This window comes from Prinia subflava, chromosome 3 (genome assembly GCF_021018805.1).
Source record: "Prinia subflava isolate CZ2003 ecotype Zambia chromosome 3, Cam_Psub_1.2, whole genome shotgun sequence".
Classification (NCBI taxonomy): Eukaryota; Metazoa; Chordata; class Aves; order Passeriformes; family Cisticolidae; genus Prinia; species Prinia subflava.
In genome coordinates this window covers 122,827-244,722 of record NC_086249.1, presented here as the reverse complement: position 1 = coordinate 244,722, position 121,896 = coordinate 122,827, and the positions used below count along the sequence as shown (strand labels likewise).

Here is a 121,896-nt window from a genome sequence, read left to right as displayed (position 1 = left end):
TTTGGGCCTCTTCCTACAAGGACACCGAGGTGCTGGAGTGCATCCAGAGAATGGAACAGAGCTGGGGAAGGGTCTGGACCACCAGGAGCAGCTGAGGGAGATGGGGAAGCTCAGCCTGGAGAGGAGGAGGCTCAGGGGGGACTTTCTCACTCTCCACAACTCCTTGACAGGATGGTGGATCCAGCTGGGGATCAGGCTCTACTCACAGGGAACAAGGGACAGGACAAAATAAAATGGCCTCAAGTTCCCAAAGGCACTGCGGGAGGTTTAAATGAGATACTACAAAAAAAAGCTGTCAGGCTTTGAAAAAGGCTTCTTAGGGAAGTGGCCAAGTCACTATACCTGGAAGTGTTTAAAACCTGTGTGCATAGAGCACCTGAGGACAGTGTTTAACAGTGAACATGGAGGTGGTGCTGGGTTGATGGTTGGACTTGAGGTTCTGAAACATCTTTTCCAACCTTAACAATTCCATGATTCATGGCATGCTATTAGTGCCCTGAAATCTTGTGGGCAGTGGTGTGGTGATTGTACTCCTCTTTATTCCATTGTACAAGGATTCTACTGTGGAGTAATCTAGAGAATACTCATCCATGAAGAAGTATTAAGGTATCTGCCCTGAGATCAGTCACTGCCCTAGCAAAGACGTAATTTAGAATAACCAAAATGATGAAACAGAGGCAATGCAGGAGTTTCAGCATCAGTGACTATGAAACAATACAGCTTGTTCTCTACTCTGTCTTTTCAGTTAGATCTTCTTGATACCAGCTTCAAATCCTCTCTGTTCTCACCTACTCAAAACAAAAGGTCAAGTAATTTCTCTTCTGGAAGCCCAGCATTACCTGTTAAAAATACAGACTTCATTTATCAATATAAACTCTAAAACTCTAAAATATGAGAACTCTAGAACTCTAAAATAATAGCTGTTGAGGTAGAGCCATTTGACCACACCACAAACTTGGCATCTGAAAATTTATACTATTAATTTCTAAAAGTTTATCACACGCAAGAAGAGACAGCAATCCAGAGACTACAGAGATTGAGAAAATTTATTTATTCCCCACTTTTATTGACTTTTCAAAGAAACCCACCACAAATACCATCCAAGTTGGAATATACTAGTATGCTACCACTGTTAAAAAAAAGGCATGAAAAAAATGTGTAGTTGAAGGCTATTCAATTCTGATACATCTGCATGTTCACTTACGAGTCCTTATTATTCTAGGACAGTGGAAGTACAATAGACACTTGGTGATAGCTAATTTGCCAGCTCATGAAGACAAACAAGGACTGATCAGTTCTCTTTAAAAGCCAATTAGCAATAAATCAATGGTGTCATGCAGGAATGATTGTGGTCTCTCTACTTAGTTGGGCTTCTGGGTTTTCATGATTTTAGGCTACTGAATGGTTGAGGAGTTCTGGGAAAAAGAAACTTTAAAAGATGTAAGTTCAGTTTATTAGAAGAGGCTATGTTTATATTTTATGCTTTAAAATTATCACCATAGTTTCATGCCTTAATGTCTAACAGCAACAACATTCTTTTTCTCCCATAAAAGGGACTATTATGAATGCATTATAATAAAAAATCAAACCTTTATACCACCTACGTTATATTCAGCTGTTCTATTAAGAGGTATCACCCAGGTTAATTACATAACGCCATCTTAGAATATGCCTAAAATAAGATGTTTTAATCAACTATGCTGTGGCTTAAACACTTTTCAGATATAACTCTGCATTGTTTCTGAATTTTTAAATATATCTTAAAAATATACCAATTAAAATAAATTATTGTTATGTATTTCTTTATATCAAAGAAGACTCTTCAAATTTACAAAGAGCCAGTCCAGAGGTAAATATGTGTCATATTCCACTAGTGAAGAATTTAAAGTAACTGACACATTTTCAAATAAGTTAACTTCTTTCAACATACAGTTTATTGCCTGCTCTTTATCTGTTATTTAGCTCACAGAAGGAGGAAAGAAAATTTTGTTTCACAAGAATGTCTCTCGACAGAGTGGACATGTGGATTTGTTGCTGGATGAGAACCATTTGTACTGAAAAAGAGAAATACATCTGTTTAATAGACGAAGGCAAGCAGAGTATCAGAAACACTAGCACATCATCAATAATAACCACTATTGCCAGGCATCTGTCTTGTTAAGCTACACCAGGGCAGGTTTAGACTGGACAATAGGAAGAAGTTCTTCACAGAAGGAGTGATTAAGCATTGGATTGGGCTGCCCAAGGAGGTGGTGGGTCACTGTCCCTGGAGATGTTTACGAAAACACTGGATGTGCATTCAGTGTCATGGCCCAGCTGACAAGGTGGTGTTAGGTCATAGGCTGGACTTGATCTCAAATGCCTCTTCTAACCTAGTTAATTCTGTGATTCTGTGAATGTAACTATCAAAACATTAACTATACTTTTAAAAAACCAACAACAAACAGTAACAAACCCCTTTTCATTCGTGCATGTATGCATGTGTATATGTACATATGTATTTGTATATACACATATTAGACACACACTGTGCAGCAGCTCCTCTCTCATTACCTGCCCTTACATCTTAGTACAAAATCCACAGAAATAATTGATGAGTGCAGGTGACCCCAGATACTCCAATGACAAAGTGGAAAATTGCTGGTAATACAGTGTAAGTTTCTGGTTTAAACTATATGGATAGCCAGGCTGGATGGGGCTTGGAGTGGAAGGTGTCCCTGGCCATGGCAGGGGTTTGGAACAGATGAGCTTTAAGGTCCCTTCCAACCCAAACTGCTCTAAGATTCTATGATATTTTGCCTATTTATAGCTATTTACTCCAGGTACTTACCAAGCAAGCTGAGTGAAACTTCTTCTTGCATGTTCTGCAAGCTTTTTTGGGAAGAGAATAGTTTGAACCATGAATGACTGAAAAACAGATCATGCAATCTTCAACGCCTTCGAAACGTTTATCCACATTATTTTTCCACAAAGATAAGCCTTCCATAATACTTCCATTCTAACAGAGGGAAAAGAGCTGTTAATACTGTAGAACTCCTTTGGACTCTTCCTGTTGTAGTCATAACAACATGAAGGAAACAAAGCTGTAAGGATTTGTAATCCAAAATGACATGCAATACATGCAGTGCATAATTTATAATACTCTGATCTACAGAAAAGTGAGCAGGAAGAGTGTATTCAGGAGCACTTAAAAAGGGATTTTGAAACTTTGAGTCACTGCTTTGTTTTGTTCTAGCCACAGATGATGCAATTTCAGCAAACATCAGTCTTTTAGAGAATTCCATGGACAGGGTTGTTGTTGTTTGATTTTTGTTGTTTCTGGATTTTTTCCAAATTATAGTTGAGATGATACTGCCACACAGGATAAACACTGGCCCACATCTTAAGAGATCTAAATTTTCAACTTGGGCTCTGGATTTAACAGGATCTAGTAGGCTGATCATTTTACTTCTGTTTATGTATCTGGAGAAAAGCAGATGGTAAGAGTGACCCAACTGTATGAAGGCCTTTGCAATCTACTGATGAGATCTATTACATGGATCTATACAACACTGGAATATTTTTCTGCTGTAAGGACTTTTAAAGTTTTCAAAACTAGGAGTTTTATTTCAGTTCACCTGATGTGTAAGATAGGTGCTTAACTGTAGCATCCAATTGCGCCACTGCTGTACAGCCACACCAACCCTCTTTCCACTCTCAACTGTTATGGATCCCAGGGGATAATTTGATGGAAGCTGTATTATTAGTTCAATAAAGATATCTTCAACTGAATAGGTTGCAATGACTTCTCGTGCTGCAGACCGAGCTTTTACCTTGGAGAAAATGACACATATTAAAAAATGCCAGAGATACTTACCATCTCTAGACTTTATATATATACATATACTATAAATACATTACTATACACACTAAATGATTTTCTTTGATCAGGTAAACACTGTTTTTAAAGAAAACAAAAATGTACTCGTATCTCAGTAAACTAAAAAGAAATTACCAGCCACTTTTCAATCTACTGACTGATTACATCTTTTAATAAACAAGAAAGTAGTATATTGATAGCAGTATCTTCCACTTACTTCCTCAACTTCTTCAGCATCCTGAAATCCATTATTACATGTTTTTCCAAGCAGAATATTAATAAACATCAATTTAATTTATTGATACCAAGCAAAATTATGTTAATCAGTCATTTAGAACAACAAAATTGCAATCATATAAAACAGAACCAAGTCTGGTTCTAAGAAGTACAATTTCTTGAAATGTTTGCAAAAAACTCAAGTAAATGAAAAGAGAAAAAGTCTTACTGTCATGCCATTAAATAACTGTGTGCTAGTCTGAACAGAAGATATTTCCTGGGAGGAGAGCACACTGCTGACATACTTGCTTGTGAATTTATCCACAACATTGAAGACCCGCTTCTCACAGCTATTCCACCACAGCCTCACCATGGCTGGCAGATCTTTCAGTGTGATGTGGTACACGGAGCAGGCCAAGTGTGGGATCTGGGATGACAGCACACCTGTGCCTGGGAGGGAAAGAAAAGGGATTGGAATACTCGGAATACATCAGTGACGGATGTTTGGTGCCCCCACATACAAAAAATTCTGATTCCAATAAAATTTCGTGTACATTTTTCTATTATTGCTATTCCAAGGGCTTGTTTGACTCAGCTATTCTTTGCCACGCTGGTTTCTTTATTCCTTAGCCTGACACTCCACACCTCGTAATTCACCTTCTAATTTAGAGACTGAACTCCAAGTTGACACCAGGAATCAACAACAATTTTATATTGTAGAAATCACAAAACTCACTTTGGAGCAAACAAAAAATAAGGTGTTTGAAGGACAGCTGAGCTTTGCAGATATGTATAGAAATGGCCTCAAGTTCCACCAACAGAGGTTCAGGCTGGACTTTAGGAAAAAATTCTTTGCTGAAGGAGTGGATAAGCAATGGAACAGGCTGCCCAGGGAAGTGAATAATCCCAGAGGTCTTAATGATTCTATGATGAAATAAAGCAAGACTTTCCCTTGGGATGTCATGTTAGTAACTCTTTCTTATTGTCATCCAGATAAATTGTTCTGCAACACACAGTGATGTCCAAGCAAAAAAATTGAGAAATGGAAACTCCATTTCCTTGCTTATACCTGTGACACTACATTTAAAAAAATTCAATAAAGGGACTTAAAAATCTGATTCTCTTTTTCATGTTTCTCAGCTTAAAAAAGCAGCACATATTCTCTCATCATCACTGATTAACTGTGTCTTCTGAATAGCATGACAAAAACAACACACAGTTCAACATCTCAAACATTTAAAAATATATATTAAAGTATTTTTAACATTTTAAATTTATATATTAAAATACAAGAAAAGGTAAGTTTTTTTATTTAATATTAAAAAATATATCTACCAGCAATAGTTACAGAACAGATCACACATTTCTAGTGTTTTGGAATCATTACATTCAGGATTTGATAGCAGCAAAGTATTATTCCTGGGTTTTGCTTTGCTTGGTTTCTCTGACAAACATGTCAACTTTGTTTAAGTTTCAAATGGGGAGTGTTAGCCATAGATTCTTAAATATGTGTATGTATTTGTCTCTCTGTGTATTTGTTCTATAGGTGAGATTTTCTAAATAACTATTTTTAAGAAAAAAAGCTTATTTAAACATAACAACTCTCTCAAAGGCACAAATACAATTTTACTAACCTTTAACATCTAAACAAAGCTCTTCAGTAAAGAAGGTTTTTGTGTCCTTATTTGGAACTTCTGAAGTTGGCCCAGAAAAGACAGGATTTTCAGGCATAAGCCTGAACAAGTGATAAAGCAGTTTATTCAAGCTTTTAGTTCTTCTAAGGTATTGTGAGTAGAGAACTCGCAGCTGGTAGCATTGAAAACAAATCACAGAAAAAACAAAACACATCAAATACAGCTCACTCTGTAAATAATATAAATATGTCCTTGCAGGGAGGAAGAGCAACACTGTGATTCAGAAGTAATGTTTAGAAGGTAAGTTTAGTTCTCTGCACCACGATTAGAAGATTACAGTATGTACCAAGCTTGTTTGAAAATGCAAGGGTCATATTTTCACGAATCTTAGTTCTTCACTGCTCTAATTTTACCATCCTCAAATACAGCAGTGCAGAAATCTAAGCCTGTTGGTGCTTTCAGAATTTTCACTAATTTCACAAAAACAAGGGATAAGAAGTTACATAATTAAAAGAAAAAGGCTGGATGAAACTTCAAGACTGAAACTAAATAAATAGGTTAAGAAATTCAGTTAAAAAGAAAAAACTCTATAAATATACCTGAGAAGAAGCTGCTTTAAAGAAAGCTAATGTTAACTTCCAAGTGAGAAGATAACCTAGAACAAGGCAGAACTCGTCGCTCAGGGGTTGAATAATTGCAGATTTTCCAACTGGAATGCATTCCAGGATGTTTTCCAGCAAGAGTTCTTGAGTGGCCAGGATAGACATAAGAGCTGCTGGAGGTGATCTGTGGAAAAATGTTATCTGGAATAGTAAACTGAACTCTTGAGCACAGCATGAACTGAATTTATGTTCACAGCCTTCCTAGAAAGTCATGAAAGTAAAGCTATACGTGCAAACACATAAAATCAGTCTTTTATTGCAGGAAAATTTACTCTTTTAAATTTTTTTTTTCCCCTGAATGGGATAGTTAGTGTTTTTACCTTCTTAGGAGATGAATTTAAACTGAATGCTGATTACTTCATCTGGGAGTGGTCTATGGCTTAGCTGATTTAACCTATGTCATGGATTAGCTACTTTGCTTGCTTTTTCTGGAGTCAACAAAGGAGCAACTGAACAATGACCTCCTAATCACTCTTGGCTCTGGGTTGAAAAGCCTTTTGCAGCTCTGCAGTTAGGAAAGGTATTAATCATTGGGCTGAGGTTAAAAAGGAATTTTAACCAGTTACCACATTCCCTCTTCAAACCAGAGACTTCACTGGATTCAAGCTGTATAAAACACACAGATTAATTTTGTTCAGTTTCAAGTAACTGAAATTCCCTGCACAGATGGACACATTCCAAATACAAGTAAAAAATTGCCAAGATTTTCTAATATAAAGCATATATATGGCATTTAGTCCACTAACTGCACCTAAATACTGTCTCCAGTTTTAGTGCAAAGGCAGATAGGACCAAAATATTTAATATTTTAAGTATTTATAGCCTTATTGTCATAGCTATGAGATTTTTTTAACATCTCCTGGCTAACAGCTACTCTGCTGCAAATTTCCATCTTTTAACACATTTTAAAAATATGTAAGACAGTCTTATAAAAAGTGAGGGAAAAAATACACACAGTGCCAATTCCTCCTCTTCGTCACCATAGGACTTGAGATCCTCGTCATCAAATTTAGGCAACTCAGGCATTAATCTATAGAAATATGGAAAGGAAATCAGGTTTAATTTTAAAATATTTTTTAATAAATTATTTTAATATATCTGATGCACAGTTCTTTGCTTATCAATGTCAGCATTACTGAGAGGCAGTAAAATAATGGCAGTTATTCCTTAACAACAACACAGAATCTTTTGGAGACATGTCACTGTTGCAAAGATGGTTCACGAGTGACAGCCAATGAGCATTTATCCCTGCTCACTTCTCTTTCTAGACCTCTTACTTTGCCAGGTCATGCTAAAATAAAATTCTCTATTGGAATAAAGCTATTGCAAATTTCTGCCTCAGTATAAGTGAATGATAATGGCTGGCTTAAGCCATCTGCCTTGCAGTCTACACTTTGGGGAGCCAAATGCACATACTTTTCAAATTGTGTATTGTCTCTCTAGGTATTAGAAATATCCAAGAAGCTCACAAGAATTCTACCTATCTATATTAATTTTCTTATCTAGATCAGTGAAAATAAAAATATCACCCTATTTATTGGTAGTGTCAGGCCCAAATCAAACCTGCGATATTTCAGTTTACATTTTAGGATTCTATGAGTACTAAGAGAAGGGCTAAAAATAAATACCTTTATTAAGCCTGCTAATACAATTAACGTTAGCATTCATAGTTTTATATAGTGCCCTCCAAAAAAGAACACAAATTGCCCAGTTAAAGATTCTCTCCCGTAATGGAACATAATTTTGCTACTAGTGCATATTCTATACCACATTTTTCAAAAAAAACAGGGGCAGAAGGGTTGAGAGGCGACGAGAGAAAAATTTGTTGCTTCTTACTTATGCAGCATATGGTAGACAGAAACCTGCACAGGTCGAGCCCGGAAAAGCAACAATGGAGAGAGTGTGTTCAGCAGAGTCTGGAGTCTATCTGGAAGATTTGTCTTCTGGCCTGCCACAAACTTTGGTGGCAGCTTATGGTTTAACAACTGGTCCTTGGAGATGTAAGTTAGAGCTTCACCCAAAGATGTTAACACAGAGTTCTGAAGAGAGCCTTCTGATGCATTTGTGGTTTCTCCTATTTAAAAGAAAGCAAGCTGTGATGCAGAATGCATAGCTGATACCATAAACAAGCTCTGCTGGAAACAACTCAGGACTGCACTTGGCAGGTTCCATCTAATCTTTACAATCTCTATGTTACATGCGATCACTTTACTAATTAGCATGTAAGTGTTACAAAACTAACTTGTTATAAAGTCTATTTTCCTGTATTCTCCTATATTCCTATAAACTCTATATTCAGAAATGTAGCCTGTTCAGTTCTATTTCAGAACAGCCTGGCTGTTACCCCCTTATCATATACTTGCCTGTGATTTTCACCAACAAAGGTAACAGCAAATTGTGAATTCCCTCAGAAAAGAATTCTTTCCATTCACTGACCAAGTTCTTAGGAAGATTTGCAGTAGTGTCAGGAGCTGCAGCCTCAAAGTGAGCGCTAAGGGCAGATGCCAAGTCACAACTGACACAAGCAAAAATCTGCACAAGCGGGACATGGTAAAGCAAACGGCTTTCACTTGTTGTCTAGGAGGAAATAAACACAGAGGAAGATTCCTTAACCATAAAATTGCTTTAAAATGTGTTTCACATTTCCTGTCTACACCAGGAAGTGTAATTTCAAAGATGATTTAATTGCAAGAACCGTTTGAAAATTATGTGGGGCGGGAAGGTGTATTTAAAGTAGAATTAGTACTTTAATAAGACTTCCTGAAATGAATTTCCAATGAATCACCAACATTTAGAACCATGGATTGTTTCCATTATATAACCTTCCTTATAATGACAAAAAGAAAATTCAATGGACAACATGCTACTAAAAACTGGAAATTACTGAAGTGGCTATCAGGAGAGTATTCCCTTTCCTTTCTTTTTGTTTTTGTTCTTACTAGTTGTGTCAAAAAGGAGAATCATTATCAATTAAAAATATTCCCTACTTAGTCTACACAACAAGATTTTCTTAGAAGTTTGTTCTTTCTTTGTTTTTAAACAAAATAAATAGTTCTGAGGCACATACCATTAGGTAAGATTAATCCTGACACCAAGAAAGGTCACAGGAAGTTTCCAGCCTGCCCTTCTAAATGCATAAGTGACAGAGAGTGAGATTCTGTATCTTTATTTGATTAATCAAGAAGTAGTCTGCTGACTACTGACACTACTGACCTCTTTCCTAACAGCATTAGAATATCACTTTGATATTTCATGTGATCAGTTAGATATTGAAATGAAGACACAGCTTTTTATCCAGTTAATTTGATGTATCATGTTAGACTGTGTCTTAAAGGAATATTATTTTTCAAGACGGAGACCTACAGCAGACATTTCAAAATTATTCTCGAATTACCAATGCCATTATTAAATATCGTATTACTTGAAGAGTAAGCTAAACATACCTCCATACACAAAAAGAAACAGGACAGTATAATTGATTGTGCTTTTAAACCATCTACAGCATTTGTCCAAAGTCCAACATAAACAGGATTTTGTGCAATTCTTTTTACCACTGTGTCAAGTATTTGGTACGCTGAGATAACAGTGTTCATGCCATATATGCAGGGAATAATCAAAAAGGTAAGTACATTATAAGGGAAGATGCTTCCATACTACCTCTAACCAAGCCAGCATGGAGCACATCAAAAAGTCCCACTCGTTATCAGCCAAAGGAGCTGTGGAATATTTCAGCAACAAGGGAAGGTAACGCATCATCTCAATGTTGAAACCAAGCAATTGTGCACTTGCGTCTTTCAGATTGCTGCAATAAAAATACAACCAAATCTTATACAGCTTCATGTTGTAGATGTATTTATATCCTTGCCTTCACTCCTCCTCACAGGACCAATTTGTCTGGCACCACCATGCTGTGCCCTAGGTGCTTTTCATATTCTGTCTTTCAAAGGTAGAGTGCTACAATAGCTGCCAAGTCTAAATAAGATTCCTGAATTACAGACTCATACATTTCTATAATTTACATATTTGCTCGAGCAATATATTTACATAAATGATGAATTTTAGCAATTTTAATTAAATCAATGCAAGAAAAATAATCATTTTAAGTTACTGATTTAGGAAAAAATAATTAGCCCTTAAGTGTCCAAATATTATACATTATAGGTTTAGATTATTAGGAAGAAATTCTTCCTTGTGAGGGAGGCCTGGCACAGGTTGCCAAAGGAGCTGTGGTTGCCCCATTCCTGGAAGTGTTGAAGGCCAGGTTGGATGGATCTTGGAGCAACCTGGTCTTATGGAAGGTGTGCCTGCCCACGGAACTGGATGAACTTTAAGTTCCCCTCCAACCCATCAATGGTTTTATGATTATTCTGAAACTTTGTTGCCTGGATTTTTCTCACTATAGTTAAAAAAACAAACAAACAAACAAACAAACAAACAAAAAACAAAACAAAACAAACCCCACTCAATATATTTTTACTCCCTGCTGGAAGCTTTTCAAGTTACATTTTTGGCTGCAGAATTTTAGAAGACAGACACCTAAGTTTGGTACGCAAGTTTTCCTCCTGCTACCAAAATAAGCAATCAGAACTTGGAACTGAATATCCAGCAACACCTGCAAAAGTTTGTCAGTTCTGAATAAAATTCGAGAACAGTTCACGTCTTTCAAAAACTCTTACAAAGCTCCTCAGTTTTCCAGTCTTCAACCATCCACGTAATTTTCTGCATTAAGAGTTAGTAAATACCTAATAACAGATATATTAAACCAAGGTTTCTACAAAGGCTTAAATATATAACATTAAAGCAGTATATGGCTGTTGTACAGATTGATTTTGTTTGAATTAATAACTAATCTCTATTTTTAAACTCTTGTCTTAGAAATAAGAAAAGAAAAAGGCAAATTATCTCAAAGTTGCACCCACCAGCTAAAGAGAAAGCTGTCCTCATTATCATTTTTCCAAGATATTATGATTTTCAGTATTGCAGGTAGTAGATGATCACAATCAATACTTTTATCCTTCAAGCAGGAGTTCAAAATGGAAAGACACCCAAATGCACCTATGACATAATAAAAATGTAAACTCAATAGTCTTAGTTATCAAGACACAACAAACATTAGAACGTGTGTCAACAGAACTTAATTTTAATATTGTAAGACAGTCTGGACAATACCTAAGCTTTCTTCTTTGAACACTTAATCCACAGATGCCACTGTTAAATCAAAATAAAATATCCAATTCAAACTTTAGAAAAAACCAGCTCCTATAAGATAAAGTGATAGTTTATAAAATTTTAAAAAAAGGAAAGATACCTGCTAAGATTGAAATTTCTTTGTGGTACTAAAAATACAGAATGCTAAGCAGTAATTTGGACAGATAACTAAGACAATGCAACTGAAAGTTGTGAATTCTAATATTATTGGAATGTTAATTGAAGTTCTAGTCAGAATGTTAATTTTTACTTTAGAGTGAAGTACAACTGTTGCATTAGTACTATTTTCCATTTTTAAAAACTGTATTTATCTAGATTTCTTGGAGAAAATGAACATTTCCAACAAGCATGATGACAAAAAATAAGGTGAAGTATCACACATGCATAGCAAAACCAACCAGACAAACCCCTGCTTCACTTAAACAAGTTCTGCAGCAATTTTTTTCAGCTGACTGGAAAAGAAAGACACCACTGAAACAGTAAGCCTACAATCTACATCCCACGTAATGGTAATTTGGACATATATGTTCTGCTCAGGAATCCCTAGAAAACAGAGAAGTAGTAGAAGGGAGAGGGCAATTACAAATAAAAGGCCTCCATAACAGAGGAAGAGTGAGGATTCTTCCATTTTCCTCTGTTCAGAGTTTCACAGACACATTTGTTTGCCTCACTGGTTCACTTAGAAAGGCAGGAAGCCTCAAAGAAGCTGAAAGAGTAGGAAACTGTCACAGTAGAGAATTTTAAGATTCCTCTCAATTTCTGCATGACACCAACAGTGACAACTTTCACACCTGAAGAACATCCATTTGAAGAACTTCTCTGAAATCCTGAGAACACTGCCAAGGGACAGATGTCCACAGTTTAAAGTAACCAAAGATAGGTTTCTTTCAATTTAAGTAAGCACAGTTCTGTCACAAAATACAAAACCTACATTTCAGTTTTCAGGTAGACTGATCAATAATAGTGTGTGCAAGAAGACACAAAAGCAGCAAGGGACAAAACCAGAAAGGACTTTCCTCTGAAATGACATCTGATTCATACAGACAGAAAGACTGTGTGTGAGCATTTCCAAATAATTTTCTTGAAAAGCAGCAAGTTTGTGAAAACATAGATCCAAATTAAGTGGCTATATTCAAAGCAGTATCATAATCCATCTCAACCACCTCTTAAGTAATTTTCCAGAGCTGCAGACAGTTAATGTAGAGTAGTCTTCAGTTGGAGGAGCTACTCAAAAATTACATGTAAACTGTGAAAGAGTTCTTGGCAAAGCATCTGAAGACATCATGACCAGTTGACAATAGTAATATTTTTGCATGCTGTGTAAAGCCTAAATGGTTCACTGGAAACACTGATATTTACAGACATGCTTATATAAGATAGATCAAACTAGAAGCAACATCAGGATGTTTTTAATAATATCAGCCTAAACCTTTTCATTCTAATTTTGTATCTGGCAGTAGAGCTTGTACTTTCTGAATGAGGCAGAAAATTACTATGCCAAACAGTCTAGAAGAAATAGGCAAACTGAGAAAGCATTTCTTTCTAGGAAAAGCAATATTATAGTAAGTATGTTTTATCTAAAAGCAAACATTACAAATGATGTTCTTAATTTCTAATGAACTAGACTGAGGTAAGAACATACTCACCATCAGTGCTGGTATGCTCTGTCTGTGTACATGTCATAAGTTTGGCCACACAGTGGAAGACAAGTTCCCTCTTTTCTTCCTCAATTAAGAAAGGTGATAAACACTGAAGTGTATGCAGTCTGCCCTCTGTTAATGGAAGGAACCTGTTCACACAAGCAAAACACCGAGAATGAAACAAACAGAAAAACTGAACTAGGAAACAAAGTATCAGTTAGTTGGTAATCATGTAATCTACTCTGACATAACCAATCCCACATGTTAAACCAAGTCTGACTTTTACATGCCACACACATGGATCACTTCATTTTCAGCCCTCAGTTCAGTGATCAATGGTCAGAATCAGGATCATTTCACACTCTCAATATTCACAACAAACTGCAAGTTTATAGGCAGCAGTATTAAGATACCCTTCTCTTGTCTTGAAAAATTCCTTCCTCTCCCAGGACACAGCATTCTCAGCACGGATCACTTTGGCCATGGTTAAGGACCACAGTCTTCCGTGTTCCTCTGACCTTCAAAGAAAAAACACCCTGGTTAATATATAGAGATGCTCATGGTTCACCACAAAAGCATTTGGATGCATTCTGAATCAACACACAGATGGAAATACAGTGGCACTCTGTACAATCCAAACTGTGAAGACAGAGCTAAGAGCTGTTTCACTTGTTCCCACATACCTATCCAATAGAGTTTGCTGCAGGCTAGTTGTACTACTGAGAGTACTGAACTCCTCATATGTGATGTGCATCTCTTCTAACATATGAAGATATTCCAGAAGAAGATCAGGAGGATTCTCCAATTCTTCAATCCATTGTAATGAATACAACAGTTCTGCAACTAATTAAATAACAGCTGTTGTTTATAAATGACTATCAACTTGCATAAGCAAGAAGTTTCAGGTCAAGTTTTTGTTGCTTTCTCAATGCATTAAAGATATTATTTTTACATGCAATCTTAGGTGTTTCAGAGCATGAACTGGATATCTGCCATTGTATCATAAAATACAGGAGAAAAAAAGCCTACAGCAATATTCTAGATATTCAAGAAATTTTAAAGCAAATGAGGCATGGCATTTCTGCTTTCTGCTGCTTCCTTCTTTCTCATCCTTTCTGCTCTCCCCCTTTTCTTTAATACATATTTCTTGCCAAAAAGGCAATCAATACCTAAGTCCAGAAGAAAACCAAGCAAATTTCATAACAGCTACATGTGGTTCCTTCATTAGCTTACGAAGACCCACACTAAACAATTACACTTCTCATCATGGTGAGATTTTTTGAGATAGAATTGTTGATTTGATAATGCTGCATTTAATTTGAGCATTCTTGAAAATAAAAGGAAACTAGATTTGATCTCATGAATTCTGAAAATTAAGAAAAGTTGTCATCTCAAGCTATGTTTACATTATGGTTAAACCCTCAAGGGAGGGATACAGTTCCTATTGCCTACTCATGCCAATGCATGCTGTGTTTTGGCAATGAACAAATCTGAAGTTCATTGAAAATGCATGCTTCTCCCAATTCAGTGTTCTCTTGAGATAGGATGTACATAACCAAAACAGGTCCCAGGAATAAAAAAATACTTTTTAAGGAGACCCAAACAAAAAAAACCCAAACAAACAAACGAAACCACACAAAAAACCCCAACAAAACCAACCAACCAACCAGCAACAAAAGGTAAAAGGATGATTTCTCACACATGTATGCCAAACTTTAACTATGCATTTCTAATTTTCAATTCAGGTTACAACTACTATAAAATAAAATTCCTTGGAGTTTTACCATTGTAACTTACTTATATTATCATTTTTCGTTCTTTCAGCATCATCAGTTCCATGGACCACACTATTTTTCAGTTGAAGCAGTACCATTTTACTTAATAAGGCTGAAGTACACAGATGGCCTGGAAGTTTAGTTGTGCCACACAGCTTGACACTTGATCCCAGAGGTTCACAATTCATACTAAGCCTTCCTTCCAAAAGAGGCTTGTGCAACCACTGTAATATATGCATAAAAAGAGTATGAAAAAGCTTTGATCTGTTTAACCTTGAAAACTCAGTATGATTAAGAAACAACCATGAAAGATACACCTTCATATCAAAAGCACAAGGGTGACGATGACCCACTCCAGTGTATTAAAAACCTAATTGCACAGCAGTTAGTAATTTGTAACTGCACTGCTGCTCAGAAACAAATACTTTTCTTTAGAAGTCTATGTATCTTACAAGAAATTGTAGGTTACTGAAGACTGGTGGCTGCACAGGAAATTTGTGTTTTCCCCACTCCCTACTCTATGTAGGTCAGCATTCTGTCGATAGCACACCATGTTTTTCTGCAGACATTGGTGTCTTTCACAAAATTAATCTTTAAGAAGAATTAACTTAGAGATAAAAACATCTTCACAATGCATAATCTATCAGATAAAATTCCTGAATTGTAAAGCAAGTTGCTGGTGTTCCATGCAGAAAAGGGTAATTCCATGGATTGTGATTTTTCTCCAGTAGTATTGGATGAGTCCATACACAGAGATTTTGTCCTCTTTACAGAAAGAGGCTGAAAAGAACCTCTGCACAAACATATGGTATTCCTAAGTGCAGTTCCGTGTCAAAAGAAAGAATGTCCTAGGGGACAGGGAACAGAGGGGGACAGAGGCTTGAGGAAAGATTGACCACCCTGAGCAATCCGTTATCATTTCCATACCTCAGAGCACAGAGACTTCTGCAATTTCCCCCACTCAGTTTTGTTCAGTGTGATGTGCTCAGCAAAAGCTCTCACAAGATATCCAGACTGTCCATCAGCTTCCATGAGCTTCAGTAACAAATCACTGACTGCAGAGATCAAAACCTGAAGACTGAGAAAAGGAGAAAACACTGCAAACAAGTTTGGCACTATTCCTTAAGAGCCACCTGCATATTTTCCATTGCTCCTTACACACTGTACCAGGGGTGATTTAAGTTCTGCTCTACCCACTACCTCCAACAGACTCAAAAGTCTCTCAGTAATACAGATATCAATTAAATAAAGGCTATTATAGCACTGATCCTGGTTTGTTTTGGAGAATGACACATTATGGAACATCTCAATTACCTTTTAACATCCAAAGACGAAGACTGAACTTGGTTCTTGACCCACAGTGCAGCTTTAAGCAAAAAGGTGCTCTGCTTCTGAGTGCTCTGAAGCTGACGCACAAGTGAATCTACACCAGACATCCAAGTGTGTTTTAATTTGCATAAAAGTACATCTATTGTAGAGAAAAGAAAGAAGAAAACAAAACAACGATAAATAGACAAGCAGAACACCACAAAATTTCAGGTAAACTCTAATTACAACCAACAGCATACAGCAACAATCACATGTCTAAAGGACCTACAGTAGGAAAACAATTACCTTTTCTGTGGTTACATGCAAAAACTATCAAAGGCACATACACAGCTTTCTTGTTGCAGAGCAATTTTAAATTAACTGTGACTCACAGCTAAGATTTGAGATTATGAGTGATGTTCCTGTTGTCTGCTACCATATGTCCATACAATCTTCAAAATCACAGATCCTTCTACCAAAATATTGAACATCCACAACATTGATGCCTTAGGTTTTAGCTTTCATATTTTCAGATTCTGTGCTACCTAGGGGTGTATTTCTGAGCCTCATATTAAGGGCCAGGAAGCTCTCTTCACAGAGGAGGTAGACAAAACAAATCCTTTACCTACTGGGGACCAAGGACAACTTTCAAGCCCAAAAGCATAAACAACAGTGGGCTGAAAGGAGGAACAAGAAGGATGGAACCTCACAACCTGAAGCTGTAATTGGACAATTAAACCCCAATATGCAAATGGACCAAAACTTATAAAAATGTAGTATCTCTTTACCAGTCAGCCATTTTGTGGCCATTCTTAGTCCACCCTGGGTGCAGCCCAATGTGGATCCTGGAGGCCTTTCAATAAATACCTACTTTATTCTCTAGCTCTGTCCAGTCTCTGTCTCAGGCCAGCCTTCCAAGGCATTAACTTCAATAGTATTTTATAAAGCAGCAGTGGTTTCCAAGCTAGTACTGTCTTACCTCACTTCTGTGACAACACTGAAACATTGTATTAACTTGTATTAATGTCAGTAAATGTATGTACCTATTTAACACCCTAAAATTCTGAATTCAAGGAATATAAATCAGGATCTCAGTCTGAATATGAAACACTGGTAGAGAGAGGCATGGATCACAATTTGTCTGGGGCAACCTGGCCAAAATAAATGGTTTCAGAATAAATACATGTTACTGTAAAGAAGTGACTGAACACACCTTTTCATGGACTCCCCAGATTGCAAAATGAACAAAAACGTTCATTTGTTATATATCATAGACTTTAAAAAATTTCTGTAACAGTCCAAAAGGTGTGCAATATCACAGCCTCCAAGTTAGCTGATACTAACATTTAAAAAACTCTTGTAAAGATGTTCAGGACCTGATGTTTAGCAGTAACTATGGGCACTGTAAATTAAAGCACAGATCTTCATGTCAGTTACAGCTGCAAATGCTCAATGGATATGAACTCAGTATTCTATCACATCCTTGATTCTGTTTCATGAAAAGGAAGAATTTAGATGTAAGATCACCTATGAAAAAGCTCAGCTCAAGTTCTTTTTCCAGATTACCTGTCAAGTGTGTTGCATCCTGCCTCTGAGCACACAGCTGGAAGATGGTGAAGAGCAAGTCTTCTGAGGATGGCATCAGCAAACACCCTTTCACTGAGCTGAAAAAGCTCGAGGCCACATCACAGATGAAAGATACTGATGGTTCAGTATTTCCAGCTTCAGAAAGATCCTTTGCTTTAGACAGAGCTGCTTGGAGTTTATCAATAATCCTTTCAACAAAAGTTTCACCAATCAATGATTCTATTGGGCAGAAGAGAAAGATGTTATGCTTTGATTGCTTGATAAACACAACCATGCAAAGATGTCATATTATTATGGACCAATTTGACTTCTATTTGCTAATTTTGAATGTAAAGTGCAAAGCAGTTTCAGTCTAATTTCACAGTTGCCTGTCTTATTTCACAGACCCCGCCAACATTTCACACTGCCAAGTATCATTTCTGTAAATCAGCTGAAGCAGCCTTGAAAAAGGTATTTAAAATAAAGCAAGTGCAAAGTGATCCCTCCCCATTTTATGCCTTCCTAGCTTCTGGCAACCACCTGTGAGGCCGAGATTTCACCAGACTATTGCATATAGCCCTGAACATGCTTAGTTCCTTTTTCATGGATACAAGCAAGCTAATCCCATTTCACCTCAAACTCTAACACAGTATCCTGTTGCAATGAGTTCCAGTATTTAATTATAAACTGTATGAAGAAGTGAACTTTTCTTGCCCCTCAAGACTGCTACCTAAGCACGTGTTATAAACTCAAGTTCTTCCACTGAAAGAAATAATGATAAATTTCTCACTATTTGCATTTTTTAGATAAATTGTGATTCTATTGCTTTTAAGCACAACCCCATCCCAAGGGATCAAAGCAAATGCTGAGTATACAGAAAACACAAAGAAAATTCAACATCCCTGGAAGTCTGTATCAGATACTAAAAATGCAAGGAATAAATTAAATAGGATGCTATTAATAAAAAAATCAGATTACATATACGGCATAAAAGCACACACCGAGTTTTTAAAAGACATGAAAATAAATGGAAATGGCTCAAAACAATTCAAACGTCCTGTAACAACGCATTACTGCAACACACATAGGTCCATAACAATTGACTTGGTATACTAGATTTGAAGGTAAATTTCACATGGTATGGTTTAAAAATTCGTATTATTTTACAGTACATCAGCTGATAGATCAAGCTTACTTAAATTTTCAAGTTTTCAAGACTTGCAAATCTGAACCTTCTCTTTAAACACTGCCCTTGTTCAGCAATGTGGACCAAAAAATGACAGCTACTACTGTACGTTAGTGTCTACAAAATTAAACCAGATGTAGTAAACTGGCATAGGTATACAAAAAGCCCAAAACTAAGAAACAAAAACCCCAACAAAAACCAGCCAATCAACAAAAAACTACCAGGAGAAAGCCTAAATGTTCTACTACATGAAATATTCTGGAAGATCCCAAATTCCTTTCAACTGTATGCAAAGCATAAGTACAGCATTTACACTTCATGAACTCCAAGGATTACAAATGCTTACCACTTTTAACATGCTGTGACAACACCAAGCTCAGGAGGGTCCACCTTTCTGAAGAGGCTGATCCCGATGAGGCTGCACTAGGTTTTAAACCCAGGTGACACAGATCATCTGCCAGCATTACCAGTCTCTCTCCAAGCAAGTCTCCTTTGAGCCAGTCACAGACTAAGGAAAGTTTTGCTGTGCTTGAGCATGCCTGGATCATGAGAAAAACATTACAAGAATCTTTTGAGGGTATAGAATACTAGAATGGTTTGGGTTGGGAGGGACTGTAAAGATCATCTCCCAAGTTCCAATTTAAGTAACCCCTTTACTGCCATGGGCAGGCCACACCTCCCACTAGACCGGGTTGCTCCGAGCCAAATTCAACCTGGCCTTGAACACTTCCAGGGACAAGGCAGCCACAGCTTCTCTGGATAACCTGTTATTATCTTTTATTACTGAGCATGAGATTAATATGTCAAACTTACACACACAGAGTGAAAATTATATCATCTACCACAAACAGCCTTTAGATTTTACATCTGCAACAACACTCTCCAACTTTCTTTCTGTCAGAGACAGCAACTTATGGCTGGGTCAGATCTCTACTGCAGAGTGAAACAAATCCTGTGGTCTTTGCACTGGACTGTAAGTCAAGTGCTGTGAGTTCTCGTCCAAAACTTCATCATATGCTACCTGTTTCATCCCATGCAATTACTTAAATGTCAGTTTGTCAATATTGAGTGTGAAAAAATGGAATACTACCTTTTCCTTATAAGTACCTTGTAAGGATGACGATATAAATAATCATCTAAATTATTGGTCTAATCCCCAGCTCCATTCTCTCTAGCTTAGAAAAGATGATCAACAAAATCAAGAAGCCCTCTGGCTCAAAAAACAAAAAACAGAAGGGACAAAGATTCTTTTGTTTTGGCATCATCATTTCATTTCTAAGATTGTCCCCAGATTTAAATGCATTTGAAACAAACACTACTCTGAAACTGTAAGATTTTTCAAATGATGGAAATTATCACTACAAAGCTATGTGAGTCTCAAAGCTAACATATGAGAACTATTAAAAACTATGCATAACAAGAACAAAAAAGAAATCTTAAGAGGTACCTTTTGAATTATCTGGAGAAAAATAACCCATTTCAGATCCATCTGAAAAGAAAAGAAAAAATTCCCCAATATTTAATAAAAATCCTTGCTGAATAGGAGGCAATAATGCCATTTTAACTGTTCTTAGGCATAAGTAGAAGCTGCTAGAATTAAGAAACAAAGTTATTGATTATATAATTTTTGTCTTCCAAATCTTTCTCTTCCACAAAATTTAGTAAGGGACTGTGTTTATATGAAAGGCTACCAATGCCTACTAAAGTACACTGTATAAGGAAGCAAGAGGAGAGAAATTCTGATGATACTTTTAAAAAATTATTTATACCATATAGAAAGGGAAGGAACCTTTCATCTCAACACTATCATGTCCAACTTTCCTAAAATGACCTTCCTTATGCTGAACTTAACCCAAATTAGTTCAGAATTATCTTCCATGTGACAGTGCCAAAGTAAGATTATTAATGAACCACAGCCCACAGTAACAGTAATGACTCTGATAAAAATTAACAAATCACGTACAAGTCATACCTTTGCTAAATCATCAAGAATGACTTTCCTTTCATCATTATTGTTGCAACAATGAAGTACACTGTATAAAATATCAACCAGGAAATGGGTGTCTTTTCTCCAGTCTTCTTTCAGCCAAGTTATTAAATTCATATACAGAAATTGTACAGATGGACTTTGGTTATGAGCTTTCATTTCATTTTCCGGTTCAGCTTGAGCAGGGTTCACGTAATTTCCCTGCTCTAAAAGTACCTGGAAAACTCTGTTTGAGGAAAAAGAGCTGAGCAGGGCAGAGAGAAATTTCAAATGCTGTTCTGACTTCTGTTCATTGACATACACAATGCTCAGCTCAGCCAGGTTGCAGACTAAGTTCTCTAGAGGTTCTTTCCTTAGATGTGAAGTTTGCTGCAAGTCAGCCTGAATTTCAGAGTCACCATTTCTCACTTCTGTGAGCTTTTGACTCTCTGTGTTCCTTTCAGATTCATCTTCATCTGTAAATCTGATTTTTAGAGATTTTCTATTGTTTGGTTTCGTAGCACTCTTTGGATTCAGAAGAATTTCTAGCATACCAGATATGGCAAACAGTAATTTCTCATCAGCATCCAACCTATCAACATGAAGTATACACATTTTTAAAAGATGGTCCCAAAAATCTGACAACAGTTTCTGGAAAACTTCATCTGTGCCATCATCACTGGAGAGTTCTGCTTTAGCTTCCCAGGAACTTAGCATTTCTGCTGTTTGATAAAATAATGGTCCACTTTGTAACTTGGGCTCCTTAAGTACAGCATTGGTAAAAGGAATTAGCTATAAAGACAAAAAAAAAAAGTATAAAAGAACAGTGATCCAATTTATAAAATCATTTTATTCTTTATAATGCCAAGAAATTATATAATTCTGGAAAACATTCTGGAAGCAATCCTGCAAATATCAGATTTATTTATGTTTGAACACTACAAAAATATACAGGATGGAAAGCACTTTTTTCCCCCTTAAATATAATTTTAATTGCACAATAAAAAGAATGATTTCATAGGAAGAAAAAACCCCTAAATTCAGTACCTTTACTTTTGCTACACATTGCTCTCTACAACTCCCTGAAAGGAGGTGGGAATGGGTTTCTTCTGCCATGTCTCTAGTGAAAGGATGAGAAGGAATGGCTTTAAATTGCAGCAGGGGAAATTCACACCAGGTACTAGGAAAAAAAATCACTGGAAGTGTAGTCAGGCATTGGAATAAGTTGCCCAGGGAGCTGGTGGTGGAGTCACCACCTCTGGAAGTGCTTAAGAGACACCTGGATGAATCTGAGTCACCTGGGGACACGGTCTGGGGGCGATTTTGGTGGTGCTGGACTGATGGTGGCACTGGATGATCTTGAAGATCTTTTCCAGTCTTGACAATTCCGTGTGGTTTTTTTTTTTTCATGAAACCTAGGGAAACTCTCAACAGATAAGTAAATCCTCACCTAAAAGTCACTTTTAAAAACATTTTGAATCATTAAACATACACACAACAACATTCAGTATTTCTGATGAATACCTGGTCACATATAAGCATTTGATGAATTTTGCTTTGGTCTTCTTCTTCTCTTTTCTGTAGTACAGCAAAGCACAGACACTCCATAAATGCAGTTGTAATAGCTGAACTTTCTGAAGGGCTGGCTATTGTCCTCTCGCTTGACAGCCTGGGAGAGGACACACAGTCAGCTGTGCTTCCAAGAAAGCCAGAGTGAATGTCAGCAGTGTACCCTCAGTTATGCTGCTCTGATCCAGACACCAGTATGACAATACAGGATCACAGAATCACTTGCAGGAGTCAGCTCAAAATAAAGTCAATTTTAAAAGCCGATAAACCCAGGCAATTAATAGAACCTGTATCAAAATAACTTCTTCATCTGGTCCTAGCATTGAGAAAAAACAAATCAGTGTAGAAAGAGAAACTATATACAGCCTAGCACACTCATATCTCATATGATTCACATCTCAACCGTATTTCAGATGGCTGTCAAAACTCTTTTGTAATTTTCTACACACACCACAGAGGTTCAGAAAGCACCACTTTCTGTCATTAAAGAAAAAAAAAGAGGAAGGAAAAAAAGAGAAAAAAAAAAGAAAGCCACCTAAATATCTATCTCACCTGTTTTAAGTCTGAAAAGGGATTTCTTTGCTTTTAAAGAATATTCCATCACAGAAATGATCACAGAAATATTACAATTCTTGTACTACATGTAATAAAATTCTATACACTTTTCAAACAAACCACTACATAACTCTCTTCTCCAAGAGCTCTGCTAATTGCCACATCAACATCAGCCAAGAACTGATTTTTTTTTTAATAAATGAAAATTCAGTATTTCGTAAAATAAATTCTATATGCTTTTGAGTACATAATGCATAGGTGCACATTTAAATTACATTTGATAGAAATGTATTTGACAGAGATGTATTTTAAAGGTACAAAGTAGAAGTCGTTCCATCCTTTAAAAATGAGTACATGGAGAATTAAAGCTCCTGCATAAAGGAAGCTCCTGCACTATCACAAGACTAATTCCCTCCGTTAGAATTACACACTGGTGAGAAGAGCTTGGTTCTTCAGAATCACCTGTAATTATAATTAATGTTCCATATTCAAATTTGTCATGGAATAAACACAAAGCTTTGACTTTTTGAATTGTGCAGAGATAAGAATGCTTCATGTAAGGAAGATGTAGTAAAATCAAACGGAAAGCTGAAGGTTTAAGATGAATGAAACAGCCAAAAAGAACTGACTCTAGTTTTGGATACTGAAAAGAATTTAAAAAATATGATTCCATTCATCTTTAAATGCTTAAAGATTAGTTTCTTTATTTCCAAATGTAAAGAGACTGATTCCAAATAAATAAATTTGTGGTCCATACCCTTGAATTATAGAGCTGAAAAAAACTCTGAAGTATTCCAGCTTTGGTTCCATGATGTCAGGAGGCACCTTGCTGATGAAGGGCAGAAGGTTGGGGTAGATGACAGGAGCTAATCCTCGCCCACCTTCTCGAAGCACTGTCCAGAGCTTTGGCAGAACTCCTTTTCTGGCATTTACATGACTCCAACAGTCCTACAGAAAGAAATTCACTTACTATAAATTAAACAACAATATGTTGCCTCAGAAGAACTCCCAAGGCAGCCATTCACCTACTTCACTGTATTATAGCTGAAACAAGTTATTGTGAAATTTAAATTCTGTTAAGTTAGTCACTTGCCAATATTCTTTAAAAGCATTTTCTCTCTATTTTGGCTTATGAAGTTAACATGATAAAACTGTTTCTGCATAGTTTAAAATCAATTGGCCTTCCTTGTTAGCTAATTGCAATTAAAGGTTTCTCTTTAATACTGCTTTTCTCATGCTTCATAGAAATCACTACTGTAATTAGTCCTGTATTTATTTTTAAGTTCTCATTATCAAGGCCAACCAATGACTGACTTTAGAAGTATCACTAACTTCAAAACTCTGTTCAAAATTTTTCTGATGGTTAGAAAATGCTTTTGGACTTTCCCCTCCCTAAATTTTTTTGTCATCTGATCTATTTTATTTATTATCATATTTATTATAATTCAAGGTACCTATATTTATAACAAGCTGAACAGAGACTGTTTAGGGGTTCTCTTAATGAAAACTTGTTACAATTAATTCCGGCACTTGAAAAAGGGACCTGCAGCATTAAACCCTCGAGTCATCCCAGTGTATGGCAACATCTCATCCTACTAATAAATTCAAAGCTGGTGTTTCACTTAAAATTAAGGGGGGGAAAAAAAAAGAGAAAAAGCTATGGAACCCTTACATTTGAAGGGGAAACAACCACAAACACACTGCAGGTCATTTTTGTAACTGTCTTTAACAAACAAAAAGGTTTTAAGCATTATTTGACTTACTTGTAACCACATGTAATGATAGGATTTCAAGGTAATTAAATTCATAAAACAAATCTAATTTTCAGATATGCTGGACATGACATATTTGAAAGTTACACTGAAAGGAGGAGGATGTAGCCTTAACGAGTTCCTGTTATTAATCATAAAGAAAACCCAGTCAAGCCTGTCTTCCAAATTCTACACAGAGAACAATACTTGGTGAAAACTCCAATTTGATGAAAATATCTGCCCTTTATGCTTCCCACATTACCTCAATAGTGGTGATAGTATAAAGCACTGCTTCCCAAAGAGCAGGACACACCACTGCATCACTGTCATCAATGCTGAGAAGAACAGCAGGACAAACTCTTGGTGCTTCAGCCTTCACCACCTCAGGCAAGTGCTGGCAAAAAGCAGAAATCAGCTCAAAGAAAGCTGAGCGAACCTGACAGAGGCCACAGAAGGAAAAACAGAATTTGTCACTACATGTGGTTTCTAAGATTCCTTTTAAAGTCAACAAAACCTTACAACACACCAGCCCCATATTTTATCATATTAAAAAAGGTTAAAATATTATTAGAAACAAAGACAAATAAAGCAGTCGTTAAACAGTCTTATCAAATATTTTAACGTAATTTGTTTAGTGAGAAAATGCTTGTCAAAAGTTGTATTTTTAAATACTTCTCAAAAGGCGTTTTTTCCCAAAAGCAACTTAGAGCTTTTAAACAAAATATTATTGCATGAATTCATCACTCTATGCACTGCTGGTCTTGGCAGACTAAAGACCAGCAAAATGGTTTAAAAACTGAAAATCCCAAAGCACAAAGAACACATGCTGTAAGTTGACAGAGTTCGTATCTCCCACATGAATTTTAAATTAAAGCAGATTGCCAAGAAGTAGATCATGATGATACGGAAATAAAAATTTAGCCCACTGGATAAATTTTCAAGTAATGTTGTCTATATTGAGTTTGAGAGGTTTTTAAACATTAAGTCAGGTCAGATATTAGTCCCCGATCAAAAAGATTTATAATTATGTTAACTGAACAGTCTCTTTAGCCTTTCTGAAATCTACCTACAAACCTTAAGTCTGTTTCAAACCTAAGCAAAGTACCAAGTTCATCCTTGTAGAATACAAGCAATTAATACTTCCTTAGGTTAAGTGTATTACCTTTAACAAAACCCAAGCAAAATAAAGAAGAAATTAAAAAGTCACCTGTGATACGTTGTGTTTGCTATACTTCCAAAATTTGTTTTGAGACAGAAGTGACATTAACTTTTCCTCTAAAGAATGCATCTCTTTCTTGGGCAACATGCCGAGCAACTTTTTTAAAGCTAGCAAGGAACAGGTCAGAATCCGGAAGAATTTGGCTTCCCTTTCTTCTTCTGGTACAGTTCTCAGAAAGCAAAACAAACAAAAACGTTAAAAGTGGATTGCAAATAAACCAGCAGGCATCCCAGGTTTGTCTAAAATAAACTGCCTTGATTTTTTTAATTTTAGATGCCAGCAACGTAAATACATAAACTTTCCATAGGTTCTAAGTTACACTGTAAAGTGTTAGAAAAAAAAGAGTTTCAAGTCATCTCATCTTCCAGCTACTCACAAATGCTATTCTTAAAAGAGCCGAGACAAGAATTAGATAATTGATAACACTTTCAAAACCATTTATACTTAAGTCCCAAACAAAGTTGCTGGGATCTGGACTCAAATAATTATTTTGTCTCCTGAAACAGAACTAAAATCACTAGGGACAGAGAACCCAATAAAGATCAAGATTTAAAGACTTAATATACATTAAAGCAGGACAACATACTGAGGGTCACTGAGTGTATCAGCTGTTTCCTTCAGAAGGTGATCTTGAAGTACCTATGGGGGAAAAAACAATGCACAGAAACACAAAGAAATCTAATACTTATATGTGAACAATATAGTTCATATATTATTCAGAGACAGACCTGCAATAAAATTTCACAGCCACTGAGTTGTCTTTCTTATATCATTAGACATGCTAATAAACATGCTAGAAAAGAATTTGAGTTAAATCTTCCTAATACTTGCTAAATTGCAGCCCTATACCAATGTGCTCCTGCTAAAAAGAAGCCAAACTGAGGGCAAATCAAAACAGGTTTGCACACACCGGGCTTGCAATGCAATCTTTTAGCTTTTTTTAATTCAGTCAATTGAGTATCATATCTGACTGGCAGAAGGGCATAAACCTTGGTCAGAATTAAACTTGTAGATGCTGGAACATTGCTCAGCATTCTTTATTCCTTTTTCACTGTAGCTAAACCACTCCAGCATCATTATTCCATCTGTCAGCACTATTACGTGTTTACTGAGAATCATTACATAGGAATGCACACAAGGAAATTCACTATTCATTTCTTTGATTCCAGTCATTCTCATCTCAAGTCCAAAAAATCAGACCTATTTTTCCTCTGAATTCTTTCTTCTTCTTCTTTTTTTATATTTCCTTACAGAAGAAATTCTTTCCTGTGAGGGTGGTGAGGCACTGGCACAGGTTGCCCAGAGAACCTGGGGCCATCCCATCCCTGGAAATGTTCAAGGCCAGTTTGGGACAGGCTTTGGAGCAACCTGGTCTAGCAGAAGGTGCCCATGCAGGGGGTGGAACATGAAGACCTTTTAAAAGTCCCTTCCAACCCAAACCATTCTGTGGTTCTCTTCACAGGGGCAAATTTTCAGGCAAGAAAGAAATTTAATCATGAAGAATAGACAGGGGAAGGATGACTTTTAAACTCATAATAGAAGTTGATATATACAAAGCTTTAAAGAAATACAAAAAGTATACACTCACATTAAGAATTTCATCCTTACAGAATACTAAGGCTTCAGGTTGTTTGCTGGAAGGAAAAGCTTTCTCAAAAGCTACTTTTGCAGCAGAAGCAGCAGGGGAGTAAGTGTCACACTGAGCAATCAGCCAGTAACCCATGATACTTTTTAAGTAGGGAGCTAAGTGTTTTTTTACTTTAAGAATCAGCTGCTCAAAAGATTGCTGAGTTGCTTCTCGAACACGGCGATCGTGATCCTGTTAAACAAAGAAAAGAAGGCAAAAAAGAGAAAGGTTGATTGGTTTAAGAAATGTACTTTTGATTTCAGGTACTTCAAAGCAAAAGTGGTGATTAAAAAGCCATGTTTGCAATTAACTGGATTTGAAACATAGATTTGAAAATAAACACCAATGACAAAAAAGGTATCCCAGGGTATGGCGAGAGTCCTAATTTAGTAGTATCGTATTCCCAAAGTGTTATACACTCAGAATTGTAACCTTTCCCTGATATCCCTAATAACAGGTTTTGTCTCCAATTTGAACAAACGTTTTACAGACAGACAAGAGGCAGGAGAAACAGGAAGCCTTGAAGACATCTTTTGAATTAGAACTACCATAAACCTGGGCATGGCTATCCTTTATTTGCATGTGATTTTATAACATCATGATTTTCTACACTCTTGACTCCAGAAAGGAACAGCAGGAATTACTCTAATGGGTAAGAATAATGATTCATTTTGTCCCATATCATGTTTTCAACAGTAGCCACTCTAGACAGCTTGGAAACACAGTAAATATATCAAGAAACTTATTGCTAATCTGGCTACACACAGTCTTTTAATATTTGGGTTTGGGGTTTTCTTTTAATGTTGAGTCTGGTCAGATATTAGTTCTAGATCAAGAAGATTTATGTTAAATGAACAAACTCTCTAGCCTTTCTGTAGTCCACATAATAGAACTTCTCCTAAGAAATACAGTAACATCTTTTAAACATAAAGGTCTAAAAGACCTACCAAGGAAGTACAGCTCAGACATCAACAGTTCAAGATTCCGCCCACTGCCAATATCGAAATATGTCCACAAAAAAAAGAACAGTATTTTCCTTCAGCTTGATGTTTCTCCAAGATCAAGTCAGTAACTCCAACAAAGGTAAATATGTCAACAAAAACCACCTTAGAGGTAGTCACAGGAAGTATATAGTTAAGTTTTTAATTTAAATACTTCAATACTTACTAGTGAAATTTTACAATAAATTCTTGGCCAGTAAGGAAGAACACCTTTAACAATTTCTGCTTCTCTTTCCTTGCACATCGTCCCAAACTCTTGCATAGCCTAAAATCAAAACATCGAGAGTGTGGTTTAAGAAGTCAGGTAGATATGTTCCGTAATTTACCCATTTGTATCTGAAACTGCAACTCCCTTTTCCAAAAATCAATTCATTTCTTGAAAATGAGCATCTAATAGAGATAACTGCATGATGGATCTTGCTATAATTTATCCAAGACATCTTCTGGATTGCAGTTCTAACAAATCCACCAAAGTGAAATTAGTGTTAGTTACTTCCTCTTCCACCCTTAAGAAAACTGTATTATTCTCTGATTAAACAAAAAAAATTATGGGGGGCAAAGGATACACCTACTTTTAACTTAGTTGTGATATCCCTTTTAGAAAGTTTTCGCAACACCATTCGGAAATCAGCATCCACAAGGCTGTCTATTTCCTCTGCTCCTTGAATTGCAGGAACATATCCTAGATCACTCTGAGATGTTCCAAAGCCGATAAATCCAGGCACTGTTCCACGTTCTTTGGCAAGGAGCTCTGCAGCTCGGCCACTGCTAGAAGGCTGACAAAAAACAGGGACGGGAGTCAATTAGCTATTTAATTTTATTTTGCACACATCATGCATTTGAAAATATGATCCTATTTATGTTGTATAATTAGCCTTCTAATTAAAATAAAGTCTCTCAAAGAAGAGTCCACCTGAGCTTTAAACATGGAAGTTGACCTAGAAAATGATTCTTCTCTTTGGTATCAGGCTGAGAAAGTTGGGGCTGTTCAGCCTGGAAAAGAAAATGCTCCAGGGAGCCCTCATAACATCCTTCAGTACTAGCAGGGAGCCTACAAGGAAGCTGGAGAGAAGTCTTCATCAGGAACTGTAGTGATAGGACAAGGAGGAATGACTTCAAACTGAAATGAAATAGGTTTAGATTAGGTATGAAATTCTTGCCTGTAAGGGTGGAGAGGCCCAGGCACAGGTTGCCCAGAAAAGCAGGGGCTGCCCCATCCCTGCAAGTGTACAAGACCAGCCTGGATGGGGCTTGAAAAAACCTGGTCTAGTGGAAGGTGTCACTGTCCCTGGAATGGGGTGGCACTGGATGAGCTTTAAAGTCCCTTCCAACCCAAACAATTCTGTGAGCCTTATAATAATTCAATTATTCTGTGAATCAGAATTCTCTTCTTATAATGCATGAACACTTACGGAAAATTTCATTGCTTTATATTGCTTTTTCTGCTATACTAAAAAGCCTAACAGGAAACTCCTTCTGCAAGCAAACAATTTATTAAGAAACTATTTATCCTCCTTCACTGTTTCTGGTTTTCCTAGTTCTTATCCTGGGCCAATACAACTCCCAGGGAATACTTCTTTTTTCTCTGAACAAATAAAAACACATAGACAAAAGAAAGGATTCTACCAGCAACTAAGTGGCCAAAAATTATTTAGAGGAATGGAGCAAAAACATGAATATGTAACAAGTATAATAAATACTTATTAAAGTATTTGATTTAACAGTGTGTGTTTTAGACCTCAGCACCTCTTCTAGTTTACCCCTTCTGCTCATTGGCTCAGGTTTGTTTCAACCACACGCTTTTGGAAAGACTGCTCCAAAACTGACCGATGCCTTAATGTCCTCTGGGACACCTCATATTGCAAATACCTTTTATTTCCTAATGACAACAGCAGTTTTGGGAGCTTGTGCAGTTTAAATCACCTTTTCCACATATGAGCCGTGAAGGACTCGCTGCTTTGCGTTCCCTACTTTTCCCCGAATCCAGGGAGGAATTAGGAAACCTGAACACCAGGCTTCTCCCACAGTCCTGAGTGATAGGGCGGATGTCACATCATTTCTGGCCTTCTGGCAAGAGTGTATTCTAAGACCGCACAGAAAAACACACCGAATGTACCGCCGACACCTTGCTGAATCTACACCCGCGCTGATTCTGCACACCCTCTCCGTACAAATACCACAGCATCAGCCGTCACGCTCCTCTAAAGCACGGCCAAGAGGCGGCCCTGGGCCCGGCCCCCGCTCCCACACGCGGGCCCGAAGATCGCCTTGCCCCGCCGTGGCACTCGGGCTCCGGCGGCCGCGGCCCCCGCCCAGGGCACCGGGAGTGACCTGGGCCTGCCCCGCCACCCTCCTGGGCCCCGCCAGCCGCCCTCACCCGCACGTTGCCCTTGGTTCGCTGCTTGTTCTTGCCCCCCATGGCGGCGGCGGCACCGGGAGCGCCCGCCCGGAGCCACCGCGGGCACCGCGACACTTCCGGGGCGGCGCCGCGCGGCGCGGGAGGGGCGCTGCCTCCAGCGGCCTCAAACGCAACGACGTTCTTAAAAAAAAATAATAAAAAAAAATCCACCCATCTTAAACTTGGAGCGGCCCGTGGAGCCTGCAGGGAGCCGCGGCGTTCTCGTGCGCTTACAAGGATTTTGGATGTGGGAGAGTTTCACGCACGCTTGTGGAACGGCAGCGCTGTGTGAAAAAGGCATATTGTGTGTGTGGCTCTACGCAGATATTTACTATATGTAATATGCTAGGTAGAAAAGTTATGCAATATTAACATTTTAAATAATATAGTAAATGTAGTTTTTAACATTGAATCTAAGTAAGAATTGTGTGTAAGGTATTGTCCTTAGCTCAAGAGCAAAGAGAAGATAACCCGGAGGTTTCTACACAGAGAGAACAATTACAACAAGCCAGACTAAAACCCCCTCTTGAATGTTTCAGAGGGAAAGATGCAGATCTCCTCGAAACCACCCTGGCCAAGCCAGACCATGCATATCTCCTTGAATCCACAAAGCTACCTGGTTAAGCCAGACTCCAGGACGCCAGGGGTTTTGCAAAAGGCTCGTGGCAAAAGGGCTTTTCTTAGATAAAGTATGCATAATCATTAGTTGGTCCTCAAAAATAGAGAGGCTTCTCTCTAACGGGGCCCTTCTCCTTCACAGCCTTTGTCTGGGAGGGAGGGGGGACGTAGTCCCGGGCTACCTTTCTTTGCTCTTATTGCCTCATTATTTGTCCTGTCTCTGAAAACTTTTTAAACTTTTATTATTGTATTATATTTTTTGTAACCAATTTTTATTCTTTATTAAATTTTCATAAATTTCAAGAAGCGAGTTATTAGCATTTATCACAGCTGTGAAGTATCCCTTAGGAAAGGTGCTCCAAGTCCACACACAGCGGGGAATGTTAGCGATTTTACTGGATGCGTACAGAATACACTTCGTCATTTTTAAATAAAAATATTTAATCCAAAGAAAGTATCTGCTTTTTCTACCATGGGATTTAGATACAGTACCCACAAAATTAGCATTCATTGATACAAACTTGTTGAAATGCCACTCAAAACCACACGCAACATAAAGCACTTCATACTACAGGTCTGAAAACTTGTGAACTCAGAAGGCTGAGGATCGTTTCAGAGTTTTGGAGCATGCTATAAGAGAACCCAATCCTTGGTACACTGCAGTTTACAGAAACCAATATACCAGATGTAGTGGAGCCACCATGGCATCTATCTTACCCGCACACACAGTTTTACCCACAGAAAATTCTTATGCCTTACAGCAGGCATGCTAGCTCATCTTGGCAGCTTTAGCAAGACTCTTGTCAACTTGCTCCCTCCCTTTGTTCTTTTTTAAAGAAAATATTGATCTCATGGCTTACTAAACTTTCAGGTAGAAAGTAGAAGATTGTTTTAAAAAAAGTTTTCATAAAGTGTACATAAACATTAATTAATGTAAACATCACGGTCTCGCTCCTGAGATACCCACACTGCATATTTGTCTTTCCTTATTTGTATATTCATTCACCACCTTCCATCTGCTCATCCATCTATAGTTCTGTAACTGTCCAGCAGGTTATCAAACACATTTTCTTTCATTTTAAGTAGGTATGTACCCTAAATCTCTTTAGGGTACACCAGAAAGTGCATAAATCATTCATATAATAATTTTCATTACTCAAGCTTTCACTGGATATTTGTTTTCATTGAAAACTGAATTATCACATCAATCATGAATTGTTAATTCCCTCTCTGATCAACTTGCAGGAAAGCTAAGGATCTGTTACAAGGACTGAATTAGAAATGTAGGTCCTGGGACTGGTGCTCATCTTCAACCCTTTCCATGTCCTTCAACCCCAAAGTACATTTGAAATATGTCAGCACATCCTTTTTCTTCTAAAAAATGATATAATTGCCCCAAGTCCATATGATTTCCCCTGGCACCATGTGCATCAAAACATTTTTCTTCCAAAGTGGGGAACTTTCGTTGCTTCTGGATCTCAGCATGTCCTCCACCTTCCAAAGAAACATCTCTGTGTCGAATAAGAATTCTTTTCCATGTTAATCTTCTTACCCTGAAAGCAATTGTGGAAATATTAATCTACCTATAAAATAAAGACTGTTTCAGGAAATACTATGGAATAACTACTATCACAAAAGTCAATAAATCCTATTTGTGTATATATATTGACAGAGGTAATGGCTCATGAGCTGGTGATAGAAATACTACTCACATGCAAACACTCTCATAATCAGAAGCTTGGTTTTTTAATATCTCCTCAGGACTGAAAAACTTTAATGCTATTCCTCACAAAATAATCAATGAGGATGTGGTTTCCATTTCAGCACTCACTTCTGCCTTCCCTCTCCTAATAATCCTCACATAGTCTTAGGTGATACAATCGCATTACAGTGCTCATTTAGTCTGCACCACCCAGAAGGACAAATGATGGGAGCAGAATTAAACATGAATGTGAAGTGATGTAACAGCACATATACCTAACAACTGGCATGCTGCACTCCATCTCTATAAAAGTGAAACACAGAGGAAAATAAAGCAGAAATAAAAGTGCACCATGCAGTACTGGTTGCTTTGACTGTTGCAACCAACAGTACAGTGGATATTCAGAGTTATACGCACGTTATTATAAACACAAATACTTTGCAGATCTTCACAGCTTGGCAGGTGGTTGGATTTCCCACCTTCTGGCCACATGTACAACATGACAAAATGCAATATTCTAATTACTAATGGCATTTAAGTACAAAGAAGAACTAACCTTGACCAGAACTCTTCACAACTACTTTGTAACCCTTCTACACAAACAACACCTGGTTTCCCTGGCATGCAGAACCCTGACAGAGAGAGCTCCTTGGCCCAGTCAATAATATTCTTTCTTTTTTGCTTGTTGTAAATGTGATGGCTGTAGATCCACAGTCGAGTGAACGTGGCGACTTCTGACTGCGTGGCATCTGAGGCTGTCATTGAGGAGGATGAAGAGTCCTTGTCAATGTAAGCAGCTGCATGGTCTTTAACCCATTCCCTTGCACTCAGCATGCACGGCTCACCACTGAAGATTTGCATCAAATATGTTTTTAGATCAGAGTTCAGGAGAATCTGCTGAGAGCGGCTTAATAATGATGACCTAAAGAAAAAATGGTAATAAATCATAAACCATATAAATATATACGTGTTTACATTTTAGCATGTTTTTAAAAACACAGAATAATAGCCTCCTTAGGTTTGGAAAACATATCCAATATCAAGCCCAGCCTTTGACCAATGATCACCTTGTCAACCAAACCAGTGCACTGAGTGCCTCCAGGAAGGAGAGAGACTGCAGCATCTCCCTGGGCAGCTCCTTCCAAGGCCTGACCACCCTTTCCATGAAGAAATTCTTCCTAGTGTCCAACCTGAATCTCCCCTGGAACAGCTTGAGGCTAATTCCTCTCATTCTGTTGCTGCTTCTCTGGAAGAAGAGGCCAATCTCCATCTGACTACAGCCCCCTTTCAAGTAGCTGTAGAGACTAATAAGGTCCCCTCTGAGTGTCCTTTTCTCCAGGCTAAACCACCCCAGCTCCCTCAGCTGCCTCTCATAGGACTTGTGTTCCAGAGCATTCCTCAGCTTCATAGCTTTTCAGAAGTTTTGCTTCAAGCTGCCAAGAAAATCAGGCATAGTTAGATAATAGGGACTTGCTATTGATATTTAACTCATATTAGGTATGAAAACATCTTAATTAGTATTTAATTGGTGTGCTAAGTCTTGAATTCAAAAATAGCACTACCAATCTGTAAAACAAAATCAAGAAAAAAGTATTTGAAAAGTAACTATGGTGGCTGAACTAATTTCCTGTAATACACAAGTCTACCTCTTTAAACAGAAAAAAAACCCCAGAAGGCTGGAACAAGCAGCATTGTGACAAGGGAAGAATAAGACCTTTGACTTTTTTTTCATCCCTTTAATTAGTCTGAAGCTTTATCAAAACAGGCATGTCTTTCTTCTTGAGCATGAGACCTATAAACAGTATCTAGATGTAACACTTCTGTATAGGTGATGGCTCCTTCACGCTTTTTCCCTTTCCCTCACTTATTTGCTGAGCACACCAGAGAGTGTGGATAAGCTTGTATGTATGTTTTTATGTTTTTTCTTCAGCACTGTTGGCAACCTGGCTTAAATTGGCAGTAAACCATCCAAGAAAAGAAAATGGCTGCTTTCTCTGATCATAACTGTATTTGTACAACACACTCTAACCTATAACCGTTTTTATTAGCAGTCATACCTCACAGTAATTTCTGGGAGAACAGTTGGATATTTAAATGGTAAAGCACAGGCCATAGAGAATTCCACCTAAAAACAAATGAGCAAACGTTTACTTCACGTAAGCCATAAAATCCCACAAAGTAATAATTTTTTAAAAAGGTGTTTACAATACCATAGAAGCATTAGGCACTTCTGTTTTTACGTTCAGTACAAACTGAACTTTTGAAGATGGCACCTCTGCAGACTCATTTTCAACATAGTGTTTCAGTTCAGCTAGAGCCAGTTGGTCTGTCACAGCAAACTCCTCCTCATAAGGAAACATGCTAGACAGTAAATCTAACTCTGAAATTTGTATCTCTGCTTCTTCTTGGTTGGCCATTTCTGTTGTTCCCTAAGCAAAGAAAAAACCAGGAAAGAAAGACACGGCTTGAATACGGGACAAAGTTCATTAACCACTCCTATACAAAACACGTTACAGAATCACAAAATATGCTGAGTTAGAAGGAACTCATAAGGATCATCGAGTCTGACTTCTGGCCCTGCACAGGACAATCACAGAACTCACACCCTGGGCCTGAAAAGCATTGTCCAAACGCTTCTTGAGCTCTGTCAGGTCGGTGCAGTGACCGCTTTCCTGAGGAAAAGGGAGGTTGTTAAAGTTCCCAACCACCCTTTGGAGAGAAGAACCTTTTTTCTAATATCCAGCCTTAAATCTCTCCTGACACAGCTTCATGTCCTGCCCTCGGATCCTGTCATTGGTCGCCAGAGAGTGCCTGCCCTTCTACTTCCCCTCACGAGAAAGCTGCAGACTTAATGCATTAAGTTAATAGTTATGAACAAGCCCATCATAACCAGCTCGTGTCTGCCGGGCAGTCTGGACCAGCCGACGGCGCACGCAGTTTGCACTGCCCTGAAGTGGGACAGGACGCGCTGGGGTGTCACCAAACCAGCGTCTTCCACACAGGGCTGCTGCTCAGGTGTCCTGAGCGCTGGGGAGCGCCCCCTGTCCCTCGGACACAGCGCTCCCAGGTGTCCTGAGCGCCAGGGAGCCTCCTCTGCCCCTCGAACATACCGCTCCCGCTGCCCTGGGCCAGCGTTCCCCCGCTCCCCACACACCGGAGAGAAGCGCAGTGAGCTTTCATGGCACTCCCGCTCCCCTGGGCCAGCGTTCCCCCGCTCCCCACACACCGGAGAGAAGCGCAGTGAGCTTTCATGGCCATGGCACTCCCGCTCCCCTGGGCCAGCGTTCCCCCGCTCCCCACACACCGGAGAGAAGCGCAGTGAGCTTTCATGGCACTCCCCTGAGCCAGCGTTCCCCCGCTCCCCACACACCGGAGAGAAGCGCAGTGAGCTTTCATGGCACTCCCGCTCCCCTGGGCCAGCGTTCCCTCGCTCCCCACACACCGGAGAGAAGCGCAGTGAGCTTTCATGGCGCTCCCGCTCCCCACACACCGGACAGAAGCGCACTGAGCTTTCATGGCACTCCCGCATGCGCGCACGCGTCCCACGCCCCACCCCCGGTCACGGCCCCACAATGCAGCGCGCCGGGAGCGCGCATGGCAGCCGGTGACCGCTGCTGCGCCGCCGGTGATTGAGGTGAGAGGTTGCTGTCTGCCCCGTCTGGTGGAGTCATGCGCCACCAAGTTGTTCGCCCTCACCGCACCGGTAGGTGAGGGACAGGAGCCCCCCGCGGCCGCCGCCGCGCTCCTACCTTCGCGGTCACTCTCCTCCCAGTCCGGGACTCGATCCGCCGGCCCTCTGCAGCGGCAGCTTCGGCCGGGACGCGCGGGGCTGCCGATTGGCTGCGGCAGCTGTCAGTCATGGCGCGGGCCAATCGAAAGCAGGCGGGCTCACGTGCTGCCGCGGGGCGGGAGGCGCCGGCTGGGACACGGGTCCGGCTGGGACACGGGTCCGGCTGGGACACGGGTCCGGCCTGCCGCCCGCCGCTCCTGGGGGTGCTCCGAGCGCGGCTCGGAGGGCTTTTTTCCAGGGTGTCTGTCAAACGCAGGTGCACGTTTGGTCGTTTACAGACCGCTCTGTCTTATTTTAAAACAGATCAAATGCTTCAGTCATTTAGGCTGTGGATTTCCTCGTGAGGGCTGTGCCGTGGAAAGGCTGGTGCAGAGCCTGTTGGACAAGTCTGCCCAGGCACAGCGTGAATTAAATTAACAGCCTCACGTTTTAATGCTGTCCCACCTTCCTGGCAGGAGCAAGGACAAAGTGGAAAGGATTTTATTAATTAAAAGTTGCTTAAACAAGATCAAGTGTTGTAGCTTTTTGCAGAAGAATGTGCTGTAGAGGAAGGTTGTTGGATGAACAGTTACTTCTTTTTCTGAACAAGTTGAATGCTTAGTTGCGAAAGTTCGTAAATCCACTCTCGATGCCAACCAGCCATCAACAATCGGGTCATCTGCTCTAAGATTATGAGCATGCAAACATGCTCGTATTTATAAATGGCTTTTCATACAAAGCGTCTTCTGTGAGTATCATGCTCTCCCCAGCTTAATTTTTCTCTCTGATTCTCTTGGTATGGCTTAATTTTTTTGGCTGGGACAGCTCCAGGCAGACAGTTGTGCTGCCAGGTCCAAAAAAAGAAATGGATTTGGAAAGGTGTACTGCTACAGATTTAAAGCTGGTTGTGTTTACATGAAGAGTGGAGAGCGGGGTTAAGGTAGTTGCAAAGATTACAGATACTTGATTTTGAACTCTTTTAGTTTCCTTATTTTCATTGTACAACCTATTTTGAGTTTTAAGTTTACCTGAGATTTTTGGGTGACCTTTTGTCAGGTAAGGAGGTACAGGGGCTACAGACTGGAAACTAGCAATGTTTGATCACACGTGCAGTAGCCAAGCACTTGGCTTAGGACTCCTGTCGAGAGTGGTTCACAGGTATAGCAGATAACAGACCCATCTGAATTATTTGCTTGATATGCGGGGAAAGTGATGATAAATCTTCGCCAGTAAAGAAATTGAAAAATCGGAATTCTCATTGTCTGTATATTTTCAAATACATTAAGAGTATTTTGCTTGTGTCAGACTTCATCAAAGACACAGGGAATTTGCAGTAAACAAAATGAAAAGGTTGCAAACACTTGAAGATTTAATTTGGACAAAACCAATTCTTTTTCATAAAATCTCTGTGGCGTTTGTTAAAGTCCTTAAAGTTAATAGGATTTTTGATACTGAAGTTTCCAGTTTTGTTATTTTGTCCAATGCTTTTGATTTAACATTTTAAACCATTTCGGTTTTGTAATTGACACTGTGATCTTGTCTATACAACAGTTACAATTGCTTCATGTTAAAATATAATTAATTTTTTTTGTTTTGAAAATGTCAAATTAAAACAAGTTAATTCACCTCAAGGGACAGCTTGGCCATAGAAATAACTTGTGTAGCAATAAACAAGGAAAACGAAAACTACTTTCTAATCTTACTGTTTTTATTTGTTAGGTCACTGTTCCTTTTAGGAACAATTACAGACAACAAATATGGGAAAGAAACGCATCAAAGGCAAAACTGCACAGTCTGATGAGTCTCCGGATATACTGAGTATGTTTCCTTGGAGAAGTCTGTGGACCTAATGTTTCTTTTAACCTCAAAGAAGGCCTACACACTACTCACTGTCTTTGAAGTCTCATTTACAAAATCTGGATTTTTAATTGAAACTCAAGGCTAGCAAGAAATATTGCTGTCATGACTTTTCTAAGTATGCTGGAAAATAATCCTGTCTTGAAAATTGAGATTAGTTTCTGGTTTTTCAGGGTTATAGATTGTGTAAAATTAGATTATAAAGGGTTTGTGGAGTCAGCCGCCAAGCTTAAGTTGCATTTTCCTAGTGAAAAGTTTTGTTGCAGAAGATTCTTGCTTTAGCAGTAAAAGCTGTGACTAAAATACTTTTCGTGAAACAGTTTGCCTTTATTCTATCAGCTAATTTGGTGCTTGCTCTGGACACTTCAGCTCGCATTTGGTTAAAACCTCTTCTTTCTATTATTCTGTTCCTAGTAGTTCCTAATCCCCGATGCTAAGTCTTATTAGCCTAGCTCCATTGGATCTCACCTTTTTTTTTCTTTTCTTGTTTATCCTAGTTATTGGAGATTTTGTTTTCACTTGTGTTGTGTAGCATTTTCTTCTACCACTTTATCTGTCGTATCTCAGATTGTGTCTTTCTCATCTTTTTTGGTGATCCCAGCTGGGGAAGTGAGTTGAACCAGGTTAACTTAATTGTGACAGAGAGAGCACTTAGAGTTTGAGGAGGCTTGGTGGGATGGCCTGTTTAAGTCCATGCTGCTTTGGTTTCCTGATTGTCCTGGTCTTCTTGTGTTAGCTTCTGTCTCTAATGGATGCCTTTTTTAGCTGGTTTTGTGTGGTTTGGTTCTTGGGGGTGTTGGGGGCTTTTTTGTGGAGTCAGGGTCAATGTCTGCTGTTAACTGTTCCTCTTTTTCTCCTGCAAAGAGATCAGAGATGCTGCTGGCATCTCAAATTTTTGCCTATAAATAGGGTATCTTATGATGACAAAGACCTGTAAAGCCACAAATGAAACTAGGACTGATCAGGGTGAATAATTCCACTGTAACAGTAGTGGCCAATATACAAAATTTTTTGGTTTGTTTTTTAAATGACAATTTTGAGGTTGTAGATGAAGCTTATGTTTTTCAGAAAGGCTAAAAGAATCTTGAATGTCTGTGTTTGTTTCTTGTTGGCTAGCAATTGCACTTTGATAAAATCCTGCAATCTTGGACAGGAACAGAACTGTAGGTACAAAAATCTGCACCGATTTCAGCTTATGCCAACAGAAGTTTGCAATCTTGAGGCTGTAATCTTGCATCAGCAAAGATGGATTCAGAGCTGTGACACTACCTGAGCAATAAAAACACCTCAAAACGAAGTTTAGGATGCAGCAACAGTATACCAAGATTGTGAATGGTGGTAACAAAAGATTTCTTTCTGATACTCTGAAAAATTGTCCCTGTTTCTTTGGCTGTAGAAAGACTATCCTAGCTTCTGGATTGCTGCCTGTGTCTTCAGTGTTTGCGTTTGTTATTCTACCTACATCCTCCTTGTGCTTTTTAATTTGTAGAACCTGTGTGCAAGCATATTCCTAAAGGAGTGGACCAAGGGCATGTGAGAAAGGCCCTGCAGAATGTGGACTGGCATGTTTGTCAGGACTGCCAGGCAGACAGCAAGACACAAGAGAAGGCTGAGGAGGAGGAGACTGATGAAGGCCCTTCCATATGGTTATGCCTCAAATGTGGCCATAGGGTATCTCTTTTGTTGTTAATTTGTCTTTATACTTTTCAGTGTCTCGTAATACAGTGGAACAAGAAAGTTTCTAATTAAACTCTTATATTCTCTTTTTTTGTTGTTGTAAAGATGGTACTACCTATATGACTTTATATACTGTAGAGTGTGATTTAAAAATATCTGCTCTAAATATCTAATGAAGTACCTGGAGGATGTCCCAAAGGCATTTAGCAGGCTTAAGGCTAAAACACCATCTTGAGGACCATCTTCAAAAATTTGAATTATTTTTCTGAGAAAGTAAAAATGCTCCTAATCTGTGATTTTTTTACAAGAACTTGATGCTCACATTTGTTCATGAACTCTGCATGCTGAAGTGGTTTTGGTTCTGTTTCATTCTTTGAGGTGTGCAGACTGGAATTTATTCATTAAATGTTCAGTCCTGTAGCAGCTTTATTCTGCACCCGGTAAATTACCCATCTACAGAAATAAGTATTTTGAAATAAATAGCCATCTGTTGGTCCCAATTAGCTGAACATAATTGAACAGTTTTCATTGTAATACTTTGTTTTTACTCTGACTTTGTGTGTTTCATTGACAGTCAAATGGATTTTGTGACACTTGTGGTTATCAATATTGTAGGGCTGTGGCAGAAATTCTCCAGACCAGCATGCTTTAAAGCATTATGAAACACCAAGATCAGATCCCCACTGTTTGGTTCTCAGTTTGGACAACTGGAGTGTGTGGTGAGTTTGTCAGGCAGCACAAGACAGAGCTGGAAGGCAACAGAGGCTGGAATACAATGTGTCCTTTCTTTGTGAATTCTGAGATTTCTCTCTAGGCATGGATTAAAGTGTTTCCAAAGATGTAATGTCCAGAAACATGCGGAATAAGTGTTATTTTCTTGCAAAATTTATGATTAGAATCATAATTAAGGTTGAACTTGACCAACTAGTGATGTGGTTAACTTCATATTTTACTGCTTTTACTTGGTCAGAGTACTGACCCATGGAAACAAATTTTAATATGTAGCTCTAAATCTTAGGTTTCGACCTTGGGAGAAGGTTCTTTCTGATGTGCACTTAGTGACAACCTTACTTTTATTTCCTTGGTAAATAGGATTTTTTAATACCACATATAGATGGGAAGTGCAGCTAGAATTATGAGATGCTATTGGATCAAGCAGTACAAAATATTTGTCCCTAGTAATTTTTCCTTCTCTCAAAAGTAATTATACACTTGTATATGTAAGGTGGAACCCTAATGTTCTAAACTGTACTATATAGAAATACTGTACTTGACATAAAGAATTTTTGTTTTGCATAGTAATGTGGTTTTGCAACTTAATATCTGTCATTATGTTAATATTATATAACATTATCTATTTACTTGATCATGCTTAGTTATGTGTAATAGCACTACTTTTAATGAATTCTAGAATGCAAATGGGCATTATTAGTGACATTATTACTAATGAACCAGTGAACTTCTCTTTGTGAATTTAAATTAGTGTTAAAATTGTTGGTTTGAAGTGCTCTATTTTCCCCGGTTTTTAATGAAAATATTTGCAAATGAGAGAAAGTTGTTGAAGTAAGATGTTTTGGCTTCCTTCTACAATTTCTTGGTTGCACAAACTTTCCCAATAAAAGATTCAGAGATTGATGTATTGGCTATCAATTAGTTATAAATCAAACACACAGTCAATAACTGTATTTCAGTGGTGGGCCTAGTACAAAAATCCTGATCAAAACTGCTTTTGCTTTTATTAATGATAGGAATGTGTGACCAAATCTCTCTGTGGTGTGCATGCACATATGGTTCAAATTGGATATAAATAATAACTGTAAAGAGTTTAACGTCATATTTTGGAGAAGAAAGGAAGAGTTCTAGGAATTCACTAAGTTATGCTCTTTTGGATTTGAAAATGCTGTTGTACTCATTTTCAGTTCTAGTTAAACAGCCATCATTACCAAAACCTTTTCAAGGTCCCTCAAGGTTGTCTACAATTTTTTTGACAGGTAGAAGGTTATGGTGTTAAAACACACCATGGAAATACCTGTCCTCCAGGAGTGAGAATGTCTATTTTTATGATTAACCAGATAGACAATAGGAATAGATAAACAATTAGGAATCCAAAAGCTGAGCCAATTTTTAATGAGATATGAGGAAATATGATGACTATAGCTAATGCCAGGGATGCTAGAGATTTGGGGAAACACTTTGCTGCAGACTTCTGCTTTTAATATCAGAAAATTGAGTCTTATGGTAATCCCAAAGTCTGCCTAAGAACTGTAATTGGTGTTTTCCAAAAGGCAGAAGTATCAGTACCTTTTGCCACTTCTTCAAAGATCTGATTGGGTGGAACTACAAAACTGGTATGTGTAAAACTCCTTCAGCTGTTTGTGTTCTGTCTGGGTTTTACCTGTGAGCCTTTATGACTGCAGCTACTCCCACAGTTTTCTCTAATGCAGATTATTGGCATAACCATACACTTTTTGGTTCATAAAGAGGCAAATAGGGTTTGTATCAGCAGTAAAAGAGCAAATACAAGTCTGCAGGTTTAATGGTGAACACTTGAATTATTTCTTATCTGACTTAAACACACTTAAATATTTACTTGGCTAGAATATTCAAAATATTTTTCTATGCAGTAATATTCACAAGTCATTTCCTTTAGGGCCTGATGTCTTAGTTTCTTGATTTTTGGCAAAATTTTCCAAGCTTTTCTTTTTCTTGCAGCAGGGTTTCTAAGCACATCTTTTAAAAGTCTAATTTATACTTGTAAATTGCAACTGCCAGTCACCAAAATATTTTATTAAAGATAATTTTTACGTGTTTTATTTTTGTGATAAGTAGATTGAATTCTTCTCTAAGACTTACAAATCTTATGCTAAACCTTGCAATTTTATACCTTTGTGTAGTGAACTGCATCAAACAAGTAAATAAATTAGGATTCTTAAATAATAGAAAAAAAATAGGATTAATTGTTTTCTTTTGGGGACGACGGAGACAGGTGCTACCTATGTGATAATGAAGTTCCATATAAAACTTCAAGCCTTTTGGGCCAGACTGTGGATTTTGTTAGAAAACAAGTTGGTATTGACTCATCACATGCAGGTAAGTAATTGTAGTATAAATACAGTAAATCAGAGGGTCTCCTAAGTGTTGGAGACAGTACTATAAATCCAAAATTTACACTGAATTAGATGTAGCATCTTATGGTAAAGGGAAAAACTAATTTCTCTCCTTTTTTAATCTTCTTTGTCACAATTGTGATAGCATAAGTAATGTCCTAGCCCATAGACCTAAGTAGATCAGGATTTTGCTCAGCATCCCCATAGATTTACAGACAAGACATGAAAGAATGGGAGGAAAAAAAGTCATTTTTACTGTGGCTTTTAAAAAAATGTGACATTCAGTTTTTCTGCGAATAGGCATTTGACTTTGGGTACTTAGGGTGCTATGTTTATTCATCAGTGTTGCTCAGTCTGTCTTGAGATCCAAAGAAAAAATGTCTTTGCTTAAGAATAATTTGATCTGATTTTTTTAACGTCTTTTTGTGGGTATTTGTGAATGTATCAGGAATGACTGAGTCTCCAGCTGTGGCAGGACATTTCGTAGTGGATGAAGTGGTATACAGAGGTTTTGTCACTGGGTCTGTTCTTCTAGTATAAGCAGCTGCAGTGTTTCTAGAATTCTAAAATATTGTGTTCAGCCTGCAGTCTATCTGTAAAATATGATTGTTTCAAAGAAAACGAACCAAGCGAAAACACCCAAGCTTCCGTAATGGCAAAACTGGTTTTGTACAAGGCATTTCCACTTGGAATAATTGGAAGAATTTGCATATGAAAATGCTATAGCAAATTAGTGTCAGAAATTCTAACATTTGGGGGACATCACAGACCCTGTGGGAAATGGAACACAAACACCCAGCAGTGCCACGTGGCTGTGTCTGAATTCAGTTGTTTCAGAAAGCAGCTGGGGTTTTCCCCCAGGGAGCAGAGTTTTTGGAGTGGTCAGTCTTTCCCAGACACACAGCTGAATTTCGTATCAGTTGCCAAAATTTTCTTGCAGTTTGAACTGGAAAACGAATGAATACCTGGGTGTAGTTGTTGACTGTTTCATGTGTTCTGTGTGTTATTGTCCATCCATCTGTTTCTTGCCCTAAGATTGTATTGTCTGTTTTCTTTGCTTTCTCTGAACTTGTGTTACTTGACTTTAAAGTTACTATTAGCTCTCAGCCTTATTTACCAGAAACCAAACTGGCAGAACCAATGTGGATGTTATTTTGAAAACTGCTGGGAGCTCCCTTACACCTTTATTAACAGGCCATTGGTGAATTTTCAGCAATACATCAAAATAATGTGGGGGAAAATATTTTTAACTCATCCTGAAGACTATAAACCTTTCAGTATCATCTGTTCAGGTACAGGAAATGAATGTGAGAGTGCTTTGACAGTGGGAGCCTGTTGGATGTTGTAGAAACCCTCACATAGGTGATTTTGACAGGAATAAATTTGAGATAACACTTGAAGAATTTCAGGGGATGTTGGTATGAATGGCTTGTGGGTCAAGAGATACTTAATTTGCTTGCTGATTTGAAATGGCATTTCAGGGGGTTCTTGATTTGTTGTTTTTGTTGTTTTGTTCTGTTTATTTTTTAACTTCTGTTACCTAGACAATTTAAGAACCTAAACCAGTAGTTTTATATTTAAAAATGAAAGAATTATCATATGTATAAACTCAATTGCTGCTGGCTGTAATAATCTTTCCTAGCTTATATCCTATAACTATCTTAATATGTGGTACTTTTTTTATTATTTCAGTAGAAAAACAAGAGAACAAAGAAGTTGAAAATAAAAAAATAGAAAAAGACAGCAAAAATGAGCAAGAAAAAGAAGTTTCACTTGAAAAAAATCCTCATTCAACTGCAAATGGAGAAGTCACTGTGAAAGGACTTAGTAACTTGGGGAATACATGTTTCTTTAATGCAGTGATGCAGGTACAGGACTTGCTGTTGTTTTTAGAAAAACTTTGAATAGGGAAAAAAAAGCAACAAACAAAATGAGAAACAGCCCACAACAACCCTGCCCCCAGTATTTTACAGTGACACAATTAGAATGGGATTTTTTTTATCTGCCAGGAATGCTGCCTTCTTTCTAAAAATAGTGTGTTGGCCCAGAGAAATATGAAGAAATGGAGCTGCAGCTTCAGACTTGCTTTAAGGGGAAATACAATAAACTGCCTTGTCCCTGAGGGACAGCAATTTTCACTGGCATAAATTAAGCGTGCCAACATCTAGTTATTTTTGAAAAATATGAAATAGTCTAACACATCACCCTTGTGACCTCTTAGGTATTCAAAGACCATGGGTATTTATTGTAATAAAAATGTCTCTCTCAGCAACAGGAAATCAAACTTAAATATTGGAAGAAAGAAACAGGATGAGCATGTTGCAGGCATTGCCATCTTGTGTGACTTGTTCAGCTAAAAAGTGCAGACTGTACTTGTTCTTTCATGTGTATTGAAACAGATGTGATCTTGTGCTCTTTGGTTCTTGATACTGAAGCTTTACTCAAACAAAATTCCCACTGTACTCCCAGATTTTAGTAAACTGCTTTTGATTTACTTTTAAACTCTTTTTAAACCAAGCAAATACACACACTACATTTTATCCTTTGATTTTTTAGAAACAGACACTAGTAAATACACTTGTCAAAAGATCAGTCTGTAGAAGAAAAATGTATTTAGGGTTTCTGCAATATTAAGTAATGTTTATAGAGTGCATTGGAAGTCCCATTAGCTATATGGAATGTGCCTTTAAGTCTTAAAGGCAGTGGAGATTTTAGAGGTAGTTAACCACTTCAGTTCTGTGTTTGGGAAAATGAATTGCTGCTAAACTGCTTGCTACAAATTCCATGACTAATGGAGCTCAGCTGCCCTTCCTGTTCCAATTTTCCATTCTCTTTCTGTCTTTTATGTTCTACAGAATTTATCACAAACTCCAGCCCTGAGGGAGCTGCTTAAAGAAGCTAAAATGCCTGGCACAACAGTTCAAATTGACTCGCCTGACCTGTGCAAGGTAATATGCTTTGACCGCTGTACTATTTTCTTCCAGTCTGTTAAGGAAACAAGCAACACTTAGCTGTCATTTTTGAAGCTGTTCTAGCTAAATACTAACAAGATTAGGATGTAAAATAAGCAGGAGCTTCACCACTGATTTCCATAAAGCTGCTTCTGAAGTCAGTGGAGATATTTTGGTCAGAGTGTAAGAGCAGTGAATCAATACTGTGTCATAGAAGGAGTGCTTGCATTACGATGATGTTATTTAAAGGATGTAAATGTGTAACTCTTGCTATAGTGCCACTTGTCTAAATGCAAAATAGGAAATTAGAGGATGTTTGTAGCACTGACTTTAATAACACACCTGTAATTACAGTTAGAGATTTGGATAGCAAAGAAAATGCACAACCTTTTTTAAGAAATTGGGTTTTTTTTTCCTAGACTTTGAAGTAAGCAATAAATAACTGAGTTTTGTTATAATTTCATGATAAACTACGCATTGTTTTTGTCAGGTTAACTTATTGCCATTTTGGAATTTTGTGTATTCTATTTGACAATAATGTTTTCAGAAACTGAAAAGGAAAAATTTACTGCAAAAGAATCTGCCACTGAATTAAGGCAAAACAGCTCTGTTGCTTTTCTTTCAAACAGGAACCTCAGCTAATAAAACTAGATCAGCCAGGTCCTTTAACACTAGCCATGCATCAGTTTGTGACAGAAATGCAAGAGACAAAAAAAGGGGTGGTGACTCCTAAGGAACTTTTTGCTCAGGTTTGTAAGAAGTGAGTATCTGTACAATTGCATGTCATAGTGAGTATAAAAAATTCTGTTGTTTAAGACTGCCAGTTTTTTCTCTATCTCTAGCTTAGAACACAGCATATAAAATTTGTAGAATAGTTAACAGTTTTGAAAGAAGAGCAAAATATAAATGAATAGCAGCAAAATAAAAGATACTCAGTGACATACTGAGTAGCTGTCATCATATTTTTAGAAAATACAATGTGTAGCCACTTGTTGCTTTTATATACATACACTCTGGAGACTTGGTCCATGTGTGTTTGATGTGAATCATTTTTGCTTTATCTCTGAGTTCAGTTATACTTCACAATTTCATTTAACAGGGCAATACGATTCAAAGGTTATCAACAGCAAGACAGTCATGAATTGCTTCGTTACTTACTTGACGGAATGAGAGCAGAAGAAATCCAGGTGAGTGTTGTAGTCATCCATAGTTATCATGGATATATTATGGATAACTATCCAAAGTCATAGTTATCCATACCCCCTTTCATCTTCAAATCCCCAGACCCAGACAGTTTCTTCTGCTGAGGGAAAAAGAAAATACTTTCTGAGATATGTCAGCCTCTGTAATGTGGTTGTGCTGTCCATGGCACTCGAAGGATACTAGCAAAGAGAACCCACAGAAAAAGTGGGTTTGGAGTATGGGTAACACCCTAAAGAATGTCTTTATGTCTTCACTTCTGAAACACTCTGGTAGAAATTGCATAGGGGTTTTTCGCCAGTTTCAATTAGGGCAAGTATTTCATCCTTAGACTGATTTTCCTGTATACTAACTGGAACATTACAGTTGCAACTTCTCAGTTGATTTTTTTTTTTAGTATCTGCAGGAACTGTTGTCTAGTTCTGCAGGCATTTGTGTTGTTTGTATTGATTCTCATAATTAGTGAAGATTATACTTTTTCCTCCATCTGAAACACATCACGAAATGAAGTAGCTAACTGAATTAGTTTAAGAAATTTTACAGAGTATATTTGTTCTGAAAATTTCAGCAAATAAGTGTTGGAATACTAAAGGCGCTGAGTGACTCTAACAGCCAAAATGAAGAACTTAAAAAGAAAATTAAAGGTAAAATAAATTATCACAGCATCAGTAACTTGTAAAAACTCTTTTGTTGATGTATATAAAGTAAGTAATAGTATCAACTAAAAGATATATGTTGTACAACTGTATGCCATCTCTTGAGTATGTGTGTATGTAGAATAAGAGGCTCAGTAGTTTTAGTCTATATTTAAATATCTTGCTGAGCTTGGTGGCATTTCCTCCTTAGCAGGATAAGAGAGAGTTGATTCTGTAGATATCATACATTAAAATATGTTTGGGCAATGATTAATCATTCAGATATGTAAGAAATTAAAATACTAGTATGTGAATATAATTTATGCAACCGCTAATAGTCCACTGTTACTTAACAGTAGTATGAAAAAAATCCCAACAATGAACAGAAGAATTTTTAAACTTTAAAACTTAGGAAATGAGCTGCCAATTTAAATTCAAATTGTGTTACTCTGAAATTACAACTTGAAGAAAATTGTTTTGGTTGCCAGACAAAAGTTGGTGCTTGTTTTTTAAGTTCAGATCGTTGTTTCAATCTTGAGACAAAACAGGAATTCTTACTGAGATCTGGTACTTCTGAGAAAATAGGGAAATGCAGTCGAGCAGAGCAAGTGGTAGAGGTATGGTTTAACCAAGCTGTATTCTGCGAATGTGTTTTCACCCCCTTTTTTTTGATACACAAAAGATTCTTAATTTAAGAATCTTACTGTACTTGCTGTCCTGAGGAAACCAGGACAGGCCAACATGTTCCATCATACAACTTGCTTGCTATATTCTCTGTTTTTATTCAGTATGCCATAATGAAATTGGTTGCCAGTATATTGTATGTAATATTTTTAATTTCACTGTATACTTTTTGAATTCTCAGAATATGAAAAGAAAAAGGGTATACAAAGTTTTGTAGATCGAATCTTTGGTGGAGAATTAACCAGCACAATTATGTGTGAGGAATGCAGAACTGTAAGTAAACTGCCTGCTCTGAATAACCTAGAGTGTTATATCCTGTAATCTGCAGGGGAACCCTAAAGTGACTGTCTGTAGAAATAAGACTTGACTAGCTGCATGCTTTTCAAAAAGGAGCGTGATTTGGCTGGGATCTTTCTTCCCTCATGTTTTAAAGTTAATCTTTCAGTTCCTTTTCAAAAGCTTTACAGAAAAAGGGTGAGGAACAGCAAGCTGTCACTGCCAGGATTCCCTCCTAGATTCCCAGTGAACACCTTCCAGTAGCACAGATCATAGGGCAAATTAATTGTTATGGGGCCCTTTTTCATTCAGATTACATTTTCCCCTTTCCCACAATGAAAAGACCATGGGATTACCAGGAAGACAGTTAAGAAGGCACTACTGGGATAATACATCCTGACAATGAAGTAATTGAGTGTATTAGCAAGTGGGCTAGTTGAATATCATGATAGATTAGAGCTGTGAGTCTCTTAGGCCCTAAGGTGGAGTCTCACTAGATAAATGAAACTCAGAAAAATATTTCCTGCTCCTGTTGTAATGTGACTGCTGGACTTTTGGTCATTGGGAGCTATTTGTGGAGGTAAATGAGCTATGTTGTACAGTTGTGTGCACAAGTGAAAGCAGGCCTTGAATGCAGACATGCAAATACACCTATTGACAGCAAGCCAGCTGCTTCCAAACAAAATTAAATTGGACTCTTGATTATTCATTTGAAGGTATCCTTGGTCCATGAGTCTTTCCTTGATTTGTCACTTCCTGTACTAGATGTTCAGGTAAGAAACAGTACATAGGTGCTTTTCGGCTTTTTTTTTTAATAGGAAAACAATTGTTATTATGGTCATTAGGAAGAGCATTTAAGCTTCTTTCTAAAAGTCTCTTTTGCAAGTCAAAATTGCACAGAAAGATAGAGAATAACGTTTTTCATGACAGTCATTCCTGTAAGTTGTGGCTCATAAATTGTCTCTGGAAAATTTACACACAGGTTGTTTGAGTTTTTTGGGGTTTTGCTTTCACTTTTTTCATCCATTTTCATGCACCGAGTCTAAGAACACTTCTCCTAATATTCAGGTTATGGAATAAAGTTAAGAAATGTTGATAGGATAGTATGTGAATACTTATTTGATCAATCTCCAGACACTCAAAGTACTTGATTTGCTTTGTGTTTTGTATTGATAATCTGTATATGTAATATTTCAGATTTTTTGTGTAGCACTGCTTACTCATAAATATTGGAATGGAGCCCCCAGAGCCAAAGGGATCACAACTTCTGCCACAAACAAGTTTCAATTTAGCAGAAGCAAACAAACTCTGTGGCAGGTGGTTCAACTGCAAATATGTCTGCTCGTGTAAAACATTACTCTTCAATGCATTTAATGAGATCTGTTCGAGGCAAAGGTGATGATGTTGCTCCTTTACAGGTTCAGGATTTGGCCCTTACTTTTTGTACTGTCTCATTCTGCAAGTCTTTGTTTCATATGGACTCTGTGGAGTGAGACACTCCTTCCATTAACACCAGAGTGTGAGCTAGTTGTATGTAATATCATTAAAATGTTACATTTGAGCTGAAAACTCAGATAACATCTCTATTTTTGTGGTTGTTCTGTGGCTTTTTGGGTTTTGCAGAAAGTGAAAATTACAAAGAGAGAAAACATTAAAAAAAACAAAGAAAAGGAGTATGAAGAGGATAAAATCAGTGACCATTACCTTAAGCAGAAAGATGAGCCCCCTGGTACGAGTAAGCACCTTCAGAAAAAAGCAAAAAAACAGGCCAGAAAACAAGCCAAGGTTGGTTTGGATAGGTATTTCACTTTGTGCTTGCTATTTCTGTTAAAAGAAATTCTTTTTGTTTCTCTATGTTCCATGAAGGAGGAGACAGCTTAGAATTTCTCCTCCTTCAAATGCAGAAATGATAAGACCAGTTATAGCCATGTCTTTGCTGTTAAGGTGTTCTGTTGAGCGTTGCTGTGTAGGAATGATATAATAATATTCAGTAGAATTTGTTGCCTGTCTGAAGTAGCCTTAATTTGTATCAGACTGTTTTCCAGTGATTGATTCCAAGAATATTTACAAAACTTTAGAATACAAACACAAGAAAGATCAGGAAGATGGCATCATTAGCTGTATTTTGATGATACTGTGTAACAAGGAGCAGTGGGAACTGTGTCTGAGTGAGGATAAATTCAGTATTAGTGGAACAGATCACCTCTGATGATTAAATCCCAGATTCTATTTCCCCCTCCCACCTTGTGCGTGTATGGCATGCAACAAACATTCTGATAAAGAAGCGGTAAGAAATGCTAAATGTAATTTATACTTACTTTGGGTTTTGTACTCTTGTTTATTATGTATTCAAATGTGCAGAGCCAACGCCGGCAGCAAAAACTTCACGGAAAGATGCTTCACCTGACAGATCTCTGCGCCACCGAACAGCCAGAGAGAGATGTGGAGTACAACCAAGAATCAGAGACTGAAATAAGCTCTGAAATTCTTGGTAAGAAGCAAGAAGAGGAACCATCACATGATTGCAAAGATCACTGCTTAACTAAGAAAGACTTGAGCATGCAGGGAAATAGCACAGAAATTCAGAGCAGGCATGAAAACACAGGAGAGCCAGAACAAGAGTGTGAAGAGAACGAGTCTCTCACGGATCTGTGTATGGAAGGCACAGATTCTCCTGTGAAGTTTGTCAATGGCCTTGACAACCCGTGTTTGAAAGAGAAGGATGATGACAGTGAAGATGAGGAAGAGCTTACTATGGACTTTTCAAAACTCCACTTGGGTGCCAGTGAATGTGACACGAGTACCTTGGATGGCCTTCAGCCTGTTCCTGACAAGACGTGCGAAGTATCCACGGAGAACCCCGAAATAGCATTTTGTACTCTGGCAAACAGGGAAGAGCTGAACCCTGAGGAAGATTCAATTCATCACTGTTTGTATCAATTTACCCGTAATGAAACACTTTCTGAGACCAATAAACTGCTGTGTGATGTGTGTACACAAAGGCATTGTGGACCAAAGAACAACATAAAAAGTACAACAAACTTTTTTAAAAGACAACTTTAAATATATCCCTGTCTACTTCCTGAGTGGGTAAAGGGTGGGGGGATTATCCCTAAAGTGTTATTTATATAACTGTCTGCTTTCATTCATCGTATTAAAGGGGAATGCTCAGCTTCTCAGTTCTTGCAGTAGACGACATTGTAACAGTTTAAATAGTGAAAATAATTTCCTGCTACAACATTAGTTTTGATATAAAAAACTTGTTTTAATCTTTGGTCATTTTTCTTTTCTGCAGGTGAAAAGAAGTGTGTTTATACTAACGCCAAAAAGCAGATGCTCATCTCTCTAGCTCCTCCAATTTTAACCCTTCATTTGAAGAGGTTTCAGCAGGTAAGCAGCAGGCTGATACATGTATATAGCCTCAGGTTAATATGTATATATGTGTACATATGCACATATATGTACATATAGCTTAACCTGAAAACATGCTAATGTTACTTACACTTTCTATAAAACTTGTTTGGTTTTTTTCCCTGAAGTTTGGAAGGCATTAGGGTTCAGCATTGTGTTTTGTGGTCTTTGAGACATTGAGGTGTGTTTTCCTGAAAGAATATTCCCTTAATTAACTGGAAAACACTATTTTGTGAGCATATTCGTAACATATTCCCTCATTATTCTTACTGTAATAAGCAGAATCTTAGCATTAATGGTTTCCTAGTACTACAGCTGTTCATAGGCTCATATATTTCAGTAGGTATAGGTAAATAGGATCCCTTACTAGTAACAAATAAACATGTTGGCAGAAGTGGAAAAGAGAGGATTCTGAGCCTTGTGGGGGAGAAGAAAGGATGAAAGGAAAGCAAAGTAACTTGAGTTTTATTTACAGACACTGAAGTAAAGTCACTTACCTCTATTCCCAAGTTGTTTTTAACTCAGGGCTTTAGCTTTTCAAGAGAGAAGGAGGAAAGGAAAGGGAGACTTGCCTCTTCTAAATTTAAACCTGTTTGGTGTTTTGGTCAATATACCTGAAAAATAAGGGAGGCAACTTTCATGAGATGAAAACCAGATTCATATAGAAAATGGAAATGTGTAGGCTGTTCCAAGAGACCGTAATATGAAGAAAATAACATTTATCATGATCTCCTTTTGTTTTTCCAGTTTGATACTGGATGATTATTTGATTAAGGTGGGAGCAGAGTTTGCATCAGTTTGGATGCCCTAAGATCAGATCCTCAGGCATGTTACAGTATCTGAGAAGCAGGAGTTGTCCTCATAGTAACTGAAGTGCATTAGAGCTGATTCTTTTTCCATTTCTGCTACCATTACATTAATATATAATGATGAGCTGAAGACCCATCTTAACTTGTGCTGCAGTGCAGCATGTGGAGGCAAGGAAATAATGCTGGAATACTGGACATCAGAGGAAAAAAAAATTGCTTTTTCCCATTTTTGTGTAATGTAAAACTAATTTGTATTGTTGAAACTTTTAGTAAATAAGCATGGTTTTAATGTGCTCCGTTTTAACACTATGGGGTTTTCCCTCTACTTTGGTTGTTTAAGGCTGGATTTAATCTGCAGAAGGTTAACAGGCATATCAAGTTCCCAGAAGTGATAGACTTGGCTCCTTTCTGTACAGCTAAATGTAAAGTAAGTGGGAAAACAATCAGATTCTCCTTTCCCATCTTCTAACGTGCTTTCAAAACAAAGCTGCGTAGCAAAATCTTTGTAGAACGCTTGTCAAGCCTGTTACTTTGTGTGATACCTTGTATTTCACTGTTCATAATTGTAGTGCTTGCATGAATGTCTAATGACCAGTTTCCATTTCATCAGCAAAAAATCAGAGTTTACATTCTTCAAAACCCAGCACATGGCTGACACAGCTAAACTTGTGGTTTTCTAGAACGTGGCTGAAGGGAATACAAAGGTCTTGTACTCTCTCTATGGAGTTGTTGAACACAGTGGAACAATGAGGTCTGGGCACTACACTGCCTATGTTAAAATGAGAGCTATGAACAGCCACCTCTCTGATCTTGTCCTTCGAGGACAATCTCAAGGTAAATCATTAGAAATACTTTACAAATTATTTCTTACAGAATCACAAAATGGTTTGGGTTGGAAGGGGCCTTAGACATCATGTAGTTCCAACCTCCTGCCATGCCCAATAAGTTCTCTGAAGGGCAGTGAAGCTGGTGAAATTCTATAAGGAGCAGCTGAGGGAGCTGGGAGGGCTCAGCCTGGAGAAAGGGAGGCGCAGGGGAGATCTTGCCACTCTCCAGGACTACCTGAAAGGAGGGTGTACAGCAAGGTGGGGGTCCAGCTCTGCTTCCAGGCAACCAGTGACAAGATGAAATGGCTTCAAGCTGTGCCAGGGGAGGTTCAGCTTGCACATTAGGAAGAAATGAAGACAAAATGTTGGTTAAGCAGTGGAAGGGCTGCCCAAATATGTGGTGACATCCACATCCATGAAAGGTGTTCAGGGAACAACCAGATTTAGCACTCAGTGCTAAAGCAGCGGTGAGTCACAGGTTGGACTCGATCTGGGAGGTCTTTTCTTTGATTGTACGCTATGATTCTTACTGAAGAACAGGAGTAGAACTGAACGCTTCAATTCCTTGTAATAACTTTTACTCCTAAATTTTTCCTTTTACAGCTTTAGAAACTGAGCCAGTCAAAGGTCAGTGGTTTCACATCAGTGATACTCACGTACAACCAGTCTCTGTGTCCAAAGTGCTGAGCTCCCAAGCCTATCTTCTGTTCTATGAGAGGCTCCTGTAACTCATTAAGAAGGGCCCTCTTGTGTGTGCAGCCACCTTCTTTGGAGGTCTGAGAGAAGGCAGACTTGCAAGTCACGTTAACATGTTGGAACTACTGTATAGCAGGAATTCACTCTATGCATTTTAGACACACTGACGAGCGGTTAACATACTTTTTCCAGTGTTTCCACTACTTTTCAATAAAGGTTTTTTCAAAATTAAAGCCTTGTGTTTTTGTTGAGTAATTTGGGTGTTGATATAAATCTTGATCAGCAGCCTTTTCACTTTAAAGCAACCAGCTCTGCTTTTGAACTGTAGTTTATCTTGGTTATCGTGTTCCCATGCATTTTTTAGACCTGGGTTCCAAGCATAAGAAGCTGTTTCTTCCTACGCATCATAAGAGCCAAGAGAATTGCAGCTTCAACTCTTTTCACTATTGGTTTATGTGCAATACAGGAGCCCTCAAGTTTGCAAATGCTCCAGGAATTCTTTTGCTGGTGCTTTGGCAAGGCTGAGAGCTTCACTCACTCACTACAGGCAGTCCCATGAAGTCTTTCAGCACAGCAGGCATAAGACCAGTAGTCCTGCACTGACTTCTGACTGAAGTTTGCTTCTTCACAAGCTTCATGCTGGCTTTCATGTGAATAAAATCTTGGCTGTGCCATGCTAGAGCAGCAGCTGCTTACATTCAGTGGATTTTTCATACAGCCTTACCAAGAAAATGAGCATCTTGTCCTTGTAAGCTTTAGAGCTGTAAGAAGTGGCCCTCATGCAGCTCACTGTAGCAGTATCCCAATCCTTCTGAAAACTTGCTGAGTTTATTTTTCAGCCTCACCAACAGCTGACTATAAAGCCAGCATCAGTAGAGCTGTTGTATGGCAGCCTTATTTAGGCATAAGATAGTTCCAGACTTGATTTAGCCTTCCACTTCTTTCTGGTTGTGGGATAAGAGTAGCACTGGCAAGAGTAGTAGAAGGACTAATTATTGAAGTGACTTGGATTTCAAGTGCAGTTCTCCTTTCCAGCTACTTGGAGACACATAAGCTGTTTACTTCCTAAGATTAATCTTAACAGGGGACTTCAGTTTAAAGATTCCAGCACTCTGCATCACGCTGGCTACTGCTGCTCAGCGTTTATTTTTAAGGTCATTAGAATGTGATGCAGTTCACTGCTGTCAGGATGCCCTTTTGAGAGCACGGGAATTTAAAAGAGGTGAGAGATGCATGTAAAAAAAATAATCATAGAATCATAAATTGGTCTGTGTGAGAAAGGACCTTAAAGTTCATCCAGTTCCAACCCCTGCCATGGGCAGGGACACCTCCCACTAGACCAGGTTGCTCCAAGCCCCATCCAACCTGGCCTTGATCAATACTTCCAGGCATGGGGCAGCCACAGCTTCTCTAGGCAAGGTCCTGTGCCAGGACCTCACCACCTTCACAGGGGAGTTTCTTCTAGGAGATGTATTGACCCTAAATTTCCCCTATTTCAATTTGAAGGCATTGCCCTTTGTCCTGTCACTATATTCCCAGATGCAGGGTCCCTCCAACTTCCCCATAGGCCCTTCAGAGACTGAGGAAGGTGCTGTGAGGTCTCCACAACCTCCTCCAGGCTGAACAGCCCTGACTTTCTCTGCCCCTCTCCGGAGGGCAGGTGCTCAGTCCCCTTATCAACTTGGTGACCCTCCTCTGGACTCACTCTAACAGTTCTCTTTCTTATGTTTGGGGCACCACATCTATACACAGTGCTCCATGTGGGGCCTCAGGAGAAGTGTCTCTAAATGGAGGACACCTGCTGCCAAACAATTATTTCAACATTCATGTGACTATTTACGCTCAAGTATTGGCCAAGGAGTGCAAATAAGAGCACTAAGAAGCACAGTAATGATGGATCATGAGCTCCCTGCAGCAGGCTCATGGTCAGCCTCCTTGTACCTCGAGTCTCTTGTGCCTGTAACAGGAACTGGTATGTGATCTCCCCCTTTAACTCAACCCTGGAGAAGTTCTGCCTCCTCCTGCACCAGGAGAGAGTGTCAGGCAGCCATCCAAGGTTAGCCCATGACACCCACAGTGTCATTCATCCCCTACATATTCATGGATTGGGAACAACCATGTCATGCTAGCTCCAAATCAAGTAACTCAACCTTTTAACAGTGAGTACGTTTATTGAGGTGTTTGATGTTCTGCACTCCATTGGACACTGTTCAACAATATAAAGGCAAGAGCAAAACACTGTGACAGGCTCCAGCTGGGGAATTAAAAAACTCACAAAGCCATGTCACTTAAGAAATACAGTTAAATTGTTCAATCATTTTGGTCTTCATCCCAGTCTTTCTTTCCGGATGGAGGTTTTGGGCCACCAGCTGGTTTTGCCATAATGATCTTGAAGAGAATAGAAAAGTAGAAAAAGTTAGTGTTAAAATCAGGCTTTTACCCTCCTGTTACAGCCACATGATGCTGACTGCTAGCATTCATGCAGTTTCCCTACTCTGAACCCAAGCCAGTGAATATCCATCTAACTGAGATATTAACAACTTATTCTTTTCTCGAGAATGGTAGAGGCTGATCCCTGATACAGTAAAAAAAGTATTTTACCTCATTTTTGCATGCAAAGTAAGACTTCAGGTAGTCTACAGAAAGTGAGTGCTTCAACAGGCCAACAGCAGACTAGAGAAGTGTCCACTACAGAAAGGAGGATCATCAAAGCTCTTGTTCTCAATTATTGTCTCTAAGTATCACACTTGAAAACCATGAAGTCTATCAGTCCTACTGTGTTAAAGCTCATTCTCTGCACTGGCTACATGGATGAGTAAGGCAAATTTGAAGCTGCACTTATGATGAAAATTTGGATTTAGGAGCAGAATCCATTTGCAAAGGCACAAATACAGGATGCAGCAATCAGCACACAGCAGAAGACAGCAGTGTTAGGTGTTCTCAAAGAGCACAGAGCCTGCCATGTGCTTGTCAATGAACTCATGCATGCACTCACACAGGTACCTCTCTGCTAGAGAAACACAGCTTACTGCACACTAGTTCTCAGGCTCATCTTTCCAGTCATCCTTATCCCAATGTCCTTGTTGCTTAGGGGCTTTTGGACCTCCTGCTGTTTTTGCCATAATAATCTACAGAAATTTTACATGCAAATTCATTTTTTGTATTATTTTGTCTCACAAAATATTAAAAAGATTTTTATAATCAAGGCTGTAACCTCTATTTTCCCTAAAAATTAGATTTTCATATAAAAATATGTGAGAGAAGGTTTCTTCTATTAAAGCTTTTTTCTACAAAAGTTAGGGTAACTCTCTGGATTCAAATATCAAATGTCTTCAAACTATCAATAAAACCTTAAAAAAATACCACAAACCCAACAAACATATAGTACTGCTATAGAAGCAGCCACATTCCAGATTACAAGCCCTTGGACAAACGACTTCCTGGCTTCCAGAAACAACAAATGACATTATCACGTAGCATTATGTTTACACACCTTGCATTTCTAGGAGATTCCACCTATTTGCATGAGGGTTCTGCCAGGTTTTAATTCAGCACCCAAATGATATGTAAGCTTACCTGATCAACCCTTAGGACAGTTACTGCTGCATTTGTAGCTAGCTTGATACCCCAGAATTTTCCAAGATAAGTGTCTAACACACCAGCTTCCAGCATGTCCTTCACTGCAGCAGCTTCGGCCTGTCACATGGGGAAAAAACATTATTCACAACTTTTCAGGCTTTCACCTAGCAAGATGGTACCACTTTTCTAATCTCATCTTCTCCCTTCAAAAAATCCTAATTCCTAATCCATTGGCAGGAACACGAAGTCAGTAATTACTGAAGACCTACTCCCTGTCCCATTAGTTCGATATCCCCTTCCACCTCTGACATAAGGCCATTATACTATACTGAACTGAACTGCTCGCTGATAAATGAAACATTTAAGGATTTCAAATCCAAAAAGTTATTATTCTAGATTGTGCAGCACAGAGCTTTCAACAATTTAAAATAATCTATTAATACTTTATACTGATAGAAGTACTATTAACCCTGCATTGCAAGACAACAAGTAACATGAAAGACTATTTACCTCAATATCAAATCCAACATTTTTCTTCCCTTCCTGATGTACAGCATAAAGTTTGGAGATGACCTCATTAGCCTTTACTCCAGAGTTTTCTGCCAGTGCACGAGGAATGGCTTCAAATGCCTCTGCAAACTTCTTGATGGCATATTGGTCAAGCCCAGGACAAGTCTAAAATTAAGTTGAAAACCGTGTCAGCATTTCCAAAACTGTAAGGGAGGCATTTCCCCCCTACTTGTTATTACACACATAGATAGGTATCTGCTGGTATGAAATAATATTTGTATTTTTTGTAAAAATTTTGTAATTTTTTGTGTGTGAAGATGAAAACCCAAGAAGCCTGTTTGCTGTACCTCTCCATAAGATGTGATCTGTTTGGCCAGTTCAATCTCTGTTGCACCACCTCCAGGAACAAGACGTTTATCCTGTGGAAAGACCACACCAAAACACAGTGTTTTACTTAAAGCATCCATTGCTTCTTATTTTTTTAGGATTTTTCTAGCCTATCAAGAATGCAGCAGAATTTTATTCCACACAGACCTATTAAGAATCCCCTTCAGAACAAACATGCATAATAAGGGAAATCTACCGTAATTTACTCATTCACTCCGATGTCTTTGAAGAAAAACAGCTTCTTTTGTAAAAACCAAAATAATAATGCAGTGGATTTTGTGTCTGGGGTTTTTTTGCTTTTTAAAAAAATTTTAACTCCTGGTTACCTGTAGCAGCATTCCTAGATTTTCTCATCTTTTCTACTTTTTTGGTGGGAAATATCATACAGGAAATCAATCTAATGTACACTAAGTTTAACATGTCAACGGGTATTACAGTGTTGGGAGTTTTTGTTTTCTTTTATTTTAAATTGAAGCATTTTGTACATCCTTTGGCAAACCAGAATTTACTTATTAACTCTCATCTCTTAACCCACAAAGTAATCATCATAAATCTTAAAACAGGACAACTCCTGGAAACAATCAGAAATGAACAGCATTTCTGTACTCAAAATCAATGTCTATGTCTTGGTATGTAGAGGAGATTAGGATTCTAACAGTTTTAACAATTTTTGCGTGCTGTTTTCCAAGTAAATACAGGAATATTTCCTTTTGTATAAAAAAAGAAAAATGAAATAATAGTATTCAAGACCACATAAACTGCTCACAAAAAAAAATCCTCTGTAAAATGAAGTTCTTCCATCCACAAAACCCTACCTGTATTATTTGGAGGAAGCATGAATTATCACCAATGAACTAGAAATTGAGTTTGCAACCAATCAGTTTCTCCTGATCCCAAGTGACAAAGTTATCTAGCTTTTCTTCTGTGCCTGGTTTCCAAGGAACATTACAAAACATTTAGGAAGTGAGTCAAGAAAGAGCTGACTTTCTTTAAAAAGTGGTAAAGGTAACCCACTTTCAAGAACTCGCTCATTACTGGAAAACTGAGTGCAGTCCATGTGGAGCAGCACATTTTCTGTACCCTATGTTCTTCACAACAACAGCCATCTTCTGTACACAGCCCTCCACACCTCAGCACTGCACAGCCATCTCCTCAGCTCCAGAAGGCACCCAAGCCATTAATATCCACAGCCTTTGGAGCAAATAAGCACAGAGTAGGCTAGAGCCCATCAAACTGATTCACTTCTCACTTTTGAAGACTCAAGTGTTCTTCTTCCTTACCCTTGTGAGTATTTTGAAAGTATTGACACCATCATCCACTGCTCTCTCTATGTCATCCATCAGATTGTCCGTAGATCCACGAATGAGGATCGTAGAAATGGCACCATCCTCCTTTTCTGTTCAGAGACGTGCATTACTGAATTAATTCATTAATCTTATATCCAAAACACATACAAATGCACTTTGGAACAGCAGTGTCAGCAGCTCTACAGAACATACATACCATGCTTAAACACCACAACCTGTGTATCCCCAACCTCTGATAAATACACACTATTGCAGTGACCCATTTCTTCAAGAGTAGGGGGAGTCTAGAAAGAAAAACACGAGTTAACTGAGCTGATCAGTTCTCAGCCTCCTGTACCTCATTTGGGGTGTACCTACCAGTCTGGGTAAGGCTGTTGCACCAACCGTTTTGCACAGTCTTCTCAGGTCCCACTTGGAGTTCAACCTTAAAAACAAATTTCCATAACTGTTAACACATACAAGAGTATTCTCTTAACTTGGCAAGTACATCTCATCCATCTGGCAGTCCAAATGTTTTCATGCTCTCCTAGTACTCACCTGACTAACATAAGATTGTACTTGTTGGCATAATGAAGAGCCATATCTGCCACTTTGCCACCCGTTACTACTACGTTTGCACCACTATCAGCAATAGCTTTGACTTGCAAATCCATTAGATTTTCTTCTCCTTTACTGAAATTCATCAGTTCTTCAGCATTCTTTATTAGGACGGTGCCCTAGTAAAACACATACACTGTTACAATTTAGCATTAAACCACATGCCTTAAGTTTCTGACGAACCGTTTTGTCTCCCAACCTATCTATAAACCTCAAGTCATCCTGTTTTGTAATACTGACACCCTCCCCAGGCAACCGGGTAAAACAAGAGGGAAAAAGAAAATGAAATCACCAGGCAATTTTAGACAACCTTGAAGTTCAAAAATTAAAGCTGTAGTTTGGCTCAAATAACCCAAGAACACCAACACAATTTCTCCTGTCTCAAAAACACTGTGAAGCAATCAGAACTTTCCTATGAATTTTTCTGAACTAATAAAATCAATATTCACCAAAATATCTCAATCGCCAAGTGTCGAGATTATTTATAGCTAAGTCTAAAAATAAGAGCACATATGCATAAATAGAGATGTAGCTTATTTTGAGCTTTAACATACCTTAGTTTCAGTTATCATACCATCGAAAGGGCAGGAATACACAGCTATTTTTGCATCTTTGACAGAAGTAACATCTCCTTCAGTTTCTTTTTTAAAAACCATGCCATGCAGTACTGAGGAGGCAGAAACACCAGCACCCTGAAAGGAAATAAATGGAATCTGAGACTTTTTACAAGGGCAAGTAGTGATAGGACAAGGGAGAATGGTTTCCCACGGAAAAAAGTAAGTTTAGATTAAATATCGGGGAAAAAATCCTTCCCTGTGAGGGCGGTGAGGCTCTGGCTGCCCAGAGAAGCTGTGGCTACCACATCCCTTGAAGTGTTCAAGGCCAGGCAGGACAGCGCGTGGAGGTCCCTGCCCGTGACACAGGACTGGAACTTGGGGATCTTTAAGACACATTCCAACCCAACCCAACCCAAACTGTTCTTTGATTCTGGGAATGGGGGAACATGGTATTACTGACCATTTATTGTTAGAAAGCTGCCCTACTCTGCCTGAAAAGCAGACCTGACAACCATTTGATGCACCACCCTCAGTACAGGACTTCAGCTTATTCAGCAACAACAAACATTGTCTAACAGGTTTCCATCTTAGATTACTTTCAATATTAATGATTTTTGTTTCTGAATGCTGCTACTGGGCACTAAACAAGAGAAGACTAATTTCCAAAATTTAGTACACATGTCACAACAAAATTAGAAAAGACTCTCTGGAAGTTAAAAGATTAACCCTCATTACACTGTTTACCTTAATAATTACAGTAAAGCCAGCTACTTCAAACTTACCACAATTTTACACACTCTGATATTATCAACGTTGAAATGACCAGAATCAGGAAGAATAGAAACTGGCAAAAAGAAAAAAAAAAAAAGAGAAGAAGAAAAAGAATGAATATGTCTTGCCTAGTGAAAGTAGAACAATGACACCATAAATAATGCCTTTTGAATTTTTCTGAACTACTAAATTTCAGTGTTTTGAGATATCTGCTTAAATTCAAGACAATTATAACCTTCTAATAACTGGCATAAAGAGAAACAGAAATTTTGTTTATACAAAGTAATAATTAGAAATAAACATTTATTCAGGCTGCTGAGTTAATTAGGTTCAAATATGCACTCATACAGGTAGAGTCAAGAGATAAATCTGACCCAGAGTATTTCGAGAAATCACTGTAACTAAAAATGAAGGGTTTATCCCAGAAATCTAAAGGGAGAACAACTCAACAGAACTACAGTCTTACTTCTGTTGTTCTGGGGTTGCAACTAATAACAGCTTATGTGAAGTGCAATACATCCTCCTAATGATATAAAACGAGAGAAAAAGATGGGCTTCTGCACTAAAAGGACTTGAAAGCTATTTCTAGAAATGCCTAGTAGGAAAGGCAAACCTTTTCTGAGCTAGAATGTCAATGCAGAGTTCAACATGAGGAAGATTACCCTGATTTCAGAAGTCAAGTGTTCCATCCCATCCAACCTGGTAAACTAACCACACTTTCTATCTTCCCTGAATTTGTGAGGACCATAAGCAAACCCACTTAGTTTTTAGCTGTGTGCCCACATCTGTTCCTGCCCACTTACCACAGGCCTGAGCAATGAGCTTTGCCAGGAACTGTTCATTGCCATATTGTTTGCTCATGACTGACGTGTGCAACAAAGATGCCACTTCTTCAACATCTCGAAGGTTCTTTGCAGAACAGCACACCAAGTCTGGAAGAATTTCTAGGGCTTTCTTGCAAGCCTTTTCATATCCTTCAATCACCTGTGCAGCAAACAGTAAATATTCACTGCAACACTTCATACTGCTTCCATCTGCTTTTCAAATAGCCAAAAATCATTAACAGATGCAAAAGTTCACAAGGGAAGCAATCAATCACAGGCAACAGAACACATGGTCCCCCTTCAAACATCTCTATCTCAAAAATGAGGTGAGCAGAAAGCAGATGATTCCCAGTACTATGGTCCAAGAACACTGATCAGTGGCAATCTGGATTCAAGCTGTGTGTACTGTATTGAGAATATAACTTGCCTCCGAGACAGATAACCCCATCCTCAGAAGGTCTTCTGCTAACTCCAGAAGAACTCCAGCAAAAACAAGGACAAAGTTTGTTCCATCTCCAACTTCTTGCTCTTGCATGTGTGAAGCCATCACAAGCATTTTCGCAGCAGGATGCTGGACCTTGAAAAGAAGTGACACATCTTGTTGACTAATACCCCACCTAAGAGAGCATCTCCAGGCTTTTCTGTGCATCTCCCTAAGCTCTCTTATTTCAAATGGTACCTAGAGATATTAAAAGTACACAAAATTGGAAAAGAAAGCAGCAGAGATAATTGGCTAACTTCCCCAGTAAGAAAAAGCACAAACAGATATTCCAAGAGGAAAAAAAAAAATCAGAAAACTGAATATTGCTGCTACAACACGCATTAGACATCCTTGACATTCGTTCTGAGCTACTTCTACAGGATGCAGTGGCTTCACAACTGCATTCTGCAACAGGAAAACAGTCTGGAGTTTAGATCTTCACACTGAATTCATGTGTAACACACAAAGTACATGTCTAAGTAACAGTTTGATTTTAAGGGGGTTAGAGTGGAAGGGTTCTGTCTAAAGATTGCGCTGCTTCATTTTTCTTTCAAATAAATGCAATAAAACACTATATTCCTGAATATTTACACCTGGTATTTTACACCAGAAAGTAACATACAAAACGTATCAGATTAAGTCACTAGTATGCAGATTATATTTTTTAAAAACAGAACGGAGACTTCCACAGTTATTCTACCCATACTGAACACCAACACCATGCATTCAGTAAGGAAATACTTCATAATTACATTATTTCTATCACTAAGATTGAAATTCAGTCCAATATTATTCCTGTTGTATCACAAATATCAATCTGAAGTCAGAAGAACAGTTAGGAGAGAACAGCCTTTTCATGCTTTTACAGTATTTACAGCAGGATGCTGCTATAGCCTCAGATTCTTAAATTCAATTGATGGATTCCAAGCAGTCAGGAGAACATGGCAAGCAACAACACTGGGAGATTAACTCAACAGCTCTGTTATGCAAACTTTTCCAAACCACCGCATTTCTAGATACATCCCCTTTTAAACCTCCTGGTTTTGGGGGAAAGTAGGAAATTATGAAGCATCTACAACTATTAATGCTGCTTCACAAAAGAATTATACTCTTCACTGTGGACCTCAAACTCAGTGAAAAAAATGAATTACTTCCCAAGTGACATATGTAAATCATCTGGCAGAGTGACATTTCCCTGCTGACAGCCCACGAGCAGAAACACTGGTTCACAGCTGACATCATCCGAAGCAAGAAAACTCACCTCTAGCTCTCTCAGTATAGTAGCAGCATCATTTGTAACAAAAAGCTTTTCCAGGTGGTTGATAACCATTTTGTTCATTCCTAAATGGGGAAATAAAACAATTCATAAAAATCATTCATTATGCAAACAATATTTTGTACGCAGACACTGTTTCCTAACTTTCACGTTTATTGTGCTCATTAAAATGTAAGCTCTGTTTATAATTTAAGAACTCTAAAACATTTTTGTGAAATAACACTTGAAATGTGGGATATTAAGGAGAAACCAGTAATTTCTGAGTAAGCAGTTTTCCATTCAGAAATACCAGCACATTATTTAATTAAATGATACAGGAGAATCTTTTATTTCCATATATCTGACTGAACAAGATTATGTTCACTATGACTACCTACCATGTTATCATGTTTCCTTTAATTTTTATGCTTTTTCATATTAGATATTGTGTTTCAAAGACAACACAGTAACTGCTACAAAAGCCTGGCATAAAGCTGACACTGAGCGTAACTCAAAAGCTGCCAAAACAAAATCTGATTTCTACAGTCACGAAGAAATAGTCACATATTTGCAGTTTTAGAGCAAGTCCAATGTGTTTCCCCAGAAACAAACAGCTGCTTCTTTGTCAAGGTATGTTTAGCCTCCAAACATAGCATTTGTCTCAAAAATGCAGCAATAATTTTAGGATTTATTTACCATTTGGTCCATATGCTGTACGGGTGGTCTGCGCAAGTTCTTTGCATGCTTGGATGTTTCTATAGACAGCTTCTTCTAGTCCTGAATAATGCTGAAGAGAAAAATGACTGATCAGAATTAGGCTAACCAAAAAAAAGTCACGAACTAGTAATTTTTCATCAAAGCAGCATCAATCTACTGAGTCCCTCAAAGTTTATTAATATACATTTGTTTAAACAGACACCAAACCTTACCCAGAGACAGTGAGAACTACTGGGCATACCTTCTCACCTAGGCAGCTCAACAGGCACAAAAAGCTTCTTAACAGAAAATCTGAACAGTGACTTGATCTGCAATACAGTTTGCATCCCTTCAGTCTTCCAAAAAATTTTTGTGACATGCCGAAGAGAAACGGAAAACAACCTAGACCCATTTGGAGACAGGCAAGGGTTTCTGTACATGCTTCTTTATTCATGCCTTCGTATGCTACAAAAATCATTTAACCCAGTTCTATGTTCAAAACATGTGCGGTTTGAAAATTCAGAATCAGAATGATTAAAATATCTGTGCTTGAGAAGGTGATCAGCCTGGCTTCAGCTCAGAAACCTTAAGACGAGATCCCCAGGAAGGACCTTAAGAAAAAATAATGCAGGATAAAAAGTACTGTGCAGCCCATAAAGCAGGGAGAAAAGCAGTAATAATGTTTACTCTCTAAATACAAACCAAACATCTTAGGTTGCCAGCTGGCTCCTTGTTTTGCAGAAGACGACTCTTGCTGTTTTGGCCTTGAATTTTCTAACACTGAGGCCACTCAGCTTCTCTGCTCTGCCCCTGCCCTGAACATATGCCACTATTTGGCTCCAAGAACGATTCTAAAAAGAAATACAAAGAGCTTTCAGAGCTGCTACCTCCACTCTTCTTTCTATTAAGTAGCAGCAAACACAAAATTCTTCCTGTTTTCCCTACTTCTTGGAGAGAGGGACTTTGGACAAGGGCCTGCAGAGACAGGACAAGGGGGAACAGCTTCACTTTGAAAGCGAGTAGGTTTAGATTAAGTGTTAGGAAGAAGTTCTCCCCTGTGAGGGTGGTGAGGCTCTGGCACAGATCTCCCAGAAAAACTGTGGATGCTCAACCCTGGAAGTGTCCAAGACCAGGCTGGATGGGGCTTGGAGCTAAATGACCTTTATGGTCCCTTCCAATCCAAACTCTTCCGTTGATTCTATGAACAAAAAAGAAAAAAAACCCACACCTGCTTGCCTTCTGTCCACTTTTCAATGAAACCTTCTCCTTTATTAAGCCGCAGTCCTTCAACTCTACCAAAATCTTTATTATGTTAACGCTAAATACAATGAAACCGGATTTATTGGCAAGGAAATATAGAGAAAGCATTACATTGTTCTACATCGCTGAGAAAGGTATCAGAAAAAGTCAAGCCGAACGACCCGGACACTTCTGAACAGCTTCGACTCCAGGGCCCGGCTAAACGCTGCTGTGCAGCCTCTCCGAGAGCTCTCGGAACAAGGCGGGCACGGGCCGGGCCCTGGCGCATTCCCGCGGCGCCGGGATGAGCGGAGGGCCCGGCCCCGGGAGAGGCGGGCAGCGCGATCCCTCCCCGGGAGAGGCGGGCAGCGCGATCCCGGCCCCGGGAGAGGCGGGCAGCGCGATCCCGGCCCCGGGAGAGGCGGGCAGCGGGATCCCGGCCCCGCCGAGGTTTCTGGAAGGCCGCGTGCGCCGGGCGCCGCCCTGGAGGGCCGGGCAGGCACCGATCCCCGCAGCGCCGAGGCCGCGGAGAGGCCCCGGGCCGGAGCGGGGCGGCGGGCGAGCGTCCGGGGCCCCCGCCCCGCGGCACACGAGGTACCGCCCTGCCCTGCCCTGCCCCGCCGGCCCTCCGGAGCTCTCCCCGCACCGCCACCCTGAGATCCCTCCCGCGCCCGTCCATCCGTTTATCCGCGCATCCATCCACAGGCGGTCTCACCTTCGCCCCCTCCTTGAGCATCTGGGCGAAGCCCGGGGCCTTGGGGACGTGCAGCGCCATCTCCGCTCCACGGCGTGCCGGGGCTGCGGCAGCGGGAGCGCGCGGGGCACGGCGGGAGCGCGGGGCCGCGCAGGCGCGGGGCGCGGCGGGAGCGCGCGGGGCACGGCGGGAGCGCGGCGCCGCGCAGGCGCGGGGCACGGCGGGAGCGCGGGGCCGCGCAGGCGCGGGGCGCGGCGGGAGCGCGCGGGGCACGGCGGGAGCGCGGCGCCGCGCAGGCGCGGGGCACGGCGGGAGCGCGGGGCCGCGCAGGCGCGGGGGGCGGCGGGAGCGCGCGGGGCGGCGGGCCGGGGCCGCGCAGGCGCGGGGCCGCCCCTCAGGCCGCGCGCGCTGTGGCGCTCGCCCCGTCCAGGCCTGGCGGGGTCCGCAGGCGGCGGAGGGTCGCGGGGGGGGGTGGGTCGGCTCCGTTAGAGCCTTTGTTTCTCCGTGTCCAGTTTGGCAGAGCGTCGCCCAGGCGTTCCTCGGTACACTTTGCAATGGAAGTTCCAGGAACAGTGCGGAGTTTTCATGGCTGCCGATGATAAATGCTCGTCATAAAACTGAGCAGGCTCCAGTCAAGCATTTCGCTTGGTACATACTTACCCAAATGGAAGCACAATACACAGGTAGGAAGACTAAGTATCACAGTGGTTTGAGTCGAAAGGGAACTTAAAGCTGATGCAGTTTCAACCCCTGCCATGCAAGGACACCTGGATTGTTCCAAGCCCCGTCCAAAGTGCCTTAAACACTTCCAGGCATGGGGCAGCCACAGCTCTGCACAACCTGTGCCAGGGCCTCACCACCCTCATAGGGAACAATTTCTTCCAAATACCCAGTCTAAACCTCTCTATCAGTAGGAAGCCATTCTCCCTTGTCCTATCATTCCAAGCTCTTGTCCAAAATCTCTCTCCATCTCTTTTAGAGCCCCTTTAGGTATTGGAAGGGGCTCTAGACTCTCCCCAGAGCCTTCTCTTGTCCAGGCTGAACACCCTCAGCTCTCACAGCCTGTCTCCAGAGCAGAGTGGCTGCAGCCCTCAGAGCATCTCTGTGGCTCCATCTGGACTCCCTCTGGCGGCTCCATGTCCTTCTGATGCTGGATCCCCAGAGCTGGACACAGCATTCCAGGTGGAGTTCCACAAGAGCAGAGCAGGTGGGGAGAATCTCCTCCTTTGACCTACTGATCATACCTCTTGATGTAGCCCAGGATACTATTGGCTCTCTGGACTGCAAGTGCAGACAAATATCTAGGGAAGGTGTGAGGACTTCCTGGACTATTGTGAGCTGCATTTGCTAGTGAGTCCTTTTTGCTAATAAATAGTCTAGATCTTGTTGTTTCTAAACTTCTCTGTGTCTGCAGCTGGCAGTATTACTGAAAGCAGTTTCAGTACTGAATCAGTAGTGAGGGTTCAAGTATTGCCAGAATACCAGCTGCTGTTTGGGATTTTGCCACATTCTTCTGCATGATGATTTCTTCCTCAGAGCAGCAAAACTTCATGGAAGAGCGTGCTGCCTTGAAAATCTTGTGCATGTATCCATGATAGCATGATGACCTCAGCCATCATCAGCAGGTGAGGCTGTAGTATATTGTAGTGTCCTCTTCAGGTGAGGTCTTAAATTTTAAATCTTAAAAGTGTCCTGGTTTGAGGGGGAAGTGAGTTTTCCAGGAAGTTGTGGTCAAACCAATCAGTGGTCAGGTTTGAATGTTGGCACCTGGAGTGGCCACTGAGAGGTTGAGAGGTTAGACACGCCTCTGAGACCACAAGGGGTTAAAAGCAAGGACTTCCAGAGGGATTTCCTCTTTGGTTCTGATTTCAGAAGAGCACGCATCCTCTCCTCCTCCCCTGCCCAGCTTACAAGGCTGCGTGGGGGAGGGAAACCATGTGGCCGGGCTGAGGTAGGCCGGTGCCCCGGGGGGAGAAGTGAGTGAAAGGGACTGGAGCTGAGCCAGCCCCATCCAGGATGGAAGGGTGGAGAACTGTGGAGGTCCCTTCTGCCCCCGTTCCCCTCTCCCCCTGCCCGCCAGAAAGAAATTGCCGCTTCGCAATTGATATTGGCAGTGACCAGCAGCGGAGAAGGAGAGAGGCAGGGGAAGGTGCCCGGCTGCGTGGGGGAGTGCTGAGCCTGCGGCCCTGCCAGGAGCCAGAGACTTTTAACTCTTTCTTGGCAGAAGAAAACTTTTTCCAGACATTGATTCTCTTGGCTGGTGGTTTGAGAGAAGAGAAAGAGACAGCCTGGGACTGAGATGTCAAAGGAAGATGAAAGGAATCCCAGATGGGCAGAGATGAAGAAGAGTGGCTTTTTGGGCTGGACTTTTCTTGCATAATGTTAGCCATAGACGGACCCTGAATCCTCCTGAACATAAACAAGACTGTATTTGGGTGGATGCAGTTGGCTCGAACCAAAGACTTTGTGGCAGTGATTGCCACTGTAGGAGTGGAGTGAACGGAGAAGAGAGGAAGAGGGTGTGGTGGCACTCTCTGCCTTCAGGGATGAAGATCTCTGTTCTTAGAACCCTTGGCCCCAGGGGAAAATGGAGGGACTGCTGTCCGAAATGAGAAGATGGCTGGGTTTTGGTATTTGGCCAAGCATCCTTAAAAGAGCCCTGTATGTGGTTTTGGTCCATGGACGGTGGTGAGAGTACTGGACATGGAAAGGAGGGTGTCACCCTGCCAGACTTCTCCAGGCAGTGCCATGGGTGACTGTTGCCATGAATTTTCCTGGTTTGCTGAGCGTTCATATTAAAGGAGAAACGTGCAGTTTCTCACGCTGGTGAATTGTAAACACAAGACCATGTTTTGTAAATATTGGCAATGTTATGAATTCTTTCTCCAAGAGAAGGGGAGGTTGAATGACAGCCTCCTGGGCCAATGTGATGGAGAGGTGGCGCTACCCTTCTCCAATCCATGGTCACCTTGCCACAGGGATATAATGGCAAATAAACTGAGGGGCAGGGCTTCTGCCCTGCTGCTGTTGTTGCACCCAGATCTGTGTCTCCAGCCTGTTTTTCCTGGTTAGGCCTCCACGGTGATAGGTGACATGGGAACACGAGAGGGTGGACCTGTGTTTCCTGTGGGGGGTCTGTGGTGCGAGAGAGACTCCTCTCTCCCTGGATGAATTGAAGATTGGTTCTTTTTGAGTGATGATGACTTTGATTGGGAACCCAGGGTTTTAGTTTAAGCAAGTAAGATGGAAGGCAATGTGTGAGTGTTAAAAGTTGGAGTGTGGAAGGGTGGAAATTGGGGGAGGAGAAGAAATGTTCTGGGAGGTTTTCATTTCTGTTTTCTGTGTGTTTAGGTGGGTTTTTTTTCCCTTTTCTATTTCTGTTCTTCTGTAGTTTAATAAAGTTTCCTTTCTCTTTCCAAGTTTTGAGCCTGCTCTGCTCTGTTCTTGATCACATCCCACAGTAGTTGTTAGGAAAAACATATATTCATGGGTGCACTGGTATCTGGCCAGCGCCAACCCATGACAATAAGGTAAATTAAGCATTTCCTTCAGGAGCAGCAAGTCCAGTTGCAATGGAGTGATTACTCCATTTTACATGGATGTGAGAGAACTATCTTTCTCATCTAGGACCAAGCTGAATGTAATTTAGCTGCACAATTATTAAGCAAAATTGATGTATTTTTGTTTAAATGCTGGTGTTTCCAGTTAGCTAGTGCTAGCCAATGCTGGTTTTGATCATTCAGCTGTTGACTTTGCAATGACTTGCTGCACACTGTCTAACTGTATCCTCCTTCAGCATTCCCTGCTGAGATGACCCATCATAATTCTTCCCATAATTAGCTTCTAAAGGTTATTTTCATCTCTATGCTGATGTGAGTAAAGTGTGTAAATTTGCTCCTGTTGATTTCTGACAATAGTGAAGCTTTTCCAGTAATATTTCTAACTTCAGCTTTCATCTTGTTTTCCATGCAGAGTTACACAAGGGTCTTTGGCAGCATTGTATCTCAAAGGCTTCAGCTTTCTTTCTCTCAGCAGAATTAGCTTTTCTCAGTTTCTGCCTGGAGTTTGCTGTGAAAGTGATGGAATTTTTCACCAGTCAGGTTTTCAGATAATTCACAATGCAGCTATTTGCAGATGATCTTAAGGCAGGTGTAAAAATTGCTGTGTCAGCTCCTGTAAATCCACATTACCTTGATGAAGCTAATCTTTAACTTCTCGGCAATGATCTTCTTTATTAAATCTGTGTGATCCTATGTAAGTGAATCCAGCAATTGCATATCAATTTGCCCTTAAATATAAATTTGCTTATGTTCTTTTTTGTAAGTCGGTGGACAATGTATTTTTCCTATTGATATTAATGATTTAATAATTTAATTTATACTGATGGGGTTCAGCCATTTGTGAGAGTGAGTTTTGGGGAAGTACATTATTTTACCTGTGTTAAAATACTCTTTAGGCAAGGAGACAAGAGGTAATACCTAAGAACACTAAGGAAATGCTCTGTTGGTTGCTCTAGTTGTCAGGATATGGGATGTTGGACCAGAAGTGATTTTGTTCTGTGTGCAATTTCAGGCAATACTTTTTGAAAAATTATTTCTTCTTGGAACATCTTCCATATGCTAGAATATTTGGAGTGTATTTTTAAATACTGACTGGCAATCTGCGAAACACCATTTTAGCATGAATGAGGTCATGTGCTACTAAAATACTACTTATACTAGGACACAGATGAATTGAAAGTAGCACAGCTAAAAAGTGAAGGCAACAGGTGTTTTATTAAGTTGCAGATATTGGCTTCTTAAAAAAATCTGTAGAGTAACTGATACTTCATCCTAAAACTTTTTGAGAATTTGCATGTTTTCACTACTGAATACCAGTAAGTCCCAGTGTTCCTAATTTAGAGTATATTCCTTTAAGGTGTTTTTGACTAATAAAACGTGATAGCCTCTTCTAGCACATCACCAATTTCATAATGTGATGCAGGACTGAAAGAATTGTGGTTGAATACCAGGCACCTGATGGCTAAGAGTATTCAGAAAAAGGAAGAGAGCAGGCTGTGCTCCTACACACAAAATCCCCCAAACCCTGGAGTTATCAGCCTTTTGTAATTTTCACAGAGGTGACTATAAGGTCTATGTGCAGTCTGTCAGGGAGAAGTATTTTTCTTGTTTCAAGAAATTGGAGAGTATTTGTTTTGGTGCAATTATTTTAACCACCTGTTTAGTAAGTAAGAACTGTGGGATTTATCTCCCCCCAAATGCCTTGGACTATTAATTTGAGTAAATCAACAGAGTGAAGCACCCTAGACTCCAATTTCCCCATTGTTCAGCATTGAGATCTTCCCTAGTTTACTCTTATAAAGTAAAGAACTTTAAAAAATATGCCATTTGAGTCCATGTTGTTGAGAGTTTTTGCACAAACATCCCAAGAATAGATAGATGATAAAGCAGTTACAGTCAAATCATTCATCCTGATGCTTCAATTTGCTCTCCTGTATGCAGAATGCTGTAATAGTCTCACATTTTAAAAATATGCCACCTCCTATAAAGCAGTAGTTTCAGGTGACTAATCATTGTGTAAAGCACAGAGCTGATATTTAAATGCAAATTGAGAGCCTTTTGGATAGTGCAGTTTTTGATCTTAGCCCACAGTTCAGAGGCAGCACACTTCACAGAAAATTGTAACTGTCCAGCTCTGGGCTCCTGAGGGTTCAGCAGAGGCCACAAAGTTGATGAGGGTTCTGGAGTATCTCTTATGAGGAGAGGCTGTGGGAGCTGGGCCAGTTTAGTCTGGAGAAGACTGAGAGGAGAGGTCAGAAATCCATACAAATATTTCCAAGGAGGGTGCCATGAGGATGGTGCCAGACTCTTGTCAGTGGTGCTCAGTGACAGGACAAGGAGCAATAGCCATAAACTGAAACACAGGAAGCTTCACCCAAACTTGAGGAAGAACTTCTTTCCATGGAGGGGGGCAGAGCACTGGAGCAGGCAGCCCAGGAGTCTTGTGAAGTCTCCCCTTCTGGAGACATTCCAAACCCACCTGGACGCATTTCTGTGTCACCTGCTCCGGGTGACTCTAGCTTGATCTCCCTCTGGAGATCACCTTGCCTGGCAGGAGGGGGTGGGCAGGGTGATGTCCAGAGGTTCTTTCCAAGCCTAGAAACTCTGTGATTCCATGAGTCTGTGAATTATACAGATTTAACTAGAAACAGTGAAATTTTAAAAAAACCCATGGATACAGTGGCTATAAGACATAAAATGATGAGGTACTTAATTTACAAATGCACATGCTATTTAAACTGAGTGCAACTGAAGTGTCATTCTGGAAATGTGGAGTGTCAGAGCCATCTGGAAAAGACTACCCTGCACTATTCAGACATAATTTCTGTCCAAGACCCTTGCTGTCATGGCTACTGGAAATTTTGAGTTTTGCCTGTCTTTAGATTTTATGTAGAGAGCCTTTCTTAGGCTACATGTAGTGACATGTAGCAAAGGTACGAATACGATCTGAACACCATCTGTTCATACAAAGCAATATCTTACGATTTGGGGAGAACCCTGGCTCCATAAAAACAGATGCAAAATATTTTTTGTGACTCCATTGGAGCTGGCATTTTCTGTATTTTCCAACAAATACTTTCACAGTAATTGGATGTAGAGCTGGAGATCAATACCAACTGCTGATAATATTGAGCTGCAGAATGTTATTTGCAGTAATGTTTGTGACGAGAGGCAAATCTGTCTTCTGCCCCTTCCAAAGGAGACATTTAGGGAGGAACCCTCAATCTTTTCAGAAACACATTGAGGGAAGAGAAAATGGTCAGTGTAGTCATAGGTGCACTCCAGCTTTCCACTAGCTGGTCCAGAGCACTGAAATCTCACTGCTGTTAAAGACAGCCTCAAGAGATACCCAACTAACAGTGTATCTGTCTGATGCCTTGCCAGGTCATTGCTGGGGTAAAGGTAGTGTGGATAGGATATTTTTGCAGTTTAGTAAATTTGAAGTATAATAAAGGTCTTTTGAGGCCACAAGGGCTACTACTAGCTACCAGGAGTAGCCCTATGTCCTGGTAAGATCAGTCCTGGACTGAGGCCAGAAGGTGAGAGAGTGAGAAAGGATGAAAATTTGTTTTCAGACCTTCATGTCCTTGTCCTGCAACCTTTCTGTATCTCAGTTGAGCTAAGGGAATCTAGGAATAAGTCTATAAAGATCTGGGTTAGATAAGCTCTTTCCATTTGGAATTTAAAAATGAAATATACCTTCACATACATGTTGAAGGAGACCCCCTTTTCAAGCACAAAACAATAAAGACATTCTGTGAAATCATTCTGTAATTGTTCTCAATTTTTCTCCATTTGTTCTAATGACAGTGGTAGCAATCGATCAGAGAAGTCATGTAAGTAGTACATATGCATGACAGGGATTAAACTTTTATTTTCTGGCAACAGAAAATAAACTTTAAGCTGGAGGAATTAATCTCTTGTAATACGTCAAGATTTATCTATTAAATTGCTTGCCAGTAGTTTGAAAAAAAAAAGCTGTCTGAAACCACACTAGGAAATCCTCTGACTTCAGCCAGATCTCTGATTTATCACTGCCATCACTGGCTGATCTATAAATACATCTGCTTTTACAATCTATGCATTCTGCTGATTTCTCAGTTCTGAGAATTTGCTGTTATCTCCTCAGAAGAGAAGGGCTAGCGGCTTCTCTTAAATGAGCCTGGCTTAGCCAAAGCCAACATGAATGTAAGCCTAAGAGGCTGAGCCCATTGGTTGTTAGCTTTGATAGTCACTGCCATCATTTGAGAGTGTGCTTGTAGCCAGTCCAAGTTGGCAGTCTCAGCCCAAGCTGATTGGAGCTGCAGACATTTTTGCTGACTGGAGTCATGCTATCTTTGCCAGTTTGCTGGAATAGACACAGACACTGATTGAGTCATGCTGAAAACATTCCTGTCCTATGAAGCAAGTCTGTTTATATTTCAGGTTTGCCAGGACTAATGAATTAAAAATCTTGGGCTCACGACAGTTTGCTGCTTAATAATGCCTGTGACAGAAGGATTTTTTCCTCCCTGAAGTGTGACAGCATCATAATACCTCATCCCTGGCAACAAGAGGAAGGAAAAGCAGAATTGTGGAGAAAAGTGGAAAAGGGTTATGGGAACTGCAGGTAGCAGCATGCTGCCCTGACAGCTGTCTCAGCTTCTCAGACCTTGTCAGCTTGTTGCTATGCAGCAGATGCAGCATTTTCTTTTATTGAAGCTTTACTCCATAAAGGCAACGACAAGCCAAGGCAGTGGCTGGCCCTGGATTATACAAGTGCAGACACTCCACTAAGTGAGGTAAGGCAACAGGTGTGAAAAATATCCATAGAGCTGTAACAGCATTTAATCTGAGTTCTGCTGCAGGTTTTTTTACAGAGGAACAGCAGCCAGCCAGCTCGATAAGCAATTGTTGGGAAGACAAGAGCTGCTCTTTAAATCTCATTAAGTTTTGGGTTGCCCACTCTGTCTCATCTCTGTCTACAGAGATACTGTTCTTCATTCATGGAGAAAGCATGTGGGGAATTGGGGGCAACTGGTCTGTATGTTTCCTAATTACACTTTGCACAGGCTTCTTCCATCCCTCTCTGTTCTCTTTTTTCTCTCTTGATTGCTTTCTGTGATGAAGAGCTTGAGGATTTTGCAAAAAAAAAGAAGGGGAGGGATAAATACAATATAAAAAATTATAACAGGGTAAATGCTGTGTAGAAAGATGAGATTTCTTTTTTCTGAATTAGAATAAAAAGAAAACTTTCTTTTGTGTTTTGATAGAATTCACCATTTCTCACTGAAAGGGTATTGATTTTTGCCTCACAGAATAGATGGTTACAAGAGTTAATTTCAAAACACTGCACACCACAGAGTATGTGATTGGGATAAAATAACAGTCTTGTGGCAATATTGTTAGGGCAACTTTAAAAACTTCAGCAGAATGCATCCTTTTAATTTCTTAGGCTATGATGTGAAATGTGAAGTATATTTTTATATGGAAGATAATCAATGAGATAATCAATGTCAGGAAAAATGTACAAACAGCACAGAACAATGAACAGCCTGGTTATAAGGATTTGCTTATCATTCAAAGTCCCTTAATTTGGATGGGTTTTTTTCCTTTACCTTGTATTGGGAAGTAAGGAAGAGAAATATGTTAAAGAATTTTGCATTGGTAATTCTGTTGTATTTTAAAAACAATGAGATGTCTCAGATGAAGTGAGGGTGGAGAAGAGAGCGAGAATACTCAGAAGGTAAAAATTCTTTATTCTGATGCAATGCACTTCAAAATAAAATATTTCAGTTGACTCCAAGGGTCTTTTCGTGAATCTTTTCTAAACCATACATGGCTACTATTTATTTGACTTTTCTTTGCCTCTGCTCCATAGATAATGGTTCAATTTCTGTGTGTCTTGAGTACTAGTAGTGGGGAATTAAGAGCAATGTCTGATATCCTTTGTATACTAGCAGAAAGAGACACTTTGAGCTTCAAATAAAATGTATTCGAAGTAAGGATTTTAGATTATTTGTTGTTACTGTAAGAAAAGATGATGCACTTCAAATAACAAGTAAACATATCACTCTGCTAGCTAAATATCAACAGAGACAAAGCAAATAAACAAGAAATGCTGAAATTACTGGACCCAAGGCAAATTTGATCCTCTTCCACTGATTGCATGGCAATGATGCCACAGAAGTGTTTGATTCAGTTGTGCATCACCAAGGAAGATTATACTCCTGAAACAGTGTTCTGTTCTATTGACTTTTAGAGACTGCTAAATAATTCAGTATGAATTAGAATGACTTGGTAGAATTTTCATGCAATTACTGAAAAACTGCAAGACTGTTGGCTTAGGAAACTGGCTCTTGATTTCACTGCCTAAATGCTCTGTTGTCTGCTGACGATGAACTAGTAAATTCATAGTATTTTCCTGAGGAATTTGGTTTCTAATTCCCTAAGAAGTTTTTATGGTAATTTAAAAACATAATTGTCCACATATTTGGTATGACTATAGTGTCTGCTGAATAGCAGTCCAAAGTCCTAAAATAATTTCTTTACGGGCAGATCTTTTGAAAGCCCCCTGACTTCAAATTCTCCACACATGGTGCTAATCAGAAGATCAGTATCTTTGAATTTTAGCAGCTTTGTGCTAGATAATCAAAGGGATTGATTGCATTCAGCCATTCGAGTTTAACGAAAACTGTTTATTCGAAAGGTTACATATACATAGTAAAGCTCAGAGTAAAACTTTTCAGGGCACAGAGATGTTTCAATTACACTGTTAGAGATCAAAAGTCGCTAGTTCTTTTGTTGTTCAGCAATTCTTTCATGCCATATTTGAAATGAACTTAGCAGTTTTATTAATGGACAGGGTTTCATCACAGTAAAATCACTTTTTGGAATTGATGGTCTCAGAAGATGGAGGACTGAGTAAGGTCTCAACCCAGAAGCCAAATTCATGCAGACAGACCCTTCCACCTGCACAGGCTTCCACTGAAGAATCATCCCCAAGGTTTGGAGACCCCCATGGATTTTTCCTCATGAAGTGCATGACTCGCAGGCACGGTTGGACTGGGGGAGCATGGGTGGAAGGTGGGAGGACGAGCGCCTCCTCGTTGACACCGTGTGGAGTGGTGTGCACAGTTCCAATCACAGGGCAGGCTTGGGGTCATGTTACTCTCAGCTCCCTTCCCCTTCTTCCTTCTCCACCTTCAGAACCAGGCAGCATTGCCACGAGTCAAGGCTTGCTGAAGGGGCAATGGCGGGGAGCAAGCAGGTGAGAAGAGAGGCAGCTTCCTTTGCCATCATTCTTTCTAATCTAGAAATAGCAAAAATAAAAGCAGTCTCTGCACTGAATTGCACTTAAATTCTTTTTAAATGGAAAAGTGAAATGACGCTCCCTTGACTTTGATTCTAAACATTGCTTATCTAGGATGGGAAAGGCAGCTGGGAGTGCATGAAAAGCATTAAAACTCCCTTGTTGAGTGATATCACATGCTCTGTAATAAATGTTTTTGTATTATTGCAGCTGGAACAAACAAGTAAAAGCATTGACTCAAGTGCCCACATGATCACCACCGCCAGGGTACCTGCTGATAAGCCAATACGAATTGCCTTCAGCCTTAATGATTCCCCAGGTACAGTTTAATTTATGGAGTAAAACACAATGTTTTTAAATTTAAACCACAACTGCTTTTAAATTTTACAGTGTTAAGTGTTTACAATATCAAACCTAGTACAGTGTAATGGATGGATTTTCTTTCCTGAGTGGTAGCATGTGATCAGTTTTCCTGTCTGGTAACTTTTAATGTTTCCATGAACAATTTCATTAGACTAAACCCACTAGATTGACAGTTTCGGTCTTTACTTCCTTTCAATGGTTTGTGGAATGCAATTAGGACTGTAATTAACTATCAAATTTACCTGCATGTGCAGAATGTCTGATTTTGTGGAACTGTAAACCAAGAAAAGTAAAAGGACAAATTTGCATGAACCTAGAGCAGGAAGAGATGTTTTCTAGGGGGAAGGTTGGAAAGTGCCACACATGCCCAGCTTGGTGAAAGGTTTCAGGAAACAGGTGCCCCACATGGCATGTCCTTTGAGACAGCAGCAGCAATTTCATTGATGTTTATCCAATCAGCTTGTGCTGAGAGAGTATTAATTTCCCCAAACATACCCTGTACACACATGGACCCTTTGGAGTAGATAAATATTATCGATCTGCATCTTAAATATTATTAAGGACCAGAGAGCTGTTGCTAAACAGCAAAAATCAAAATTCAATAAATCAAAGCTGAAAAGCATCCAAAAAAAGTTGGCTGTTTCTTTTGCTAAAGGTAAGTCCCTAGAGTCAGGGCTGAGATGTGTTTATGGCAGGAGATATACAGATAACTGAAACCTGTGCTGTTGAGTGCTTTATGGGACTCTCCACATTGTAGGATAATGTGTGAGGTCACTGCCTGAGGTTTGTGTGAACAGAATCTCAGCCTGGATGCAATTTTCTATTTAAAAAATATTTTAGAATGTGCATTATTTTTCCTACTAATTGTTATGTTCTATAAATTTTCAGCTACAATACTGAAATACAATGTCATCCCCTAAGCAAGGGAATTAAAACCCAAATATCTTCATATATTATTGAACCTAACTTTCAGTTCATAAAGATGAGTGACAAAGAAAGACTGGGACAAGGAATATAGAGAAACACATGATAATCTATGTGCCCTTTTTCATGAATTAAAAGAACCTGGTAATTACATTTTTATTACAGAAAGCAGTAAGAAATAATGCACTTCTCTCAAGACACAGTCACATGGTAAATTTCTTGGAGGAATTATGGCATAAATAGATCTTGAAGAGAGATGTAAAAGAAAGGGGAGTGCTCTTACAAATTATGAAAAAAGAATGCCACTTTGAGACACTGAAAACAAGTCAAGGAAAGCTGAGATCATGGGAAAATCAAAGAGAGCAGAGTGGTTTGTGACAAGAAACGGCAGTAGGAAATGACAAGGTTGTGAATAGCTTGCAAGAAGAGGACATGAAAGGCAGGAAGTCTAACTTCCGTAACATTGCATCATATTTTATTTTTTACTTTTTTTATCCTGCTAATAATTCCAGCCTCTCTCCTAATGTTTACAGAAATAAACTCAATTAGAGAAAGGTAATCTTTTTCTCCTACATATTTTTAAATTGTTCCAAATGTTAAAATTGTTAAAATTTTGAATCCTTTATTGTATATATACAAATGTGCCTGCAGTATGCAATCCAGAATCTTCATGAGTACTGATAAAAAAACCCAGCAACCAGTAGAGTTAGTGCCATATTCCCCTCTACATCACATCGCTTTTGGGGCTACCAGGAGGTCTAGACTAACATTAATATTTTACTATGTCATAAGAATTTCAAGGGGTTTTATGTTAGATGTATTTCAATAAGGCAAAGAAAACAAGCTTTTAATAGGTGTGAAAATTTCCAGCAAACCATAGTTGATTCAAGAGAATACAAACAAGTATTTAACACTTTTTTTTTTTGAGATGAGCAACAAAACCATTCAACAGATAGACCTTTAGGTATTCAATAGCAGATGCTTTTTTTCCCCTTACTCTTTTTTTTTTTTTTTCCTTGAGGAGGATATTTGTTTTCAGTTCAAACGGGAGTTATCTGATGTGTGATAGTGAAGCATCAGCTGAAGCTCATGCACTGTTAGGGCACAATAGGTTCTTGGCAAGGACTGAGTGGTGAGGAAATCTCTCTGACTTAAGCGTTTCCTTAAATTCTGCATCACTTGAAAGGCACAGTGACACATTTCACCAAGAAAGGCTGCATTCTTCTTCCGGGGCTGTGCAACTGCTTACTAGGAGGAATTGACAGCACAACTGGATATAAAAAGAGGAAATGGAATGTTTCTTCTGGGTGGTGATTATCTCACTGGCTAGGATTGTGACTAAGCAGTGGGTGTGAGGAGCAGTGAAAGGAAAAACTACTCTCAACTTATGAGAAGAAATGGCTTTGTGTTAACTGACCTACAAGACCGGAGCTGGCTTACCCTGAGTGTACAAGGAATAAAACATGTTACATTATTTGTCAGTCAGCACCTGATGACTGAAGTTCTGGGCAGCTCTGTGAGGTATTTCTAATGTGAAAGTAGAATACTTTCCTTAAAGTTCCTTAAATCCAGTTCCTTAAATCCAGTTCCCTAAAGTCTCAGGAGCAGCCCATCAGCAGGTGCTATATAAGACAGTTTTATTGTGTATCTCTTATTGCTGGATATGTAAATGTCTATGTTTGGCTCATTGGATTAAAGTCACTAACACACATTTCCCAGGGTGTGTCTGCACACATCGCAACAATTTGACTTGAGGTATCATTTTAAAGTAATGAATTGGAAACATACTATTTCAACCTACCTTACATCACTTGGTAGTAATGCAGCTTGAACTGAATGGGATGTTCCAAGGTTCAAATAAATGTTTCAAAGTTGAAAATTCATTGTGGTTTGTCAGCATCAATTTCCTTTAACTGATGCAATTCAATATGTCCTATTTTTTATCAATCTTACAAATACATGAACTTCATGGAATTTAGCTGCATTTGTTTTATGTAGTATTTCAAAGGGAAGATTTATAGGTTCATATCTCTTCACCTTGCCTCCTAGAATAAAACTTGAATCTAGCTGCAATGTTCTGCTCATGGTATGTAGTGATAAATGACTGGGTCTGAAATTTTTAGTGAGTATTTTAATTTGACATTGTCTACCTCTGCCAGCATTTTTCAGAAAAATCACTGACAACAAAGGCAAAACATACATCTTCTAATGAATCTGACAGTGACATATTTGCAAGCATAGCAAAATTACTTATTTTTACTCCTCTTAAGGCTCATTATCCTAGTGACTACAAGGAATTTTTTGCTTTTCTAGTTTATCATGCAAGACTGTTTTGCAGTGGTTGCTTCTTCAAAAACAACCTTCAAATTCCTACCCCACTCTCATATTGATTGTAATGACCACAGAGGTTTTCCAGCACACTGACTGACAACCAGGGAGAAGTGCTAAAATATATGGCTAAAATTTACAGAGGTAATTTCCTAAATCTACACCCAACCTACAGGGCTTGGTTCTTGGGAAATTAGATGGGAAATCAGGTGAGGTACCTTCAAAGGGACATTCATCTGAGGATGCTTAGGCTTGAGTGAAGGTATATGAAGTAGAAGGATTTTGCTCTTATCTCTTCCGTGATGGACTGTTTCTATTTTTGGGAGGTGCACAACTCTTACTATTGAACAAGCCTTCACATCCTATTCCTGGGTGGGTCAGTGACCGTTCCCCACTATTTGACAAGTGAGGTAACTGCGAGGTTGTGTAAGGTCATGTCAGCAGGGCTGTGAATAGAAGCCCTGGAGCTCCACCAAGTCACGGTCACTCAGCCACACAGCCCTCCAGGATGAGTCCATGCTTGTCTGTCAGAGTGGCTGGATCTCACAGCCCTCCAGGATGAGTCTCTGCCTGTCTGTCAGAGTGGCTGGATCTCACAGCCCTCCAGGATGAGTCTCTGCTTGTCTGTCAGAGTGGCTGGATCTCACAGCCCTCCAGGATGAGTCTCTGCTTGTCTGTCAGAGTGGCTGGATCTCACAGCCCTCCAGGATGAGTCTCTGCTTGTCTGTCAGAGTGGCTGGATCTCACAGCCCTGCAGGATGAGTCTCTGCTTGTCTGTCAGAGTGGCTGGATCTCACAGCCCTCCAGGATGAGTCTCTGCTTGTCTGTCAGAGGGGCTGGATCTCACAGCCCTGCAGGATGAGTCTCTGCTTGTCTGTCACAGTGGCTGGATCTCACAGCCCTCCAGGATGAGTCCATGCTTGTCTGTCAGAGGGGCTGGATCTCACAGCCCTCCAGGATGAGTCCATGCTTGTCTGTCACAGTGGCTGGATCTCACAGCCCTCCAGGATGAGTCCATGCTTGTCTGTCAGAGGGGCTGGATCTCACAGCCCTCCAGGATGAGTCTCTGCTTGTCTGTCAGAGTGGCTGGATCTCACAGCCCTCCAGGATGAGTCTCTGCTTGTCTGTCAGAGTGGCTGGATCTCACAGCCCTCCAGGATGAGTCTCTGCCTGTCTGTCAGAGTGGCTGGATCTCACAGCCCTCCAGGATGAGTCCATGCTTGTCTGTCAGAGTGGCTGGATCTCACAGCCCTGCAGGATGAGTCTATGTGGATCTCACAGCCCTCCCGGGGCCGAGGCTGGCTCCTGACAGCGATTTTGCCACTGTTGTTGGTGCAAGGTGTGGTGGTTGCTGTTCAGTTTGAGCACTTTTCCTGTGCAAGGGCTGATCTACTTATAGGATAACAACCTACTTATGTTACCAATTTAATTCTTTCATTTAGAAGGAAGAGATCTGAATTCATTGGCCCACACACATAGGAGAAAAAAATAGAACCTGACCGTATAATTAAATACTGGATCATAACTCAGTTACTCAAGGAAGCAGAGCTGTGATTGGCATTTCCTAAGTTTCAAGTGCTTGATTTAGCAACCTTAGTGGGCTTTCAACACATTTAAATTTTTATATTTTATTTCTGTCTTAGTGAATATCATAGAGAAACTAATTTTCAAGATTATATTGCAGGTGAATCAGATGTTATTCTTAAAGGATTTACTGCCTTAGGCTCACAGTTCACTTAAACGGAACAGCCATATAGGAAAAGATTTGGGTGTTACACTTCATTGTGAGACACATTGTGTCAGACAGCAGCATGTGAAGGATTTCTCTTATTTGACTGCATGATGGAGGTCTGGGATATTGGAATCTCCAGGAGGCCAGAACACGATTAAACCAGTGAAGCTTTCCAGAAATTGAGCTTCATTCTCAAAAGGTGCAACTTCAGCACATGTCAGCTGCCTCAGGGCTAGTAGTGAACTTTCTGTACAAAGACAATCAGTGTTAATACAGTTCAGATGCTCTTTGTTACAAATGACAGTTTTCAGCAGCAAGCCAAAGGAGCACGGGAACCTGATGAAACAAACATGGAAATCACACGATTTCATGCACAGGAACCGAGTCTTTGGTTAAAAACACGTGGGTTTTAATCAAGGTACAGATCTTCAGGGCATTTTTAAATATAGAACTTCAAATTAGATTTGAGATCTATGGGAAATCAGGAAATACTACTGATTTAGAAGTCATGTTACAGATATATTAATTCAGGTGGATGTGATGAAATCCCTGATCTGATTCTGTCACATCACAGGATAGTGCTATTGAGTTTGTTGGCCATTATATGTACATGTACGTTTCCACTCCTTTCTTACTTCCTTTTCACCAACATCTTGACTCATTTTCAGGTGCAGTAAGTTGCTGTCTCTGATTTTTAAATATATTTTTTATTTTAAATGAAATAAGTTTTCAACATCTAGCTTGAATTACAAATAATTTTTCTCTATGTGTTTCTTTCTAGTGACTATAGGGATGAGATGCTGTTTGTAGCTGGTGAAGAATCAGCCTAGATATTTTGAGGGATTTGTGGTAAAGAAAAGCCACTATCTTTGTTATGAAAGTGGTCTTTGATTATATCATGATTCCTTGTAATAACCTAAATATTAATTAAAAATTTATACTTCATAGAGAAAAGGGGAAAAAGAGATATTTCAGGGTTTTGTTTTCTAGTTAAGGAGAGGTAGAATAGAAAATAACCAATACAGATCAGGAGATAGCTTTGCAAAGGTTTTGATCTTCAGAATAATTTCACTGGCATTTCAGACATTTCTTTTATCTGGTTTTCAGAGTCAATAGATTTTTAAGGCTAGAAGTCAATGTGATTTTGACTGGTATTCTGCATATAAGGGCAATAGCAATTCTTCAGAAAAAAAATGCAAGAGTTTATATCTTTCCTCTTGACTTCCTGAAAACATCCTCAAAAAAGTTTTGGGAGCCAAATGACTGCTTTCATTTGCTTTCCGCTTATGTGGAATTTAAGTTTTCATTATTAACAACTGGTTTTTATTTTTGTGGTTGTTACTTTGACAACAGTGAAATTTAAAGACTGATCTGGGGCAATAATTTATTTCACTGAAAGCTGTGAGGAAAGCCTTTTGTTGCTCTTCTGGTGAAAATCAAGAGTGCAGTTAGCAATGACAATTTCTGTTAATTTCTGTAAACTAAATACTTCAGCTGAAGTTCTCAAGAGTCTAAGAGTATTAGGAACTCAGGATAATTTCAAGATACTGAGGTTCTGTAGCATTTCTTCATGATGTTCTGCACATCAGATGATGATTTAAACAAGTCTTGAACTGGTATAACTAATAAAAACCCACCCTAGCAGCTGTTGAATAGATTCTAGGGCAGGCCCATTATAATATGTACTATGGTATGTCATAATGGTTAGGATACCAGTACATTCTATTTTTAGTACCATTGACTCAGTCACTTGAGTTCAAAAAATAAGCAGGGAACATCTGTTTATTGAAAGGATTTCCTCTACATTAATTTTGCTCTCTATTCCAACCTTCTTAAATGACTCCCAAAAATTTTTACTGGTTCTTTTCGGAGTATGATCCAATTTATTTTCTAATATTCTGACACTGCATTCATTTTATTTTCTTAATAATAGCTGATGCTGTGAAAATATAATTACTCTTTAATGTTTCTTCAATTTTTGAATAATTTGGAGGGTTGCTTTTGCTGTGCTTTTCTGAATTTTAAAGGTGTTCAAGATCCCTCCATAAAGCTACTGTACCAAAGATTGTACTGCTGGAATTGCCAAAACAAATAGCAGTTTGACTGCCATCCATGACTCTGGTCCAATATCTCTGTGAGAATATTTAACAGCTATTCAGCCAAATACTTGTAGAGCAGCTGTAGCCCTAGTCAGACTGAGTCTTATTCTGTCCTTCCTTTTTGCCTTGCCATATGATTCATCTTTCCTCTTTTAGAATATTAGTCTATTTATATATTGTACAAGAAAGCAATAGCAAATGAAAGGTAAACACTTGCATATAAGCACGATACAATTCTATTCAATTAAAGAAATTTAAGTATTTTCCAGAATGCACATGCTTGACATATGCTGTGAAGAAAGAAGGGGGACACTCACATGACTTGGGTATGACTTTTTGGTAATGCTAGCGAGACAACTACCCCATGAAAATACAGGAACTTCACTTTGTTTTCTGAGGAACTTGAAGAGCTTTTGCTTTTGTATCACTATATTTCTTTTTCTTCTTTGAGCATCTCTTCCCAAAGGCCACCCAGCTATAGCTATGTTAATGAGTAAGGCTCTGAACACGTGTTAGCCAGTGTGTTTATTTTTCATAGGACAAGGTGACTTATTTTACTTTTTCCCCCCAGCCTCTTTCGCTGTATAACCCCAGAGGCCAGGAGGGAGACATATCAAATATTTGACAAGTAGTTTAGATCCTATTGGTACTCTTTTAGAATCCTGCTTTGATATGAGGTCCTCTTGACCTTGCTGGGGTTTTGTTGCTGTGTTCAAGTCTACAAGTACACAGCAGGTTGCGGGATCTGAACTGTGTTAGTGATTTCTTCTGTAAGAGCCATCTTTATTTAATTTTAACCCATTACAAATAATTGACTGTAAGCTAATAGTAACACTCTCCTTACCTCCCATAATCTGGAGCAAGATGAATAAACAGTCATCATAGTCCAATGCGAAACTGAGAATGTGAAAGTCACTGAGAAAGAAATACTGCACTGGTGCTACCAAGTGTGATTTGTATTTCTGAACTCAGTCCAGCTACTGGTGAGCAGGTGCCCACATCACAACCCTGACATAACTGGCACACCTTCGCTGGAAGCCTGTCCAAAAAATAAACACCACCACCACCCCCCTCCCCCAAAAACCAACCAACCAAACAAAAAAACCAAAACCAAAACCAAAACAGAACAAACAAACAAACAAACAAAACCCCCAAAACAAAACAAACAACCAAAAACAACCAAAAAACCAAAACCCAAAAAAACACAGCTTGATTTGTTGTCATGATTGAACTAACTCTAGCCAATAAGGATTGTAATTGACAGGTTAAAGTCCTTTAAGACAGTCCTTTACTTTGCAGTGTAATGGAGAGAGCTCAGGGAAAAAACAGTTTAGATTTATTTGTTTTGTTAAATTATCACATGTTCTACGGCATTAACTGTTTCTTAATCATTGCAATGCAAAATAGACTTTCTGTATTTCCAGGATGTAAACTTTTCTTATTACCAACCCACTAGGATTTTCAAGGATTCTACTGAGGCATCTCAAGTGTAAAAGATAAGATGTGGAGATGTTTTCAGGATCCTGATATTACTGTCCATATATGCAATATAGAACTTCATCAAACAAGTTACTTGAAATGCCCTCTTCAGAAGACAATGACTTTTAACGTAGTGTTTACCTTTTAGATGATGCTTCCCCTGAAAACTTCTCTTTGGCATTTCCAGAACTAGATCAGCAGCTGCAGGTAAACTTTTCCTCTGCTATGACAGTTCTACTTCACATTCACTGTATTTGTTGTTAGAAAAAGCCTTTGGTTGTTACAGTATGGTGGAAGATTTTAGTGGTGCTTTTATAGCCTATTAACATTTAATAAGATCATATATATCAGTAGAAGAAAACGCTGTATTTTCAAGATCTACAGAAAATTTTTAGTTCAACTGCAGAGAAATTACTATTTTAACAATCTTGCCTGCTTTCAAGATTTTCTATTCAATTCCTGCAGTGCTGCTGCACTGCAGTGAAAAGAATTATTGTTCAATTGATGGGAGAAGGAGTGAGATGAGTGTTATACATTCTAATGCCTGCAGGCTGTGCTATGACAGATATAATCAGTTTTCTCATAAGCATTCCAAGAGAATCCTTTGGTGACCAGTCTGATTTATCAACATAGGATGATGGGCTCCCAGTATGCTGGACAGTGAGCAGCTGATGGCAACTCCATGGTTCACTGGGCACAAAGCCAGTTCTGCATCCAGGGATTCTTTCCCTTTCCTCTGTGGTGCTTCTGGAATGTTTGCTGGCTTCTGTAGACTACTCCAGATAATCTGTTTTCCTAGGAGCGTTTCAGACTTCCTCTGATATTTCACTGTGAGGGCAGTTGTTTCCTGACTGTAAGCTGAGAAAGGCATTAGTGGGCGATCATTGTGCAGTAATGTCATTTTTCCTGTACCCCTCTGCTCGTGAGATAACATGGGAGGGCTGAGGACTTCAAGGCCTGATGCTTCTGTCCTGCTGCTCTCATCAAAAGCACGACTGAGAAAGGAGTGGAGGCTGACAGAGACTCTTCCTGCTCTATCCCTCTCATCCTGAGGATATGGGCAGGTTCTTTAGGCATAAGTAGGAATTAATAACAGCTTAAGATTTAAAAGGAACGGGGTAGTATGCTAACCTCTTTATTCCACTAACCTTCCCGTGCGGCAAACATGATTGGTATTTTTTTACCAATTTTTTTACCTTAGAAGAATTCAGTTTGAGAAGAACAACCGTTTCATGGCTGAGGCACTGAACTGAAAGTAAAAAACCTTCATTTTTTTCCAACTGTCTCAGTGACACCTTGCCTAATCCTTGAGTTGCTTCATCCCTCTGTTCATCTCTGAAATTAAGTTAAAAATTTTTACCTTTTTTGTTAAAGAGCATTAAGACCAGTGCGTGAGGATTGCTCTAAAAGAACAAAGTGTGATTATAATGGCTGCTGTTGATAAATAAAACCAAAATTACTAGCATTACATATAAGTACTCTCCAGGACAAGCGATGATTTTTTTTATTAGGACTTTTATGACTTTTACATTTCTGTAGCCTATAATATACTCTAAATATGAAATTTCTCTGTTGGCTGAAAATGCTCCTCTGGGAGCATTCAGGTGTGCTGGACGGATAATAACCCTCCAGTAAAAGTTTTTAAGTACACACTAGCACAGTCCCACTAAGTGTACCCAGTTGGTCTGTTAAGTAGTTGACATTTGTTTCAAGAAAACCTTCCTTTATTCTCATGATCTCAATATGACAAATGCAAAGAAACAATCAAAGGCTTTGATTCATGTAGTGTTCTTTTTATTATCCTTCATAAACTCTCTTGGTAATATCAGGGTAGCTGAAAGGGTAATTTATGAGAACTGCCTGTCTGACTCAACCACTTAAAAGTATAAAATTTCTGGTAGCACTCTGTCCTTTAGCTTTTCAAACTCATGTGCAGATTTCTATTTCTATTTCTATGCCTTTATGTTCATCCAAGGACAGTGATGTCACTATAGGGTTCTGAGCTGATGCAGAAGTAACACTGCATTCAAATTTAGCAATAAAAACGTGAATTTCCTTGCTTTTGTCAATCTGGATCACAGCTTCATGTGATAATTATGTAATGTAATTACAATATTTTTAATCTGCTTTAAAATTTCAAACAAACAATGACTGTTACAAACTTATCATTTACCTTATTACATTTCTTATTAGTTGTTTTTTTTTTTCAATTGCTACAATCCAAACAGCTGTGGGTTTGTCAAAACTGTATGGCATGTACTTGCAATTCATGCTAGCTTTGAAACAGGTAGCTCCTGTATTAGAGAAACAAGTAAAATAGGCTTCACCAGGACCTGCAAAAGTAGTGATTGGTGGTGTCCCTTGTCTTTCTATCCATGCTTTTTTCTGTCCTGAAATGCATTAATAGAGAGGATACACATGAAGTGTCATGTAAATGAACCTTTAAATCAACTGTGGCAATAGCAGCCTGAAATGCTTGAATTTGTAAGAATGCTGGTACATATATTCATAATAAAAATATCATATCTTAGAGCCACAAGATTTTCGTCAGTGTGCCGTAAATACCATTCGAATTCTATTTACAGAAACAAATCATAAATGCAGGTTATGTGGCTATATAGTAATAGGTACCTTAAAATAAAGTAATAACTTCACAAGTTTCAAGCATACAAAGGAAAATTTAGAAACTTGTTTTAAAAACAAACAAACAAAAAGCCTAAATTAGCTGATCTTTAAGGCGGATTTTGAAAGCAGCTTGAAAGCCATGGAAGTTTAGTGAGTCACTTGGAAAATCAGAGCTTTATATTTCTATGCCTGCAGGCAGCAGAGCACAGCCTGAGCACCCAGCAATTCTCACCTCTGTTTCAGGCTCCAGGCCCTTGTCTTCCTGTGTTAGGCCTTGGCAGAGAACTTGTCTATTTGAGCAGAATTCCCCAGTTTTCCTCCCACAGTCCTTCCATGCCTGTTCCCTGGGCAGCAGTATCGGATGGCAGGGCAAAGTTCAGGGCAGTGTCCCCTTGGCAGGATGAGAAGCACCCTGCTGTCCAAGCACCCAGCTCTACAGAGGGATTGCCTGCAGAAAAGATCTTTCTAGGACACTCAGCAAAAAAGCTAATTCTCTATAAGGACTCTTATTAAAGGACAGTCCCAGTTGCAGCTTCTTTCTGAAGAATAAAATGATCAGTCTGTGTTCTAACTAGCTAGCTTCAAACTAACATGTTTTATTTTCAAATGACTTTTTTGAATGTTACATTTTTCTACACATTCCAAGAAACAATTTATAAGAAAATAACTCAGCTACTCTAAATCAAAATTGATATGTGGTCAACCAGACATGAAAGCCCTGCATATGAGAACAGATCTGTTTAAGTTATATTTGCAGCTTTATTATTGACCCCTCTCTCCCCAACAGTAAAATAACTTCCTGCTAAGTTACCAGTGAAACAAAACTCATATTAATAAACGTCTTGCTTTCAGTTCCTTTTGCCTGCCTATTGGAAATGATTCTCTTCCCACTGACAAGCAATACCTGCTTATTTGGTGTTTTTGTGCTTATTTGGTGTTTTTGTGCTTATTTGGCTTTGGTGCTTCCCCCCCGCCATGTGTGTGCTGTGTGGTGTGCAGCAAGGGTAGGCTGGTTACACTTGTCACTCTGTCACTGGGAAACTTTTAACTTTGCTTTGTGTAAAAGCTGGACAGGTCCTTGGAAGGCAAATCCTTGATTAGCTGCATAGTGACCCATTTTACTCCAGGTTTACTCTGAACAACCTGGCCTAGTGGAAGGTGTCCCTGGCAGGAGGTTGGAACAGGGTGATCTTTAAAGTCCTTTCCAACAAAAAACAATCCAATGGTTCTGTGATCTCTACTCACGAAATTGTGAACTTGAGGGATATTTATGTCATATTTTGTATTACAAATCTGTGTAGTTAGATGACTCTGAAAATAGCTGCAACAGAGAAAAAGCTCTAACCATTTAAAACATCATTTTTTTTACATTAAAGGATAGTTTTTCTTGCTTTAGTGAAGAATGCTTATATAAAAGAAGTAATGAAAATGTTATGAAAGGGGCAGTGTGTTGTGTGTGATATAAGCATTTAGCAGAAACCTTGTTTTCTCTGGAACTTTACTTCTACTGAATGCTGGGATTCTTGTTAGACTCAAATTTATTTTAGAAAGCTTAAAAGCATACTGTGTTTTTAAAGAGGATACTGGGTTTTTTTTGGTTTTTTGGGTTTTTTTTTTACTATGTATTGACTTACATGAGAATTACTAGAGCACTGTGTTGCTCTCTAGGTTTGACTGCCTATGAGCTTGATATGTCTCGTGTAATGCTGCTGTGATAACTTTGGTCTTAGATTATGTAAGACCATTTTATGCATGTATATTAACATGTATGCATGTTCACCAAGTCAGAGCAACATATTAAGGTTAGAAAATAATGAAAAATCTTCCAGGAAGGAAAGCAGAACTCACAATTGCTCTCATCCAGTTGCCCTGAGTTGTTTGGAGGAAAGAGAACTGTTTACTTTCACAGTAAAACTAAACTAGACTAGATGTATCCTGAGATAGGTATCTGAAGCTGGTGGAAGAGTTCCAGTTGCACAACAAAAAGTAGATGCAATGTGCTATTTTTGCTTGGCACAATGTGGTTTTTTCTGTCATAGAAGAATGCACAAGGCCATATAATGAACATAGGCCACATTGAAAATATTGGCGTTGGATTTTCCAGTATTTCAGAAGAGTTCAGCTGAAAGTTATCAAATTTAGAAAAAGCAAAACCACTCTTCAATTAGATCAGTGCTGAAGACTTCTAGACAAGTTCATGTGAGCTGGAAAAACTGCCTGATACAATTTTTTCTTGAAATTTCAACTTCTTCAGGAGAAAGTTTTAATTAGTTTTTTTCACAGTTAAACAAACATGTAATTGCAAATAAATGATGATGAATTAAAAAATCAACTGTTTTAAAGTTTTTAGACAGTTTAAAACTGTTTTAAAGTTTTTAAAGTTCAGTGGCACTGTCAACAATACAGCTTTTATGGATATGGAATGCTGATTTTCATATGGGAAGGCAAAAGAACTTGTCATATGAGTGAAGCAAAAAAGAAAAAAATCAAAGCTGAAAACTTTCATTCTGTGTCACTCCATCAAAGATTTTATTTAGAAGACCTCCTTCAACCTGCCTTAAAAAGCAGGCAGAGAGAAGAGCACCCAGATGATTAGAGGAATGGAGCACTGAAATAAATCCTCCTGTAACCCCTCCAAGGTTCCAATGCCAGCTCAGGCCTTAGAAGGCTTTGGAGGAATATTCCATGGGCAGGATAAAGGACTCCAGAAGAGGCTCTGAGCCCCAGCTGCAGTTCAAGGCGTTTATTCCAGGTGGTGTCCGGAGGGAAAGAGGCCGTGCACAGAGGGACAGGGTCTTTTCTTAGCTCCTGCTCCAGTTTGGGACACAGGCAGTGGGGTCAGAAAGGGGAGGAAGGGTTAAACTGCCTGCTTAGAAACTCTGGGAGTCCCTGAGCGGGGAGAAACCATTCCCACGGGAGAATGTAACAGAGCACCTCTCTTACAAGGGCAGCAGGTCCTCTCCAACCCAAACTGTTCTGTAATTTTCTGTTTCTTCATGAACTGCTTTTGCTTGTCATCTTCCAGCACCTTTCATATCTGATTCGGAACAAAAGTTTAAAGAAACAGTGCATATGTCTCATCAAGATCTACATATATACGTGCAGTTACAAGATGGTCTGTAAAAGGCTCTCTTAGTGTCTACCTGCTGAATTCTGTAGAAAATTTGTCAATGTTACAGCGAGTTACTCAACAAATACAAGGAAAAATCAGACCTTGTTGAAAATCAGGCATAATAGGATAGACCACCAGCATAATTTATAGCTATAGCTTTTGTACTAGCTTTGTGAACAAAATCAGAGGTGCTGCATGTGCATATTTTGCCAGCACAGGAAAATGAGGGTGGATGACACTGAAGCCTGAAATAAACAGGATTAAAAGTAGCAACTGTTGCCACTAAATGTAACTTACTTTGGCAGGGATGTTTTTGGCTTGTCTAGCAGGTATGCTTTTATTTATATTAATTGATGGACAGGGGAGGTACTTCATGAAGTATCAAGCTCAGGCTGTCCTAAGAGGAAGTTAAAGTATGGCTATTTGCTTCTGAAAAAAAAATCATACCGACAATTGAACTTTACTAAGGCCTTCTAAAATGAGTCACCTCAGTAAACTAGCAATCTCTTAACATAAAAATATTATACAAACTCCATGTAATGCCACTGAGCATTCTGTACTGCAGTATTTGTAGTACTTCCCATTGCCTGGCCACAGACATTTAAAAAAGTCCTTCCGGGGCTTTTTGGAAGGTGGAACGGAGATTTGTACCTCTCCTTTTCCCATGTTATTGCAGTAGAACGTATTTGCCAAATAAGCCTGTTTCATATCCTGCTGACCAGAAATTACTTATGGATGCTGTAGATAATATCTCTGGAGCCTGTCCTAGAAGTCTCTGAATTACAGAGGAGCAAACCAAATTCTCCCATCCCTGGAAGTGTTCAAGGCCAGGTTGGATGGGGCTTGGAGCAACCTGGTCTAGTGGAAGGTGTCCCTGCCCATGGCAAAGAGTCTAGAACTAGATGCTCTTGAATGTCCTTTCCAACCCAAACCACTCCATGATATGATCCAATGGTATTCTATCTACTCATTTAAAAACATAATCACATTTATGTTTTAAAGAAAAAGACGCTTATAATTTAAAAGATTCTTGATATGGTGCTTACTACCATCAGACAAATTGAAAATAATTTTATGGACAGAAATTAGTAAACAGATTGTATAATTTGTTTTAAGTTTAATTTAAGTGCTAAAATATCAGTGTAAGAAAAAATGTCGCTGAAGAGGAAAAAATAATAGGAAGGGGTTTAAAAGCCAGCAACTGGTTCTAAGTGAGGCTTAAATACTAAGTTTCAGCATGACTAGATAATTTTTAGCTCTCTCTATATATATTTGAATGGGAAGCTGGACTATTGAAACTGATCACTGTTTTAATTTTGAAACTGCTTTAAACCAGCTAGATTAGCAAAAACGAAATTTGAAGCAAATACAAGGTGTTTTTCCTTTGTCTTATTGTGTTTTTCTTTTGAAGTATCACCGTTTGGGGACTTTCCCCTTGGTACTGTTTGAAATTGTTTTATTGTGACATACTTGGTGGCTGATCTCTGGTAGATGGCAGAGATGCAGCTTTGGCTCATCCATGCATTCTTGGATTAGAGCACTGAGACTTCTATATTCAGTCTTGCTAAATTTATGCTTATTATTTGGGTGGCTGTACGAATGGTGCGATTGCTCATCTACATTGAAATGCAATTAAAAGCCCTTTTCTAGGGATTAGATTCATCAAGTGTTGGCTGCCCTTTCCCTGGGTTCCCAAAATCTCCAAGATCAGGGAGAATGAAACAATTCTGCTGCAGCTGGTTTACGTTTAGAACATGGAATATGAGTGTCTGTGTTAAAATTTCAGTGAGGAATCATATAACAACTACAAGTACTTGCAAGCTCCATACACTACTTACATTCGTGCTTTGGGTTATGTCTGAAGCCAGCTTATCCTGTCTCCTGAACAAAAATGTTTTTGATCTAAATTTCCAGTTTAGATAAAACAAAGGATTACAAGATCATAAATTGGAAAAGTCTGCCTACTTGTGCTTTTCTTTTCCTAATAATGTCATTAAGGGAATATTATACTGCACAGAAGAGTCACAGTAGGACAGCAAGAAATACAAAATAATCTACTAATACTGTGAAACACAATTAGATGTTATTTAACTGGGCAGTAAAGGAACTATTTTAAGTGTTTCCTTTTCCTTCAAACAGGTGTCTCGAGCATGCTGTTTGGAGTTAATTTACAGTTGATAGATTCATGGCTAATAACTTAAAAATACTTCCTGAAAGGGTTATAACCAAAATACAGCAAAGTCTGAAGTCTGAATTAAGATGCATTCTTTTCTAAGGAGCAAAAAGCACATACATTTAACCGAAATGTATTTTCAAGGATTTTGATGACATTCACATAAGGAGTCCTAGGACAGCTTGGGTTTATTTGCCATATTTATTATATTCAGGGTGCAGTGAAAAATAGTTGACCTTGCTGCAATGATGTCAGTTCCTGGCAATGTAAAGATGTAGGTGATGGGTCTGACCAATGCATCAGCTTTAACATTTACATATCACTCCATCTGAAAAAGAGGGAAGTAAAAGAGAAATTCTTCTTTGAAAAATCTTCAGGGATATTTTGCAAAGCTGACAAGGAGAGTTCTGAAAATTCTCACAATGTTTGAAGTTTTACACGTATGTTTGAAGTTTTACACGTATTCTTATGCAGGGAACAATTTTCGGCTTTTTCCTTTCATGAAAGGCCATCACTAGGAGTAGTTAGCCATATACTATAGAAAAGGTAAAAAATTCTTTAGGTATTTTCATGGGAATTTAGATAGATATTGTATCTTTCAAAATATGTGGGGTTTTAACTAATATTTCATTTAAAAAACAGCGGGTTCTTTTTTCCTTCTTCTTTTTTTTTCTTAAAGCCTCTGCCTCCTTGTCATGACTCTAAGGAATCTATGCAGGTGTATAAACAGCACTGCAAAATAGCAGAAGAGTACCATGAGGTCAAGAAAGAAATTGCTCTGCTGGAAGAAAGAAAGTGAGTAACTTTCCCAAGGGATTTACTGACCTATATTCTCTTTGTAAAACCCTGTTTGAAACATGGAGGTTTAACACTGTATTTTCTGACCTTATATACGTATACACTTATATACGTATATACTTATTTATACCTATATTATACTTGTGGCCTTCCAGTATCTGGAGGAAACCTACAAGAAAGAATGAGACTATTTAAAAGGATGTGGAGTGAGAAGACAGGGGGAATGGCTTCAGACTGACAGAGGGCAGGGTTAGATGGGATATTGGGAAGAAATTCTTCCCTATGAGGATGGTGAAGCCCTGGCACAGGATGCCCAGAGAAGCTGTGGCTGTGCCATCCCTGGAAGTGTTCAAGGCCAGGTTGGATGGGGCTGGGAGCAACCTGGCCTAGTGGAAGATGTCCCCTGCCTGTGGCACAGGGTTGGAATTGGATTATCTTTGGGGTCCCTTCTAACCCAAGCCATTCTGTGATCCCATGATTTCATGCCTCTGCCTGATGGTCACAGTAGAGCACAGGTTGGCTCTTGCTCTATAGGATCAGCTGAGGGCACTAAGGGCTGGCACAGTTTTGGGCCCTCAGCTTTGTGGATGTCCCTTAAAATCTTCACTGCCAGCCTCTAGGTCACATAACCATCCAGTTCAGCTGGTGCAGGTTCCTTTTCAAATTTCGTTTTTTCCATAAACATTGGACACTTTAATGAAGAAAAAAATGGATCCTCATTTAGGCTTAGAATATATGACAATATTAGTAAACATGTTTCTGTGAGGTGCTTTGTTTTGTGTACACTGGTTCAATAGACATTGGTATTTCAGGTGTTCATACCCAAAGTGAATAAGCTGGAGACTTTTTTTCTTGTCTGTGGCCTGGACTCATAGCCCTGTTGTCTTTTGCCTATTAAATGGCAAAGTGCACTCTGTGTCTGTTGGTCTCATTCCACAAGAAACCTGAAAAAAATTCAGAGAGAGGAAGAAAAGTGAGTAGTGAAACCTCTGTCCAGTTGACCTTGCAGTTCAGTCTGCATCCATGGGAATCTTCAGCTGCAGAAGCAGACGATGGGAGGGAAACTGTTGAAATCCTGTAGTCTTTCAAGACATCCAAAGAATGCAAATTGTGCAGGGTAAGGAAGTGAGATGTCTTTATCCGAGTTGTTGGCTATAGGCACAATATTGTTACTTTTTGCCTAAAGTGTCAAAGCTAGTTGGAGTTTCCTACTGCAAATCCCCTTCCACTGAAGGATCTGTGTGGCACTCAGATGCTGACAGACTGGAACAAAAGCTAAAAAAGAAGATGTTCAACATCATGGGAAAATGCATTTTGCATTTGATTCATATTTGCAACGTTTGCATTCGATTCACCATTAATTAAACTTGGCCAAGCAAAAGTAATTGGTAGTTTTAAAAAGATTATAAGAGAAGTAATTTTTTAAAATTTGCAGTGATTTTGCAAATTTGATTGTCTGATATAAGCTGCTTACATATGTATTTAGCAATCAATTCAGTGGAAACCATGTGTCTTTGTCTACTCTGAAAATCCAAGTGCAATATAAAATACTGAATGATTGTTTAAGTGCTTGACTTTAGTTGTATAAACACCAAAGGTAGCCTTCAATCATTTGGGTTTTAGAGTCTACTAATATAAATCCATCATTATTATTATTATTATTATTATTATTATTATTATTATTGGCACAACCCTGAATCAGTTATACCTATTTATGAAGAATGCTTGGACCCATGAAAATGAGACATTCATGTATATTTTTGCACTTTCTGGAATAAAAAAATAATTCCTGTTAGAATGCAATTTTATTAATCTATTAGTCGTGGTACTAGTTAAATTAAAAACGGTTTGCTTCTTGAGAATGGCAGATACATGCACAAAATTGTTTACCTGAACTCACAATTATCCTAATGAACCTGTGAGCCCAGAGGCCAGCCTCTCAGTGGTGCTTATCCCACATGAATTAAAGGGCTTCAGGCTGGCGTTTGCCTTCATCCCACCAATGGATGTCAACAGTGGAGCAGTGTCAGGAAGCTTCCACCACTGCTGTCTTTGCTGAACCTGTTGGGGGAATTCCATGCACCAGTAAACGGATGTTATGAGTGGTTTTATAAGACAACAAATTGAGTTCTATTACTGAGACTCGTATTTACTTTCTAATTTCATATCTGCAGCCTCGTGTTCACATGCTGTATAGCTGTGAAATGCCTCAACGTGGCAAATATCAGGGCAGCGCCTTTCACCTCCCATGTGTCTTCATCTGAAAAAGTGATCCTACAGCACTGGGGTTAAATATGTTTAACTTCCTACAAGCTGGTTCACTGTTGTTGCCTGATTTTGAGGTTTAACAAGGTGCAAGAGCCAACTGAAGATGTTTTTTCTCCAGATGTGGTCTGTTAATGACTCCTTCCTCCAGACAGATTATCCATTTTGTAGTATCTTGGAACAGGTCTCATGCTGCCTTCCCCCACTTGTATCTTTCCTTTCTGTAGTAGTCTGTTTTTATTAAACCCTCCAGAAACTAATTACCCCATGAAGTTTGGTTGAAATTGAAAGGTGGAATAGAAAGTTATTAGGACACATGTAACTTTACATACATGTAAGCAAACAAACCTGAACATGACAGCCTTGATTTTTATCTAAAACCAGTTAGAAAGGGAGTATAAGTGTAGAGGCCAAGGAGTAAGCGAGAAGTAAAAGAGAGTTTTTCTCTTGTGTTCACTGATTTATGTCTAAAAACATTCTCAGCACTTAAAGTAAGAGAGTTAAAAGTAGTTTAGGCCCTAGGATATACTGAATGAAGGGTGGATTATAATGGCTGGGGTGACATGCACGTTTTGCATTGTGTGTGTACATATATGTCTATATATATGTATATATACACACGTGTGTATATACTTATATATGTGTACACTCACATATGCACCTTATAATTGTGGACTTTTGCTACATGAAAGGAGTCTACAAGAAAGATGGAGAGAGACTAGGTACAAGGGCATGTAGAGCTAGGACAAGGCAGAATGGTTTAAAACTGACAGAGAGTAGATTTGGACTGGATACTAAGAGGAAATTCTTCCCTGTGAGGGAGTTGGGGCGCTGTAAATGGTTGCCCAGATAGCCCTGGCTGCTGCATCACTGTAATTGTTGAGTATTCTATTTTTAAAAGGGAAGAATGCTTTGACTTATCTAAAAAATCTGATGAGATGCACAAGCTTTTAGCCTCAAACCCAATTACAATCAAATTGAAAGCACGGAATTTGCAGTTTTCTAAAATTTGCCTCGGCTGTAGGTGTCTTCTTCTACACTTCAATTTGAATGTATGGAAATGAAGATTCCCAATTGTCTACTACACCTGCTATCTATTGTCTATTTCTCTTAAATATAGTTTTGATAAAATGGACAATGATCTAGTTGCATCCCTTGTAATGGGAACAAACAGCTTTTACAGTGTTTTTCAGTGTACATTTTTACTAAAGGCAATCACAAGTGCTGTTGGGTGGTACCCCTGCCAGTGCTCCCAGCTTCTCTCCACAGATCAATTCACCTGTGTCATTGTGAGATGACAAAAGTCTCACCTGGCAGTTTCTGTACCTGTGGTGCCTGCACATGATACACACAGAATGCTGAAGGCTTTGACTGATGGGAAAAAAGCAGAAAATGGATTGAGCAAATATTTTTAATTTGTTGGCTAGGAGGCAGAAATAATGTTAACCTGACATAAATATCTGTACAGGTATTAGAGTTTTTAGCAAAAAAAACCCCCAAAACCCAAAAAAACACACAAAAAGCCCCCCCCCCAAACAAACAAACAAACAAACAAAAAAACACACACACAAAAAAAAACCCCAAAAAAACCCCAAACAAACAAAAAAAACAACCCAAAAAACAAACCTAAACCAAATACCCACAAAAAAAAGAACGAATAGAGTTAATTCTACTTTAAACAATTTTTGTTCCAGTCTCCAAAGTTCAGGATAACTCTTCATACATAAAATAATATATGCGGGTATATTTTTATAGAAATAAAATAGAAAGTTGTAAAACACTGTTTTAACAATAGTGAGAAACACTGAATCTTTTACATCTTTTCCGAGGCTTTTACTTCTGCTGAGCTTGACAAGTAATGTGAGCATCAAGTATGGCCAAAGTAAAAAGCCAGTGAAGTGAAATTACAGGGATTGCTTTTCATCAAGGCCAGAACAAAGCTTACTTACTTTTTCTCTTTCGTGCAATATAGATGGCAAGAGAATGTACTAGGCTGGCAGTGTGAGAGAAGATGACAAGTATTTCACAGGAAAATGGGGAATGTGAGAGAGGAAAAGAGGTTGCAGTTTCAAAAAAGGGAAAATCGAAGGACAGAGCAAATAAGGATGGGAAAAGAAGTTACTCAAGAACAAAAAAGAAAGCAAGAATTTGAAAGAACTTGGGTAGAATTTTTTGCTAATTTAATCATAGCTTTGTTTGCTGTCTTCACTCAAATTCTTCACACTTATGCCAGCAATACGTAGTGCAAGGGAAAAAAACAATCTGGAATGGGAGACATGATTGAAAATAAAGAAAAGGGTGTGGAAGCCAGAACACACGACATTTAGGGCACAGAATGTAATTTAATTTATGTTCCAGAAACACACATGTATTTCCATAACAGATGGTTTTGGGTATCTAACTTTGGGTGAAAGGGATGAGATGGCTGGTTATTTTGAGCACTTGTTATATTGCTATTACTAGATAATGACCCTGGATTATGTAGTTAAATATTAGAGTTGCCATGGTTGCTAGCTGTATTTTATATTCTTAGCACTGGATAGTTATCTCTTTTTCCTCCCCCAGACAATTCTAATATAACATCACAGAAAGTACCATTTGATCACCACCTGGTTTAGGATCACTCATTTTCTTGTCCATGGATATGATTTCCTTTCCTTCTTTTATCCATTAGAGTAGACATAGAAGCATAGAATTGTTAAGATTGGAAAAGACCTTTAGGATTATCAAGTCCAGCCACCAACCCAACACCTCCCCCCTGCTCACCATTAAACTGTCCTCAAGTGTGGTGGTGGATTTTGCTCCTGTTACCCTGCGGTGTCTGGTCTATCTTGGGTTTTACCCCAGGTTTTCCCCTCCCCAATCCCTTTGTCCCTGTCTCCAGACCCTGCCCTGTATTAACCTGAGCCAGTTACTCATCTGTAGCACCCCCTCTGCCCAGGACCCTCCTCTCTCTCTGCAGACAGCCTGTTCTGCACCATCTCCCAGGCTGCTGGCATTCCGAGAGCCGTGCTCCTGGCACTAGGGCCAGAGCTTAGAGCTGGCTGAGTCTCACCGGCCCCCAGTGACACTCAAGTGCCACCTCCACGTGGCTTTTTTAACACCTCCAGGGATAGTGACTCAACCACTTCCCTGGGCAGCCCATTCCAGTGCTTGACAAACCACTGAATTAAAAAGTTTTTCTTGATATCTAACATGAACCTGGACTTTAGGCCGTTTCTCACTCTGTCCCGTGTTCCCAGGAAGCAGAGCCCAACTCCCACCTGGCTTTACCCTCCTGTTAGAGAGTTGTGGAGAGTGAAAAGATCTCCCTGAGCCTCCTTTTCTCCAGGCTGAGCCCTCCCACCTCCTTCGACTGCTGTGGTGCTCCAGACCCTTCCCCAGCTCTGTTCCCTTCTCTGGACGTGCTCCAGCCCCTCAGGGTCTCTCTGGTAGGGAGAGGCCCAGAACTGGACTCAGGACTAGAGGTGTGGCCTCAGCAGTGCCCAGTACAGGGGAACAATCCCTGCCCTGGTTCTGCTGGACAGCTGTTGATGATGAAATCCAGGATCCCAGTGGCCCTCTTGGCAAATGACATGCAGTAGAGATACGCTTAATTTTGTGGGAGCCTTTTATATGTTTTAGCTTGTTCTCATGACCTCAGGACTGTTTTTACACTTTTTAGTCCAGAGGATTTCTCCAGGTACACTGCTTCTTGGCTGTTTTCCCCAACACTGTGATGACAGGTAGTTTTCAGACTTCCAGGTACTTCAGAAAAAGTTTGATGTAAATGTTTTAGCTCAACAATTTTCCCGTTCTAGACCTGTTTTCTCATCATCTCACATGTTTGCAAAATACATGTTACTTGCCAAACAATAGAAATTAAATTACAGCTTTTCTAATACAAGGAGACATCTCTTTTAGAGGAAGTGTCCTTGCCTTTGGAAGGTCCTTTCCAACTCAAACTATTCTGCCATTCTTTGACCTTTTTTGTGTTGGCATTTGAGACACATTTTCATTTACATTAAAGCAGACTTTAATGTCTTTAATGGTGTTGTTTTTAAATTAATTAATAGACTTTGAATGTGTGAGGACAATCTCCTCAAACAGCAGTTACCTTACAGGGTCTTATAATTCCCCCTGATGGGAAAGCCATGCCAAATGTGGGAAGAGAAAATGACCTTATGGCCACAAGTACACACCAGTTGTTGGAGAAGATACTATACTGCCACAGATGCATGATTCTGAAGACCTTGTTCACAAGGGGGAAAAGGCAAATCAGATTCTTTCTATTTTGGAAACTGTTCTCCTTGTGTCCAGTCCATTTCTAAATACACTTATCTCCAGACAGATTTATCTCCTTAGTCTGTCACTTTTCTTTGTATTTATTCCTTGTGAATATGAGTGTTGAGGAGCTCTGTTCTCTGCATATTTAGTCAATAAGGGCAGAACAAAAGAAATAATTTCCCTAAGACCATGCTGTGTTTTTCTCCTGCGTGTGGTTTATTAGTTCATAATGCAAATCACCAATGCTGCCTCCCAAACCCCTCCCCAAAAAAGAACACTTCAAATGCAGCTTACAGATTGTCTCAAAGCTTTGAGTTCTTCATCACTAGTTTAGAAAATACCTTATCGATACTGTCAATATTTAAACCTGGGGTAACTGCAAACAAAAACCACAGATTAGACAGTACTACAACTATTTATTAAGCATCCACAATGAAGTCTAGATGGTGCAAGAGCTTAGTACGGTGTTCTGAAAGCTAAGTTCAAATCTTGGATTAGATCAGATGTAAATGTTAGTTACTCTCCTCATCCTTTTGTGAGCTCCGTAAACTACACCATTCATAACATTTATCAGTTCCCTGGTACTCTAATTTTAGATCTATGGCAGGCTGACAGCATTAGCCTGAAACATCACCCTATCCTATAAACAGGCGTTGATCCTAATGGGAAGGGACTAAGTAGGTTCTCCTGATTCAGAAGTGGGCAATTTTACCACCTCAGTGCAAAGAAACTGCTTTCTGTGAGGGAGGTCCAAGAGTGTGGACTACAGCAAAGAGTATATTTTGATTTTAATGTGTTTATAGTTTGTTTGATAACAAAACTAAATCCTGGGGAGGGGAGAAGGAAGTTATCTGTGCTGCTTGAATATTCCTGGAGAGTGGCATGAGAAAGCCATGTCTGCACAGAGTGTCATCAAACCAGGACTGACCTTCGTTACCAGAGCTGTCTGAGTTTGCACATTGTCTGTCTGTGCCTCTCCAGACTCAAGTCCAGGATAGTCAGCACCATTCCTTTTCAAGTATTGAAAGTTCCCACAGAAAACGTTTACCTGCTTTTAAGATGCTGATTGCCTAGTAGTGTGTTCACTGCATCTCCCTTTTAAGAAGTTCATGAGTGTAAGAAAAGTAAGGAAAAATTATTCTGAATTTATTTGTTTGGACACTTCTGATTTAATAGTCTGTAATTTGAAAGAGCTTAATTTAGCCTTTCAGTCCAACATTGCATAATACAGTAATTGCAAAGAAATATTGCAGACATTCTCATTTGGTTTCCAGAGATAAAAGTCTTCCAGAGGAAGTCCAGGGACTGGAAAAAACCCAACCCAAACCAAACCAAACCAAAAACGCCACAAACCAAACCATCCAACCAAAAAAAACCCCAAACAAAACAAAAACAAAACCAAACAAACAAAAACCAACCCACACCAAAAAACAAAACAACCAAAGAAACCCAACCAACAAAACCAATCAACAAAACACCACCCCACAAAAAAGACATCTGGAGTTGCAAAACCTCATTGTCCTTGAATGTATTTCCCACATGAAATCACTCCTCCAAGGCCTCTGGCCCATGAATAGGAGCTGTCTAGCAAGATTGTTGTGACTTATTTGAGAAATGGTTGATCTAGCACGGCCCAGCCACAGGGAAATGAACCTGTTAGTGGTTTGCTGTGTTTAAAACTTTTACAGCTATATTGCGTTAAATGCAAACAGAATTCTACTGAGCAAAAATATACTCTTGATGTTTCCTCTCGGAAGCTTGATTGAATGCAGCTGTCACCTGGTGAAAGGAAAAAGAAGAGGCTTTGCTGCAGCACAGCTGCTCTGCAGTACCTCAGTAGTATAAAGCATCGATATCATATAGGAATGTCTTGGTTTGCAAAGACAGGGATCTGTCAGGGAAAACTGGAGTTTCCCTTGGAATGGAGAATGTAAGAACCCTCTCCCTCCAAATTATTACAATTTTGCTATTAGGAGCTTTCAGGCAAAAATATGGGAATAGGAGTAACAGTTCTTTACTAGGAATATTAAAAATGCAAATGAAGTAATAAAAAACCCCTAAAACAAAAACAAAACAAAACAAAAGACCCAACAAACAAACAAACAACAACAACAAAAAAACCCACCACCAAAAACCAAGCAAACAAACAAATAAAAGTCCTAGAAAACCCTGACGGAGTCAGGAATGCAACCTGTCACCCTGTCAGCCAGGGTGTTGGAAGCAGTCCAGATACGTCCTCCTGGACTGACAGATGTGGTTCTCTTGGAGTAGAGACGATCCTGTAGACAGGGTTCAGTGGTGGTGAGATGAGTCCAGTCTTCCTCAGGGAATCCAGTGGAAAAGAGGCTGCCTGAGGTCTCTGGGTCCCCACTGTTATCTGGGTAGGGAATGGTTGGCTCCTCCCCACTGGGTGGAGCATCTCACAATGGGATGGTGGAATGTGTCATGGCACTGGTGAGCCTTAATGGCCCATTAACAGAAGATATCCCCAGAGGGTGGACAGTTGATGAAAGAGATAAGAAACACTGACCCACCTGGTTTTAACAGCTGGTCTATTGTCAGAAGGCACCCACTCTCCTCCCCCCTGGAGTTACAAGAGATAAAGAAAAAAGAAACCATCTCCCAACTGCTTTCTGCAGATGAAATAGAATACACTCTTTTTTGGTTACATAAACCAAGACAAGGAGGATGCCTATATGCTGCCTCTTTGGCTTATTTAAAAATTCTGTAACAGCTGCTAACTCCTCTCTCTCTTCTTTTTTTTTTTTTTTTTTTTTTTTTTTTTTTTTTTTTTTTTTTTTTTTTATCTATGGGAAGCACAGCTGGTAGAAATGGCTGTACCAAGAGTCTCTTCTAACTTGTGACTGCTTGAACTGCAGTAACTGCGACTGTAAAGAGCCAATTAAACCATGGGCAAACTCTGCTATTACTGAAAGCAGCAGTAAAGATAGAGGAAGGTTAAACTGATCCTAAAAGAAGGTCACACAGAAGTGTTTTTCAAAAGCCAGATTTACACTTTTGCTGCTTTAAATGGTAGTTTTTCAGCTACAATTAACATAAGTGATCAGCAAACACAGAAATGTTATCTTTTCTTGAATACTCTGTGGGAATAGAATTCCCGATCTGTAGGAATTTCCTGTCTGAATACAGGTCTAGCCTGACAAGTGGATTCCTTTAAGGACTGCAGTGAAATCTATCCACTGTGAAAGCATTAAGAACTTCCCACTGATGATCTACAAGCTTTGTTTTGACATGACTGATGTCACGATCCACTAATACAAGCAGGGGTCGTGATGGTTCATTTATTGATCTCAGAGTGCACAAAGACACAGGGGATGTTTTGATTTAAATAATGCACCTTTATTAAGTGCCCACAACACGAAATGCAGCAGAGGAGGGAGAGAGAGAGAGACATGGAGAAAGAATAGAGAGAGAAGGAGGAGGGCGGGGAATAACTACCAACAGATGAGACAAAATCCTCATGGTCATCCACCAGTAGATCTATCTTCTTCCGTGGGGAGATCTCAAATTTCGGTTTACTCAGAGAGTCTCTTTATAGTCTTTCCAAAGCGACAGACACCTGGCCAAAAGGTGGGGGGATATGTGTGAGGTCTGTTGGGGGGAACAGGTACAGCAAGCATAGCCAGGACAATGTGACCTACCCACTGTTCCTGCATGGGTTATACCAGGTTTTGGTCCAGCGAGCAAACCTGCAGGCAACACTTGGAAAACATCTCCCCTCAGCCAGGCCAGAACTTCTGTGTTGGGGTTTTAGGGTTTCAATCTCTGTCTTTTGGCAATGGTCATGAGGCAGATGAGGGATCTTCGGACTGTCTCTTACAACTGAGAAATAAAGTCACAGGGCTATGAACAGTTAAAAGATTAACTAATCTCTGAGATAGAATGATCAAAAGAACCTTTTAGAAGAGACTTCCTGTAACAGATAAATTTTTGACTTAAAGGGAGAAAGAAATCCAGAGGCGAGGCTAGCCTGATGGATGACTAAGGGGAGAGCAGTTACAGACTCTGTGAGTTACTCATGCCTACGGTGTGTTTTAAGACCTCTTTTATCTTAGGCAATTTTTAGGTAATTGCTTAGGTAATTTCAGTTGATACTAAACAGGAAACTCCACCTCCTGGCCATTAGGGTTGCATTAGGAATACAGGGCACTCTGTGACTCCATCCAGAAGAAGTCACAGCTTAAATCCTCTAGTGTCTGCACTTAAGAGGAGCAGGAGGGGTCAGGTTTGCAGCTATGTCACTCTTCCTCAGCAACAGGGCTAAGGTCTAAGCCTGAACACAATATAGAAATATGTAGTTTGGATTCAGTGCCTACTACTTACTGGATATTTTGTAGTAGAGAAAATGAAACCAAGCACACTTCACAGAACTTACTGATAAATCTTACCAACCAAACAAAAACATCTTGCTGTCTTTCAATGATATCTGGTATCAAGAGAAAAACAAATTGTTACTCCTCTGGCAAAGTATTAGCAAGTCATCTTCAAGAACTTGATTCTCTACCATGAACTGTGTGTTCAACTCTTACTGAAGTTAGAGATCACAGAATCATGAAATCATTAGAATAGTTTGGCTTGGGAGGGACCTTAAAGCTCATCCATCCCCTGCCATGGGCAGGGACACCTTTCACTAGACCAGGTTGCTCCAAGCCCCATCCAACCTGGCCTTGAACACTTCCAGGAATGGCACAGCCACAGCTTTTCTGGGCAATCTGTGCCAGGGCCTCACCACCCTCACAGGGAAGAATTTTTTCCCAATATCCCATTTCCTGCTCTTTCAGTTTAAAGCCATTCCCTCATCTTGTCACATGTGTCAGGAGTCCCACTCCAGCTCCGTTGTAGCCTCTTTTGGCACTGGAAGGGGCTCTAAGGTCTCCCCAAAGCCTTCTCTTCTGCTGAACAGTCCCAAATAGAGACACATGAACACAGCATTTTTCAGGCTTAGTCACTGAACAGCAAACTGTTCAAGTCCAATATCCAAGATTTTGGAAGCTTAGTCTTTTAAAGGAAAAAAACAAGAGCCTAAAAAATTAATTTTCTAGGTCCTTGTTTCACACAAGTTCAAGTAATAAAATGTAAATTAACAACTCACAGCCCATCTTTGAACTAACACATGACAACAAATTTTTGCCTACTGCCATTTTTAAAATTTGCGGATTTTTTTTCCTAATCATCAGAAAGGAGCTGATTGCCAGACTGGAACAAGTGGAAAAAGAAAGCATGGATGCTGCTCAGCTGGCTAAGGAGTATGCAGAACTGACAGAGGAGAACCGAACACTGAGGCTGGCCCAGACGCAGTGCGTGGAGCAGCTGGAAAAGCTCAGGATACAGTACCAAAAAAGACAGGGTTCCTCATAACTCCCAACAGCTCATGTGGAGCAGTTCATACAGGATTGGTCCTGTGCTGGAAAGATATTTTAAAATAAAGATCTGTTTAATACGTTACAACACTTTACTACAGATACAGAGTATGTAGAAGTCTATATTTGATTTAATGCTTGCCACTCAGTAGCTTAATGTAATGGATATTTCATCCATTATATAATGGATGTTTTATTTCAAGTAATGTAATTGAAGTTAATCTATCCCCATTATATGTTCTAGTGTGTCAGGTTTCTTTTCTAAACATATTTCTTCCAATTTAAGAAGATATGGACACACCAGAAAATTATATAAATAGGCTCTGTGTTGGAAATTTGGATCATAGGCATACAGCAGGGACAATTTGAATATATGAAATACATTTATGTTAATTTTAGTTTGGTGAATTCTTTTAAAATTATTTTCCTCATGCCTAAAGTGTTTGGAAGTTATCATGAAGCAGAGCTCCTCACTAGTAAAAACTATACTAGATGTCAACTTCACACTGTTGTATAAAATCTGAAAAACTGCACATTAAAAATTGAAGTAACAAAATAAGTTTTTGTCAAACAAGTGCATTGCCAGTGCTAATTTGCAATTTATAAAATTAAAAGGAAACATGAGATCAAATTTCCCTTCAAGTGTAAAGATTACTTGAGTGCCTTTTTATTGTACTTTTTGGCATGCAAAAAATTAAAAGTTAATGTTAGAATCACGGTTTCATCATGTTTTCAACTCAGACTATGTCAGTAAAATTATTGTGAAGCTCTTTTGTTCTTATTTTCTGGTCTATTTTGAAACATAAGTGGCTGTAAGTAGGGCCGGGAGTTCTGTGATACACAAATAACTGGGAAGTAAAATGTCAGTTTTACTTACTCTATTTATCCCTGTATTTTCTTAGATCAATTTAAAAGTCTTCGTTACACTTCAATTTCTATTCATACAGCAGTTTTTTCATTAAAAGTGGATGTAGAAAAGCCCTTTTATGTTTTGATTGTTCTCAAACCACCTTGTGTTTTAAACTCTGCTTGACAGATGCAGCTTGTTACATCTTCATGAGCTTGGAATTCAATTTAATGTGTTATTAGTACTGAAATGTGTCTTACTAATTGAAAATTATGAACTTAAGATTTGCACCAGGACTTTAGCTTTGATTGTTACCATTAATCTATCATGAAAATGGAAATTACATGTTAATCAGAACAGAAAAGAGAATGACAAGCTGCCTGTAATTTTTCTGTGCTGATTGCCTACAGCATTCCCTGCAGCCCAGGTGGGAAAACTGGCTCTGCCTTATTCCAAGCACCTGGCACTGCAGCAGAAGAGCACGAAGAGGCAGCAGGAGAGGACAACCTTTATTTCCACTTCTCCTAATAAAAACCTCTTGGAATATCGGGCCTGGAAGTGCTGCAAAAGTCTTATTTAAGTTTTACACTGATGGGAAACATAACTTGAAGAGAAATCAGAGCTTCTCTTTGAGCACAGAACACCACAGAAACTAGAATGTGCTTCTTTTGCCTGTGTTTATGTGTTTTGGACAAGATTCTCATTTTAAACTAGTTTGTCATTTTAGTCAAAGGTTTTTCCATCTAGCCTTGAAAACATCATCCAGTCAGATGATTTCAGTAAATTCATTGAATTCACTGAAAATACATAAAATTAGTTTATTGACAGACTGTGCTGGTTTAGTATAGATAACAAGAACTAATTAGTTACTTACCTTGAAGTTGACAGCTTGGCTGACTAATTAAGAAGATAACACGTTTTTGGGAACACACAGGCTTAAAATCAGGAAGATATTGGGAAACTTTTTTTCCTTTCTGGCCTTGGAACAGGTACCAGGGCCAGTCGTGTGTGCTGTGTGGCTCCCTGGGGCCGGGCAGCCTGGCTGGGGACATCTGCCCTGGGTCTGGCTGTCCCTCGGGGTCCCCACTGGTTGCTCTTGGGGGAGAGAGAGGCTGCAGTTTAACATCATTTTTAGTGAACTTTTAAAAGTTATCTTGAGCTGCCCAGGGCTGAGAGGAGATGTTTCCTCTCCAGCCCCACCCCAGGAGCAACCCTAAGCCTGGGCCGGATTTACTCTATGAAATTAAAAGTAAGAAAGAACTTTTTATATTCTTAGCTGTTAAGTTTTTGATTACTTAAACTGCTCTGATCTTTGATGTTTTGGCATGAGCGTGGCCTTAAAATATGACACTATGAACTGCAACTAAAAAGCAAAAACTTAAAACAAGAAAAATTACATTTTCTTGACACAAATAAAGTTTTTAAATATCCAACGCTTCTCAGAGAAAAAAACTAAATTAATAAGATATTAGAGTTAGTAAAAAAAGGTAACCTTTTAAGTAAAAAATTAACAAATTACCTTCATCTTAAGCTAAAAATTTCTTATAAGCTGTAGTTACAGACTCTAACATGAATATACTAGTGTTCTTTTAAATAATAAGTAATATAAATCAAGAAAATAATTATTCATATTTTGTAGATGTGAACAAAAATATTTGTGATTGATGAAATAAATATTAAATTAGAATTTATAATCTCGTGATAAGATGTTTAAAACAAAAAGAATAAAAAGAAGTGCTTATACTAGTAAAAAAATTAAAAAGACATCTTTGAAATAACAAATGTTTTGCCCTTACAGTTGTTTAGCTTTAAAAATAACATCTTAGTATTCATAAATTTACAGATTATATATAGTTACAAGAAAAGTTACGTAACATAAGAAATCTACAACTGTATAAGTTTTTAGGTAGGCTGCTGTTGTGAGAGTTAAAAATTACAAATAAACTGGTTTTCTTGTGAAAATTTGCTAGAACAAATTAAGAGAGACTTCTCTCTTTAAAAAAAACTAAATAAAAATCTATTTTATAAATAGTACTAGCCTAGAGTTCTAAGGTTTGCTTATGTTATTGGTAAAAAATGAATCACTTGTAAGAAAAAAGTGTGTTTTAAAAGTTTCATTTTAATTCTTATTTCCTTCTTTTAGTGTATGTTAATAAATCTATCTATTACCTTTGAGCCTATTTTACCTTTTTCCCTAATCCTATCTCACAACAGAAAAAACACTTAAACCACTACACTAAATTTAACCAACAAAAACAAATAAACATAAAATCACTACACAGACTGGCTTTGGATGCCAGTGGATCAGACAGCAGACCTTTACTGACAAATAACTGTGTTCACCTTGACATTTTCTATTAAAGTGCAGTCACTATGCTTTAGATATCAGAAAAATTACAGACCACGTGCTGAGAGAAAAACCCGAGGGAAAGCCACAGCCAAGTGGAGAAGGAAAGCTGGGCCTCATTTGTGACAATCAGCATTTGAGAATAGTCAGGGAGTGTGTTTTTCCTAACCTGGAGGTACTGACCAGTACAGAAGAATTCAAGAAATATTTTATAGATGTGCAGACACCAAATTTTTGGTGTGGTCCAGCGTAGCAGCCTGGATAAGTATAAAATTCTTAAACCATCCTAAACTAGTTCAAGTAAAAGATTTATATTCAATTTGGACTGCAGCTATGTGTAATCAAATTTTACTCCTGCTTTTAGTTATGGTGAAAGTAAAAAATAACAGCCTTGTATGAACATATTTACCTCCATGCAGGTTCATGTGCCTGAGAGCAGAGACTCAGAGAAATTGTATCACAATAAAAATTAATAAAACTGATGTAGAAATACCAAGGAAGAAACATCAAAGAGTCTCTTAAAAACTATTTTTAAAAGAAAAAGTATTTGGGGCAGTGGCATTCAAAGGCTGGAAGGTAGGGAAATGAAATTTTCCAAAAATATTCATAGGCAAGATAAATTAAAATGTAGCATAATCAACATAATGCAGAAAATCATCCAGGTGTTGAAAAGATAAAGGTAGCTGGTCTAACCTTCTGAGAGGTAACTGCTGTATTTATCATCCATCCCTTGATTTGTTTATCAAGAGCATAAGAGTGAGAAATATTTTCACATTCACCAAGTCTCCAATTTTGATATGCTGAATTTTTCTCTAGATACAATGGAGGTCTACTGACTAAATAGCTGAAATTAAGCTTTTTAATAAAGCATTTATCATACTGATCCTGTATTTTCCACATAGACAATACGGTTTGTGTCCTGGTTGAAGTGGTCTGCATGTTAGGTGCTGTTGTATCACACTATAAAAACAAGTTTTATACAATTCTTTCAAAGATGATTTTACATTGTATTTCATCCAAGAAATTAGAAGCCAGTTTTTGAAATCAAGTACCAATGAAAGATTGAATTTTATAACACGACTGCAACCTGTGAGAACTGCAGTTGTAGTACAGACAAAGTGTATTTCTTGCTATTATCTAGATTATTCAGGTTAGCAAAAGTGAGCATGCCACTACCACAGTAAATGCATTTGCTTCAAACCACTTAAGGCACAGTGAAACACAGGGGTTTAAAATAAAAACAAGACCTGTACTTTCCATTTACTGTTGTTGCTAACTAACTTCCTTCCATCATAAAGAATGCTGAAAAAATGTAAGGCTTCCAGTTACCGAGGATGTGACTCACGTGGTCTTGAAACAGCCAGAGCAAGGGTGACTTGACACTTGGAAAGTCTGGAAGATGAGGAGCTGTGAGATTGAGTTCAGTGCCTTTTTTTAAAAAAAAATATTTCCCTTCCCAGGATTACCTCTGTTCTGTCTGGTTTTGTGAATTAATGATCTTTGGAAGTGTGTCACCTTCCACCAGAAGCTTTATTGCCACCTTGTGAGGATTCCATGCTGTTAACAGTGGGAATGCGTGGGACAGAGAGGCATTCTCAGCCTTCCTTTGGGCTATGGGACTGTGACCTGTCACTGCTTCATCTCCAGTCACAGGACTCCTGGCAGAAATGAGCTAGTCACAGTAATAATCATGAAGCCACTTGGTGTTTTTCCCTACCTAAAATTCTTTTATTGATCAATGCACAAAGTGGAAGTTTCTAAAGGAACAGGGGACATTTGTCTGGAGGAGTCTTGCCTCTCTTTCTATTGGGGGTATAAGATGTGCAAAGGTGAAAGAATAGGGCTATAGAGTGTTAAAAATAAGACGCTTGACACGGCCAATATATCAAGCAGCAATTTAATAATTAATTAATTAACATGGTAAAGTGTGAGCAAAAAGGCAGCGCTGGGTACAGTGGTAGGGGTTTTCCCTTCCAACTGCACACCCATTGCTGGATTTGATGGTATTTTATTTGCTATATTCATACATATTCACAAGCTTTCTCAGCAGTTTCCATTTCTAGTTTTAACGTCACAATTCAATACCTAACAGCCATAAATCTATAGATTGTCCTGTATAATTCTATAGACCATTGTGATCTATTCTGATATTTCAATACTCCAGGATGTACTTCCAGGATATGTTTTTCCAGGTGGTGGGATCTGGCTTCCAGATGTGGGGTCCCATCTCTATTTTCAAGTCCATCAATCTCCAGTGCTGATGTCCAGTTTCCCTCTCCAGGAGCCATAAATCAGTGAGCTGAAGTCATATCTTCATGTCCAGGATGTTTTCCCACCTTGTGTGAGGCCTGAGCCCCCTCCTTATTTCCTACTTTTGTTTAAAAAAACCTTTTTGCACTCTAAAACTACAGTTTAAAATTCTTTAATACAAAGCAAGCTTTTACAGTTATAATTAAAGGACACTTATTGCAGAATAGCTTGAGACTTATAATAGATAATTGCAAGCAAAAGATTTATTCAAAAACTTCCTTCCATGCTTTCCTCAGCTGTTTATTAGAACTCATCTTTATAACTGTCCCATGGCTGTGTTCCACCACTATGATTACACAGATTTTCTTCATTTCCCTGACACGAAACATAACATTTCACATAGAGAAAGGAAATTTGGTCCAGCCAGTGATGTAACGATAAGAGCACTGGCCCTGTCCAGCAGGATTGTGAGGAGAGGTGACAAAACCCGGGTGCTGCCATGACTTTTGTCTCCCATTCTCACACTTCCAGAGTTATACCTGTGCACCCACAGCCCTGAGGGTCTTCTCCCTCCTGGGGGAATGTCATGGCATGCACATGCATGGATGATACGGTGATACAAATCTTTGGAAAACCCACAATGAAACTGAAGTGTCTTCATGACAGGCCTGGAAGGTGTGTAGCAATGAAAGACTAAGGCTGAACAGGTACCAAAAAGCTGAGACCTGTTGTCCATCTGGATGTGCTTCTCTGGGGCCTGACTTCTCCACAGTGCACATCGTGGAGGGAGGGAAGGTGCAGAGTGGAGCTGGAGAGGCAGCCTCAGCCTCACCATTGCCTTCACTGGGTCGCTTGGTTTTGCAGTGTTAAACTGGGAGTTATTAAGATGGTCTTTCAGATGCACACCAAAACTGTGAGGCTGGCACTTTAAATTCAAAGTAGATTATTTTATAAGAATGAAAAATCTACCTTGCTTGAGACAGTGCCAGTCACCTCTAAGATTTTGAGTGCTCCTGTTGGGGGTTAGATTTGCTTTTTTTTTTTTTTTTTCACTTACAGAATTTTTTCCCAGAAGTTTCCAAGAAACCTTAATGACAGTACTTAGTCAGAACAAAGAGGAGTACTTGAAGGACATGGCAGCACAAGGCTACACCTATTGTTTTTGAGTCCCTGGGAGTGTCCCTCAGAGGGGAGAGATGAGGAGCTTTGGGAAAGGTAAAAAGAGCTGGGGCAGGGGCTCTCTCTTGCTCTCAGCATCGAGGAGGACGGTCAGGCTGCCCCTGGCTGCAGGAAGAGTTCACGGCCATCACTCTGCCTCTGCCTCGTCCTGGGAAATCTACCCTCATCTGCTCCTGTACCCGGGAATCCTGAGCTCGTTTTCTCCAGCCTCCCCCCACCGCCGCTGCTTCTTCAGAGCTTTGAGGCTCTCCTGCTGCTCTGTAGCCCTGCACTGCCCAGCCCTGCCGGGACACCCCTGCTGCTGCAGCTGCCAGCGCAGAGCTCCTCATCTCATCCACCAGCCCGGGACTTTCCTCCTTCCAGCTCGGCCTCTCAGAGTCCTGCAGGGGCACCAGGATCAAACTGCCCGGGGCTTTCTGTGAAAGAAAGCCCTCAAGGTTCTTGGTTCTGTTTATTGCTAATGCTGTAGTTGTTGTTTGTTTGTTGTTTTGTCATATATACTAGTAAAGAACTGTTATACCTATACCTAACTGTTATACCTCTGTCTGAAAGCTCCTTTAATTTTTTAAATTAGAATAACTTGGAGGGAGGGGATTCGAATTCTCCATCTCTAGGGAGGTCCTGCCCCCTTCCTAGCAGACACCTGTCTTTCAAACCAAGACAGCTCCTAACAAGTAATGTCCTGTGTTACTCATACCCATATGAATTAAAGATAACAACCACTCATAAATCACTGTTGTCCTCAAGCCAGGCTTCCTCCACTGCATGGTTTATTCTGTAGAAAGCACAAGATTTAGCATATGAGTCACTCTGCTTTTCTACACACCAATTACCAGTTCCCCCTTCTAAACCCGAGTTCCTTTAATCCCGCTGACCACAATCCAACCCCGCTGAGTAAGCAGCGTCAGCCTGGAGCTCAGATCCAGCTGTCTGATGATCTTATGACATGGTCTGATGATCACCATGTGCTCAAGGTGGTTTCCAAATGCTACTTATGACGTTTTGTTGTTTGGTGCTGGTATGTGGCAGCCAGGAATTCTAGCAGCCTGCAGGTAGGTGCCTGCTGTGAGACATGCTTAGTTTCCTTGAACTGGTTAGAAAACATGAGAGTAGGGGGTGTGGATTTAGTTATTTGTCTGAATCTTATACTAAATTTTAATACAGGAATTAGGGAAATGAAATGAGGATGTGTGTGCTGATGTAATAAATGTGCAACCAGATGCCAAAGTGTGCTTTGAGTGCTTAGAATGAGATAAGTGATATGGGAACAGTAAGTGATGGAAAGGAAGTAGGTACAGCTAGGAAGAGGAACTGGTGAGTGAGCTGTTGAATTAACTGTTTGCTCTCTGGCTGCTTATGGCTTGGACCAATAGAATGTATGACATATAACAGAATATATATAATATATAAATGTATAATAGAATGTATTCCTTAGCTCAACATTAAGAAGCTTTTGTTTGGATGTGTCCCAATGCTTTTCCAAGCCTAGTTTACACTAAAGTTTTATACTGGAATATTTGCTTAATTAAGGTTATGTTTTTGTCAGCCGTGTCTAGAATTAACAGAGTTATGACATGATACAGATGTCAGAGCATTGCAGTTGGTTCTTCTGCAGAAAAAGGAATAACCACTATCAGGATATGACTATTCTGCCAATCATGGAAATCATAGAAAATCTTGAGTTGGGAGGGTCCCATAAGGGTCACTGAACCCAATTCTCTGCCAACTGCTGTATTTGCATTAAAGAGAAATAAAACCTTGATAAATAGCTTATGTAGAGTAAAAACTGCACTGAAGCCAGAGCACTTTAGTACTAAAACAACTGCAGCCCCACTAATGGTCTTTTGCTGCTTTCCCTGCTCAAGCAGAGTTTGGTAGTTTTATGAACTAGATCCCCAGTTTCCCACATGAAGGAATAACAGCAGTGTGATGTTCTGCGATTGAAAACCTTTCACCTCTGTCTTGTAACTTTCTTACAAGCGTATGACAAACATCAGTGCACAGCCCAGGTTGCCTTGTGGCCACAGACTTCTCCACAGCCATTTCACCACAGTGGCCTCCCCAGCCTGGGTCTTCGACTCTCACATTCCTCTGCTCTGTGTGGACAGCTGGAGTAACTCAACCACTCTGAGCTTTTTAAAGCAATCAGAAGCAAATGCATCATTTAACATTACCTGCTAAGAACTTTGACTGTCTTGTGGTCAGACTCTTTTGTGTTTCTGCAAGTACATCATTATATATATTTACTGATTAGTGTCAATACAAAAAATACAAATGTTAATATTCATGGAAGATAGAGGCACAGTTAGACATATTCCTATGAATGCTGTTCTAAATAATAGACTTATTCAGGGTGTTCCCTCCACGGCTGTGAAAATAAAAGCAAGCTACCCCATATGAAGAAGTACTTCCTGATGAAATTATCTGTGTCATAAATGCAAACATTTCTTTTTGAAATAATTTCAAAGAAGGAGTACTCTTTCAAGCAAAAAACCCCAAACCACCCACATTACAGTTCCCAGCTAATATAAATTACATCCAGCTATGCACTCACTGCTAAAATTGTGCTTAAATCTATTTATTACCCTTCAAATAGCTCCCACTAATTTACATTGGTAGAACAGGCCGTTACATTTGACTGAGCTCCCTCTGGTGGGTAATGGGACATTATTATTAAAAAACAGATATATCTAAGAAAACATACAATTATGTTTGTCCAAGTGGAGTTTTATTAATTTGTTTATAGTGAATAATTTTTATATAACTAGGTAAAGGTCAGTGTACAAACTTATCACTATCTGATCACATCTGAAACTACCCAAAGAGTGATATCCAATATTTTTAAGATACTAGAGATACTTCAACAGAGGTGTGGTTTCCAACAACATCTGACACTGAACAGCACCAAACAGGAGCACCCAAGTTAAATGAGTTCTGGCATTCTACAAAAACTGAGAGAGCTCATAATTAAAAATTGTAACTGAAACTGGAAGAGGGTAGGTTTAGGTTAGATATTTGGAAAAATTCTTCCATGTGAAGGTTGCAAGGCCCTAGCACAAGTAGCCCAGAGAAGCTGTGGCTGCCCTATCCCTGGAAATGTGGCTGCCCCATCCCTGGAAGTGTTCAAGGAAAGGTTAGAGGGCTAGGAGAAACCAGGTCTAGTGGAAGGTGTTCCTGCCCATGGCAAGGGGAGTGGAACTCAATGATCTTTAAGGTCCCTTCCCACCCAACCTATTCTATGATCCTATTATTCAATAAATTGTATAATAAAATCTGTTTTTTCAATGCCTGGAAATGTGGCCTATATGGCTTCAGACGGTACTGATTGACTGCAGGCACTTTGCAGTGTTTATTTAATGGTACAATAACTAGGAGTCAAATACGCTTTCAATAACACAGTACAGAACCACTGATGAAAGTGCCTCTTTTTTCCTGGTAAATTTTCATATGCCTTAAATCTCACACCCCCTGGTATTAATGAGTGACCCATTTCTAAAAGAAAGCACAAGTGTATTTAGGTTAAGTGATCTGAACAGGGGAAATGTCAGGCTTCGGAAGAGTGTCCTAATGCATGGGCAAGGTTCCAACCACAGTCTGAGTTTCAATGACCCGAAGTGGTTGTGCTGGAATATTAGGACTGCTTTACCAGTAATGGATTGAGTGGCCCTTGCACATCCCACAGTCTATCTGAACAAACTTGTTTCTGGAAAATTTGGGTGCCTGGAACATGCTGAAAAGAAAAAGAGCAGAAAAAGCATGCTACTAAGTTTGGTCTTCTACTTTAGCTGCTTCAGAGTTCACCTTCAATTAATAAAGAGATCTATGTTTTGTCATTTTGCTGAAATATGGTAAGAGGTAAAATTCTAGTTGCACTGTATTTAAAGGTGAGACATGAAGGCAAAGATAAGGAGGATTTTACCAAAGACACCATTTTTACTAGCAGTTTTTGAGACCTTTGTATCTCCTGAGTATGCCTGTATGTGCAGTTTTCATGTGTTTATGATATTCTTGTAATCCTGTGAATTCTGTTCAAGGGAATTTCAACTCACAGTTTGATTGCCAGAGTAATCTACCACTACATTACTGTCCAAAAGGAAATCATCACTGAGTGTCTATAATGAGAAAGAGGCATTTAAAAGTGCGTAACATTGCATTTTTTGAAATGAAGGTGAATTTTTTGAAATGAATCCAAGTCTGAATGAGCAAGACTGCCTGGTAAGAAATCAGCAACGCAAAAAGGCACAACATGGTAAACTGAATTCAGGGTCTGGTTCAAACAGCACTTACCATGGGGCACTGTGGTCATATCAAACAAATCTCTTGAACATATACCTAACTTGAAGCAATGAGTAGTTCCCACTGATTTGCCCACAGGACTATTCAAAGTAGGTTTATTCATGCACTGAAGTGTTTTGCTGCATTGAGACCAGAGAGACCAGTGCCTCAGCTTGAACCTTTACTGTTTTGGGATTCATGGAAATTTAATTGCATGCTTGGAGTTTTCAAACACTGCACTGCAACAGGGCCTTTCCATCAAGGTGTCTGTCAGGGGGCTAAAAAGATCCTCACAGTATTTGTCAGCAGGGAAGACCTTCGTGTGGTAAGGTGCATACAAAACCATCTTGCTGCAGCACCATGAACTGGTGTAGATCCAGCTGCAGCTGCCAACAAGTCAGATGCTTGAAATGCAGAAGTGGTGAACAAAACATTCTCTTTGTCATTCATGGTAGGCACATTTGTTCCCACTCACAGAACTGCAGCCATGCCAACCCATATGAAGTGACTCTTTAGGGTTACTTTATGAAACTATATGAGTTTAAAAAGAAAAAAAGTAAGCAAACACAGAAGAAAGGTCAAGTATTTACAAAGCACCATAAAATACATTTAGAAATAGCTCTCAACTGGCAGACTAACAGCATAATCCTACTAAAAATTTTAGAAAGGCTCCTTTTTTTTTTTTTTTTTTTTTTTTTTTTTTTTTTTGTGAAAAATGCAGCGGAAATACTGGATTAGGAAAAAAATGCCATGGGTGTCTGTCAGATAGGCCCCATTTCTCCTTTTTTCTCTCTTCATATACCCCTCCTTGTTCTTCCAGCAAGAGGAGTTCTCAGCTGTTTCAAAGATGAGATAGAGAAATAAAATGTTTCCCACTGCTGTGGTTGTGGCAGCCTTTTGTTGGAGAAAGTACCTTCTGCTTTTGATGTAGGAACTGGGCAGAGGAAAAATGCTTGAGTTGGGTCTTCTGCTATCCATATGAATTGCTACTCAGTTCTGGATGTGTGATAAGCAAATGAAGTTTTCAGTTTGAATGTGGTAAGTAAAGACATAGAGCTAAAATATTTCCCAGCAGAATTTCGTTTTCTGTGTAACCCAAGAACTTGGATGCATTGGCAACAATTCAGCACACAGTTCTCTCTCCTCACAAATGCACACTTCACACAGGCATATATCGCTACAGATAATTTTGCTTGTGATTTCATCTTACAATTTGATTCTCCCATGCTGTCAATGCCATTCCTTTGGTCTTTGTAAATTGTGAAGAAAGAGTATATCAAGTTTGAACACAAAATAATCCAGTATCTAGACCTAGGAAGGAAGAAGACTGCCTTTAAATTTTTCTTGAACCTGTTACTACTTTTCTGATTTGCTAGTCAGAATCACCAATCAGTACTAATCAAAACCAAAGGTTTGCCTTCTTTCTCCCTTCCCTTCCCTTCCCTTCCCTTCCCTTCCCTTCCCTTCCCTTCCCTTCCCTTCCCTTCCCTTCCCTTCCCTTCCCTTCCCTTCCCTTCCCTTCCCTTCCCTTCCCTTCCCTTCCCTTCCCTTCCCTTCCCTTCCCTTCCCTTCCCTTCCCTTCCCTTCCCTTCCCTTCCCTTCCCTTCCCTTCCCTTCCCTTCCCTTCCCTTCCCTTCCCTTCCCTTCCCTTCCCTTCCCTTCCCTTCCCTTCCCTTCCCTTCCCTTCCCTTCCCTTCCCTTCCCTTCCCTTCCCTTCCCTTCCCTTCCCTTCCCATTTTGTCTGATGATGGACTTTCCTGTTTCAAGAGAAGGATTTACTTAACATCTCTCTGCTGCATACAGAGGATTTATGAATCACATCATCTTCATCCAGTCTCAGCCTTACTGATGTGCATAATTGAGAAGTTTTATTTAAAAACAAAAAAATAAACTAATATTTCCAGCCCCATTTTAATATCTATTAAACACATTTCTAAGTGCCATTTTAGTTAAAAGAGTCAGTGCCAGCTAAAGGATCAAGTCAGAAAAAGAGGATTAGTCTACACTGGGCTTAGATTGCTCACTGTGAAGTTTGAGTTTTCAAAATCATGTAGTATTTGTGTAAGCAGCGTGCAGAGTGTCTTGGGACTTCATTCTCAGGGGCTGGGTAATAGGGCTTTCTGAGTATCTTATTTTTCTGAAATAAACAAAAATTGACATATTACATTATGCCAGACTTCACCTTTGAAAATTAGGACTGTATAAAGATCTCTTCTGACATCTGACAATAATTTGGACAACACAGAAAATGCCCCAGTGAGATGTGAGCAACTCAGATCACATATCTGGGGCTGATGCTGCCCTGGGAATGGAGTCAAGAGCAGGCAGTAAATGTTTGTTCAAACT

General features: G+C 39.3%; 5 protein-coding genes across 46 annotated transcripts; 2 read left to right on the top strand and 3 right to left on the bottom strand.

The window, feature by feature from the left end:
* Positions 1-1,028: 1,028 nt before the first annotated feature.
* Positions 1,029-31,270, bottom strand: LTN1 (listerin E3 ubiquitin protein ligase 1). 2 transcript variants are annotated; one of them, XM_063393659.1, is made up of 30 exons: positions 31,120-31,270; positions 29,315-29,518; positions 28,909-29,007; positions 27,703-27,933; positions 26,701-26,753; positions 26,103-26,283; positions 25,158-25,331; positions 23,902-24,092; positions 22,545-22,689; positions 21,027-21,812; positions 20,502-20,543; positions 19,401-19,593; positions 17,869-18,108; positions 16,309-16,462; positions 15,922-16,072; positions 15,017-15,218; positions 13,903-14,062; positions 13,633-13,737; positions 13,226-13,368; positions 11,291-11,426; positions 10,029-10,173; positions 8,735-8,948; positions 8,208-8,445; positions 7,327-7,401; positions 6,309-6,495; positions 5,710-5,881; positions 4,305-4,525; positions 3,618-3,812; positions 2,831-2,998; positions 1,029-2,054 (listed from the first exon to the last, which is right to left on the bottom strand). In XM_063393659.1, the coding sequence occupies exons 1-30, from the start codon at positions 31,159-31,161 to the stop codon at positions 1,992-1,994; spliced, it is 5,310 nt and encodes a 1,769-aa protein (XP_063249729.1). In that variant the 5' UTR covers positions 31,162-31,270; the 3' UTR covers positions 1,029-1,991. The 2 variants fall into 2 exon arrangements, with proteins under 2 accessions (XP_063249729.1, XP_063249730.1); XM_063393660.1 differs by lacking the exons at positions 1,029-2,054; positions 2,831-2,998 and having other exon boundaries at positions 3,673-3,812; positions 4,381-4,525.
* Positions 31,271-32,178: 908 nt separating this feature from the next.
* RWDD2B (RWD domain containing 2B) lies at positions 32,179-37,298 on the bottom strand. Of its 8 annotated transcripts, XM_063393657.1 has the most exons (6): positions 36,759-36,853; positions 36,615-36,656; positions 35,671-35,889; positions 35,518-35,585; positions 34,017-34,382; positions 32,179-33,311 (listed from the first exon to the last, which is right to left on the bottom strand). In XM_063393657.1, exons 3-6 carry the CDS (start codon positions 35,875-35,877, stop codon positions 33,068-33,070), a joined length of 885 nt encoding a protein of 294 aa, XP_063249727.1. In that variant the 5' UTR covers positions 35,878-35,889; positions 36,615-36,656; positions 36,759-36,853; the 3' UTR covers positions 32,179-33,067. The 8 variants fall into 8 exon arrangements, with proteins under 8 accessions (XP_063249727.1, XP_063249721.1, XP_063249725.1 ...); XM_063393651.1 differs by lacking the exons at positions 36,615-36,656; positions 36,759-36,853 and adding an exon at positions 37,210-37,298; XM_063393655.1 differs by lacking the exons at positions 36,615-36,656; positions 36,759-36,853 and adding an exon at positions 37,157-37,260.
* USP16 (ubiquitin specific peptidase 16) lies at positions 37,028-55,592 on the top strand. 9 transcript variants are annotated; one of them, XM_063393645.1, is made up of 18 exons: positions 37,028-37,094; positions 38,949-39,047; positions 40,576-40,757; positions 41,379-41,482; positions 43,750-43,853; positions 45,566-45,738; positions 46,726-46,818; positions 47,451-47,581; positions 47,921-48,008; positions 48,590-48,665; positions 49,522-49,613; positions 50,333-50,389; positions 51,240-51,401; positions 51,978-52,647; positions 52,912-53,006; positions 54,177-54,263; positions 54,517-54,670; positions 55,267-55,592. In XM_063393645.1, the coding sequence occupies exons 2-18, from the start codon at positions 38,987-38,989 to the stop codon at positions 55,389-55,391; spliced, it is 2,454 nt and encodes an 817-aa protein (XP_063249715.1). In that variant the 5' UTR covers positions 37,028-37,094; positions 38,949-38,986; the 3' UTR covers positions 55,392-55,592. The 9 variants fall into 9 exon arrangements, with proteins under 9 accessions (XP_063249715.1, XP_063249719.1, XP_063249710.1 ...); XM_063393649.1 differs by having other exon boundaries at positions 45,563-45,738; positions 51,978-52,107; XM_063393640.1 differs by having other exon boundaries at positions 45,563-45,738.
* A 1,918-nt stretch (positions 55,593-57,510) lies between these two features.
* Positions 57,511-68,436, bottom strand: CCT8 (chaperonin containing TCP1 subunit 8). 3 transcript variants are annotated; one of them, XM_063393614.1, is made up of 16 exons: positions 68,278-68,436; positions 66,324-66,414; positions 65,634-65,713; positions 64,319-64,468; positions 63,871-64,051; positions 63,079-63,140; positions 62,294-62,431; positions 61,680-61,858; positions 61,500-61,566; positions 61,339-61,426; positions 61,116-61,231; positions 59,796-59,867; positions 59,449-59,613; positions 58,936-59,055; positions 58,363-58,487; positions 57,511-57,747 (listed from the first exon to the last, which is right to left on the bottom strand). In XM_063393614.1, exons 1-15 carry the CDS (start codon positions 68,335-68,337, stop codon positions 58,395-58,397), a joined length of 1,662 nt encoding a protein of 553 aa, XP_063249684.1. In that variant the 5' UTR covers positions 68,338-68,436; the 3' UTR covers positions 57,511-57,747; positions 58,363-58,394. The 3 variants fall into 3 exon arrangements, with proteins under 3 accessions (XP_063249684.1, XP_063249683.1, XP_063249685.1); XM_063393613.1 differs by having other exon boundaries at positions 58,389-58,487; XM_063393615.1 differs by lacking the exon at positions 58,363-58,487.
* Positions 67,785-111,674, top strand: MAP3K7CL (MAP3K7 C-terminal like). Of its 24 annotated transcripts, XM_063393623.1 has the most exons (9): positions 68,953-69,463; positions 69,793-69,881; positions 70,481-71,344; positions 76,242-76,597; positions 78,661-78,801; positions 79,318-79,426; positions 88,181-88,239; positions 96,622-96,737; positions 108,470-111,674. In XM_063393623.1, exons 6-9 carry the CDS (start codon positions 79,357-79,359, stop codon positions 108,648-108,650), a joined length of 426 nt encoding a protein of 141 aa, XP_063249693.1. In that variant the 5' UTR covers positions 68,953-69,463; positions 69,793-69,881; positions 70,481-71,344; positions 76,242-76,597; positions 78,661-78,801; positions 79,318-79,356; the 3' UTR covers positions 108,651-111,674. The 24 variants fall into 24 exon arrangements, with proteins under 24 accessions (XP_063249707.1, XP_063249687.1, XP_063249700.1 ...); XM_063393624.1 differs by lacking the exons at positions 68,953-69,463; positions 69,793-69,881; positions 70,481-71,344 and adding an exon at positions 68,813-68,939; XM_063393617.1 differs by lacking the exons at positions 68,953-69,463; positions 69,793-69,881; positions 70,481-71,344; positions 76,242-76,597; positions 78,661-78,801 and adding exons at positions 68,019-68,156; positions 68,769-68,939.
* Positions 111,675-121,896: the final 10,222 nt, after the last annotated feature.

Excerpts from the sequence above, each read along its gene's own strand:
- LTN1 (XM_063393659.1), bottom strand. The coding sequence starts at position 31,161 with ATGGGGGGCAAGAACAAGCAGCGAACCAAGGGCAACGTGCGG. Across the intron at positions 25,332-26,102 it reads GCAAACACAACGTATCACAG|GTTCGCTCAGCTTTCTTTGA; the intron begins GTGACTTTTTAA and ends GGCCTCTGTCAG. Across the intron at positions 20,544-21,026 it reads TTCTTGATGATTTAGCAAAG|ATGGATCTGAAATGGGTTAT; the intron begins GTATGACTTGTA and ends TTTTCTTTTCAG.
- RWDD2B (XM_063393652.1), bottom strand. The coding sequence starts at position 36,989 with ATGCGGGAGTGCCATGAAAGCTCAGTGCGCTTCTGTCCGGTGTGTGGG. Across the intron at positions 35,890-36,902 it reads GCTCACTGCGCTTCTCTCCG|GGAACAACAGAAATGGCCAA; the intron begins GTGTGTGGGGAG and ends TTCTTTGCTTAG. Across the intron at positions 33,312-34,016 it reads TGTGAAGAGTTCTGGTCAAG|GGTAAGAAGATTAACATGGA; the intron begins GTTAGTTCTTCT and ends AATTGCTTTCAG.
- MAP3K7CL (XM_063393616.1), top strand. The coding sequence starts at position 78,871 with ATGGGTGGAAGGTGGGAGGACGAGCGCCTCCTCGTTGACACCGTGTGG. Across the intron at positions 79,427-88,180 it reads CAGCCTTAATGATTCCCCAG|ATGATGCTTCCCCTGAAAAC; the intron begins GTACAGTTTAAT and ends TTTACCTTTTAG. Across the intron at positions 88,240-96,621 it reads AACTAGATCAGCAGCTGCAG|CCTCTGCCTCCTTGTCATGA; the intron begins GTAAACTTTTCC and ends TTTTTCTTAAAG.
- CCT8 (XM_063393614.1), bottom strand. The coding sequence starts at position 68,337 with ATGGCGCTGCACGTCCCCAAGGCCCCGGGCTTCGCCCAGATGCTCAAG. Across the intron at positions 63,141-63,870 it reads GCTCATTGCTCAGGCCTGTG|TTTCTATTCTTCCTGATTCT; the intron begins GTAAGTGGGCAG and ends TCTTTTTGCCAG. Across the intron at positions 61,859-62,293 it reads GTATGATAACTGAAACTAAG|GGCACCGTCCTAATAAAGAA; the intron begins GTATGTTAAAGC and ends GTGTTTTACTAG.
- USP16 (XM_063393640.1), top strand. The coding sequence starts at position 38,987 with ATGGGAAAGAAACGCATCAAAGGCAAAACTGCACAGTCTGATGAGTCT. Across the intron at positions 39,048-40,575 it reads TGAGTCTCCGGATATACTGA|AACCTGTGTGCAAGCATATT; the intron begins GTATGTTTCCTT and ends TTTAATTTGTAG. Across the intron at positions 50,390-51,239 it reads TTCCTGTACTAGATGTTCAG|AAAGTGAAAATTACAAAGAG; the intron begins GTAAGAAACAGT and ends TGGGTTTTGCAG.